Genomic DNA, 130,293 nt, shown 5'->3' with positions numbered 1-130,293 from the left:
TGAGGAAGTGGCTGCTGTGTATGTAACATCACTGCCTTCTACTGGAGAGAATCAGGACTGCTCAACTGTGTGTCATAGGCCTTATATTGCTGGCACAAGGGATTCTCCTTTAGCTCAGTGCTACACACCTGTGTGCCTGGAGCAGGAGGATCTGAGTGCTACTGCTATAAGTGGTATACGGCTTGTGAGAGACCCAGGCCAGCTGGGTACAGCAGAGGAGCAGAAGGCAGCTATACTGGCCACTGGATGAACAGGTTCCTGTTCCCTGACTGACCAGAGCAGGGGCTGCTCCAGGCTAATGAGAACACCTGACTCCAATTAACCTGCAGAGTCAGGTGAGGCCATTCATCTAATGTGACTACCTGACTCTAATTAAGGCCCCTCTGATAATATAAAAGGGCTCGCTCCAGTCAGGCAGAGAGGAGCGGAAGTGTGGCTGAAGGGCTGGTTAATGAAGACATCCTCAAGTCATTAGTAAGGGTGAAGAAGGGAGAAGCAGGAGAGCTGCTGGGAAACGGACCAGGGAAATGTAGCAACTCTGGCAGTAAAAGGTTGGCTGCCAACAGCTGCTACCATTAGGGTCCCTGGGCCGGGACCCGGAGTAGAGGGCGGGCCTGGGTTCCCCCCAACCCACCACTACAGAAACACCTCCTGGGAGGGGAAGACAGGCCCCTGTCAGGACAGGAGGCTAAACTGTTTTGGCATGAGGCCCTAGGAACAACAGAGACTGTGGGAGTTCTCTCACCAACCTCCATTGCTGGCTTATGATGAAAAGGGCTCAGTAGACTGTATCCCTGGCCTTAGAGAGAGAAGGGCTACGTGGAGGGTTGCAGTGAGCCTCTGAAGCTAGCATAAACCGCCTGGAAGCGCGGGACCCATGCGGACAAGGTCGGAGGTCTGCCACAGGCTATAAGGCTGCGGTGCTTAGCACAATGATTATGTTAGCCCATGGGTGCGTTATGGACACAGGATGTTCAGAAATGAAGGGAGTGGGATCGTAGTTAGAGAAGGCCTAGGCAGGGAAAGACAACCAAGCTCAGACAGGAAAGGGGAATAAAACTGTAGCTGGAAAAAGCATGTCATTTAGCAGTCACATTTTATAGCCCTTGCAGATTTCCCCCTCTGGAGCCAGGGAAAGATAAGCGCCAGCAACTAGGACATATATTTGAAATGATCGAAAGGGTGTGGATCATAAACGTAGTTCCATGGCTCATAAAATGCAGCAAACTTTAACCCAAGTATCGTGCAAAACTGAAATAAATTCCAGCCCTTGACCTTGGCTTTTATGCCTTCTCATGCCAATTGTTCATTATGAAACCTACTGAGGGTGGTGATGGCAGCAGGAGTATCTATGCTAATCCTCCGGTGACTATAAACCAGTTACCTCCTGTGTTTTTTCAGGAGCTATGTTGCATCCTGGGTCGATCAGTGGAGCACACAATTCTCAGGGATGGGGTGCTCCATAGAGATCTACGCAGTGGATTCATTTATGTATTGGGGCGTGGCTGGAATGCCGATGTACCTATGTAATAATCCTTGCCACACAAGTCAGCAGGAATGAACCTTTCAACACCAAAACCAGAGTTCTCCATTTGAACTAAAGGGGACGCACCATCCAGGGGTCATAAGTAGCCACCTGTTATAGTAGCTGGGGACACTAGAAGGAGACTTGATTACACATAACAAGTAAGAGCCTGATCCAAAGCCCACTGAAGTTAATAGAAATAGCTTCAGGAGGTTTTGCATCAGGCTCAAAGTAAGTATATTGCACCTTGAACATAAGAGCGGCCAGACTGGGTCAGACCAAAGGTCCATTTAGCCCAGTATCCTGTCTTCCGACAGCGTCCAATGCCAAGTGCCCCGGAGAGAATGAACAGAACAGGGAATCATCAAGTGATCCATCCCCTGTTGCTCATTCCCAGCTTCTGGCACACAGAGACTAGGGACACCATCCCTGCCCATCCTGGCTAATAGCCACTGATGGACCTATCCTCCATGAACTTATCTAGTTCTTTTTTGAACCCCGTTATAGTCCTGGCCTTCACAACATCTCTTCACAACCTTGACTATAGGTTCACAGGCTCTTGACACCATCAGGCTCTTGACGCCCTTACAATCATCTAGTCTGACAAGCTGTATAACTCAAGACAGAGAAACTCACCCACGATTCCTGGATCAAGCCCATAGCTTCTGTTTGAGGAGATCATTTACAAAGATACCCAGTCTCGCTGTAAAGATGTCAAGCGCTTGAGGATCCCCCAGCACCCTAGATCAGTTGTTTCAATGATTAATGCCCCTCACTTTTAAATATTTGCACCTTATTTCTAGCCTGCAGCTTCAGCTGCCAACCACTGGCTCTTGTAATGCCTTGTACAGCTCAGTGAAAGAGCCGCTCTGATGCAGCTGCATCTCTCCCAGCTGTGATGTTGCTGCGGTCAGTAACCTGGTGTCACCTGCTAAGGCTAGACATTTCAGGGGGTTTAAACGCATCCGGCACAAAGAAACGACAAGCCCCATGTTTGAGTTATGTGAGGGACAGCTCTGCCAGCCACTAGAGAACTTTGCACAGCTGTTCCTCCTTTGCAAATACAGTTAATTCAGCCTCCCAGCTGGAGATTAGGTAAATATTATGACACCCCATTTTATAGTGGGGGAAATTGATTGACAGATTAGCACAAGAGACTAGTGTGTAGAATGGAACTCGTCTCCCAGAGCTGAGAGTAGAGGCCAGGAGTCCCGAGTCCCACTCCTAATCACGACCCACCATTCCCTTCCCTGAATGAGAACCCAGGAGTCCTGACTCCCCATCCCCTACTCTAACTGCAACACCCCCTCTCTGGCAATGGTATCTGCAGCCCTTCCTACTGCGTGACTGGTGCAGAACATCTGCTCCAAGCAAAAGAGTCCCCTGGAGCTATTTCAGACTCGTTCGGAAGACAGTTCTGCAGACCTTCTGGGCAGCCACTGCCCCCAGCTGAAAGGGTCAAATTCACACCTGGAGAGAGCAGGTGCAATGCCACTTTCACTGAAGCCATCTCTGCTCATAGCAGGTCTGAGTGGCTCCCATAGGCTTTTCACTGCACGGACACTGACCTGCTTAGAGAGAGTCACTGGGTCAGCAGGTGTAAGGCGATTGACTCCAGGGATGGATTGGGCCCGTTGCACACTGGCAACCGAAATCCAATGCAGCTGCAGTTCCCAAGGGTTTATACTCAGCTGAATTCTTATGACTCTCTCATTTCATACTGGTGGGTAATTATCCTTCCTTTATAGCTCCTGACTACACAGAGATTGGAAATTTATCACCCTCCTGCAGCTTATCTCCTGTCCAGGAGTCAAAAGTCCCTGCTGGGAGTGGCTGTTGTGGAATGTGGGTGGGTGTCAGCAAGCGGTGAGCGCTGCACACGTCAATGTGCCCCAATGTGCCCTCCTGAGCCGCCAGCTGGAGCAGGCTCCTGGCACTGGATCGGAGTGGGAACGTTTTCCAAAGACCAAAGCCTCAATAGGAAGTGCGTGGGAGTCAGGCACTTCAATCCTTTTGAGGATCTCCACTTCCGGGGGTAAAGTTCTGTTGAAAGTCAACGGGACTTAGACTCCAAAGTGGGCCTTTGAAAACATTTCCCTATGTCTGTGATGCTGCCCCCTGCGCTGTTGCAATGTAGTGTTGGATGGGAAAGGACCCTAGGGACTAGCGATCTGGGTTGACTCCATTTTTGGGGTGCTCAGCATGAGACACATTAAAGGAGCCCGATTGCCAGACAGTGCTCAGCAGATCAAGCTCCTGTAAAGTGTCAGAAGCTGGGCACTCGGAGACCAGAGTCACTTTTGGAAGACTTGGCCCGGGGGCAGCGTGGCCAAGTGGGTGAGACATAGGAGGGGCAGGCAGGAAATACCTTCTGCCCAGTTCTATCACAGACCTGCTGGCAGCGCACAAGTGACGTCCCAGCTCAGTGCCTCAGTCTCCCCATCTGTAAATTGGGGATAATGATACTTCCCCACCTTTCCAAAGTGCTGTGAAGTCTACAAAGGGAAGCCTCAACAAACAGCATGAGATTTTTATGCTGCTTCTGGCTCCCTGCTTCTGGCTTTTGTGCAGTGGGGCGGGCAGGCAGGAAATATGTCCCTGGATGATCCCCCGCCCAAGGATTCACGCACAACTCCCCGTACGTCACACATGCACGGGATCCACACACGCAGCACTCCGTGCTTTGAGAGGGGACAATGTCACAACCATATTCCTGATCTGCACCCTCTACGACCCCTGAATGAATGGTCAGGTTCCTAAACTCCCTGCCCCACTCCCAGGGAGCCCGGGGAGCGGAGCATGAGAAGAAGCCCTAACTCTTGGGCTGATGGAGGGATATGGGTTAGTGCTGACAGTAAGGGACAGTGGCACCAGGACTCCTGGGTTCTATTCTTGGCTCTTCCTATGAGAAAAGGGGCAGGGGGAAGGGGACAGACAGCGAATGGGGCGTGTGTAAATGTGAAGGGGAGTTTGGTGATGCTGAGTGGCTCAGCGGATGGTGGGATTCCCCAAGGAAGGTCCCCCACCCTGGGGATTCCCATAGTGGTCACTGGGTAGCATTGTGGCTCCAAACAGAGCTGGAAGAGGATTCTCTATGGGGAGCAGTAAAGCAGGTGGCCGGGGAAGGGAAGGTTTGGGGCAAGCCTCTGCCAGCTGTGGGATTCACTGCCCTGGAGTTTGCGGGTTAGAATGAGCAGAGCATTGGCGGCCTAGGAGTGGAGGAGGGAGGGGATGAGAGACCACGGACAGCCCCCGCACTCAGCCCACAGCAACCCGCACTCTCTGTAATAATTTCCTCAGCAATGTATTGTTGCCAGCAACATGGACGATGAACACAAGATCTGACTTACTGCTTCCCAAGCCTGGGAGAGAAGCCAAGGAAGTAATGGGGCACCACACCAACCCTCCCCAGGCCCTGCTCCCTGCTCCTTACTTCCCCCTGCCCTCCAGTTCGTGGCTGGGAGCACGACTGCAGAGAGAGGCCAGAAGTAGCCCCGTCACCTCGTTACAAGCGCCGCACACGCTAGTACCCAGCAGCCCCTGGGGCCTTTGCCTAGACCCGACATCGCCTCCTCTATTCCCCAGAAGCCCCCGGGGCTTTCCCCAGACCAAGCACCACATCCTCTGTTACCCAGCAGCCCCCGGGCCCTGCCCAGACTTGACATCACATACTCTATTCAAACCCAGCGGGCTTGGTTCTTGCTCCTTTTATGCTTGAATCCTGACCAAAACGTACACACCGAGCAGCCACAGGCATCCGCACGCACTCCCACAGGTACACACGCACACACAAACACACACGCAGACCCATTCACACACACGTGAGCACGTTCACCCTCGCGGGACTGGCGTACAGACGACGCATCCAGGGCAGGGTAAGCGTTTGAGAGTCCTGGCTACACGCGCTATAGAAGAGCTAGGCTTATTATTAGTAGCAGTAGAAAGTTATACAGGAGCGGCAAAGGCTAACGAGGTCCCACCCTTGATCCTGCCCTCCCACCCCACCCAGAGCACAATGCACGTACTGTCAAAGGGACCCTCCAGCGTGGGCGTTCCGGTTCCCCATGGCCATGGAGACCTCTTAGGGGGCATTCGGCTGGGCTGGTGTTGGTGAGCGAGCGTGTTTTTGAACTACGCAAGTGACGGGCTGGGGGCAGGGAGGGGTGACGCTGCCGGAGCAGCCAGGAGACCACGGGCTGCATTGCCCTGATAAGCTCCTGGCCCCAGGTCAGTGGAGGAATTCCAAGAATTCGCCTGGGCTCGCTGTTGGAGGCCAACGGTTGTTGAACCCAAGTGTAGTGCCCTGCTCCCTCCCCCAGCATGCCCCTCATGATGCCTGGAAGAGCACCTGCCCTTTGCAGCACCCTGGAACTATCCCGCACCACCCGCAGGCCTCAGTGGAAGGGAGCCTGGGCAACAGACCTGGCCCTTGCCTGGCAGGCCTAGCACTGGCTGCATCGAGAGGTGGCTTTTGATCCTTTGTCCTGCAGCCTGGAATGCACTGAGACATCTACTCACTGCCCTGGCAGAGACACGGGCTCCATGATTTAATACATTTTACGCCATCCCTTACCATCCGTCACCTTCTCTGTTAGCATCAAACTAGACCCTCTTAGATCCCGACACGAGGGAAGCCCTAGATCTGAACCATCTTGAAATTTGAGGGAAATCTTGTGGCTAAAATACTTTTCCTACCTCTGCCACAGGTTTGCCTTGTGACTTTGGGCTTGTCACCTCCCCTCTCTGGGCCTCAGTTTCCCCATCTGTATAAAAGTGATGATCCATCGCACGAATAGGGTTATGAGGGTGAGTTCATCAGTGCAGAGCAGCGCATTGCCCAAACCAAGCACCACATTCTCTAGTACCCAGCTGCCCCTGGGGCCTCTGCCCAGCCAAGTGCTACATATCTCTATGTAAAGTGCTTGCCCGTGTAAAATGCTTGGAGCTTCTCCGACACACGGCACCGAAGGGCGATGGTTGTCTGGATCCAAAGCTGGATCTGAAATTTGCCACCTGCACCATTGTAACTGTCACCCATGTAATATAAATTGCCCAAGGGCTGGGGAGATCATACAGCTCATTGCAACATCAGCCGGTGCGTGGGAGACACTGGATTAGTGACTGTCAAGTAGAGATGCTAGAACAAAGCCCCGATACTTGATTGTGGTCGTCAGAGCTCTTTGCCTGTGGCTTATTGCTGAGGAGGAAGCAAATTCCTGGAAAGGGCAGGAAAATGCCCAAGAGCCCTTGTAGGGTACCAAGCAGGCCTCGCTCAGCAAACACTTCAGGAGGAGGAGGTGGGTTCAGGCACACGCACGGTCCTGTTTACATTATGGGCGCCTCTCCCCAGCCAGGATTCCTCCTGTCCCAGCTGTGTATGATGTCTGATAACCCGAGTGTTTGCTCTTGCATAGCTGGGATGGGAGCTCTCGCCAACCTCTTGGTACCCTAGCCCCTGAACACTCAGCTCTGCAGCTGCAAAGCCTCCTGGGAGAGGGCTTATCCCTCGGGAGTCTCTCATTGGCTGCCCTGGTGCTTCCAGCCCATGCCATCCTGGGGATCTTGGGAACCAAGCTCTGGCCTCTCTTGCCTCCCCGAAGGATGTTGCGCTAACTCGGAAGCCTCCCCCGGGGACTCGCGCCGTCACATCACCCTACTCTGCCAAGGACCAGTTGGCGGGAGGTGCTTCTGGGCTGCTCTTACTAAACCTCAGCAACAAATCACATCTCCTGGAGGCAAGACCAACAAGGGGAAAGGGGAAGTCGGACTAAAGGCAGAGGCCTGCTCTTTCCATGGGCATGCTGAGGCAATCAATGCCTCTCAGCTCATCCTCTGCAGAGGACCCCTGTGCATCCTCCATCTAACAAGCCAGCAGCGGGGGCAGGAGAGGGGGTGTTCTCTGGCATCCTTTGCATTCACCAGTTGGGGGAAAGCCTGACGACTCTCACAGCACCACCTTCTGGAAGTACCACCTAGTGTGAGCAACTGGGAAACGGCAGCACCCCACGCCACCTGCCAATGGACAGTGGCACCGGACAATAGCGCCCCCGGATACATAGCGCTGCCTCCTGATAGTGCCATCCAGGGCCCCCTCCCGACAACGGCACACTGCTTCGACCCCCTTTAAGGCCAGTCCCACCACTGTGCTTCTCCCAGGCCAAAGGGGCCTCCAGAGAAGCCCCACGTTCCAATCCCTTGAGGGCCAAGGGGTGTCCCGGTGGCTTGCTGTTTCTTAGCAGCTGACCCATGGTGGTTCCGTGGCCTCTTCCGCTGGTTTATAATGATTAATTATTATTACTTAGTATTTGTTTTACGCCGGCACCTAGGAGCCCCAGTCAGAGCCCAGGTACCAGGCGCTGCACAAACACGGAACAAAAATCCCGTCCCTGTTTTGCCCCATTTGGAAGCTGAACAAGAGAGGGGAAAACCCGCTCCCCATGGAGGCATGGCAGAGGAAAGGGAAAACAGCAAGTTCAGACCAGTGCCCAACACACCTGACCCTCTGCCGGGCCCTGGCCTCTCCCCCAGCCAGGCCCGGGAGACTCTGCTGAGCATCAACGTGGCCTCTCAGCAGAGGGACAGGGCCAAAGCACTTCTGAGTGTGTGTAAATGAGAGAGACTGAGAGCGAGAGAGCGACACAGCAATGCCCCCCTCCCCTCCCAGCCAACCCCCACATCACTCGGACTTCCGACAATGCGCCCAGAGCGCCTGGCCCCGATGCCGGCGTCAGATTTAGGCATCGCTCCCGGGCTAGGATCCCTGCTCACAGCAGAATCCAGCCTCTCCTTTTCATTTGAAAGCATTTTGCCTGGGAGAAGCAAATGCTGAAACCCTAGATCAGGGTTTGTTTACTAAGCTGTAGTTGAAAATCCAGGTGTTCTAGGCAAGCTCACGCCCTCTGATTGACCAGCTCTGCTGTGAGCCCCGTGACAAAACGCTCCCCTCCCCGGCCTTTCAGTTGCTCTCCCGGTGCCTCACCCAGCTCGGGCAGGGTTTTTTTTTTGTGAATGTCGCTCTTGTTTTTCACTGCCCAGCTGTGCAGGGGCAGATGTGTTCTGGGCAGGGAGCACGGGGTTTAGTTCCCCATGAATCTGAAACTAAGTCCACTGTCTGTTAACGTGGGTAAGAAAGATTCCCCATGCTGAGGACGAGGGTGTGTCTAGTTCAAAATCTGGGGCTGGGATTTCTGGTACCCCTTGGCAGGTGTCACGGATGCTCGAGCTCTGGGTCTCCGAGCCCTGGGGCATGTCACAGAACACGGACATTTCAGGCAGCTTTAAGTGGCGTGCAGCAACTTAACGCAGCAGGTGAGTGCAAACAGAGAACACCTCCCAGCTGCTGAGGGTTTCACAGAAGGTACCTGGTGTGTGGCTGAATATAGCAGGTCCCTGAGTGGACCAGCTGCGTCTGGGTAGAACACACCTGCAGCAGGTAAGTCCAGGAAGGACGCTCCCATTTCGCTGCAGTGCTCCAGGTAGGCGATTTAGGCTCTCACTTCCCCCTGATGTGAATGGGATGTTGATGTTTGCATAGTCCTGATCCCAGGAGGGCTCCCTGCACGGAGCTCTCCTCTTACACCAGTGAGCGCCAGGCAGCTGTTAAAAAGCCAGCAGCTTCCAGGGGAGCGGTGAACTTATCAGTCTGTCTGGTGACAGCCAGGGTCACTTGGAGGTAACAACAGCTGATGTGGAATGTAGCCAAGCACTGAAATCCTGATTTCCAGTCCCCTGCTTAGCCTGCTAGAGAACACTCGCCAAGAATAGAACCCAGGAGTCCTAGCTCCCAGACTCATCTACTCTAACCACTGGACCATACCCCAAACCAAACCCAGGAATAGAACCCAGGAGTCCTGACTCCCAGTCTGAACCCCATAGGGCACACTACTTCCCCAAGCTGGGACTAGAAAACACAGGCATCCTGGCTTCCATTTCCCCACTTTTCTAATCACTAAACTATACACTGTACTCAAGGCATGAACAGAACCCAGGAGTCCGGATCCCCAGCCTAACGCTAGGGCACTCTCCAGCCCAGGGATGGAAAGGCTGTAGGACCCAGGAGTCCTGGCTCACAATTCCATCTCCTCCCTGCTCTAATCACTAGGTCACGCAGCCTCCTCTTAGTGCCGGGGTGAAGATTCACATGAAGAAACAGCTAAGAATGTGTCACCATTGCTCTTACCTGTGCCCTGGGCTCCAGGGAGGCACAGAGGACCTGCCACGGTGGGGTGTATTTGAACATCTTCTCTCGGCCCCTGGAATCACAGCTCGTGCCAGGAAGGCTGCCCCGCAGCACACAATGCTGGGTCCTAGGCGAAACAGCCGCAATCCAGGGCAGACCCGCGTCCGTCAGTCTGTCTGTGATGAGGCTCCTAGCCTCTGCAGGTTACCACAATCCATCAGTGCGTAGGACTGATTGGAGCAGAAAGAGAAAGGGGATTTAGTCTATTTACACCTGGCATGGGAGCGACCAGTTATTCTGGAGCCAATCCCAGCTGGCGAGCACTCCTCCTTCCACTTCCTCTCTGGGCGCTGCAGGGAGCTGGCTGCACCCTCTTAAGCAAGAGCTACACGACACGCAGCAGGAATGGGGAAGGCAGCCCAGCCAAGGACCCTGCAGGTGTGGATCATGGGAGGGTGGGAGGGAGAGGAAAAGCCAGGTGAACCTCATCGCTGCTCCCTTCCCTTGTGCTTCTGAGCTCTTAGCCAACCCTCGGAGCCCCTGCTGTCCTGGTTGGGGGTCCCCACCACTTTGTCTGCTTTAGGTTGTGTGTGTGTCTCTCTCTCACACACACACACACACTCCTTTGGGCTCACACAACTCCCTGGGAAACCTGGACCCCAGACTGTCATCTCCAAAGGTAGCAGGCGGGCAGCACCAAAGCCCCAGCACCCCACCTGTCCCCAGAAGGAGCCCGAGATGATCAGAAAGGAGCGAGTGTCCCTGGGAGAGGTGAACTGGCTGGGGCGGGTGGGAAAGGGGCGGGCGGGACAGGGAAACAGAGGGAAGAGCTGGGCCTGCCTCATCTGCATGCCCCGGGGTCAGGGGACAACGGGCTCCAGGCATCAGCCCTGAAGGAGGCGTCACTTACACCTGTTTCTTGTGCACGGTTCTGGGAACGCCCATGTTCAGTGTGAGCCCCCAGGCCCCTTGAGGGATGGGCGGGCAGCTGGGCTCCTGTGCGGCTGTGTATAACACGGGGCTGCTGTGATCCTATGAGCCAGACACATACATGTGCTTGGCGTGCGTCTGTGAACATGTATGATGCCTGAGTGTGCGAGAGACAGGCTGAGGTTGTCTGATTACACGGCTTTCCCTGCCTCCTGCACGTGTCTGCGTCGTGTGTGTCCCTACGACACACAGAGCTGGATCTGGCCCCTGGTTCAGGGGTAGAAATTGAGAAGAAAGCCCCAGAATTCCTGGGCCACTGGGATGCAATGATCTGAAACACCTGGTGGCCTGTCTGACATTCCTACTGATCAGATCTAATTTACCTTAATGTTGCTTCCTCAACAGCAGAGAGGTCCAGTGGCATCCGGAAATGAACCCTTTGGAAAATCACTTTTATTCATTCAGCCCTGGAAATCAGCTCCTTTCCCCACCCCTGCAAGGAAATGGGGGCTCCCCTAGTGGCTCAATGTCCCTTTCCTTGTTTCCCAGCCTGGCCCTAGCCCCGTCCCGTCCTGCCCCAGCCACGCCCTACGGTGCTTGATCATTCTTGTTTGCCAGGGCCAGGGAGAAATTGTTTCCTGGTGTTGGGAGAATGAAACAATCTTGGACGGTTGCCCTGAGTGATGGATTTGCTCCCGCCACCTCAGGCACATGGAGGAGTCTCTTCTTTCTTCCTTTGTCTGACATGCACAAGAAAAAAACCGGGGCAAGCCCTGGAACACACAGGCGCCCACACATTGCTCCTGCATCCCGGTTGTGGCTGAAGTTAGCTTAGCTGAGGGGATATCCCCTCCGACTACTCCGGAAGGCTGATGGCCTTTCTCCTTAGGCTCATGCTCGTCTGCTATGTGACACCTGCTTCCCACCCCACTAACACCCGAGACTCCTCTGCCCCATGGCCACACTTGTAAGAAGAGATGGTGCTGAAGCACAAGGATGAAATGAAGGGAGATGCCACTGATGGTTTGCAGATGGCGCCTGGGAGTAAAGCAGTAGCCAGCATCTCTGGTGGCATTGCACTTTGGGTTTGGTCAATCAGCTGAGCTTGGCATGGAAACCAATGGGTAGACAGGATGGGAAAGCTCTGAATGGGAGCAGAGTCGCTCTGTTGGGGAGCAAAGGATCATGAGATCCTTAAAGGCTTGGTTACAACCAGCGGCCTTCTCTAGATGGCCCAGCAGGCAGACGGCACTTGGATCATGCAGCAGCAAGAAACAACCGGACGCGCTGTCACGCTTTGCCATCATGTGATTTCGCCTGGCTGGAAACAATCGGACGAACGGTGAAAGAAGAGGGTGGGAGCAGCTGGGACTTTCTCATCCTCAAGCCAGTGGACGTCTGTTGACACCATAAAGCCACAGCAGAGCCAAGAGCGTCTGGCTCCAAAGTCCAGGGCTGGAATGGCAAGGGGGCCTGCTGGTCAGGACCGAGGTGCGTTGGCAGAGCAGGACATGAGGAGCCCAGGACAATGTTGGGGTGGGGGTGGGAAGGGGCGTGAAGTTCAGGAGGATTGAGGGAGCTCCAGGGAGCGTCTGACGCTAGCTGAGAGGGGCCTTTACTCCTGGGGTTAGGGGCCGGACAGCAGGCCGAGCCGGCTCAGTACAAGGTATGTGCTGGACCCTTGGCTGTTTGCAGCCTTGCTGGTGAGGAGCGAAACCCAGAGATTGCACCCCTGACCTTTGCTCTGGGTCTGTCGAGTTACGGGGAATGCAAAGGCCTCTGGAAAGGGGTTGCAAAGCGAACCTGAAAGTGCTGGTGAGCAGCAGCTGGGCCTCTGGGGCCCGGGGTGGTCACTGGTAGGCCAGCCATCCAGGGCGAGAAGGGAATAGAAGTGAATGGAGTGTGGCAAAGGCCGGGTCTAGAATCCAGCCAATCGCTCTCCCAGGCTGTTCACACGGGACTCCTATCACGGCTGCAGCCTGGCACCTAGAAACGGGCCAGGGTTTATTTGAGCTGTTTTTTCCCCTGATGATAAACCCAGACTCAGTAACAATGAGGAGGCCTCGTCTGTCATCCCTGTCACAGCGTGGTCGCCGGAGGGGCTTTTCCGGCCTCACCACCCCTCCTCTGCTCCCCTTCCCCTCCACCGTGTTTTATTGTATTCTTCCAGCAGGTCCCAGCCTGTAGTGGGGTTACATCATGTGACAGGGCCCAGCCAGCTTCCCAACGTGCTTCGAGCCCAGGGCACAGTCCAAACTGCATCTGCTCTTACCTGCTTCATCCCATCAGTTTGTATTCAGCCGTAGCCCTGCTTGGTTCATTGACACCCTCGGTCAGCTGCCTGGCCTCCCGCTAGAGCCTAATGAATAGACACTGGTGGGTGTGGGTGCTGAATAAGCTCCTGGTTCGGTACACTTTCCCCTGGCCTCAACGTGCTGCAGAGGGGCAGTTGCATTAGCCCATCCTGTAACTGGGGAAACCGAGGCACAGAGCGGGGCAGCGCATGTCCAAGGTCACCTGGCGGAAGTGCAGTGGGTTGGCAGCGCTGTGCCCCACCCCATAGGCCTCTGGGGTTTGTGCAGTGCTCTGGAGACTGCTCTGGGATCGCCGATATCACGGCTGGCCCGTGCCACCAGCCATGTTGCTTTCCGGCTAGCCAGAGGCCCTCTTAGGCTCCAACAGGGGCAGGGGCCAGCTCTAGCCTTTGAACCCCCCTGATGTTTTCAGAATTGGGTTTGGCTTCTGAAGACAAGGGGACATTTGCAAAAGGTGAAACTGGATTTGCGGTTCAATCTCCCCTCCCCAAACCTGGGTTTGGATTTGGGCCATTGGGAAAGTCAGCATTGGGGTGTTGCACACCCCCAGAGTTTGGGGTGAGGGTTGGTCCGGGTTTGGCTCCAGGCTCCTCCCTGCTTAGCGAGGGTGACCACAGCTAAAAGCTGGGCTCCCCAGAACACCTCTCTTCCCAGCCAGGCTAGGGCAGCCCCCTTCCCAGCAGCGCTCCTAGGAGCCCGGCGTCCTCGTTCAGTCCTGGCAGCGTCTCCTGCTGGCAGGGATCAGCCTGTGCGAAGAGGCGGCCGAGCTCCCCGGGCTGCCCACCCCGACAGCGCAGCTCAATTCTGTGGGGGTGCTGAGCGCCCTTTCGGTGCCCAGCCCCCTGCGGGATCAGGCTCCATGGACAGCTGCCTTCTGCAGTCCCTGGTGCATCTGGGGAACTCCAGCTCTTGCCGGATGATGCAGGTGCCCGGCGGAACTAGCCAAGGACGGAGGCGTCTCCCGTGCTGGGACAGAGGGGCTCTGGCAACGCCCTGCAATGAAGACAGGAGCCAGGTCTCCTGGGCCAGGAGGTGGCAGAAGCCAAATGGAAGAGCTACTCACATACTTCTGCCCGCCCCCCCATCCCCACCCCTGCGACCCAGGAGCAGCCCAGCCCAGCCCAGCTGGATGGACACACCGGATCTTAAACATTTCAGAGAAGCGATAGCTCCCCCGCCCCACCCTGCTGCACCGGGTAGTCACTCACCTGCTGCGGGTGTATCTCTGGAGATTCCCACGGGGGGGGGGGGGGGCAGGGGGTCGGGTGCCTCCAGGATCACAGCCCTGCGGCCCTCAGTCCACAGCTGCAGGACTCGGCAGGCCTGAGGTTCTGGAGCATCTGTCGGCTAAAGCCGGGCTTTACCGGGATTTGCAGGCAACAATGGCTGAGGGCTGGGCAGAGACCCAGGAGCTGACAGTGGAAATGCCAGCCCGGGTGCTGTAGGGAAGGGCAGACAATGGGGCAGAGGGGTGCTGACAGTGAGACCACGGGAATGTTGCTGACCAAAGGAAGGGCTTTAACACTGACAACAACCCCCCGCCTCCCCCCCGACTGGAACAAACAAAATCATCAGGATAAAAAGGGATGCAGGAAAGTTCTGCATCAGGGCAGGAAGAGCCAGAGCCCGGCACATCCTCCTTCACCCCGGCCCCCTCAAGGGCAGGGACGAGCAGGAGAAGCTGGACAGGATGCCCCAGCCTAGATCACCCAAGGGAAATGATAATAATGTGTGTCATGAAGTGGCTAGCGTGTAGGTGGCACCGTTGCCCTCTACTGGACAGAATCAGGGCTGCTTAACTCTTGGTGTGTGTCATACACCCTATACTGCTAGCAGCAATTAGGGATTCTCCTTGAGCTCAAACTGATGGGGGCCTAGTGCCTTCATAAGAGAAGGAGCCACGTTCAAGCCCCACTGTGACACACAGCGTAGTGAGAGCCTGGGAGCCCACGGACTTGTCACCACGCTTAGCATCTTTCTAGTGCCCTCCAGCCATGGAGCTCAAGTCATGGTCACGCTATAGAATATACCAGTGAAGCCTCACAGTCCCTATCATGGCCATCCTCATGAAGCAACAGATGGGGTTAACTTCACCAACCTCTGACATGCAGCCACCTCTGGGGTGGAGTGCAGCGGCTGTTGAACAGCTCAGCACAGGTGAGGGAGCAGCGAGCGATGTGGTGGGGAAACGCTTCCCTTCCTCTACCCAAATCCTCAGCCGAGACAAACCCCGCAGGGTCCAAGCCAGCAAGCCCCACCCTGCCAAGAAAGCTCCCCACAGAGCATGCTAAGGGCTTGTGGGATCTTGCAGATGCTTATCCTCCTTTGTCCTGAGCTCCCAGTTTATTCTGCTCCCCATTTCACAAGAGCGCAGACTGCCCCACTCCCTTCGTTTTTAACCAGAGACCGTGCACAAGCAGCTGGAAATACCAGCATCGCTCCAGCAGAACTGCCCTCAGCGCTAATGGGGCTGTGGGGCGGCTGTCACTGCCAGCAGCCACATCCTCCAGTGATAATGGCTTCCTGGCTGGTCAGTGCAGTTCCCCTTCTCCTGTGCCTAGATCATTATCTGCACAGACAGGAGATTAAGGTCTGTATTATCCTTCCCCTCCTGATGCCCACTTCCTTGGCTCTCCCTTGTTGGAGGCTTTGGCACAATCACAGGGCTCGCTCAGGCTGGGGATCCCCAGGCTGGGCTAGCTCAGGCCTCTCATGAAGGTGCCGGGGAAGGCCCAGTGCTCCATGCGAGACCAGACATGGTCCTTAGCAGGAGACCATCATGCAGAGACCCTCCAGGAGTCAGAGGAGCGGAACCAACAGGCCATTTCCACCTCAATGATCTGAGGAGGGGACTTTAGCTTGGGAAAGGGTCTGATCCATGGCATGAACCTCCCACCCCCATGGGATTTGAACCCAGGTGCTTCAGCATGCCCCTCTGCCAGCTGAGCTACAAGAGTTACCCCCTTGGCTGGTAGCAGTAGTAGGTCATTATCCTCTTTGTGGCTCAGGATGGGGTGAGGTGTGTAATGGCCTGCACCAAAATCCTGATCCGAAGGAGGGGGCATGGTTTGAAATCCCCCCCCTTACACACCCCTTTATCGAATCTATCTCCATAGACATCCCTCTATCTATCCATCCATCCACGCATCCCCATACGCACCCCTCTATCAATCCACCCATCCATCCCCATACACGCCCCATCTATCCATCCATCCCCATACATGCCCCATCTATCCATCCATCCATCTCCATACACACCTATCTATCCATCCCCATATGCACCCCTCTATCAATCCATCCCCATACATTACCCATCTATCTATCCATCCCCATACACACCTGTTCGGCGTGTTAGTATTCAGGCCTCTATATTTGCTGGAGAGAGAATTTTCGGTCTTGTTTGCCTTTTGATATTTTTATAGTCTTACTAATGTGTGTGAACCAGGACACTGGGCAGATGTGTTACGTCTACCCACAAGCAGATGAGGGGAACAGAGATAAGAGACAGAGCTAAAGTGTTCCTCGGCAGAGTGGGAGGGTAATATACGAGCATACTCTTGAAAGACAGTCCTGCCTCAAACTCCTCTCCCGAGATAAGGTCAAGCAGCCAGTCGGGCGGGGCGGGGGGAAGGTATAAGAAACGCTAATGGGCCAAAGAAAGGCCTGTCCCTGACCGAAGCACAACCTCACTCTTTACCCCTCCCGTGGGATCCAAAAGAGGTGGCACGAAGCCCCCAGACTCACGACGCTCCAAAATGGCACAGGACCGTAAATGGTAAGGGGTGGGACCGAGGGCGGGCACTACAGGTGTAGTTATGCCTGCTAAGGAGGGGGGACCCTGCGGAAAAGGCTCTGGGTTGTCGTCAGAGCTATGCGTATGCTTGCTTGAAACTAACCCCAATGAACATCACATTGCCTGCACTTGGACTTCTGGTCTTCTGCTTCCTGTCTGCGGGAGAATAACCAGGGAAAGGGAAAAGCCCCCAATCACACCCATCTATCAATCCATCCATCCCCATACATGCCCCTCGATCTAGAATACTTATATGGCCTCCCTTTACTGCAGCATCTGTGCCCCTCTCAGCCTTTGATGCAAATCCCGAGATCGAGCCATCGGACGTGTCCATGCACGGACCAGGTTGGCGAAGAATCCAGATGCTGCGCAGAGGAGCCGGGGTGACGCCCCATCTCCCCGCGTGGGCCTGTGGGGCTGGCCCCAAAGCAGAGGGCAGAGGCATCCACCTGATTAGTCACACCGTTTATTGGCTTAGTTCGGGTGTATTACAAACAATGGGGGCTGTAACGTCAAATGGCTCGTCACAATTAAAAAGCACAGGAGCGCGGGAAGTGCACTTCAGCCGAGTCACGCAGCGGGGGGGGGGGCAGGGAGGAATGGCGGGGTGGTGGGGGTGGACTCACAGAGGGACCGCCCTGTACATACACCGGCTGGGAAGGGGCCAGGCAGATGGGGGGGAAGGGGCTATAGGAGGGGGCCACACACCAGTCTCCCGTTCAGAATGTGCTGGGCTCCTGCTTTCTCCCCCTCAAGCCACCCCCACCCTGATCCGGTTGAGGAATCAAGGGCCCGATCCTGAGTCCATTAACAGCAGCAGCAGAAAGCTCATCAGGAGCAGACTCGGGCCCTAGGTGGCTAGGCTGTGCCTGGTTTAAGCCTGACTTGGGTCCAGAGCTAAACTGGAACCTGGGGGAATTCTGCCCCATAGCGTAACTCCCCATATGACCCATGCGTGGACTGGGGGACGGGGCTGCCCCCAGAACAGCAAGAGCTCCCGGGGCTGGACTAAGGCCGGATCTGTGGAACCCTAGGAGCCAGATCCCTGCCCAGCAGGTGACATGAAGCTGGCTGATTCTCAGCAGCCACCGGCCGTGGAGGAGAGGACACAGTCTGGCCCCACGCCAGGTTGGCACGGGACCAAGGAAGGGGCTACGGGAGGATAATGGCCACCTGGCAAGGGCAGCCAACATCACTCTTTGTACAGCTGGGTCACTCTCCCACCACCCCGCCACACTCCTCTTCACCCCCTTGAGAACCTCACAGCCAGCGAGCCACTTGTGGCCTCCCACTACGGCCCTCCCACCCGCGCCCTGTTTCATAGCCATGATTACAGATAAAGCCCCAGGTTCCTTAACGTTATTCTTTGGCAAAGTTCTCAGCCATGTGGGCGAAGACCATCGGTTAAATGAAATAATTGAGGGGTGTGGAATCAGCTCCGGGCGAAGCTTTGCCAGCGTCCATCCTGGATTGCGCCAAACCCAATGCTGGGCAGTCGGGTGCCTCTTCCAGGGGCCACAAGGGGAAGCTAGTCTACACCCCAATCCCAGGGGAGAAGCATGTGTGATACTGCTGTGTTCGAAGGCCAAGGGTCGGAGGCTGAGCACTGAGAGGAAAGCGTCGGCCTCCGTCGGCCCCTGGGGAAATGATTGTCACAGCCTGAAGAGAACTGGCCAGCCTAGTGGAAAAAATACAAGTGACTAACCAGGATCTGCTTCTCTGGGCCCGGCCCTCCTACCGCTACGAGAACCTTTGAACGGGAACTTGAGGAGACTGGAAACGGAACCGGGTGCAAACAGGCGAGGGACCCCTGGTCCAGCAAAGAACACGCTCAGAGTTACACGCGGGCTTTTGTGCTTTGCTGGATCGGCGCTAGACGTGACAATAACAATTTGATTGTAAAATGTATTCCCTGTTGATCAAGGCTTCAGGGCGTGAGGTCTCTCTCTGCGTGCAGGCGTGTGGGCACATAGAAACCAAGAGGTTAAAAAGTATTTGGGTGCCAACTTCACTCCTGCCTCCCATTGGGCCCCTCTCAAAGTCAGTGGAGTGAGGGGGAAGAATGGTCTGGCCCTGGGTGGGTTATTTCCATGGGCACGCAGGCGGCCCATGTGTTGTAGTCCAGAAGCTTTGCCACGATCCCGATTCCTCTCAGGATGACTCACCAAACAAGGACTAATGCCAGGGACAAGAACCACCAGCACGGAGTGGAAAGGTGCGAAAACCGCAGCTGGGTGTGGCAGGGAGTAGCCACCGGGGCAACACCGAGCACAGGATCCTTTCAAGCTGCACAGCAGGGGAAATGCTCTAACAGCGAATGCTACACAAATTGCAAGGGGAGGGAGAAGGAGGGAGACCATTATGTGCAGTCAGGGGCCTGATCTTTGGTTAATCCTTGAGACATCACATTAGGGTGAAATTTACCCCTCTGCAGAGAAACAGCAAGTAGCCTTGACATCAGCGGAGTCCAGTTAAGCCCACAGGGCACATGCTGTTAATCTTGCCCAGCGGTAATTTTCACATAACAGAAAAGCAAGGATGACGTCCCCCTTCAGGACCAGCATGCCTGTGTAGAAGCTGCCGTTGTCGGTGGGCAACACCTGTGTGAGCTCAACCTCTAAGGATGACGTGAGAGAACAGGGTGAAAACCAAAGTTGCATGGCACCACCTCCCCACACTTATCACCTACCCGTCAACTGGCCAACCTGGAACCCGCGGTCCTACATCCTGGCGGAAAGATGGCGGTGATGGCACCAATGCACCCCACAGCTGGCGTCAACTGGCATAACGCCACTGGGCTTCCCATTTACACCAGGTGAGGATCTGGCCCCAGAGCCTCTAGTGCCGGGCAAACATTTTCAACAAATAAAAAGCATTCATCCACTCCCGGGGCCAGGCCCTCCGAAGGCATAAAGCCACTGGAGTCAATGGAACTGGGCTAACTTACACAAGACGGGGATCTGACCCAGTGACTCCCATGGAACCAAGTCGAGTCACCCCAGCTGGAGATCTGGCGCCCAGATTGACCTTGAGGGCATTAGGCGTGATTACCGCCAACATGCCCAAAAGCTTTCGTGTTCCTTTGTCTGCAAGAACGTTCCTGGGAAGCTCACGGCTCGCTCACGCGCGTGCAAACGTGTGCTCCGTGCAGGAAGCATTCCCAGGGGCACCTCCTCAAATCTCTTCCCTCGTCCCCGCTCGGAACCAATTTCAACACTCCAGCTGGAAAGCCGAGGCGATACCAACGACTCAGGTCCGCAACCTGATGCCCCGCTTAATGCCAAGCTCCCGGAGCGAGTGGTCTGCCAACATCTCGCTGGCGGAAGCTCGTTTTCACCGAGCGTTTGTCGACCTGTTTCCAGTAATGAGCAAATTTGCAATCAGCATCCAAGTCTGTCTGCGGAGTGGGAAACCGGTCTAAAGTCGTATCGATAAATGATTCACTGCAGAGGAATGACCCAGCTCCAAGGCGTCCCTGGCTCTGCCGTCCCGAACCCAACACGAAGTGAGCGTTAGCTTCTCCTTGTGCAACGAGCGCTACACAAGCTCCAATCTCTAGACCGACCACCAACCCTGCAGCATGTCCTATTTCAGCCCCTGCCACAGCAAAGGAGACCCGAGACCCGCATGCAGCAGCCCTAGGACACGATCCATGTGATCTCACCGCTAGCCCCGAGCCACTAGCCCACGAGCACTGGGTCGTGGCCCATTGCTTGATTTGTTCTGCTGGATGGGGTTTATCCCGAACTCCCATTGCCTCCCCTATGGAACCCACTCTGCAGGAAAGGGCCACCCACTTGGATGCGGGCCCAAAGGCAGCCAGCCAACAAGCTGCCTTTGGGGGACCTGCAGCATCCTTGCCAATCTGGCTGTTGCAGAGCAGAACTGCCTCCCGGGTCATGCTCTGCTGCAGAACCTGGGGTAGATCCTCAGCTGGTGTCAGTGAGCTGGCATCGCTCCACGGAAGTTGACGGCGCTCCGGCAATTTACACCAGCTGGGGTCTGGCCTGCAATTCATCGGGCGTGATCAGGGGAGCGAGTGCCTGATCTTGCCACGCCCACAGCTCTGCGCTGCAGGGAGAGTGGGTGCAAGGAAAACGATTAGGGATCAGGGAGGCATCTGTTCTGAAGAGCTCCCGCGAGGTGTTCCCGAGAATGGTTCTTCCTGGAGAAGAACCGGAAGCTCCCTGGAGGTGGCTGGGGCCCAGTGGCCAGCTACAAACTCGAACCAGGAGTAGCAAAAGAACTAAAGTTTCCCCTGCTCTGAGCCGAGCAAAGCATCGCCACTCACTTAGCTGCTTTAAAAACCAGGTACCCTCCTTCAGCATAACAGCGTTAAAGAATAAACATGTTCTGAGGGGGGGAACCTCTGTGAGTGACCCCCAGAGGAGTCCCCAAGCTCTGGGGCAGACCCACAGCAGTCAGTGGGTAGCCGAGAGTAGAATCCAGCCCTATCTCTTTACGTGGGAGTGGGGGTGGTTCTGCTTTCAGGTGCAGCTGGTACGACCCCGTTAGTGTCAGCAGGCCTGCACAGGTATCAAGGACGGCAGGATTGGGGCCTGGTTTAGGGGCGTCTCCAAGCAATTGTGGCAGCTGCCCAACTATGCACCCCTTCAAAGCCATTTGCTGGGCTCCTTGGCTACAAAGTGAAAACCCTTTTGCTTTGCCAGGGCCAAATATGCTGAACGAGCAACTGGCTCGAGGGGACCCATCAATGCCACTAGGTGATGCCAAAGGCAAATCATAATCCCCCCACCCAAGCAGCAATAAGGCACCTGGCTCACTGGCTCGAGTGAGGACAAGCCAAGGGACTGGAGGGTTCAGACTTTGTCCACACGAGCGTGTTGCGTGGGAGGGCTGCCCTGGGCTGAGAAGGCGACAGCATTGATGCCAGGGGGCTGCTGGTGCTGAGTGGGTGGAGGTGCTGACAGGGCCCTACCTGTGGCTAACAGGGCTCCAAAGGTTAATGACCACAAGCATGTTCAGAACAACCCTCCAGAACTCCCGACGAGCAGACCCTTCTCCCGCTGGCCACGACTTGGGCCGACCTCCTCCAATTTCATCCACTGTCCACAACTGGGAGCATCTCTGGTCATCAGCTCAGTGGCCGATGTCCTTACTGGCGTGGCATCTACAAGGGAAAAGTTAATGCCAGGGGAGACGCAGTCAACATCCTTCCAACCACCTCGCCCCTTCACGGCCTTGTCATTCCAGCAGAGAAAAGCCAGCTAAGAAATGAGGGAGCCGCTCTTCTGTAGAAACCAGCAGATGACATGACATCACAGGGGTGTGGGAGCTGATAGGCCCCGGTTCCGGCATTCAAACCAGCGGGGTCAATAAAGTACCTTAAGGCTTGTGGTCACCACTGTGAGTGCTGGACTGAGAAGTTCCTTGAGAGAAGGAGTGACTCCGGAATGACTGATTCTGCTGCCTGGAAATCCAGCAGGGACCTGTTTATTTTTCACACTGCTACATTTTTCTGGAGCTGCACGTTGCACCTGGAACGGTCAACTTTAGGTGTTGAAACAACAGGTCCATCTCACAGACCACCCCCACGGACCTTGGCCAAGCTGTGTTGGAACGTCACACACGCCTTGCAGAGGTCTCATCTCCAGGGAGTGTCCGTTTCCTTTTGCCGTGGAAACAGTTCATCTTGCGGCTGGTTTGAAGGCTCAGGTTAGTGCTTAAAAACTCTAAGCAGCAAGATCAGGCCAAATTTAAGTTCGGCCCAGCAGCTCACGTGCCGGCTGAAACCTCTGCTTCAAACTTCTTGTGGAGCTGTGGTTTGGGGCGCTGGGTCTGTGCTGCGTCGGGTTTCCCGAGACCCGTCGTCGAAATGAACCCAGGGTGCGGGGGATAGTCAAGCTGCCACTGGACAGGAGCTTCTGTCTTGCTGGAGCAGGTGGCCTGGGTGTTTCTAAACCGTGGCCCGTTGACGCCAGGGCGTGTGGAGAAAGAGCTGGGATGTGAGTGGTCTCCCTCCTTCCCCTTCCATAAGGCCAGGAAGAAAGTCCTAACAGCAGCCAGTTTTTGAAAAACCATCTAAGGAGGCTTCTTAGTCCGATGACCCTCTGCTGAGCCCCTCCCCCCACATCAGTGAGATCAGCTCCAGCATCCTTCGGATAACAGCGGAGGGTGTCATTTAACGAGGGGAAAAGCCATTAGTAAAATAAAAAAAATGGGAGCCCTACAGGTGGGAGAGTTCCATGATGGCCATCCCTGGTGGGCTGAGGATCTCTGAGAGACCCCACCATGGCACGGGGGAGCAGGGGGGAGAGACAAAGGCAAGGGGGAAAAAATAAGCGTGTATAATACATATAATATTCAGCGCCATTGGCATATTGCATGGAAGCGGACGTCAGACGAGCGATGCCGCGGCCAGGAGATGGTGCTGCCTATTATACACTTTACAAACACTGCATTTGATTCCCAAGTCTCTTAAGAAAAAGAAGTTGTGTCTGGTAAGTAAATAAAATACGGTGTCACTTGGAGTTTGTGGAACCTAGGGAACTAAGAGGAACAGGGTAACAGAAGGTGGGGGGCAGTCCTTTTTGGCTGTACAATGAGGGGAGGTCAGAAGGAGCTGGCGGACGTTTCACATCACCGTGCAGCATTTGCAACGGTGTTTCTTCATGTCTAGGTCCTGATCGGCTCCCTTGGGATCCGTGTCGTTGGCCCCTGGCTTCTCCCCGACCTGGCTGTCTTCCTTCTGCGGCAGGGCGGCCACGGGCTCCACGGTGCTGCCGTTGGGTGGGGCGTGGTCCTTGCCCGTGCAGTCTGCCGCTCCGGCTGCTGCTGGCTTGGTGTCGGCATCGTCAATCACCACCAGCTCAGCCTTGATGGTGCCCCCCAGACCCAGGACCTTTTTGGTCTCGTTCTCGTCTTCCACGTTCTGGTAGCCCATGAAGATCATGGTGACCGGCTGCTCTTTGCTAGGCTCTGCCCCTTCACCGGAGGCCAGGATTCTCGGGCTGTCCACTGGCTTGGCTTGCACCCCAGTGATCTCCTTCCGGGGCGTGGTCTTCTGGCTGGGCAGGTTACTCTCGGGACCCCCCTTCTTGGCCTCTTCACGCTCCTTGGTCTTGGAGTCCCTCTGGGAGACCTCGCCCAGGTTCGCCTCATCTGCCTTGTGGATCAGCTCGTCCACCTCAGAGGAGCTGAGAGGGTGGACCCCGTTCTCGATGGCTCCATCCTCCATGTGGACCGCGTGCACCACTGTGGGAGAGACAGAGAAGACAGTGAGGACTCAGAGGAAGGCCAAGGGGCATGTGTCAGGCTGGTCTAGAGATGAGAGGTGGTACCTGGATCTGGGATAGGGTGAGACTAAGGCTTGGAACCAAGCCAGGTCTGGGGGTTTAGGATTCAGACAGCAGGAATCTATGGAGCTAATCTCACATTATCGCTCCCATCTGGAGCTGGATATATCTTGGTTTAGGATCTGACCCACACCCAGAACTCCCCTTCTGGGTCAGGCAGCTTTTGAGCTCTTCGAAGCGGCAGACACACCCCAGACTCCGCTGTTTGCTGGACCCTCGACCCAATCACCAGAAACAGCGGTTGTCATCCAGCAACACTCCCAGATCAGCACTTGCTACTGTCCAGGGAATTATTCCCTGGGCAATCCACAGCAAACCCCCATCTACAGCCAGGCGAAGAGAACCAATCGCTTCTAAAGCAGTGCTTGGGATGGATCACACTGGGTACCCACAAAGGAAAAAACCTTTTAAATAGGAAACCAGTCCTAGAATTGGTCAGCTAGGATACATCCACAGGCATAATCTAGATCATCCTCAGTACAGGGATGACGACCTGGGAGATCTGTAAGAAAGAATCCCCACCCCTGAGATTAGCATACACAGCCGCTAGGTGGCTCTTATGCTCCAGACGAAGGCATTTGGGTTTGATTTCCCCAGGATGGTGATGACATGTTATCCCTAGGGAAGGTGGCTCTGCTTTTCATTACGTGGTTAGTTCGGTGCATCTTTTTCTACGTAGCCAACTACTGTCCTGAATAATGGGAGGCAGCGGAATACTGCAGCCCCCACACAGAGCATGGGATAGGCCAGGAGAGAAACCCAAAGCACCTGACCAGAGCAAACTTGGCAGCCTAAATACCAGGGGAGCCCCAAGCTCAGAGCTCCTGTCGGCACCCTGTGGACACGCTGTTACAAACCTATCTAAGCAGAACACACATCCAAGCCCAATGTGTGGAGTAGCTGTGGGCCGGCGTCGGTTACCCATGGACCGGGAAAGGTCGCAGCCCACCCTCGATAAGAGCCAGTCACGGGGACTGATGGTCACTGAAAACGGGGTTGTATTTGCCCCTTGTTTGCAAAGCGATCCCCCCAACATCTGCAGAACGCTACATGGGGTGAAGCAACCTTTAAAGGTGCCTTTGCTTGTTGCAGCCCCAACACCTCCCTGCACCCGCCGGGCGGCAACCAAGGCCACAGCTGCACTTGACCAAAAGAGTCTGAACTCATTTGGATCCCTCCCATCACACCTCAGCTGCCATGTCCAGCAACGCATGCAGCTTCTGCCACGCTGGGGCAGGTGTCCCAGCAACCGGTGCGGATTGTTGCTTTGGGAAGGGGTGAGGGGAAGGTTGCAGCAAATCACTACTGAGTTCAGATAGTTAGCACCCCACCCCCTCTCGCTATCCGCTCCCCACAGCCGTCGCTCACGGTCCCGGGAAGCGGCTGTCAGCTGGTGCGGTGGCCCAACACAAAAGCCAAAAGATAGCTGCAGTCATCAAGGCTCTTAACGAGAGCGCAAGGTAACACAGACCCCAAAGCGTTTTAGGAAGTCAGGTCTTATTATCCCCCAGTTTCACACACTAGGGAAACTGAGGCACAGGGCAGGGAAAGCAACTTGCTCAAGGTCACACAAATTAAGTAGCAGAGCCAGGGACTGAACTGGACCCAGAGTCCAGCATCCAAGTCATGGCACCACACAGCCTCGACCTAAACAACGTTACCTCCCACACACATCTATGCATCAACTCTAGACTAGGTCATGCACCCTGTGCATCTTTCCTCCATTTCCTGGGGCCACCCTGGGACATGAAAGAGCTTATCGAACATCCTCCAACAAGAGAGAGAATCAGAGCAATGAAGGGCTGGAAGGGACCTCAAGAGGTCATCAAGTCAGGACCTCTGCGCTGAGGCAGGACCAAGTAAAGCTGTACAGGGGTTCCTCCAACCTGTTCTTAAAACCTCCAATAACGGTGATTTGAGTCTCCCTTGGAAGCCTGGTCCAGAGCTTAACTCCCCTTAGAGTTCGAAAGCTTTTCCTAATACCAAACCTAAATCTCCCTTGCTGACGATTAAGCCCATTGCTTCTTGTCCTATCTTCAGGGGACATGGAAAAGAACTGATCACCACCCTCTGTATACCAGCCCTTTACATATTTGAAGACCGTTATCAGATCCTCTCTCTGTCGTCTTTTCTCAAGACTAAATGTGCCCAGTTTCATGAACCTTTCCCCATAGGGCAGGTTTTCTGAACCTTTCATCATTTTTGTTGCTCTCCTCTGGACTCTCTCCAATTTGTCCACAGCTTTCCTAAAATGGGGTGCCCAGAATTGGACACAGAATTCTAAATGAAGCCTCACCAACGCCAAGGGGAGCAGGACAATCACCTCCCGTGTTCTACATCCGACACTCTGGTTAACACACCCCAGAACGATAACCGCCTTTTTCACAACAGCATCACACCGTTGACTCATATTCAGCGTGTGATCCACTAGGCCCCCTAGATCCCTTTCAGTAATACTGTCGCCTTCCCCATTGTGTAGGTGTGCATTTGATTTTTCCTTCCAAAGTGAAGCACTTTGCACTTGTCTTTGCTGAATTTCATCCTGTTGAATTCAGAGCAACTCTCCTATTTCTCAAGGTCATTTCAAATGCTAATCCTGGCCTCCAAAGTGCTTGCAACCCCTCCCACCTTGGTGTCATCTGCATATTTCATCAGCAGGCCCTCCGCTCCCTTACCCGAGGCATGAATGAAAATATTGCCTAGTGCCAGACCCAGAGCTGGCCCCTAGAGACGCCCTCCCAGTTGGACAGCAAACCATTGAGCACGCCTCTTTGAGCACAGGGTTTCAAGCACTTGTGCACCCACCTTGGTGTGGCATGATTTGTTCTGGACAAATCCATGCTGGCTGTTCCTTAGAACACTACTGTTCTCCTGGTTCGGTGCAAGCAACATTGCGCTGGGTATTGAGCGGGGACTCAGGGTGTGGTCGCTGTTAGCTGCTAACCCTGAGTAGTTGGTGCCAATGATCCACCCCAGCCAGGGCAGGGGCCCGTCTGCCAGTCCCTAGGAAAGCCGGAGAGCGGTAGACGGCAGTGACTGGTCACTGGCCCTGCCGCCGACAGTGATGCTCCTCTGGTAGTGCCTACAGTCACCTTCTCCCTTCACCTCCCTCTTGGCCTCCAGGATGCCTGGGGAGGGAGGGATGCTCTTTGGGCCCGTACCTTTCATCTCATCCTCGTACACCTTGACCCCCTGCAGGCAATGATTCTTGGGGAGCAGGGTGGTGCTGGATAGGACTTTGGTCTCGCCAGTTACTCTGTCCTTCTCCACTGTGATCTCCACTGAGTACATGGCTGGGACACAAACAGGACAGTGAGAGTTAAACCAGCCCCCGGCTCCCACCCCGCTACAAGGCTCCAGCGCTCAGAAGCAGGCAGCTAGCACGTGGGGGAGGGGGAAGGGGGCGCAAGATGGAGAGGTGCGGGTGCCACTGGGAGAGCTCGGAGCTGCTGGGTGGGGAGAGGCGGCACTGTGGGCTCCAGCAAGGAGTGCATGGCAGGCAGTCCCTAGGTCCCAAGCACTGCCTTCCCAGCAGGATGTACGTTACCTTCCAGCATCCTTAGCACCCGGCCCTCCCAGTGCTGCCGTGAGCTCCCTTACCTCTGGGGCTGTTCGGGCTCCCCTCTTGGTAGCTGATGTGATGTTGTGGGCAGAGAACGGCTTCCATTGTCACCTGTCTGTCCAGAGAGCTGAGGGATGGGTCTAGCTTGCCCCTCTCCACTGAGCAGTTGGTCAGCAGGATCAGGCCCCGCTGAGGACTCTGAGCAGGGATCTGACCCTCACTCCAGTTTTGCACATTTAGTAAAAAACCCCAATTTTCAAATTCAATTGTAGTAAGAACGGCAGGAAAGCACCTGCTCTCGGATTCTCTCAGCTGGATGCAGGAGGCAGAAGAAATTTAGGATTTGTTTTCGTCAGTCCACTGAGCTGATATGAATCAAAGACACAACGGGCTCGGCTTCTCCAGTGAACAGCTAGCCCCATGAGCCCACCTGCCCGCTGTCCTGTGCTCTGTGGCATTGCTCCCCTCTGTGCAAAGTGGGTGCAAAACACTCCCCCAGCTGGAATTCCCCACTCCCGCGGCTGGGGGCGTGTCCCCCCTGCTTTGCGCAGGGGCCCGTGACAATGCAAGGCGCAGGGTGGTGGAGAATCAGGCCCAGGGACAGATTCTCAGCTGGCATCAAATGGCGTAGCTCTGCTGGCATCTGTGCAGCGCTTCCTGGCTTTGGGCTCGTCTGATCTCCTCTGGCGCTTCGACTGCTGGATCCCCGTCGCTGGGAACACCTCGGACCCCGCTCTAGTACATTACACCTGGACCAGGAGGCCTGCTATGTCCCCTTGGCTTGGTAGCTCCTCGACAGAGCCGTGGACTCGAATGTAGCTGAGGCTTAATCCGTACTCACCTGGCTAAAGCAAATCATTTGCCACAGGAATGTAGCTTCCCTGCAGTCTCGCAGCCTCACCACTGTCATGTAACATTGCTAAGCCCCACTGCACTTCACCTGCAAACACCAGAGCTCCAGCAGAATGGCTGCATGTACCTATGGAGATCTGTACTGCCAAGCACTCCTAGCTGAGCTGGGCTGGCTTGCAAGCGGCCTTTAGTTTAGCCAGCCGGCTTTATCTAAGCAGCCAGGCTGCAGTGCTGTGTTGGGGGGTTAGACGAGCCATGCTAGGAGGCAACGTGTCCTTCCCTCTGAGCCAGCAAGCCACAAGGAGCGGGAGGCAAAGAAAGAAAGAAATCAACCCAAGGGAAAGTAAGGTGGTTTCTATCAACAGGCAACCCAAATGAGTGCAGCTGCAGCATGATTTCAAAAAATAAGAGGATAAAAGGGTAAGGCCAGAAACAGCATCTAAGATTATATAAATAACGTTTCCGCCTGGGGCTTGGAAACCAATTGAGCTGTATAGATCGCACTTGACATTAACTGGGTTTACATGTATGTAACAAGCGTGTAGTTAACAAGTATCTCCACTTCGGAAGGCCGAGGTTCTGCAGCTGTAGCTTGGATTGTTCTTGGCATTAGCTCGACCTTACTGTGTTGTAGGACTCAAGGCGTAGCTCATCTACGCAACCGTTCGCCACGCAGCTCTGGCAAAGCAGGGCTGGGGTTGGCCCGGTAGTTACATGTGGTCGGTGCCCACTCAGTGTGAAATGGCCCCACTGGAGGCAGTTGAGAAATAGCCATGCCGTCTTTATGTCTGGTCAGTGTCGGGAATCGAAATTCACAGCAATGCTTTTGGAGCTATGGCACAGCGTGAGCCTTGGAGTGGCCTGTCCTTTGCCCATCACATGGGCAGGTGCCTGTCCCCCTGCCTCTTGGAGATACAAACTCGCTGAAGTTCTGAGTTCCACCTTCCTGGCGCCCTGGGGGGGGGGGGTAACTGCCATATGGTAGAGACATACAACTGAAAGCTTGAGCCAATCCTGCAGGGAAGGAACTGTGGGTAGGACTTCTCATAGTTATTAGAGATGGGCTCAAAGTCTGGATACACAGTTAGGACTGGGCAAATAACTGATTTTTTGGTTTGGTGGCTGAACTGAGTAATCTCCCCAAATAATTGTTCCTAGATTGCAAGGCCAGCAGGGAGCATTGTGATTATGTAGTCTGACCAGGCCCAAGACCTGCCCCCAAACAATTCCTAGAGTGGAGCTTTCCGAAAAACCAGCCAAGCTTGATTTAACAATTGCTTCGGATTGAACCAAAATGAAAAAAGTTCAGTTTTTCTTGATGCAACAGAAAAACAAAAAACCCATTTCATTTCAGATGGAACAAACCAGTTTGGATAGACCCCAAACGAAGTTTTTTTGTTTTGCTTTTGGGGTTTTTGGAAATGTTTGTAATTTTCTTAAAAATACATTTAGGTAAATTCTGAAAGGAAACATCTCTCTGAAACAAAAACTGGAAGCATTTTGACATTTCCAATTTTTTTGGGGGGAGGGGAGGAGCAAAACTATTCACATGAAAAATGTCACCCAGCTCTATCCAGCGCCAGCGTTCCCAAAGGCTGAAGGGTTTCCGATTTAAGCCAGTCGCTAATTACTGGTAAAGAGAACCCGGTGAGCAGCATCATTTGCTGCATCTCTAGTACACACATGCACTGCAAGGCAACAGGAGGGCTGGGAAAGCCCGTTCCTCTCTCATAGGGTGGCTGACAGTTTTTGCCCCTCCATTTTTTTAAATTGAAAAATGGCATTTTTTTTTAAACTGAAATTTTTGCAAAAAAAATAAAAAAAATAAAAATCAAAACTCTCTGTCTTGCACAAAATTCTCCGGGGGTGTTTTTAATGGATATTTTAAAACCTGATCATGATTGACGTTTTTCATTTACCCAAAACCTGGTTTTCAGTTAAAAAAGAAAAGCCACCAAGGTCAAGTTTTTTTGATAAACAACATATTCGGGTGACCGTTCTGAATTTTGGTGAAAAAGCACCAAAAATTTTGGGGGCAAATGGATCCCTTTCAAGCCCTGCAAAATGGAAACAGCCCCAACACTTTGAATTTTCTGTGTGTGGAACTGTGTCTTCATTTCCTGAGTCAACCATCTTCCCGGGGGACATCACAGATCCACCTCCACTAGAGAACAGAACGAGACTACCGGCTCAGATCCGCATAGGTCTCGTGACACCAAACTCCCATTGATTTCAATGGAAGTTCGGCACCTCCTCACCTTTGAGGGTCTGGGCCACAGAACCTGCTCCCGCTGTTCCTTTGGGCTTGGTTTGGTTCAGTCAGACCCACCTGCGGAGCTCACCTTTGCTACGTGACAATACAGCACAGCTTGGAAAAGTGTGGGGTCTGCTTTAGGAGAGTGGGACAGGGTGAGCTGGCCCTTTAAAAGGTTGGGGCTCAGCCTGGCCTCTGCCAGGTGTAACCACCATCCCCAGGTGACAGGAATGGGGTCAGGGGATCAGGTGATGGGAGCAGGGGACTTAGAACTAGGTCTGCTGGAAGATCTAAGTGGCAGCCCGAGTGGGGGGGGGGAGGGAGTCCTAGGATAGGCCCAAAGGAACTGGAGGGCTGGATGAGCTACTGGGGAGAGGGCCTGGGGAGGGAGCCGGCTGGGACAAGGGCAGGTGACAGCTCTCCAGAGCTCCCAGGCAGGAGGCCTCAAAGAGATCCCTGCAGGGAGCAGGAGCCTGCTGGATAAGGGGCCCCAGCGAGGCAAAGCCCTCATAAAGGTCTGTGGACCTGGAGGGAGGGGAAACTGAGGCAGAGCCTGCTTTGGGTTTTGAGCAGCACAGTCCTTAGAGACTGAAATGCCCTAATAGGGCCACAGTCCTGCCAGGTGCTGAGCAGGGGCATCATGTGCTATTGGGCAAGGGGGGGCAATTTGCGAGACCTGGGTTTGCCCCTCCCCCAACTTTTCATAGGTCTATAGGCTCCATTCTGTCTTCCACTCCCCCTCCCAGAATGACAGTCACAGATAATGGCCTATATGCCGATACAGTTTTGCCCCTTGACTCCCCTGAATTTTTCTGAAATGACACCCCTGGGGCGGAGTCCCCTCAGCCTCTGTTGACCTCAAAGGGAGCCAGCACGTCATGGGCCGGGGCCCATGATCACCTAGTCTATAGCCATGCAAAGGCAGAGGCCAAAGGTGCAATGCACAGGGTGTGTGTATGTGTCCCCACAGATTGGTCCCTGCAGGATTGGATACAAGAGGCTGGATTGGCAGCTACACTAGATCTTGTATAAAACTCAAGAAGCCACAACAAGAGGGACTGAATCAAATAAAGATTCAGCCAGCCAACTGGCTTTGATTGGCAAGGTTATGCGTGGAAGGTAACTCTCCCCGGCAACTCAAGTGCCACACCAAATACAGAGCCAGGAAACGGGCTAAGAGGGAAACTCCTCCAGCACATCCTTAACGCACGGGGCTGTGTACTTAGCACTGCATCGGGCGACCCCGTGTCTCATGTTAGATGTGTGTGACTCGCGTTTCCCTGGGGCACAGCCCTTTGGATGCGCCAGACGCTGGGTACCCAGCTCGGGAAGATCCAAGTGCTGACTTCCTGGTACAAGGCGGATTTCAGCCTGCCCCTAATAGGATGTGTCTGGTATCAGGGGGCTTTGCATGCCGTTCCCCCGGGGAACGGTTCCACGTGCAGAGCGTACGACTTGTATTGAAGGACCATCACATTAATGGATATCTGCGAGTCTAACCCCGAGTGATGGATACCAATAACCTCAACCCACCTAGCTGAAAACTCCGACCCCACCCTGCACATTCCTAACCCGAACCCTATTCCTGACCCCCGTGCCGTACACCCCTGTCCCCAACTCACGCTGATAGACACCTGCAGCCCTGGTCTGAGATCTACAGCTTTGCTGCGATTTTCTCTTCCAAGACAAAACAACCCTGGTGAAGCCCCACGGCATCCTGCCCCCACCCAGCGCTAAGTACCATGGGGCAGCAGGACTCGAGCATCCTCCCTGGGACAAGAGGCGACGTACATACCTGCCTTCATCATGTCAGTGGCCTCCACCAACTTCAAGGGGCTGTTGGAGATCTTCTGCTCCGCTTTGGGGAAGAAGAAGAAAAGCAATTGACTTCCCAAGCTGGAAATTTCTCTATCCAGGTGACCTGCCATAGCAGGGGACACGCCCTGTTCCCACCATGCCCTGCTCCCAGCCATGCCCCATGACGTCCACCACAACAGGGGACGTGCCAGGACTGTTCCACGGGTGCTCATAGCGACCGCTGCATGCGCCGGGCTTGCAACAGTAACGATCATCCAGCTCGCCTCTTTGACCCCGCGCCCCGGGGAGCTGGGGGGAGGCCCTTTCCACCACCTGGGAGGCTGCTGCCCCCTGCAAATGGGCTTTCGTGCCTTAGGTTAGCTCCTAGTTCACTCTGCAGAAAGCGGGCGCAGTCGGAGAAGGCTGATAGCTGTTGCCCCTGGGCTTAATGGAGAGAGGAGAAGGGGGTTTTGAAAGGGGATGCTGGAGGAAAGGAAGGGGTTGGTAAGGTGGGTGACTCCAGCAACCCACCCTGAGCTGTGGCTGGGGGCATTTCCAGGGCTGGGATGGCGCTGGGTGGCACCCAAGCAAAGGGGAATCTACTGACTGAAGGAGCCATTCCTGCTCCTGGGGATCCACTCCCTGCAGAGCGAGGCGACTGGGAGCTCAGCACTGACTGGCATCCAGCGGCCAAGCCTGTCCGAGTGCTGCCCAGCCGTGCAGCGTGACCACGGACTGCGAGGCCAGGGCACGGCCCAGCAGAAGGCATCTCGTTCTGCTTCTCCTGCCTAGAAAGCCCACCACTCCGAGCAGGAGCGCTGGGGAGCTCGCTCTTAAATGAGGGGAGCATGGGTTGTGCCCACGAAGGAAGGAAAGTTAGATCCCATGGATGAGACAGGAGAGAACCCACCTTTAGCTGTGCCCAGCGGAGTCTGCAAGACAGAACACGGAGAGGTTACAGGAAGCACTGCTAACTCCGAGCCCTCCTACGGCACCCAAGGCCTCCACACAGCCAAGCATGCATTAGCTAATCCAACCAGGAGAACAGCAAATGGCTCCCCTGCTCGCTGCTGCAGGCTTGCCTGCCAGCGCAGCGCATCGGGGACGTCTCATTCTAACCATGTGGCTTGAGACTCGTTAGCTCAAATCACAGGACGTGGGGTCTGTGCAAGCAGAGACAATGGAGCGCCCAGAATCAGCGCACTTCGAATGGGGAATACGGTGCGGAACTGGCCAGCGTGTACGTGCACGGATGGGATCGGGGCCGTTCAGCTGCTGTGTCATAGACCCTTTAGGGCTAACGGCAGCGAGTCCCCTTTAGATTGAGTCCTTGTCCTTCACCTGGGGGTTGAGCTTCCCAGCCAGGCGGTGAATGGGTTTGCAGAACTCAGTCATGCGGATTCCAGCTTCTTTCCAGCATTCTCGGTCTTCATCAGCACAATTATTTCCACCCAGTGACAAACACCAGCCAACCATCGGCCTCTTAATTCCCCGCGAAGCCCCACATCCCCATAAACCGGGCTGGGCGTGCGGAGGGCCCTGAGTGTCCACTCTGATCCAGCAGGGGGCGTGGCTGAGCACAGCCGCTGACGACAGCTGCCCCCGCCCCCCCGGCAAACAACCGTCTGCTCCCCTGCCAGGCTGGGCCACGCGGCTGATTAACCGCACAAACGGGCAGCTCGCCAGCGTGCCTTGGCCTTGCTGAGCTCTGCGATGGCAAGGCGGGGGCGCACCGGGCAGGGCTGTGGGGCTGGCCCGAGCGCAGTGGCTGAGGCGCGAGGATTTTCTCGGGGGGCGGATGTGGGCTGGGGGCAAAGCTCTGCCCTGGGGACGACAGGGGCTTGATTTTCAGGGGAAGAGGCGCTGGTTGTCGCCGGTTTCGATCGCACCTGTTAATAAAGCCACGCAGCACGGTATACTCTATGCCCGAGTCACCCCTGCCTCGCTTCTGTGTCACGGCTTGCACCGGTGCACGTGCAAAATACTCCTGAGCGGAACCGCCCCCAAGCCGTGCGCCGAGTGGATACCCAATGCTGCCCCTCCGATCTGGCGGCATTTTACCTGCAGGCAGCCGCGAAACCGGGGCCTCGTGTGCGGGGTGCAGACATTTCTGACAGCAGCTCGGGCAGCCGCCGTTACACGCACGCGCCACGCGATGGCAGAGGAACCGATTCCAGGCCCGTTTCCCCGAAGGCCTGGACTCGAGGCCATTTGGTGCATTACAGCAACGGAAGCCCTGCCCTGGGCAAGGGTGGCTGAGGGTAAACGGAGGCAGCTGGTTCTGTCCCTGCTGCCCCTTCACAGCTGTCTCAAGGGAATAGCCAGAGATGCTTTCGCGGGGCATCCCTTTAACCCCCCCCCAACCCCTCCATGACAACCTGTGCACGGGGATACCGTTGCGATTCTGGGCTCCACGGTACTCTAGGGGGTTAATGGCATTGACCTCTTTAAGGGAAGGTTTTGAGGCCAGCCAGGGCTAAGCTTCCCCTTCTCCCCCTCTCCTGACCTTCTGTGCGTTTGCTGCTTTCTCCTCCTTTGCTGTCACTGCTGCCTCCTTCCCCAGCTTCTCCTTGGTGGAAGGCGCCGAGTCCCCGTTCTCCAGAATCTCCAGCTCCTTCTCTAACCTGGAAGACAGAGTGAGGGTGCTGAGCAGCGTGGGGTGGGAGGGGGCAGCAGGTGCTTTCCCTCCACCGCCCCCAGTGTCAGCCCAACTAGTCACAAAGGAGCCAAGTACAAGAGAGACCCCCGGGGAACCTGAGGGCAAAATGCTTGGTTATGTTATCCAGGCCAAGATCAGCCCCCCCACCCGCACAGGTCCCGCCCCACCAGCTTGTCCTGGGAGCAAAGGGAGGTGGAAGGACAGAACCAAAGAGATCACAATTAAACCTCCCGAATCCCAGCCCCCTCTGCTCCACCCACTAGACCCCACCTGCACCCAGCACTGGGGATAGAAGCCAGGAGTTCTGGCTCCCAGCCCCCTCTGCTCTACCTACTAGATCCCACTGCCTTCTCAGAGCTCCCAACATACACTTCGATCTTGACCTACAGCACCCTTGCTCTTCCCTCGAGTGCCCACAATGCCCTGTCACTGTACCCCCGTCCCACCGAGGCCTGATTCTGATCTCATTCATGGCCTGAGCCAAAGCTTATTGAAGCCAAGGGGAGCCCTTTCGTTGGTTTTCAATGGGGCCCCTACTCTGTTGCAAACCAGCTGTAATTCATGGAAACCAAAGGACGAATGCTCATGGAAATGCAAGGAGAATCAGGCTCAGGATATGAAGCAGAGGGCACCAATCTTGCCCATCTGACGACTGTATGACGCAGCCGGAGCTCAGCCAACCCCAAACCTGCCTCCACCCACGGATTTAAACCGACCCACCCAGGTTTTGTTGTTGCTAATTTCCTTGGCTTCGCGCAAGGGCCTGTTTTCACCATTGCATTAACCATGCCTTGCTAAACCCCCGGTGCATGGAACAGGGCCAATTGGTACGATGCAACCCCCCGGCAAAACAGGAAGGCCTAAAGGCTGCAGGTGGGATCTAGAGCTGGCGAGCTCCTCCAATGGGCAGATTATTATTTATAAGGCCCTAAAATTCAAATGGGGCTGTGGGTGTTGGAGAGAGAGGGGTGGAAAAGACCCCACCGCCTGTTTTTAACTGGTAGAACCCAGACATGGCTGAAGGAGCTAGACAGACAGAGGGGAGTGTGCGGAGACTGACAAACAGACAGGCGGGAGTGTGCGGAGACTGACAAACAGACGGGCGGGAGTGTGCGGAGACTGACAAACAGACAGGCAGGAGTGTGCGGAGACTGACAAACAGACAGGCGGGAGTGTGCGGAGACTGACAAACAGACAGGCGGGAGTGTGCGGAGACTGAGAAACAGACAGGCGGGAGTGTGCGGAGACTGAGAAACAGACAGGCGGGAGTGTGCGGAGACTGACAAACAGACGGGCGGGAGTGTGCGGAGACTGACAAACAGACGGGCGGGAGTGTACGGAGACTGACAAACAGACGGGCGGGAGTGTGCGGAGACTGACAAACAGACGGGCGGGAGTGTGCGGAGACTGACAAGCAGACGGGCGGGAGTGTGCGGAGACCATCGGATCGATGTTTCATGGGCCAGACACTCAACTGGTGTAACCCAAATACTCACTTGGTATAACTAGGTCCACTGAAGTCAGTGGACCCGTGCCGATTTACACCAGCTGAGGATATGGCTCTCCACGGTGTCATTTTGCAAAGCAAATTCCCCAAGGGAGAGACTCCCACCCAACTCCTTAAATCCTCGAAGGGGGGGCATCATCTCCTGCCCCCTCCACTCCAGCCACAATGTCCCACTTCTCCTACAACTACCTCTGCGACTTCTTCCCCACCATTCCCACGGCACGGAGCACCCTCCTAGCTCTGGACCGCCAAGCCACCCCTCTCCGTCCTCAGTCAGATTATTCCCCAGGCTCTGTTCCTGCCACGTTGCCCGCAGGGAGTGAATCAATAAAGGAGCGAGCACAAGGCCTAGGTGCCATTTAAGTTCTATTTCGAGGGCTTCTGTGGTGCCTACCCCTTTCCGCCGGCGCTCCCAGTTCACCCGTGCCCCTTGAAGCCGATGGGATCTAAGCATGTGCTGAAGGCCTGGCTGAATCAGGGCCCTTACGTGACAACCAATGAGAAACCCCCACGTTCATTTTATGGTGCAGCGGTGGCCGTCCTGGCCAACGTCAGGGTCTGAACTGGGGGTCTCCGGAGCTCGCCACACGAATTCTGCCGCTTGAGCTAAAAAGCTTGGTTCTAAGAGCTGTGACAGACCCATATCCTCTGTGGGTCAGGCGCAGGGAGGGACAGTGACACACACCAGCCAGTGGGTAACAACGGCAATTTAAGTATCCAGTGGCGAGGATCGGAGGGCCTGACTTTCAGAGGAGCCGAATCCGCCCTCATTTCCATTGACTTCAGCAGCAGCTGCTGGCGCTCACCAGTCCTGAACGGCAAGAGACAGTGGCACGGCTGTTGATTGCACTTGTTTCCCTTCAGGATTTCACCAGGTCCACGAGCTTTTCACTCCCTGCACCGAATGTTTATAACAGCTAGGGGAGGACAACAGCCACCGACAAATCAGAGCTACCCGTGCAAAGCCTTGAACTAATGAGCCAACAATGCACGACCCTTTCCAAGGCAGGACGTTGGCTGTGGATGGAAGAAGGCAAAAGGAGCTGCAGATTTCCTGTCCACATGCCACATGCTCTCTGCCAATACCCAGGGCTCTGAGAGTGGACTCTCTAGTCCATTGGGCTGTGTTAAGGAAAAGTTAGCACATGTGACTACATTTTGGTTTGGGGCCCACCATTGTTTAAATGCCAGCACATCATATACCAGGAGGAGTGATCCTTAGATACTGAATCCCTGTAAAATTCCTCCTCCTTGTCTCCAGCCTGCCTTGACTCCCAGTATCTGGTTTTTGTCAGTCTCTAACTCCCTGTCTCTTTGCCTTGATGTGAGGCCTCCCATCCTAATAATAAAGGTTACTGATGCATGGCTTTAGGACCATGCTGTGAAATTAACATACTGGTATAGCACGAGAAATGCACCAAGCAGGGATAGGTGGTAGATAAGACAAGGGTTTATATATTGGCTAAGGTTTCCGATGCACGAGGGCAACATGCTTTGCTAAAAAGTATATAACCTTTGTATAATCTGTATTCAGGGTCCCCTCCTGGCTAGCAGGGGGGCACCACGCTCGATACTGTCTTTTGGGAACTCTGCCGTTGTGGACTTTGTTTATGTGCCTCAGCCTAGATTCAAACTGTGTGTGTCCTATCAGGTATAATTCGCAGCATTGGTGTGTGTGTCCTACCAGGTGTAATTCGCAGCAGTTGTGTGCGTGTCCTACCAGGTGTAATTCGTAACAGCTGGCAGCACCCAAGATTGTTTTTTAAGTGGCTAGTGATTTGGGGTGTTTCCATTTCTGGAGACCCAACCGAAGCACCTTCAATGGCCGGGATTTTCAGAGTGGCTCAGGGGCTTGGCCCTTTCTGAAGATCAGGCTAGAGACTTCGGAATCCATGTTGGAGCAGAGATGCATACATTTGGGAGTGGATTGTGTACAATGCTGAACTTTAGCTACGATCTGCCAAAGGGATCCCAGGCAGGCGAACCCTTCTTTCTGCTGACCCACTGTGGATGGATCTGTCCACATGGATGCCTTTGCAGCATCGGGGCCCTTGGTCACCGCATCCTGTGGGCCACTTATTTCAAGGCTTTGCACCTCACCATACTTACCATTCACACAGCGCTGCCACCGGGACAACAGCATCTCCTGCTGCTTATAAAAAAAAAGGACAAAAATACCATCCCGGTTTGGAAAAGGGTCACCCTAGTCTGGGCTGCTCAGCGACATCTGGCTGCGGGAGCTCAGTGGGATCGAGAGCGTGCAGGAGGAGGGAAGTTATGGAGCTGGTAGGAGAAAGGGGAAGGGGCAGGATGGGTAGAGGGTGACATGTCAGAACCAGGACAATCCCTGCTGCAGTTTTTTTGTGCGAGGTGACTGTTTGCTGGGGCTTACAGCATAGGAGTGAGGATCAGACTCCTGGGTTCTAGCCCCAGCTTGGGAAGCGGAGTGCGGTCTAGTGGTCAGAGTAGAGGAACAGGAGTCAAGACACCTGGGTTCTAGTCTTAACTCTGGGAGGGGGAGTGTAGTCAAGTGAGTCGAGCAGGCAACTGGGTCTCAGGATACACAGCGTGGATTCCTGGCTCCATACGTGGCCTTGGACAAGTCACGTCACTGCTCTGTGCCTCAGTTTACCTACCAGTAAATAGAGATACCTACCGCACAGGGGAGCTGTGCGCTAATCCATTAGCTGCAAATCCCTTGGTCACCCTCTGACCATAGGTGTTTCAGGAAAGACGAAATGCTAGCATCACTGAGAATTTCATTTTTCAATGGAAAATGCCGAAGCAGTGGAATTACACTGGGTAGCATTAACCAGTGCTCGCACTTGGTCTCTCCCTAAGCCCCTGCGGTCAGAGGATTCCCGAGTGTTTGCCGCAGTTTTGCCTTTTTAGCACCAAACAACTTAGCGTCAAACCCCATTTTCCCCTCCCTTCTCTACAGATGGTTGAATCATAATCAGGAAAATAAGGCAGCCGTTTACAGAGCTGGCCCGACGACAAAAAACCATTTATTGCGGGAAGATCATTCATCTACCTTAAAAGGCTGAAATTTGGCAGCTACAGAATCTGATCAATTCTGGTGACAGTACGAGGGCTGCACAGAGTAGAAGAAAATGTAGCTTCGGACAAAAACCATTCACTGGAACTTTAAAGAGCATAAAATCATTGGGGCAGGGACTGTGTTTGTACAGCGCCTAGCACCCTGGGTCCATGATGGCAGCTCCTAGGTATTCCTGCAATAGAAATAAATACCTAGCTCTTATAGAGCGCTTTTCAGGAGATCTCCAAGCATTTGACCATCTTTAATGTATTCCTCCTCACAGCACCCCTGTCAGGCAGGGCAGGGCTTTAATCCCCACTGGACAGATGGGGAATAAGGCACACAGAGGCTAAGTGTCTTGCCCTAAGTCACAGAGGCAGTTGAACCAGGTCTCAAGTTCTAGGCTAATGACCTGACCACTGGACCATCGATTGAGTTGAGGATTTTATAACTCCTGAGCTTGGCTCGCCTCTCTGTTACACCACTTCTGCAAGGATAACTCAACAGATCACAGATAACTGTTCTTGTTATCTGTATAAAACAGCACATGGAGGCCACAGCCAGACCAGGACACCATTGTGCCAGGCGCCGTACAAACAAGGCGGCATACACTCATAGATCATAAGGCTAGAAGGGACCTCTCCCGTCATCCAGCCTGAACCCCTGCACAGCACTGGCCAGAGAACGTCCCTGGGCTAATTCCTGTTTGAACTCAAAGTTAAACCTGGCAAAATTAACTCGAGTGTTGCCCCAGTTCGATCCTGTCCACACGCAAAGCCCCTTAACTTGAGGTTGGGGGTGCGTCTAGCTCAAGTTGGCTGGCCCACCAGGGGATCTAGGCGACAGCTGGCGTAAGCATAACTCGTCCGCCGCGAACACGACCACTCTGTGTAGCTAGTGTAATTTTGCAGTGTGGATGCTCTCACTTGAGCGAGGCTATAGCTCAAGTTAACTCTGCAGTGACGGGCCCACACCTCCTAAGAGAAAATCCCTGCACTGAGAGCTTACAGTCTGAACAGGCAAAGGGTGGGAGAAAGGGAGTTTCATTAGCCACATTTTACAGAGGGAGAAACCAACACAGCCAACCCCAAATGTTCAGAACTCCTGAGTTAAGTCCCCGAAACTTAGGAAACCGGCTTAAAAATGAGGAGGTTTTTAAAAACGCCCCAGGATTCTTTTGTTTGCCTTATTCGCTTTTGAACCTTGCCGGGGTCACAAGGGCTAGAACGGTAGGGGTTCGTCTACACAGCCATCGGCGGTGGGGCTGCAGTGTGGGTCAGCATGCCCATGTGACTAGCTGTGAAGATGGGGCCACGTGGGCTGTACAAGCCCATCCAGAACTCTGGATACATACTCACATCCCTCCCCTCTTGCAGGGTCCCAGCGCTCAGACTCCAGCCCACATCCAAACATCTACACCATAATTTTACAGCCCTGCAGCTCAAGCCCCGTGAGCTTGAGTCAGCGGAAGTGGGCCAGCCATGGGTATTTCATTGCAGGGTAGACACACCTGTAAGCCCAGGGTTCAAACTCAGGCTCATGCCAACCCCCCTTCTATCAATACACAAATCGTGCTAACCCAGGGCTCAAATCCAGGCTCCCATGGGGTGGAGGGTCTGAGTGCCTCAGTCAAGCCAGAACCCAGAGTTCAAGGCCTATTGCCTTGCAGTGTAGATGCAGCCCCACTGGACTGGTACTCTGGGAATCTGCCAGAAGTATCCAACAATCCCATGGGTCGACATTCTCAGTCTTCTGGACAGTCAAATTTGGTGGATAATAATGTTTTCCAACACTGCACCATGAACAAAGTGCGAGAATGGCCACATTTTGGGAGGGCACTAGGAAGTCTGGGATATGGGTGGTTGGATTTGGGCCTGCATAAGGCAGCACAGAGGCTGGATCCCGGGGTTTAATAATTCCTAACCTGGGATTACAAATGAGTGTAAACACTAAGCCCTCAGTTCACAAAGCCGGGATCTGCTCATTCGAGTTCTACTAACCCTGGGCTTACATTACAATGTAGACATACCCTAAGGGACTTGGCCAAGGTCGCACACTGAGTTGGTGGCAGAGTTGAGAATTAACCCAGATCTCCTGCGTCCCTTTCCAGTGCTTTCCCGCTCCTTACTCACAGATGAAAATATACCCGGTGTAAATGTGATGAAACGGAACCGCTCCGGGACTCCCCTACTTTTGCAAAGCACTGAGCCAGACATGAAAATGTTTAAAACAAGCATCAGTTTTGCAAACAGCTCCTTGGGGAGGCTTGGAATATCCCAGCCTGCAGCAACTGTCTCCTGATCACAAAAGCATCGCGTGGTGAAAACTAGGAAATGAAACCAACGAGACTAGTTTTGCTACCTGCGTGAAATGCAAAAGAACAAAAACAAAACAAAAAAATCCTCCATAAACAAACAGTATCAGCAGTGAGAATGAAATCAGATTTTTAAAACTGCAGAATTGTTATGCTCAAGCATTCAAGAATCAGGAGTCCAGCCCCATAAAAATCACAATATTGGCTTAAAAATGAGATAATAATATAGCTTGGGTATTTGCTTTCTGGTTTTGGAGCCTTTAAGTCACACACAGGTCATTAATGGCTTTTAGCCAGGATGGGTAAGGAATGGTGTCTCTAGCCTCTGTTTGTCAGAGGGTGGAGATGGATGGCAGGAGAGAGATCACTTTATCATTACCGGTTAGGTTCACTCCCTCTGGGGCACCTGGCATTGGCCACTGTCAGCAGACAGGATACTGGGCTGGATGGAGCTTTAGTCTCACCCAGTATGGTCATTCTTATGTTCATGCTTTCAAACTTTTCTCTGCAACCGTGAAGGTCAGAAACTTTTTAAAAATAAAAGCCAAGATTTTTCTACATTCACATGACTCTGGGAGCTGGCAATTTAAGAAAAGCTCCAAACATCATGAGACTCGCGATAAAATTAAATTAAAATTAGATCGCAAGAGTTGGCAAAGTGGACGTGGGGCAAATGTAATCCTTGTTACAACTGAGCAGCCTCACTGAAACCAACGTGGTGCAAGGTTTCGATCCCAAAACAATCAAAGTGAATACAAAGACTCTCATTGACATCCACAGGCTTTGGATCAGACTAAAATCATGTTCCTTGGGTTTCCGGGGTTATTAGTCAGCTGAAATATTTGTTATGTTATTAGGTGAATGAAATATTTCAATTTTTGCTGAGCTTTTTGCCCCCAAAAGCTTCACAATTTCTCATAAAAACCTGTCCTCATTTCCCAACTGGTTGTGGTTATTAGCCATTCAGGCAGGGAATTTTTAACCAAAGAGGCCTCGTTCTGACCTCACTTCTGCTGGTATGGAACCAGGGTGTCAGTGAACTTCCTCCAGATTTGTACTTATAGCTGAGATCACCATCCGGACTGGACATTCACAATTTTTATTTTGACAGTGTCCCCTTCAGCGGATTTTTATTTTGGTCTCCTGTTTGTAAAGCGTCCTTCCCCGCTCTGGTCTCTGAAAAATCCATTGTGCCATTAAACAGGCACAATGGCCTCTTTGGATCTGACCTATATCTGCACTGATTCTCTGTAATTAATGGCCAGCATGACAGAGAGGGAGTAATTTACTGCATTCTGGCTGCTGGGATACCTCTCCTAGCAAGGCTTCTTTGCTGCTGGCTTTTTCTTTCTGCTCTTTGGCAGCTGAATGAACAAGAAGGAGGTTAGTGGGAGAGGGTAAAAATCTCTCGTTTTTCCTTCTAACTCATCGGAGTCTCCTAAGATATATGACTGCAAAGCCAGCACTCCAGATCTGGTTGCTGCCGTGGTTCAATATCCACTGGAAGGCTAAATAGCAGTCCGACTCCTTCCCGACTAGCCAGCCAATGCCACCTACCAAATAACAATAAATATCTGATACCACGTGCGCACTGCTATGTACAGGAGACAAATCCCAGATCACAGCGGTCTGAAAACAGCCATGTGAGGGAATCCATACCTTCCTCCCCAGAAATCAGTGCCATCTAGGCCATTAGCCAATCACATTGCATACATGCTTAAGTGTACTCTGATTGGTGACAGAGTTCTAACGAGTCTGAAAGTGACCGCCCCAATCCCCGAGACCTCTTAAAGGGTCATCTAGTCTGACCCCCCTGCCAAAATGCTGGATTTGTTGTGTCTAACCCATCCAAGGCAGATGGCTGTCCAGCCGCCTTTAGAAAGCCCCCAGTGGAGGAGCTTTCACAGCCTCCCGAGGCATCAGTTCCATCGTCCTACTGTTCTTACAGCCAGGAAGTTTTTCCTGAGATTTAATCTAAATCTGCTGTGCTGTCGTTTGAACCCCTGGCCTCTTGCCCTGCCCTCTCTGGCAAGAGAGAACAACTTTTCTCCATCTTTTTTATGGCAGCCTTTCAACTATTTGAAGACCGCGCTCATGTCCCCGCTTAATCTCCGAATTGCGAAGGGGAAACGGTTGCACTTTTTGCAATAGGCGAGACTTCCCACTGCTTCTAACGAGGACCTTGAGCACGTATGTAACAATGCACAGACTGGGTTCACTTCTGCTCTCGGTCACATCCCATTGAAACTGCAGGGTGGATTGGTGCTCGCTGTGAAATGCGGAGTCCAATTTGTCTGCGGATGGTGGTGCAGCCATGCAAGAAACAGCTGTGACTGGCCTCCTTGGGGGCGTCCCCTTTGTCATCCGTGGAGGGGAAGGGAAAGGCAGAGCCCAGGTGGTGAGGGGACAGGCGTTCGGCTCTGATCAATTTCAGGAACACAGATCAGCTGAGACGGTATAAACCCACTTTGTCCCTGAGACTGAGAAAGCAAAATGGGTCTAGACGGATGCGAGACATAGACTCTTAGGAGCTACGAGCTAGAGATGGGAAAGGCCCAGCTAATGTACCCCTCCCTCCCGCAGCCAACATTAGGATCATCCCTCCACTGTATATTGTCATGGAGCTTTGTCCATGGCACCAAGTGCTCCTTGCCCCTCAGCCCTGAGTTTGTGTGTCTAGCTGGGAAGCTTTCGGCAGCCTCCAGCAACATGAAAAGCACAAATGCCATTAGGGAGAGAGCTGGGGGAGCGAATCCATCTGTGTCGAGGCATACCGCCCCGGGGGCAGCATTACAGTGTCACAGGTTCCTGATGAATTCAATTTCCCTCCTTTCCCCCTCCCAGTCTCGATTGGATTTTCACTTTAAATAATGTCGTCTCCTAATTGCCGCTGATGGCTGCTCGAGGGTTCTGGGCGCGTGGCTGTCGGCCTCTCCCCACAAGGACAAAGCAAGTGCGCTCTGAAATCCCCTCTGCATGAGGAGAAAATTACAGGGGGAAAACCAAACTGCTTGGCCTTTGAACCGGGAGGGAAATTAGCACTTAAGAAACGGAGGGGACGAACTAACAGTACTGGCTGGAGATGGCCAGTGTTAGCAAGGCCAGATGTCATACAACCGTCTCCACTGCAGATCAGTCCTGACCCATCGCCCCTGGCTCTTCCAACCCCAGACACTCTACATCCAGCTCTGCCGATGCCCCTCCATGATCCCAATCCGTCACCGGCTGCTATTCCAAACCCCGGCTCATTTTGGTGCGGGGAGGGAGTCATACATCAACAATACCTCAGGGGAGGGGAAGTTTGGATGAGTTTCCCACATAGCCGAATGGGAGTCCAAACTGCAACTCCTCCGAGGCACCGGGGCAGCATTTTGAAATTTCCTGCAGAAACTTTTTGGGAAAATCCCATTTACTTGAACTCCCTGATTTCCAGCCAAAAACAGATTAGATGGAAAATTTCCCACCGGCCCTAGCTGCCAGCACACCATAGTCAGAAGGTCAAGGCTGCTGGACGGGTTGCGGGAGGCTTTAAAGTGACAGAGGAGGAGGACGGCTCTGGAAAAAAACCTCAGGACTTAGAAAGGGATGCAGAGCCAACAGAGTCCCCGGTGCCCCGCTCTGCAGCCCAGCTATGGAGCTGTGACTCTGCCCCGGATGCACGGACAGTGACTTCGCTCCACACGGCGTGGGGAGAGGACGGGAAAAGTGCCTCTGTCAGCAGCTCCTGGATGGAGGGAGCTTGGAATGCTGAGCTGTGTGTGTCGGACGCTCTCCCGTGTGGGAACGGGGAGCTCAAGCCCGTTGTATTTCCTGGCAACACCCAGCCGGCTGGATGCGCCTGAAGAAGTTGAGCTGCCCCTCCTACATAATCCTTCACTCCCCTCCATCCTATTCCCCGCCAAAGCCCCCCACCGCTGTGCACAGCTCTCCCCCTGACACCCGGCCCCAGGTACAGCAGAGCGGGAGACACTCCAGGACTGGAGAAGCCAAAATAGCACGAGGTGTCTTCAGGGCTTCAACATGAACTCGCTGCTAGCAGGAGTACGAATCCGGCGGTCCTCGCTCAGGCAACATGCCCAGTGATTGCCACAGGGGCTTTGCTTGCCAAAGGTCTGAGTCAAGAGCTCAGGATTTAGCCCCACTTATAAGAATAGCTTATATTTACCACCTCTTATGAGAGAATCTCAAAGCTCTACGTACAAACCACACGGTGAGGTAGGGATGGACCAGTTCTCCGTTTCACAGACGGAGAATCAGGGAGATTAGATGACTTGCCCAAGGTCACACAAATAAAATCAGTGGCAGGGCCAGGAATAGAGTCCAGGAGTCCTGGTGCCTCACCCCCACTTTAACTGCTAGATCACACTGCCTCCCCAAATCAGGCCTAGCACTTCAGCATCCTGACTCAAAGGCACCTGCTCAAACCACGCTACCTCAGACCCCAGACGAACGCTCCAGAATCGTGTGTTCTGTGCGGTCTGAGGCCTGTGCTGTGAACCTGGGGTTCACCATGGGTCCCTTTCCAGGTGGCTGTTTCTCCGAGCAGGAGCCAGCTAGTCCACATGCAAAGGGAACTGGGTCTCCTGTGCGTGATAGTCCCATCAGTCCTGAAGAACATGGCTTCTTCCAGCTGATCTGCATGGCACTCACAAGTGGGGCTACAAATGTCCGTGACATCGCAGAGACAGGCCAGGGAAGGGGCACGCAGGGAGACCAGGGTGGGGTGAAGGGTGTAGGGAAGTGAGTTGTTAGTGCAAAGCCAACGAGCACCTTCATTTGCCTCCAACCTCTTGGTGTAGCTGTTGGCACCCTGCTACTTTCTTCTCGGGACCAGCTCCCACCTACCCTGTGTGCTCTTTTCTGCACCCACCAGTGGCCTCCCGCTCCCCTCACCTCCGGGGGGGGTGCCCTCCATATACTCCTTCGCCATTACCTCTGGATGGTTTCTTCCAGCTCCTTGGTCTTCACTTCGTCTTCCTGCATCTGCTTCTTCATGGCCTCGTCTTCCTCGGAGGCGGATGACGGGGCTCCTTCCAGCAGCCACCTCTCCCTCAGAGCCTTGGACTAGGTAGGGTTGGGAAGGGAATACAGAGAGACCGGTTACTTTCCTCCCACCTCATCCTCTGCACTAGGGACACTGGTGTGAGCACCTGGGGTACAATCCTGTGCCACCAACATATCAGGGAGAAGGCTGAGCATTGGGGTCTCTCCTAATGGGCCTCCTGGAGCGGTACCATGACACCTCCTACCGGAGGAGCCGCTGGGTGCGGGTGGTGTTCCCAGGAACACACATTAGCAAGGGGATGATGGCCCTGCAGAACATTAGCAAGGACATCACTCTGCATCATGGGGCTGAATCTATCTATCTATACTGCTGTCCATCATCATCGCATCTGAGCGTGAATCCTCAGGTGTCTTCATCAAGCTTAAGGCCAGAAGGGACCATTAAAACAGCTAGTCTGACCTCCTGTATCCCGCAGGCCAGAGAATTTCACCCAGTCACTCCCGTATTGAGCCCAATCATGTTGGCTAAAGCCACTTCCAAGAAGGCATCTAATCTTGATCTGAAGACATCCAGAGATGGCGAATTCACCACTTCCCTCTCACTCGGGTCAAACTCCCAGTGGATGCTTCATTCAGGGTCTGTCCATTAACTCCTTCCCTCCCACCTAGGAAAACCAAACCACCCACTCGAGCTGGCTAACATTTTTTCATCCAAAAGCACTTTGCCAGGGATGAAGGAGTTGGTCCTTTAGCTCAAGCAGTAGCAGCATAGGCTTTGGGTCCTCGTGGTTGCAGATTCAAGTCCCACCCGTGACCATGCTGTCTCTGTACACAGCCATGGCCTGCTACACTGGTGTGGTTTCAAACCTTGTGCAGTCTGGGGCTCATCAGAAAAGCGATTAGCCCTCCCAGCCCATGTCAGAGGTCCTCAGGCACAGCCTAGCAGTCCCGGGGAGGAGCGAGGGACGTTCTTTGTGCTGGGGAAATGTTGCTTTCCCCTCTCCAGAGACACACTCAGAGCCAGGCCCTGGCCTAGCCATGCTGTTCAGATCAGGCCTTCGGGGAAACCCAAAGCCCAGTGGGTTTGTCTCTAGGTGATCGCAGCTGTTTCTAGCAAGGGGGATGTCTCGTGCCATGGCACGTTTCTGAGGGCGAGTGAGTCATTAGGGTCAGCCCCCAGACTTTGCCACCTGGCTCAAGTGAGCAGGGGATGGCTGCTCTCCAAGCTGCTCGTTCCGCTGTGGAAACTTTTCAGAGGAAGCCCTTCAAAGCGGCATGTCCGCATCCCGGATCTTTCCCTGCTACCCCCGATCTGTAAAGCTCCAGGAATACAGCTTCTCATGGCCTCTTCCGAGATGTGGCAATATTAATTGCTCACCCTCCAGTCCAGCGAGTCTCAAACTTTAGCAACCCGAGGACCCCCATTTTCATTTAAAAATTTTTGGGGACCCCCCAAGCTACCCTACTCAGCCCTTGCCCCGCCCCCTCCCCTGAGGCCACGCCCCCTCACTCACTTTCACCAGACTGGGGCAGGGGGTGGGGGGGCAGGAGGGGGGGCAGGCTCTGGGCTGGGAGTTTGGGTGTGGGAAGGAGTTTGGGTGCTGGAGGAGGCTCAGGGCTAGAACAGGAGGGTGAGGTGCAGGAGGGGGTGAGGGCTCTGGGAGGGAGTTTGGGTGCAGGCTCTGGGCTGGGGCAGGGGGTTGGGGTATGGGATGGGTGAGGGGGGGCAGCATTTACCTTGGGCGGCTTCCGAAAGTGACCGGCACATCCCTCTGGCAGCGGCTCCTAGACGGGGGTCCAGGGGGTCTCCACGTGCTGCCCCTGCCTGCAGGCACCACCCCCACAGCTCCCATTGGCTACAGTTCCCAGCCAATAGGAGCTGCGGAGTTGGTGTTTGGGCTGAGGGCAGCGCACGGAGAGCCCCTGCTCCCGCCCTGGGCTGCAGGGATGTGCTGGCCGCTTCCAGGAGTGGCGCGGACCCAGAGTTCCCCGTTCCTCCCCCTCCCTCCCAGCACCTCCTTCACGCCAGGGAACTACTGTTCCCCGGGGTGAAGGAGGCGCTGGAAGGGATGGGAGAGGAGTTGATCAGCGGGACCCGCGGACCCCCTGGAATACCCTCAGGGAGCCCAGTTTGAGAAACGCTGCTCGAGTCCATCATACCTGCTCCTGGAAGGTGACCATGCAATGAAACACTGAACTGAATACCTGGGTGCAGAGGGGAAGGTGGAGAAAGGATAAAGCACATTTGAAGGGTCGCACAGTTTGGGGGGAATGGTTCCCCCACCCCACTAACCATGTGAAAAGTGTCCATCACTGTGCTCTACCGAGCACCTCACAGTCTTTATTCACCGCCCAACAGCCTGGGAGGTAGGGCAGTAGCATCACCCCACTTCACAGATAGCACCAGAGGCCTAGAGAAGCTCCAGGCCAGATCTGTAAACATATTTTGGTGCCTAACCCCTGAAATGAGGAGTTAGGCACCCAAATACCTTGATCAATCTGGTGCTAAGTGATTTGCCCAAGGCTGGACAGGGAGTCTGTGACAGAGCTGGGAACTGACCCCGCGTCTCGTAAGCCCCAGGTGAACCCCTGAACCCTCTTTCTCAGCGACACTGGGCTGCGGTTCTGGACACGCTTTGGGGTTGGCTCAGGTCCCGCTCGGGTTCAGCCCTGTGGCATGGGCCCAGAGCCACATCGCTACCTTTAGGTGCTGTAACTGGCGCCTGTCGTCCTCGAGCTGCCGCCTTTTATTTTCAATCTCGATCTGACGTTTCCTCTTCTCCTGAGAGTCGAAGGAGAAGGAGGAGAAGGGGGAAAGAAAAGGATGAATTCATGATTAATCATGTTTGTTAGGACAGCCGTGCCAGGATTTAGCTTTAAGAAGGTGGGGCGTCCCGTTGACTTCAGGGGGCCTGGCTCACCCATTTAAAGCCAGGCGTGTGCTTAAACATGGGCCCTGGGGCAGGTCTGCAGCCATTTCCCCCGTGGGTCAGTGATTCAGTCAGCCCCTCCCGGAACCTGCGAAGTCGCCGAGCTCCCAGACTAATGGGGAGTCGCCGGCGGGACTGGTTTCCCTTACCCAGTGGGCAGGTGTCGGGCCAGGTCCTTAGCAGGTGTAAATCGGTACGGCCCCATCTACGCCAATGGGAGCGAGGCTGATCTACACCCGCCGGGGATCTGGCCTGTTCTCAGAGTCAATTTTAACTAGATTGACCTTTCTCACTGACTCAGGAAATTGCTCCCTCCCTCCCCCAAGTTAGTCAACTCAACAGCTGAGATTTCTCCAGTCTCAGCCCTTGCTGCGGCTCCATCACTGTGATATGCAGGAGGCGTGGATGGGGCAGGCCAGAGAGGATTCCCCCCCCCTCAACATTCTTCTCCTTTAGGGTTTGTTCCTTCCACTCCCGCCCCACTTTTTCCTCATTTTTATCTTACCCAGAAATTGTAGCTACACAATACACGACAAATACACACATACACTACACACCTACAAAAACAGCGCTTCACAACTACCCGGGCCTGGCCAGCTACGCAAACGCTCCCCACGCTCGCCACCGCCACAATGCACAACCGCTGCACTAACCGGCAATGCTTGACCACTGCCCCATCCACAACCGGTGCTCAGCGGCGACCTGCACAACGCACAGCTACGCAAAGAATGCACGACCGCTAAACAAACCACACGCCACAGCTACGCCACGCACGGCACAACCAACACCCCACAGCTACAGTTCCAACAAACCGCTGCACCACCAATGCCCGGCAGCTACCCAGCCAATGCCCCCCAGCCCGTGGCACAGAGAACGCATCCTAAATCCCATCGTTGATGCCTGGAGAAAGGGGAATTGCTGCCTGGCTCGAGGGCCTGGATTTCCAAGCAGCTGTCTGGGATTGCCCCACTGCCTGGGATTGGCGATTGTGCCTAGATCGATTCGCTGCACTTAGCCTTTGAGCGACAGCGACGGACCTGGAGACCCTGGACAGAGGGGAGAGAGCTGGGCAGGAGCCAGGCTCATTCTAACAGCTGATATCAAGGCAGCTATTGTGTCTTACTCCATGCACTGAGACCAAACATGCCGCTTTCCCTGGCTCGAGGTTTTCCCTTTCAGATTAAGGAGGACGACAACAAAAGAACAAATATCGAGGCCCAAGCCCTCCAGCTGTGATTGGAATTCCCCATTCCCCTTCAGCTCACCCCGCACCTGCCGTGTGTTCGGTCTCGCTCCCGCTGCGACAGGCCCAGCTGGGACACCGCTAGGCCCTGCTGATCCCCAGTTAGCGGCCAGCTGCTAGCAGCTCGTATAAAGTAGAACAGCCCGGAGACTGCCCTCAGCAGCTCTGAAAATCAGTTCTCGGCTGTCCCAGTTTGGGCCCTAGCGGGGAAAAAAAGGGATGGTCTAGAGAGGGACTCAGGAAAGCTGGGCTCTGCCACAGACTTCCCCTGCCCTTAGACAAGTCACTTCACTGCTTTGTGCCTCAGTTCGCCCATCTGTAAAATGGGGAGAATAACCCATTGTCTATTCAGATTGTGAGCTCTTTGGGGAGGGGACTGTCTCACACTATGTGCATGTACAGCACCTGGCACAACAGGGCCTTGGTCTCAACGAGGCTCTCTGTAAATTGTTGTCATCCTATTAGCTTTACAGCCACTAGGAGTCCCCGCTGGAAGGGGCCAGAGGGGTGGGCGAACATGCTGCAGCCCCGGGTTTCATCGGACATCTGCAATGTATTTGCATTATATATCGGGTTTTTGTGAAATATATTTGCCCTTCACTTACCCCCGTGTTCTCCCAGGAGAATTTTAATTTAATTACACTGGCTGAAGCACGTGTATTTCAGACTAAATGGGAGCCTGTGCTACTCAGACAATAACGTCTCTTGTTTGCAATTGATGCCTGCCCTGATTTGAAGGGAACAACATTCACACACATGCCCAGAATTCTTGTTTTCCCAGAGCCAAAGCGAACTTGGACCTCAAGTATTATTATGATGAACTATTTCTACTGCAATGAAGCCAAGAAGCCCAGCGGAGATCAGGGCCCCATTGTGCCTGGCGCTGCACAGAGCCACGCTGAGAGACAGTCCCTGTCCCAAAGAGCTTATACATGAAACAGAGACAGACAAAGGGTGGGAGGGGAAATTGAGGTACAGGCAGGGGGCATGACTCACCCAGCAGGTGAGTGGCAGAATGGACAATAGAGCCCAGGGCTCCTGACTCCCAATCTGGTGCCCTATCCACTAGATAACACTGCATTTCTATCATGCCTTCTTCACACCCCTTACTACCACAAATGAATCAAGCCTCCTAAACTGTGCAGTGAGACAGGGAAATCTCATTATCCCCCTTTTACAGCTAAGGGGAACTGAGGCCCAGACGGGGGAAGGGACTTGGCCAAGCATACACAATGAGGCAGCAGCAGAGCTGAAAATGGATCCCAGAAGTCCTGACTCATAATTCCCTGCTCTAACCACTAGATCTTACTCTCTCCACAGCTGGAAAAAGAACCCAGTCACCTCGACTCCCAGTTCTGGGTCATTAAGAACATAAGAGCGGGCATACTGGGTCAGACCAAAGGGCCATCTAGTCCAGTATCCTGTCTTCCAACAGTGGCCAATGACAGGTGCCCCAGAGGGAATGAACAGAACAGGGAATCATCAAGTGATCCATCCCCTGTCACCCATTCCCAGCTTCTGGCACACAGAGGCTAGGGACACCATCCCTGCCCATCCTGGCTCATAGCCATTGATGGACCTATCCTCCATGAACTTATCTAGTTCTTTTTGAACCTTGTTATAGTCTTGGCCTTCACAACATCCTCTGGCAAGGAGTTCCACAGGTTGACTGTGCAGTGTGTGAAGAAATACTTCCTTTTGTTTGTTTTAAACCTGCTGCCTATTAATTTCATTTGGTGACCCCTAGTTCTTGTGTTATGAGAAGGAGTAAACAACACTTCCTTGTTTACTTTCTCCACACCAGTCATGATTTTATAGACCTCTCTCATATCCCTCCTTAGTCGTCTCTTTTCCAAAAGTCCCAGTCTTATTAATCTCTCCTCATACAGAAGCCAGTCTATACCCCTAATCATTTTTGTTGCCCTTTTCTGTACATTTCCCAATTCCAATGTATCTTTTTTGAGATGGGGTGACCACATCTGCACACAGTATTCAAGATGTAAGCATACCATGGATTTACATAGAGGCAATATGATATTTTCTGTCTTATTATCTATCCCTTTCTTAATGATTCCCAAGTCTTTAACCCCAAGAGTGCTCTTCCTGCTAGAGGGTTGCTCTAATCCATCAACACTAGGACACAGAGGGCTAGACCAGTCAGAATGACCTCCCACAAGGGTGATTACTCCCAGACCACAGATGGGGAGCTGAAGTAACTTGCTCGAGGTCACACAGCAGATCAGTGGGAGGGCCTAGAATAGAAACCCGATCTTTTGGGTGCTAATCTAGTGCCTCTGTCCACTAGTCTTCACTGCCTCATAGGCTGGGCCTTGCTTTTTCCAAAAGCCCCCACCTGGAAACAAGATGAGAACTGGATTTCCCCAGCCCTTGGAGAAGATCCGAGCCACCTCCAGTCACTGCACCATTGTTGGGATCGGTCCTGATTAATTTCATCCGAGTCAGTTCAGCCACGTCCCGATCCTGGGAAGCGTCACACGTTTTCTTCCCTGGCCCAGAACAATTTGCCCTTTTTGTGGCAGCGACCGGCTCGATTGCAGGCGGGGCCTGGAAAGCTGGCAGGCAAGGCGGCCACACAAAGGTGCAGGCTGGGAGCCAACATGCGGCCGCGGGGAGAGGACCCCGCTTGGCTCCGTCTCAAAGGAGGACCAGGCAGAGACTGCACCGTCCAGCAGTTACACGCCTCCGCGCTGGTTCTCCACATCTGCATCCTCATCCACCCGGAGCTGGGGAGCTCCCGTTACAAGCCACCTTATGTCTGTGGGCCTGATCCTTTGGGAGTGGAGGGCGCTTGGCATCTTGAAGGGGGCGCTCAGCTCCTTGCTGGATGACACTTCCTGTTCTCTTGACAATAATACCCCTTTCTGCTCCCTTACACAGCCTGTTTCTCCCCGGGCTTTAGAAGTCAGGCCCCCACCAGTGAACCATGGCCCTGACCGGATGCCTCTGCACACTTGCGAAAGTCCCATAGAAACGGACACCACCATCCGCCAGATCTCCAGGCAGCTGGGAAGGAGTCAGCTAACCAGCAAGCCCCATCCGCCCTCATTGGCCAAGAGGCAGGGGAATCTCGCCTCACCCACAGCCCGGCTGGCACCAGATGCGAGCGCCCTGGAAATCAGCTGCTTGGATTCAGACCCACAGGAGGAGCCCGGTTACGGCTTACTCAGCCGGCGTTTTTCTGGGTCCTAGACGGTGAGTGAGTCAGCCCCTGCCAAAACCTCCATCCGCTGAGCGGGCATGGGAATCTTGTTTGCAAGCAAGAAATCGCCCTCCTGTGGGGCCTGATCCAAAGGGCCCCAGACCCCAGAAGTCAGGAGCCTCAATACCTTTGAGGATCTGGCCCTGGGTGTCTTTCCATTGCACTGGCTGGGGAACTAGTAATAGCAACGAATAATCAGACATTCTTTTGCCTTTCACCCCAGCCTCTCGGAGGCCGTTCGTTAATTCAACCATTAAGCCCCACCACTGCCCAGACAAGTAGCTATCTTTGGGGATACCAAGGCCTGGCGATTTCCCCACACTCATGCGGGAAGCAGTGGCAGAACCTGGAAAAGAGCCCAGGAATCCTGACTCCCATTCCTCTGCTCCAAAAACCAGCCCAGCATTGTTCCAGAGCAGGTAACTGTGACACCAGCTCCTGGCAGTTTGTATTGTTTTTCTTTGCGTTAGTTATCCACGATTTCCCTGTAGTCTCAAGGATACCTTTTTTGGAAGGGTCGTGGGGATGGGGCGGGGAACGGATTGTCAGGATTAATCTTCTGAGTCTCTTTGTGTTCTTTCTGCCCATGGTTCCCTGGGGTCTACACCTCCCCTTCCCTCCAGGGTTCTGGTCTCTGGGATGGCCGTGCTTGGCTATCAAACAGCAATGCCAGTGTGAAGAAATGGGGAAATAACTAGACCCATGAGGAGGGGCAGCGATCGGAAAGACTGGGAGCCTGCTGCTCCTGCATGTAAGGCAGAAACAGTAGGGAGGAAGAGGGGATTAAGTTGACCTTTGCATTCCCCGTATTCTGAGCCAGTTCAGGGCCCTGTCTGGCCTCCTAGGAGAGCAGCCTCGGGGTTACTCTAATGTACGCTCCGCTTCCCATGGCCTCCGACAGTGTACTTAGATCAGAACTAACGGACCATTGCCCTGGGGTCACAGAGAGAGCTACTCACCCTGAAGAAAGGGATCCCACTGGCATTATAATGCTGCTGCACGAATACGTTCTATTTATCCCTCATTCCAGCCAAGTGTGACGCCCTGCATCCCAGATTTGGGCTTTGGCATATTGACATTACCACCCCCTGGTCTGGAGGGGGGCCAGCCATGTTGCCACGAAATGCTACTTGCAGCCAGACCCGCTGCTCGAGGCCCAGTGTATTTGTTGTACTATATCGAAGACGGAAGGAGATGGGACAGGACCACTTACCGCTATGGCCTGCAGCCTCTCCTGCTGAATGGCGCCAGCCTCCGTGATCCTGCAACGAGAGCAAACGAACGCAGGGAGTGTCAGAGCACAGGAGAAGAGACGAGCTGGGGAAGGGGAGACTCTCGCATGCTGTGGGTGTGTGTCTGTGAATAGAATCATTGTGGCCCGCAGCAAACCGGACACAGCACCCAGACAATGGCTGAACTTTCCCCTTCCTTTGCAGCCCTCCCTTTGTCCCTTTGTGTATCCTGTCTGTGCACTTGTTGCTAAAACAGAGCGTTCCTTGGCCCGGCAGCCTGTGAATGGGGGTCTCCCAGCGTCTCCACAGGATCCCACGCGGCCTTTTGGATTTCACGGTCACTGCGGGCTCAGTGTCCCTGAGCCGGACTTGAACCAGACAAATGGAGTTTTGTGGACAAGCTAACTCCCTGCCTGCTTCAGAGTACGGCAGACAGCGTCGCTCCAGCTGTGAGGAGCTGTCCGAAGGCGAGGAATCCTCCCAACTGCCAAGGTGCTGCTTCAGCACCAGTGAAAGTCAGAGGAGCTGGGGTAGGGAGGTGGGAGGGTTTGGGCGTGAAATCAATGGGGAGGGAGAAGATCCAGTTAGGAAAATAGAAACCTGCTGCACTCCCCAAATCACTGCATCCTAATTAGAAGGCAGCATACTCTAGAGGTCTGGAACTTCAGTCCTAGTCCTTGCTCAGCCGTGTGACCATGGGCATGTCACTTAGCCTGCAGCTATGTCTACACTAGCGCCCTTACAGAGGCGCACCTGTACCCATGCAGCTATGCGGCTGTAAGATCTCTCGTGCTCTATGCGGATGGGAGAGAGCTCTCCCGTTGGCATAATTAATCCACCTCCAACAAGGGGCAATAGCTATACTGGTGGGACACAGCGCTGTCCACACCAGGGCTTATGTCGGTGTGAGTGATGTTGCTCAGGGGGGAGGTTTATTCACGCCCCTGAGTGACGTAAACTGTACTGACCTAAGCGGTAGTGTAGACATGGCCTCAGCACGGGATGAAGACATGATTTTTCAATTTGGTGGCCGAATGGAAAAATTTGAGAACAATTTTGGGGGGGGGAGGGTCAAACAAAACATTTCATTTGACTCCAAACGACTGGGGTTTTTTTGCTTGTTTCATTTAGCGCGTGGGTGTTTATTTTACCCTTCTTTTGAAAGGAACGAACTAACTAACCTTCTAAACAAAAACCTGGGCGTGAAATGAAAAGTGTAAACAGTTTGACTTTCAAAAGAAATAAAAATAAAAAAATTTGCTCAGTCAAAACTATTTGCCAGATTTGACCCGAATTTGCAGAAGGTTCCAGAATACTCAAAATGCATTTTTTGGCAAATCAGTTATTCATCTGAAAACTTCACCCAGCTTGCCTTAGCTTCTCTGTGTCTCGGTTTTCCCACCCACATTTGTTTGTTGGCCGAAGATCACATCTCTGCACCTCCACACACACACACACAGAGCTGTGTTGGCAAACATTTGTCGTGTAGATCTGGGCTTATTCTTGTAGAACAGTGGCTTCTTTTTCCAGTTTAGCTTAAACCCCTTCTCAAGCAACATAATCTCACCTGAAAAAAGGTCATGTTTACCCTGGGGCAGGAGTCTACCTGGAGGATTATACTGGTACAACTAGATGGATTTATTCACACCTTAGGTTAGACCCCCCCGCCCCCCCAAAAAAATTTCCCTTTGTTGCCCAGGACTAAGCTATATGGGTGTAAGCACCTTTGGACTAGTGTAACTGACCACTCGAGGGGTTTGCACCAATTTAACTATACCAGGTTCAAACTGATCTAGTTAAAAAGGGTACAGATGAGCCTTGATGCCGGCAAATAATTTGGCAACAGCTAGGCCTCGTGTTTATGAGCCCATTAACTGTTATTGCAGGGCCTGTTCCCATGGCTCTTGCTGTCATATTAGGGCCAAATTGTGTAGCTCAAGTTAAAGGAGGGGAAAGAGGCCTAATGCTTAGGACAGTAGCAGGGAACTTGGGAATCGAACCCCTATCTGCCTGTTCTGCCATGGGCTTCCTGCATTCCTTAGTCTCTCTTGGCCCTGTTCCCTGGTGCTGCAATGGGGACCGAGCACTGTTCCCTTCGGGGGTTTGTAAGGATACATTGAGTAGGATTGTGAGGCATTCAGATACAATGGTAATATGGGCAGGGGGTGGGCTGCAGAAGGGCCTGTTGTGGGGACAGTTTCCATTCACTTCCCGAAGCTAGAAGTGCCAACGTAACATTTGCAAAGCGGCCCCTGGGAGCTTCCCAGCACTCTGGAGGTCGGTGGCAGCTCAAACAGCCTCTGGGCAGACGTGATCCAGAAGAACCTAAACTTCAGACCTACAGAGCTTCCCCCGGGGTGGGGGTGGTGGGGGTGGAATCAAGAAGAGACCCTCGGGTGTATAAAGACACCAGTCCCAGAGCTCGGACCGTCACTCCCTCTGGACAATTCATTCCTCCTGCTGCCCTCTCTGCTGAGTGTGGCCCTGAGCCACCGTGCTGAGGGAGGGATCCGAGCGTTTCTCTCGCCGAGTCCTGGGAGCAGGCCTGTCGCTGTCTCCGAACAAGGACAACCAAGGGCAGGCAGAGAGGACACCAGGCAGGTGGCTGCGGCCTGCGTTTGCCGCAGCTCCAGAATAAGCGATGCTGCGGGCTGCGAGACCCCCGTGGCTGGCCTTGGGGTTCTGCCGGGGGCTGTGTCTCAAGACAGAGACAGGCCCAGCACACACAGCCCGGGGTTTCGGGTCAGAACCAAATCCGAATACTCCCTACAGAAAGGTTGCTTTTGTGGCTAAGGCCCTGGAGTGGGAGGCAGGAGATCTTAGTTTCATTCCCTGCCCTGACATGGGAACCCCAATGGGGCTCAGCTCCAGGATGGGGAAAGCCCTCTCGTCTATTCAGCTTGCAAGCTGTGGGGTGCGGGGAAGCATGCAGTGGCCCTATCTTGCTGTGCGTCTGGGCCCCATTGTGCTAGGTGCTGCACAGATTTCAGCTGGGATCTCAAACCCCCACTGTCATACACACAGCAACGGGACCTGGCATGGTGGAACGCGCCCCTTTGTGGTTCGAGGATGCCCATCCGGGGAGTGAGCCCAACCCTGCTCAGCCGTGCGCTGGGACAGTGTCGCAGCCCGGGAGCAGAGCAGCTGCAGGCTCCGTGGCGAGCAGGGCAGCCTTTCTAGTGAGGACTTAGAAATCGGCGTCAAACAGCTTGAAATTGCTGCTCTGACCCACCTGAAGCTCCCCGTCGCCTCGCTGTGACTGTGATTTGCGTAAGGCTCGGGGCCCTGCTCATCAGCACTCCAGTAACACACCACTTAGCCAGCCTCCCTGGGCTCACTCTGCTGCCAAAGTCAGACACGCAGCCAGGGGCGTTTGCACCTGCAGGAAGCCAGCTGGATCCCACCCCTCCATAAATGCCCCAGCCCAAACAGTTCAACAGCAATGAAAGGAGTGTCCCTGTTCCATCTATACATAGCCCCGGCGAACACGGCCAGGTCCAGGAGAAGGTGACGACACACAGACCCCAGGACTTTCTGTTGCAGCTTCTCCCTTGGTTGGTCATTGACAGGAACATACAATTGCCCCAGCTGTGCAGGTTCATTGCTCCCGTAAAAGCTGGGACAGCTGCTGGCAGGCTTTTCTGGTTGGAATTTTTTTTTTTGGCCCCCCCAAAAAAATGCAGATTTAGGTCAAGAAACTTTGAGGTTGCTGAATTGTGGTGGTCACAGGAGGGAAGGGAAACCCTAAAAACAAATAGACTTTAAAAAATGAAAATGTTTGGGGGCGGTTTGTTTTTTTTTTTTTTTTACTCAAAGTGACTTGGTCGAAAAATTCACTTCAATTTAAAAAAAAGAAAAAGAAAAAGAAAAAACTCAAACCCGAAAGGTTTTGCTTCCCCTCCGGTTTTTAACTTCTCTGTTTGCCAAAGAAAAACAAACTTTTCATCGGAGGTTGACCCAAAGTGACTGTTTTTATGTTTTTGGTCCGGCCAGTGACCCCAAAACCGAGTTCTTTGCACAGCTCCTTTGGGGAGCAGATGTTTGCTTGGCCATGGCAAAAGGTGCAGAGAAGAGACAGGGCTCAGCTCTAGGGAATATGAAGGGAATTCTTTAGTGAGGCTGCCGGACATGAACAGACCCTGGGGTTCTCTCAGGTTATGGCTACACCTCATCTGGCAGTGAGATCTCCCAGGCCGGCTCCCTCGCGCACTGAAAATAGCGGCGTGGAGGTTGCCGTTCATGGGCTCAAGCCTAACCTCAAAGCAACGTTTACACAGATTTTTTTTTTAGCCTGCTCCCACAAGCCCCTGGACGTGGGCTGGGAGGTTCACTCGCAGCGAGTGTAGACACACCCTCCGGCCCTCGAGTTCCAGCCCGTACTGCCTCTTGTCACCACACGGGGTCACACTCGGTCCTGGACTTAGCCGTCATGGGTGGGGCTGCAGATTGCACTTTGGGGCTGGGGGAGGCATGTGGGTGGGTGCCCCATGCCGGCGGCAGCCACCAGAGGCTCTGTGCCCGAAGCAGGGGAGCTAGGACTGCGGCTGCTGCTGCATCTTTAACAGTGGTGGAGCCGGCTGAGGTGGCCGAGGCCCCGATGGTTTCTGCCTCCCTGTGGGAAGGAGGGGGAGAGAGTCTGGTTTTCAGACACGCCTGAAAAGCTCAGCGAGGTTTCCAAAGCGCCTCTGAATCAGGAAACACCCCCCCCCCCGGCCTGGGGGGTTTTCGCCAAAGGCCCAGGGCCATTCGCATTACCGGCACGGGAGGCAGACTTGTGGCAAAGCGGCGCGGTTACGGACAGTGCCCCCAGCTCTTTAGTGCCACACAGAGCACATAGGGCTGGGAACTTTCATAGTGTTGGGGTAGGGGGAAGAAGTTCCCCAAATCCCAGAATTTAACACCCTTCCACTTTATATGACTGTGCCCCCCTCACACTGAGCTCAGGACCGCACTGCGCCGAGTAAGAGAGAGTCTCTCCCCAACAAGCTTACTCTTGAAACAGAAAAGGCAGGTGAAGGAAGGATTTTTTGTACAGATAGGGAAAACCAGAGCGATGAAGTGACTTGCTCAGGGTCAAACAGGGAGTCGGTGGCGGAGCGGAGAATTGCACCCACATCTTCCAAGGGCTCCAGCTGCCCTCCTGCCTCACTTGCACTGCTGCAGCTGCGGGGTCCTGTCAGCCCAGGGCCCTGGCAGGAGGGATGTTCTGGCCCAGAACCAGACTTGTGGCTGTGGGGAACATTGGCACCCACCCCGCTGGGGGGCGATAAAGGAAGCGGCAGGGAAAGGGACCCCTGGTTCTTGTGCAGCACGCCCTCCCCACCCCCAAAGCTAGCTCACAGGACCTGCTTTGAAATCACGGCCTTGCATATTTATCAGCCGGTGGATGCCCCAGGGCCCAGCTAGTTCTGGATCAGGCAGAGGGAGGGAGACCACATGTGTGTGTCGGTGGGTGGGTGGGGGCGGGGAGCTTCTGTAGTCTTAATTTATGCCACTGGTGAAGGGCAAATACATTAACGTGCGTCCCAGGAGCTCCTGCCCTGGACGTGAGCCCTGGTGCCAGGCCAGCTGAAGGACAGGGGATCATGTGACATCCACCCACCGTTCACCTTCCAGAGTGACTCAGGGGCAGCTGCCTGGCTCCCACCCCACTAGGAGAGACTGGCCAGCTTTTAAGGTTTAATGAAAATGGGCCATGCACAGTTATTCCCCATGGACCACAGGGGAAGGGGAAATGCACCCAGCAAGGCTCGCTGGAAGAACAGGCTGCTGCTGTAGACACTTACTGCAGCCGTCGGGAGAAGAGGGGGATTTCCTGGCTGCTCGGACAACACCCATCCCTCCTGCCCACCATCGCCGCCACACACCTGCCTGTTAGGTTGCCAGGCCTCTTTCCCTCGTAACCAGCCTCCTCACCTCTGATCTAGGGCTCCAGGCGGCTCACTCCATCCCCTACGGAGGGGACCCCGCCAGCTAAGAGGTGAAGGGAGCCTCTGCAGCCATTGTCTATGCTGCACCTGTTCTTACTGAAAACCTCTACTCCCAGATTAGGTGTTCCAGGGTGGAGAGGAAGGATGGTGGCGTGGTTACAGCTCTGTGGTGGGAGCCTGGAGATGGGGGTTCCTTTCCCAGCCCTGCTCTCGCCACCTTTGGAGAAGGTTGCTCTGTGCCTCAGTTTCCCTTCTGTAAATTGGGGGGTAATAATCCTTCCGTTGTGGTGAGCTCTTTGCGGCTGCCTGTGCAGCGCCTGGCAGGATGGAACCACCAGGTGCTGCTGTATTGCTAATAAGTAATAAAACTACCCGGCAGTGGAGCGTAGTTATGTGTTTAATAGGCCTGGGGGCTGAACAGGTCCCAGGGGAGAGGGTGGGGAATACAATGAGCATTTATTCTCCTATCCCCATTATGAGATACAGAAGGAAAACCCATTACAGGGAAGTGAACTACAGAAAACAGTGACCCACACCCTACCTCACCCTAATATGGTTCCAGGGGAAGAGAATCGTGCAGCCAGCCGGCTCCCTCTTGCAGAGTTCAGCTTACAAAGCCAGCAGCCCAGTTCCTAGAAGGGGCTACTGATCCCGGGTGTCTAGTCTGTGATGCCTTGGGCTGCCGCCCCAGCTACGCTACACACAACAGCAAGCACGGCTGGAAGATACTTCAATCAAACGCAAGTCATTGGGCTCAGTACAGGAGTAACTGGATGAAATTCTCTGGCCTGCTCCTCAAAGTGCAAAGCGTCACAGAGTCCCATCACAATGAACGGGAGCCACTGGCCGCCAATCTTCCTCCACATTTTCCAGTCTTCTCACAGCCCTGAGAAGGGCACCATCCCACATCCCAGCCACATCCCCGCACCACGCTTGCCACAGGCGCCCCCTAACCCTGGCACCACTCCCTGCCAAAAAACTTGCTTTGGCAATTTTCCTCCACTCGTCTCACTCACATGTCCCACAAACTCCAGTTTGCTTCGTCTGATCTTCTGGACAGTGTCAGGGATCAGACCAGATGATCATAACGGTCCCTTCTGGCCTTAAATTCGATGAATCTATTCATCAAGTCAGCGTGATTAAGTTACGTCCTGGTTCAAAGCTGTAATGTAGACAGGACAGAACCATCATCCCAGAATAGAGTTAAAACCAGAGGTGGGTGAAAACTGTCCCTTGATACTTGTTTAGGCAACTCAATGAACATTTTCATTGCCTATGACATTTGCCTGGTTTTTAGTGGAAGCCTGGAAACAAAAAATGATTGCACTTTCCCAGCACTGAAGATGCAAAATTGTTTGGCTTTGGGAAACATTTGTCAGAAAAATCTAACATTTCTTCATTGAAAAGACTAAGCAGGAAAGATCTGTGCCAAGATTGCAAATCGGTTTTTTCCTGCTTCTTTTGAAATTTTTCATGAAAAAATAGTTATTTTCCAACCAGCTCCAGTGAAAACCCTGGACGGCCCAAGGCCTTAGCACAGTTACCACCCATCTACATACCCTTTTACCATGTGCAACCTGATCCCCTGATTCAGCTGTAATTTTATACAGGGCCCTAGGCCACTTTTTGTTGTGCTTTGGGATTGCGGGAATGGGATCAAATCCCCTGTGTCGTTAGTTTGCATGGCTGTGCAAACTGCAAGCCAGGGGTGCTGAAAAGAGCTGCAGCTAGCCAGAGATGTCAAGAGTAACAAGAAGGGTTTCTTCAGGTATGTTGGCAACAAGAAGAAAGCCAAGGAATGTGTGGGCCCCTTACTGAATGAGGGAGGCAACCTAGTGACAGAGGATGTGGAAAAAGCTAATGTACTCAATGCTTTTTTTGCCTCTGTTTTCACTAACAAGGTCAGCTCCCAGACTGCTGCGCTGGGCATCACAAAATGGGGAAGAGATGGCCAGCCCTCTGTGGAGATAGAGGTGGTTAGGGACTATTTAGAAAAGCTGGACGTGCACAAGTCCATGGGGCCGGACGAGTTGCATCCGAGAGTGCTGAAGGAATTGGCGGCTGTGATTGCAGAGCCATTGGCCATTATCTTTGAAAACTCGTGGCGAACGGGGGAAGTCCCGGATGACTGGAAAAAGGCTAATGTAGTGCCAATCTTTAAAAAAGGGAAGAAGGAGGATCCTGGGAACTACAGGCCAGTCAGCCTCACCTCAGTCCCTGGAAAAATCATGGAGCAGGTCCTCAAAGAATCAATCCTGAAGCACTTGCATGAGAGGAAAGTGATCAGGAACAGCCAGCATGGATTCACCAAGGGAAGGTCATGCCTGACTAATCTAATCGCCTTTTATGATGAGATTACTGTTTCTGTGGATGAAGGGAAAGCAGTGGATGTATTGTTTCTTGACTTTAGCAAAGCTTTTGACATGGTCTCCCACAGTATTCTTGTCAGCAAGTTAAGGAAGTATGGGCTGGATGAATGCACTATAAGGTGGGTAGAAAGCTGGCTAGATTGTCGGGCTCAACGGGTAGTGATCAATGGCTCCATGTCTAGTTGGCAGTCGGTGTCAAGTGGAGTACCCCAAGGGTCGGTCCTGGGGCCGGTTTTGTTCAATATCTTCATAAATGATCTGGAGGATGGTGTGGATTGCACCCTCAGCAAATTTGCGGATGATACTAAACTGGGAGGAGTGGTAGATACGCTGGAGGGGAGGGATAGGATACAGAAGGACCTAGACAAATTGGAGGATTGGGCCAAAAGAAATCTGATGAGGTTCAATAAGGATAAGTGCAGGGTCCTGCACTTAGGACGGAAGAACCCAATGCACAGCTACAGACTAGGGACCGAATGGCTAGGCAGCAGTTCTGCGGAAAAGGACCTAGGGGTGACAGTGGATGAGAAGCTGGATATGAGTCAGCAGTGTGCCCTTGTTGCCAAGAAGGCCAATGGCATTTTGGGATGTATAAGTAGGGGCATAGCGAGCAGATCGAGGGACGTGATTGTTCCCCTCTATTCGACATTGGTGAGGCCTCATCTGGAGTACTGTGTCCAGTTTTGGGCCCCACACTTCAAGAAGGATGTGGATAAATTGGAGAGAGTCCAGCGAAGGGCAACAAAAATGATTAGGGGACTGGAACACATGAGTTATGAGGAGAGGCTGAGGGAGCTGGGATTGTTTAGCCTGCAGAAGAGAAGAATGAGGGGGGATTTGATAGCTGCTTTCAACTACCTGAAAGGGGGTTCCAAAGAGGATGGCTCTAGACTGTTCTCAATGATAGCAGATGACAGAACGAGAAGTAATGGTCTCAAGTTGCAGTGGGGGAGGTTTAGATTGGATTTTAGGAAAAACTTTTTCACTAAGAGGGTGGTGAAACACTGGAATGCGTTACCTAGGGAGGTGGTAGAATCTCCTTCCTTAGAGGTTTTTAAGGTCAGGCTTGACAAAGCCCTGGCTGGGATGATTTAACTGGGAATTGGTCCTGCTTCGAGCAGGGGGTTGGACTAGATGACCTTCTGGGGTCCCTTCCAACCCTGATATTCTATGATTCTATGAAAGCCACTGAACTAAACTGGAAACCCTGTCTATGATGGAAACCTCTTCAAGCCAGGGGGTGCACCTCTGCTGCAAGCCCTCTGCTTGTGTGTTAAATCCCTTTCTCCTTGTCCACTTAAACTGTCAGCTCTTTGGGACACGGACTGCTACCATGCCTTGTTTGTACAGCACCTTGCACAACAGGACCCTGATCTTGGTTGATCTCCACGTGCTACCATAATCATCCAGATTAATAAGGGGGGCCCATATTACAGGTGCGGTCTGAAAGGATTCCAGTTCCTGATGTCATTACAAACTAACTTGATGCCTTCAGCACACGGAGATCATATTAGCTGCACAATCACTTCTCCACCCTTGTCAGTTACAAATCTAGCCAGCTCCCAGCCTGTATTTCCAGCAGTGGCTCCCCACAGAACCCCCAGCCCAGTTGCTAGCCCCCTTATCTGGTCCTTAGAGGGGAAAAATATATAATGACCCTTTCCCCCCAGTAGCATGCTTTTGGCAACGGCGTGATCTGGTTCAAGGACTGAGAAACCCCTTCTGGACGGATCACGGCCTCCGCTGGCACTGGGAATGGCCAGTGGGAATGGCCCTTAACGCCCCCCAGACGTCAGCGATACACAGAGCTGAGGCAGCGCAGGGTGGATAAAGCAGCCAGGTCTCAGGAGCATAAAGATTTCTCTGCTCTTTCTCTAATGCAAGTAAAATGTCTCTCTTTCTTCCACTACATTGGCATCAAACATTAAACAGCCTGCGATGCAATGACTTGGCTACATCTGCGACCCCACAACCATGCCTAGTGTGTTTGTTGGCTGATGCCCTCCAACGTCTGCAAGGTAGCCCCTGCCCATGAGGGTCTTTCTGCAGCTAATCGTGCCACCGGTTTCTGGATCCCAGCTCAGCCGCGCTTGCACAGGGAGACGCTGACTCCATGCTATTCATATTTACAAGGCACGTCTTGGCATCAAATGCGATACAGTTGCTGTGTCTCTGCCAAGGTCTTCCTGGGGCCGGACTCGCAGCCGGGTAGTCAAGGGAGAAGTCTCTGAAGACTCACATGTGTGTGTTGGTAGTGAGTGTGTGATTGTGGTCTGACCCATTATACAGACAGGCCCAAGCTGCTGGATCATAACTTCCCCACGGCGGGCAAAGGAAGAGGGTCAGTCTGGGCCAGAATTAGGCTACTGGGGGATAGAGACAGGCAGGCTGATGAATTTCAGAAGCCCTAACTTACATCCACCTGTTTGCAAGCCAGGATGCAGAGCTGAGCTAGGGTTAACTGGCTGCTGGCTGGAACGGCCAGAGCAGTTGCCACAAGGCAGAAGTTTGGCTCAGTCCAATCTCCGCAGCGTGACTGCTGCAGGGCAGCGATGCAGATGGCGAAAGATGTGCCGGGGGAGCCCACAGTTAGAAGACTGGAGGGGGAGGCCTGTGTAACCCACGCACCTCCTGGGTGTGGTGTTCTGTCCCATGTAGCCGAGACCACTTACAGAGAGAGATGAAGGAGTCTGCTCTACAGCCTTAGCTAAGAGGCAGCTGGCTTCTAGCTCCTGCAGCAGGGGGTCATGCACTAAGCTCCCCGGTTCGATCCCGAGGACTGGGGTCTGTCGGCATTACACCTGCAACACCTTGCCACCCCTGGGGAGGCAGCAGTTTGCTGAACAGTGACGCATACAAGAGAAGGATCCCCCCCACTTCTGTAGATGATCCACACCCCCGGGGAGAGTCCCCGTCCAGAAGAGCTTGCGATCACTGTTACAAGGCCAGGGGCCGGAGGAACGACATAGAGAAGGGTCAAGTGAGGCAAGTGGGGTGGATCCATTAATTAAGCCCTTCGCAGACAAAAAGCCCCGTCCCAGTGCTAGGGATTTAGCTGGGACTATTGTTCTGCAGATGCCGGGAAGCTCCATCCCGTTTCTGGGCAACCTAGACGTTGCTGTTACTTTGGGCGCAGGGACTGAAAATATCTGCTTCCTCTCCACTCAGCTAAGGGCCCGATCCTGGACGGCTCGGACCACTCTCAGCTCCCGCTGGGGAGCACCTCAAAGGAGGGGCTCCTGGGAGCCCAATCCTGTGCTGAATACCCTCAGCTCCTACTGGGCATCACCCAGAGATGATGGAACTGGGGGAAATGGGAGTAGCGCCTCTACACCCCCCCCCTTAAACTCACACATGCCGAGGTGGGTTGGAGGGGAAAGTGGGACCCAGCGGGGCTGGGGTTGGTGCATCCAGGATTGAGCAGAGAGCAGGATCCAGAGAGGCTGGAATGGGCCTGGAAGCAGGTAGGAACACCTGGGACCCTTCTTCCCAGTCTGTAGCTGGCTGCTTGTCCCATCCCAGCATCTCAGTTCCTCCCCTCCCCTCCTTCTTTCCCCCCATTCGCAAGGAGCGTTCACCCCCCAGCCTCATCCCAAGAGAGCTCAGGATCTTGCTGGACAACTCGCTCTCTTTCATATTTGTCACACACCCAACACTGTAGCCTCCAGCCCCAGCCCCACACCCATCACCGTAGCCTCCAGCCCCAGCCCCACACCCATCACCGTAGCCTCCAGCCCCAGCCCCACACCCATCACCGTAGCCTCCAGCCCCAGCCCATACAACTTGGCTCTGATCCCATCGCCTTGAGAGGGGAATTTCCAGGGGTCCACTGTCGCTGGTTCTTCCCCTGCTGCCGCTCTCCCCCCGCCCCACTTCCTTTCCGTTCTTTCAGCTGGCTAGCTCGAGAATTCAGGTTATGCTCTCAGCTGATGGGTTTTGCGAGAGGGGTGGGGGTTGGGAATGGGAAGAAGTCTCATTAAAGAATGTGTGTGTGCGTGTGTTTGTTTTGCAAACACATTTTTACACACATGCATACACACACAGCCCCGTGGGAGGAAAAGAATGACAAATGTGCTGTAGGAGGGAAGGGCGTGAGGGAGAGAGGATATATTGGGAATGGAGGGATGTGCCTGCACGTATGTTTGTCTGTGTGTGTGTGTGTGTGTGTTGGGGGGGCGTGTATTGGGGATGCGTGTGCAGGGGGGGAGATCTGCAGTGAAGTCACCAGACTCAGCAAACAGGGACAAAGAAGGAGTTGTTTAAAAAAAAAAAACAAAAAAACCCTCATTAATCTCTCCCTTCTTAGGGATGCTTAAAGGGCATGAAATCAACGCAAAACACAACAAAAATCATAGAAGGTTTAATTTTTGTATTGTTTAATTGTGTGAGACTTGAAGGAATGCTGTGATTGCGTTGGGGAAGTGTGTACACACACACCCCCACCCACCCACCCCCTCTCTAGCCAGCCTATCCTGTTCGGCATGCTTGGCAACCCGCCTTCTGTTCCAAGGCTGCTACATGAGTAACTTCAAAATTTCAATCATTTTAAATACAAACAAAACAAAACAAAAAAAAACCCCACACATCCCCGGCTCTGAGGCCCGGACAGAACCCTTCCCTTTCCCCATTGTTTCTTGCTGAACTCTGACTAGTTGAGATCATGGGAGGGGAGCGGTGTCCAAGTATCGGGGCTTACCGAGCCAAGGCCAGCGTTTGTGTAGAGGAGCAGAAGCTACAGAACATAAATAACAGGGGTGGAGAACAGCTGATCTCTACCCCCACCCCCCTGGGGGACTTTCTGGGTTGCATCCCCTTCCCCCGTCTTCTATGCAACTTGCAGTACAGCTTACGGTGTCTGAACATACATAAATCCTGATGCAAGCTTACAAACGCTTCCTTTGGATAGGAGCTGTTGTCTGGCACAAAGCAGGGAGAAAGGTCAGCGCAGCAATCTTAGCCAGTAATTGTAACAGCCTAGGAGAGAAAATTTCCTGCAATCCAAGGCAAAGAAATCCCACTATTCCCCCCCCCACCCCCAAACTAGAGTAAACGTTGGGTTCTTTGTATTTGCCTTCTGGTGTCTGAGCCGGGTGCGTCTACTCTGCACACTAGGCCTGGCCGACCACCCATGTTTGAACCCAACCCCCCTTCTTCTTCCCACTCACAAGTCAGTCTGACACAGGGTCAGCCAGCACTCAGGAGCTGGGTCCTAGCAACCGATTCCAGAGGTGGGTCAAAGCCCACGTCCCACTGCAACTTGGCTCCATGCCCTGTCAGTCTGCAGTGTGGATGCATCAGAAGGTCGGCGTAATGCAGCGTGGACGCGGTAAGCACAGCCGTGAGACCCAGCTCCAGCAATTGTAAATCCAGGTTTACAAAGCAGTGCTGAGGCTCAAGCATAGGCTTGGAAATACCAAGTCAGCCAGCCCAGGCCCCACAGACCCAGGCTGAAGTGTGCGCAGTGTAGACACTTATTGGTGCACAGGTTTCTCCACCACCACTAGGGAGAGAAACTCAGCTTTTGTTTCAAAGAAAGAAAAGTGAACTTTTCCCCCATCACGACAAGACTCCAGGAGCTGGGGCTTTCAGAAAAAACACCCAATATTGCAAGACTCGAGAATTGACACCTCTGAAATCCAGAATCAGGGGCTGGTACAGCTCACGGGTTTTACTATAGTACCTTTATACTGGGCTTTCCATCCTGGGATTGGCACACATTTTACAGAGGTGGAACAGTACGGTTATACTCCACTGCACGGGCCCCTGCCAGCAGTCTGTTAGGCTACACTGCTTCACCCACGTGCACCTTCCAGCTTTGCTCCCTGGCTCCCCATCACAATCCACTTAGCCAGCACTTTTTCCCCTCTTCAAACTGATCTCTGCCATGGCGTCAGCCAAGAAAACCTTGTAGCTACTAGCAGCAGGGTAGGTGACGAGCCGAAACCGATGCCCAGCAGTGTAAAATCGGACTCGGCAGATTGTAGCTGATGCAGGACAAGATGCGATGAGTCAGTTCAACGTAGCACTGGCTGGGTTTACCGTGCGGTTACAGATTTATTCACAGATCATATGAGGCGGGTCCATTTACGGCATTGCTGATTATTATGGTGTGTATTGCGGTCGCACCTAGGAGCCCAAGTCGTGGCCCAGGACCCCACTGCTAGGCGCTGTACAGACAAAACAAAAATGTTACTTCCCAAAAGAGGGTACAAGCTAAGGCAAGAGAATGTATTAAAAAAAAACAAAAAACAAACAAACAAAAAAGTCACACAAGCAGGAAAAACCATGAAAACAAACATTTTTCAGGATCTTTTTTCTGCAGAAAGGAGCCAGCCACCAATTATTTTTGGCTCTTTTGCAGGTCACCTTTAAGCCCAGACCCTCTTTCCCTTCCCATACGGCAGTCTCGGGGACAGATGTGATCCTGCCAAGTCTCTCCAATTGAGAGGGAGTCTCCCTAACTCAGGATTCAAGTTAAGGCCACTTGTAAAGTATCCACCCGCCCTGCAGGAAAGATGTGGCTGCCTGGGATTCAAATGGGATGCTAGGAAATCTCTCTCCACACTTTATTTGGAAGCCTCCCTCTCGCACTAGAGTCTGAGTGACAGCACTGTCTGTCTGTCAGGAGAACAGGTCTTAGGCGGTCAGGCCTCAGGGTCACAGCAGGAGTCATGCCTAGTGGTCAGAGCCCAAATGCCAGATCCCAGGATAAAGAGAGAGTCAGAGCCAGGGATCAGAGCCCACCTTTAGAACTAACATCAGAGTCCAAAAGCCAGAGCCCAAGACCAAGACAGAGTCAGAACCAGGGCTAAAGGTCAGAACTGGATTACCTGGAGTCAGGAGCAGGGCAGGGTCTAAGCTGGATCAAGGCTAGGAGCAGGGCTTGGAGTAAGGGGAGTACAGGGCTGGTAAAGAACCCACAGACACATGCATTGAGCCTCCCCTGATCCTCTGCAGCTGCTGGGCTTAAGAGGCAGCTGCGGATCACCTTATTCTGGTGGTTCTGCTGTGGCCCAGCTGCGCTCATTGGATGCCTGACAGCTGGGCAGGGACAGCTGCAAGCCCTCATGGCTTGTCTCCTTGCACAGCCCTGTCCATATCCACCTGTAATCTCTTGCCTTAGATTGTCAGCTCTTTGGGGCAGGGATCATCTTTCTGTTCTGGGTTTGCTAGATAAGGTTTCTGTGCAGGGCCAGGCCCAGGCAGAAAAGAAGATGCTTTTGCTTAGAAAGAACATTTACAAAGTGGCGAATATAGGAAAGTGACAAGTAAAACTGAAATGCTGGGTGGAAAAGGATAACTTCCCCACGGCCCCCTTCCCCAAACCACCACTCGGTCGGAGCTGCAGGGTTTGGGGCCAAACTTCCCCAGAGCTCCGGGGCATTTGGATCCAGAATTTTGCTTCAAACCCTTTACAGCAAGGGAGGCACATGCCAAGTCCAGATCACTGCAGGGCATTTGGGCCATGCCCACAGTCCACCCCATACATGGAGGTCTGAGAGCAAGGCCACTGCAGAGCTCTTACATCAGCCTGATACCAGCTGGGGAGACCCCCTGCGCGGGGAGGCAGGGAGGGGATTCCCAGGGGGCCATTTCCACCCACTTTCAGGGTTTTTTATGGGGTCTGAGCAGCATAAAAGTTCCTTGAGAATCACACCTGTTAAGCACGAAGAACTTGCTATGTACATTGTCAAACCTTGGGCAATTCTGCAAGCGCCCACCCCACATCTCTGGGGGGTAGGGGGGTGGGGATGGAGGGCAGAGTTCATTGCTGCTTTGTGGGTGAGATGTATAACCAAGGGCTGACCTGCTTCTCGCCATTAAAGAGCCCACAGCACTTTCCGAAGTCTTGGGCAACTGGGTAATTTCTTTCCATCTACCCGCCCCCTAACCAAACCGCTCCCCTGGATACAGTATTCTTGTGCCTTTCCTGTCCTGAATTTGGCAGTGGCATCATTACACACTCGCCGTGCTCCACCCCAGGGGCAGCGACATTTTAGTGGTATGTGAAGTGGGGCGACTGTGAAATGATGGGCATCTTTCAAGAAGAAAGGTGCTCTCTACATCAGCGGTTCTCAACCAAGGGTACACGTACCCCTGGGGGTTCGCAGAGATCTTCTGGTGGGGGGGGGCATCAACTCATCTGGACAGTTGTCTCGTTTTACAACAGGCTACATAAAAAGCACTAGCGAAGTCAGGACAAACTACAATTTCATCCAGCCAATGGCTTGGTTATACGGCTCGATGTACTGTACACTGAAACGTAAGTGCAGTATGGATATTCCAGCTGATTTATTTTATAACTATATGGTAGAAATGAGAGAGTTAGCAGGTTGTCTGTAACCGTGTGCGATGCCACTTTTATGCCTGGTTTTGTAAGCAAGTAGTTTTTAAGTGAGGTGAAACTTGGGGTACACAAGACAGTTCAGACTCCTGAAAGAGTACAGTTGTCCGGGAAGGTTGAGAGCCCCTGGTCTAGATACGATTCCAGTAATGTCACTCTGTGTGCCCACCAAAGCCTAGAATGCCTGTTGAGTCAGTGTGAGGTGATGAAAACCAGCCCGGCTGAGGGCTTTTGGGTTAGAATCCCACTGGGTCCAGTTATCACTGGGATTTGCCATCTGTTCCCATCCAATAATTAAGTTTTCAGCCATTTCAGCTTTTTTACACCCAAGACTTTAATAATCAGACCCAGGCAATATAAAATGGAACAAGCGACTATGTGTGCATACTTGCTATAAAAACTCCACACACACACCGCCCCCCATGCCACAATAACTGGTTTCTGCATACAAAAGCCAGGGCTGGCGTTTAGGGGGTAGCAAGCAGGGCAACTGCCCGGCGCCCCACGCCACAGGGCCCCCCTCAAAGCTAAGTTGCTCAGGCTTCAGCCCCAGGTGGCAGGGCTCAGGGCCCTGGGCTTCAGCCCCATGCGGTGGGGCTTCAGCTTTCTGCACTGGGTCCCAGCATATCTAATGCCGGCCACACTTGGTGGCCCCCCCTGAGACCTGCTCGCAGTCCCCCAAGCGGCCCCGGACTCCTGGTTGAGAATCACTGCTCTAATAGGTGTAATCAGAACTGCTTAGCTGTGTGTCATAGGTCCTGTATTGCTAACACCTTAGGGAGATTCCCCTTTCGTTCAGCCAAGTAGGAGCCTGCAACATGGGAGCAGGCAGATCTGGGTTCTCTCCCCCATGCAGGATAGTGACTGTTGCAAAGCCCTAGGGTCCAAGAACCTCTTCATGCTGTTTTGTGTTGGAACTTTGTTAATTAAAGTTAATGAGAATCTGGGAACTTTTCTACTGCTCAGGAAAGGTGCTAATGAAACCCCTGGGTGAATGTGTATTTCAGGGGGCCTCTGTGTCATCACTAGTTAGGATTTTAGCTCAAGCTGTAACCGCTCATGCTTTTAGCTCTGAAGGTTCCCAGTTCAGTCCCCCATTGGTCTGTCAAGATGGCAGCTGTCAACCCCCAACTTAACAGTTGCTGGGTTTTTAATTTGGATTGAAATGTATTCAGTCAAAATAGAATCCACCACTATTAGAAACCTTGCCAAGATATTCCCTTCCCTTCCCTTCCGTTCGCTGGAGCGGCTGGATTGGATCTGTGGCTGGCAGAGATGAACGGAGGGTTGGCACCTCTACGTCTGCTGGCATCTGAAGCCTGCACTTAGGATCCTCTCAATTCTCATCATGCAGCAAGCGTGGCCGGGTGTCGTGGGAGGCTGGGAAGCAAGTACCACGGAGCGTGAAGCAAAACAGGGAGAAGGATCCCAGACACACACATTCACACCCATGGACCAAAGCTGCCATGTTTGACAGGAAAGCCAGCCAACACCCTTCTGAACAAAACCACCCCACAGAGGGGACAACCCTTCTGTCTCCATATCAGCTGTTTCGTAGGCTGGGCACCCAGCCCTAGGCAAATCCATCAGCGTCCTCCCTATGGACGTTGCCGGCCCCATGTGGACATGGCCTGGAGGAGGAGGACCAGAAGCTGAAGGGCTGGGAGTGTCTGGTGAAGGAGAAGCAATTAGCCAAGCAGGGAGGCTTCGCTCTGTTCTCCAGCCAGCTGCTGGCTGGTTAAGTTAATTAAGGTTTTATTATAAGAGAGGCGGGTTACTGGAAGTGCTTTGTCAGGGCAGGGGTGGTACCTGGCTTCCACTTCCCATCAATCTCCCTGCAGCCTGGCAGGAAACCCACCCAGCCTGCTGAGATGGGGAGAAACAGAGTCACCCAGTGACACGTTCTTGGCTGCCAGCTCCCTAGCCCGTCCCCAGCAGGGTGGGGTGGCGATGGGGACGACATGTCTGTAGCTAAGGGCATCCCCCATGGACACGCTATTTGATGCGATTCCTGGGGCAATTTTCTATCTTGGGGCAGAAGCAGCAGGAAGAGGGGGGATGGGGCAGTATTGTGAAAGAGAGGAGAGGGCAGGTGGGGAAGCGGTGGATGGGGGAAGAGTCTGGAAAGGAGGTAAGGGAGAGGGGGTGCTGGAGAAGGAGAAGGGAAGGGTGTGGGGAGCCTAGGAAGGAGAGAGGCATCTGAGCAGGAAGGGGAGGTAGCTGGGGAAGAGGAGGACAACAGAAGGCGCCGTCTGGAGCTGGCTCAGGTGCATGGGGGAGCATGGGTCTGTCTCGGCAGCCGGTCCCTGTGCTGCCCCCCCACTCCCCTGCCATTGCTCCCCTGCAGGGAGAGCCCCATTCCTGATGTTTTATCGATGGCAAATCGGAGCTGGGGGAAGAGAGGAGGGAAACGACTGCGCAAATCACTAATCACCTTTGGGCTCCAGGACCGGGCTCTCTCCCCACACATCTCAGCCCCTCTGATAGGCCTGGAATCTGGGCCAGGGCTGGTATTGGTCCCCCAGCCCCACTGGAGCAGATTGTGGGGGGGGCCTCCGTGGTTCTGGTTCTCCCCATTAGGAAGCCACTTACTGGTGATTTATAGCTTACACCACTGGGAGGCGGGTGCCCTGGCAATGTCGTCATGGTAACGGAGCTTAACCAGGCACCAAGGGACCCGGCTGATGCGCAGAAGGGGAGGCAGGTGGATCTGCGGCTGAGTGATGGATCTGCTACGGAAACAAATATACCCAGAGGTGCCCAGGGCACGGCTCCAGCCAGCCGCCTGCCCGGGAACTGCCGGGCTGTGCTACAGGGGACAGGGCGTGTGTACACCCTATGTCCCCCCCAGCTCCTACACTCACACCCCACAGTGTCACCCACCCCTCTGTCTCCCCACCGAGCCTGGTACACACACGGGCTCACCTGCTGGAGACCCCACACACCCAGTCTCATCCACATCCGTCCATGCAGCCTCAGCCCCACAATCTCACCCGGTGTCCCGCCCCCCAAGTTTCCCCTGCTTCTCCAGCCCACATCATCCCATCCCCCTTCTTTCACACCCCCGCAGTCAGTCTCCTGCTGCATGTGCAGATACAAACACACAGGCCACAGGCTTTCCTTTCTCACACAAACAAAAACACCCCCACAATCACAGAGTGCACTGGCCCGGCGTTCTCACCCATGCTGACCATGCCTTTTTTCCACGCTCAGAAGGAAAATCGATGACCTTTTGTCTCGTTCCCCGTGACATGGAACAATAATGTTTATTTGCCTTCCTCTGGTTTTTCCCTTTATAGCGTCCAAATGTGCAAAGAGCTGTTTCAAGTTTCTCGCCCGGCTCCCTTTCCCCGCATTCCAGCCCTGCCCCAACCAATTGCTGTCTGTACCCAGGGGCAGGCAGGAAGGGGCTGGTGGCCAGTTGTGGTCCCACAAAGGGAAACTTTGCCAAAAGCCCCCATTCTTGCGAATACCGGTTTGGCTCCATGGGTATTTGCAAGGTTGCAAGCCCTAGTGTAGGTGGGCCCGGGCAGCAGCTGATGGTTTAAGTGCAATAGACCAGATCCTCAGCTAGGGTAAATCAGTATAGCAAAATGGAAGGGGATACAGCTATCCCGACTTTCACCAGCTGAGGATCTGGCCCCATGCCCTCTAACTCTGCCGAGAGCTAAACCCGCTTTTGCTGCTGGGGTGGAGCAAACCACAGTTGCTTTTCAACACCATAACGGGTCTGTCTGCAGAGCAGTCTATAAAATCCACCTTGACGAGCTGGTGATTAGCACTGCTTCCATTCAGTGCCTTTGATCCACAGCTGAGCGGGGGTCGGGGGGGTGGGGGGGAGAGGGGGCCACCCCTGTGGAGAGGTGAGTAATTGACAATAATCAACAACAAAAGCAAACAAATCAACAATCAGCAGGGCCAGGCGAGAGGAGAGGTCCCAGTTCATGGAAAGGCGCAGCAGCGCGGAGAGGGGTCAAGAGAGGACCGGTTCCTCCCAAACCCCATCTCCCAAGAGTGCAGATAACATGGGCCTGGAGCCAAGGTTTTCCACAGCTTCCTTTGCTCCACTGGGGGCTGCCTGCAGCAGTGATGGGGGCCATGGAACAGACAGGTCTCCAGGGTGGCAGGGGGGTTAAAATCCTGAAGAAATGAAGGGGGGAGCCGGACTAGTTCCCAGGAGCATGCTGGGGCCCCGGAAGAATGGATCGCAGGGGGAACAGTGGACAGCATCGCTGCCTCTGCTCCAGCGGACAGACGGGACTCAGGTGGCATGGATCTGTCTCGGGGGCGGGGGGGGATGGAATCGGATCCTCAGCACTGTCCCCATCCTGGCACCCCGTAGAAGCTCCTTTTGTGGGCCTCAGAAGGGTTCCCAACCATGCACCTCTCTCCGGGGCACCATTGGCCGTGGATGACTCCATGCAGAAGTCCCATTGTGAGTTAATGTGGCTTGAAGCTGCATTGCCCCCACTGCGTCCCCGCCAGCCGGGAGCCCTGGAAGAGCTAAGCAGGGGCAGGGGCAGCTGGTTGGGATGAAGACTCCGGGACAGGCAGCGGATGAAAAAGCCACTGGGACACAGAGGCGACACATCCCAGAGACGCTGCCCCCACAGTGGGCCCTGACCAATGCCCTGCCCCTCCCCGAGGCTGACGATAGCTCAGATCCTCAGCGCGATGTCACGGCAGGCGCCGTATTGTGGTGATGAGCTGAAGCCCCAGCTCCGACACCTCCCTGCCCCAATACTTGGTGCCCCGTCTCTCATTTATAGGCCCTGTTTGTCATCCACCAACCGTCCTGCACAGAGGAACTGGTCACCCCGGTCTCTGGCGCTGTAACACTGGGCTAAGCATGCCCAGGGCACTGGGAGAGTTAGCGCTGCCCAGTTTGTCACAGTCAAAATAAAGGATTGTCCCACCCCAACATGCAGGCCCCATGCAGAGATTCTCAAACTTCTGCCGTCCCCGTGGCCCTGTCACGTGTGCCCAACATTGCACCGTATCCAGCGCCCACCCCGTCCCCATGGCCCTGTCACGTGTGCCCAGCATCGCACCGTATCCAGCGCCCACCCCATCCCCGTGGCTCTGTCACGTGTGCCCAGCATCACACCGTATCCCACACCCACCCCGTGGCCGTGGCCCTGTCACGTGTGCCCAGCATCACACCGTATCCCGCACCCACCCCGTCCCCGTGGCCCTGTCACGTGTGCCCAGCATCGCACCGTATCCCGCACCCACCCCGTCCCCGTGGCCCTGTCACGTGTGCCCAGCATCGCACCGTATCCCGCACCCACCCCGTCCCCGTGGCCCTGTCACGTGTGCCCAGCATCGCACCGTATCCCGCACCCACCCCGTCCCCGTGGCCCTGTCACGTGTGCCCAGCATCGCACCGTATCCCGCACCCACCCCGTCCCCGTGGCCCTGTCACGTGTGCCCAGCATCGCACCGTATCCCGCACCCACCCCGTCCCCGTGGCCCTGTCACGTGTGCCCAGCATCGCACCGTATCCCGCACCCACCCCGTCCCCGTGGCTCTTTCACATGTGCCCAGCATCACACCGTATCCCGCACCCACCCCGTCCCCGTGGCCCTGTCACGTGTGCCCAGCATCACACCATATCCAGCGCCCACCCCGTCCCCGTGGCTCTTTCACATGTGCCCAGCATCACACCGTATCCAGCGCCCACCCCGTCCCCGTGGCCCTGTCATGTGTGCCCAGCATCGCACCGTATCCTGTACCCACCCCGTGCCCGTGGCCCTGTCATGTGGCCTGTGCCCAGCATCACACCATATCCCGCACCCACCTCGTGCCCGTGGCCCTGTCACATGAACCCAGCATCACACCATATCCAGTGCCCACCCCGTCCCCGTGGCCCTGTCACGTGTGCCCAGCATCACACCGTATCCAGCGCCCACCCCGTCCCCGTGGCCCTGTCATGTGTGCCCAGCATCACACCGTATCCAGCGCAAACCCCGTCCCCGTGGCTCTTTCACGTGTGCCCAGCATCACACCGTATCCAGCGTCCACCCCGTCCCCGTGGCCCTGTCACGTGTGCCCAGCATCGCACCATATCCCGCACCCATCCCGTGCCCATGGCCCTTCATGTGGCCTGTGCCCAGGATCATGCCATAGCCGGTGATCACTCCTGTCCCATCACATTCGGAAATCCAGCATCGTTTTATGGCATGCAGCGAAATGACTCCCCAAGGGTCAAACCCACTGGAGGATACGAGACAGGCCAGTCTGGCGTTCGGCCAACCCATTGGGGCTGGAGCAAGAGGATGGGCCAGTTCTTTGGGGCACTAGCCTACACCATGGGAGACACTTACCCGCTCTCTGTCTGACCTTGGGTAAGTCCCTTAGCCTCTCTGGGCCCACACCCCCAATCTGTACACTGGGGACAATTGGACCACTTTGCCCGACAGGGGCGCTATGAACATCAGTCTGGTAACAACTGCAAGGGGCTCACATACCACGGTGATGGGGACCATATAAGTAGCTAAACGGGACAGCAGGGGGCTTATGCATGCAGAATCCAGCACTGCTACCGACGGGGCCCAGAACGGCTCCTCTTGCTGGAGTCTGGACAAATTCCTGTAGCGGAAACATCTAATCAATAACCCCGCCATGAGACCCTGCGTTGGCAATAGGAGGACTCCTCTGATCTGTTTGCTGCTTTCCTTCCTTTGTTCCCTGCCTCCGCTGCTCACACACCTCTGGGCCAGACATTCACGAGTGGGGGGCTAACCCGGTCCTGAGCTCTTTGGAAAATCCAGGATCAGATTTTCAGTGGAGCCTCAGGGAACGAGGCACCCAAATCTCAGTGCAGTTCACCCAGGGTGGCGGGAGGGGAGTGCCTAACTCCCTTGGGTCCTTTGAAAATCCCAAAGCTGGGCCTAACTGGGAGCTGAGCTCATCCAAAAGTCTGGCAAGCTGAGCACCCAGGAAATGTGGCCCTTAGTGCTCACAGCATCAGCTCTGCAGCGAGACTCCGGGGGTTCAAAGCCCAGCAGGGTCAAGCCAGCCCCTCCTCAGCTGGGTCCTGACAGTGAGAAACCACCACTCGGTCCACTCTGCATGGACACTAATGAGCCTGGTACCAAAGCCATTTGAGCGCCGTGTGAAATGGGGTACATTCTGTGCTGTCTGCCCTCTGCCCCAGAGCTGGCTGCATCCCAGTGGCAATTATTTATATAGACACGTGGGGATGAAGGATGCTACTGAAATGCAGCTTACCTCCCTCCTTCCTCTCCCATCAGCTGCTCCCGCTATTCACTGGTTCGCTGCTTTCCCTTCCCTTTACCACAACCTAGAAGGGCTCAGCATCCCTGATCCCCAAGCACCTGCCTTTCGGGGGGGGGGGGGGTGAGAAGCTGGGGAGGGAGAGGAGACGGCCCCAGGATCCTGAAAGTGCAGGATGCATTAGAGCAGAGCAGAGTTGCCTGATGGATTCTCCAGCTCAGACATGGGCTGGGCGTGCCAGGAGAAAATGGAGTCTTTGAATATTTGATGCCAGACGCTCTGGGAGCCAGTTTGACTGGGAAATTACAGCTATTTCCCAATGGTTTCAAGGGCCTTGAGACACGGTGGTTTCCAGCTCCTCTCTGGTAAGAGAAGCCCCGCTCAGGCGAGGTCCTGCCTAGAAACACCCATGGTGTTTATGGATGAGACGAACTGCAGCTGCGAGCTCTTAACCCTGTCACCACCTCATTCAAGAACTCCAGACATGGAGATTAAGGAGGGCCCAATGTAGGGTGCTCGCCTCGGAGACAGGAGACCTGAGTTCAGATTCCTGCTCTGGCCCAGCTCGCGTGACCTCAGACAAGTCACTTAGCTGCTCCATGCCTCAGTTTCCCATCTGTACAATGGGGATAATTTCCCTGCCCCACCTCCCAGGAGAGGAGCTTTGGTGCTGTGGTAATGGGAGTGAGGTGTGTACCTTGGGGTAGCACAGAGTGTGAGTGCGTGCATGTAAACACCCCTGAGCCAGCTTCAATCTCGCTAACTTGGGTCCTGGAGCAGTGAAGCTGAGGCAGTATGGGCTAGCCAGGGAAGTAATCAGGAAGGGATCTGGGTGGGCTCGCACAGTCTGTGCTGCTGTGGGTATGTCTACACACGGTGCAATCCCACCCTGGCATGGCAGCGGGGATGGATCCTTGGAGCGAGGTAGCCTTGCCTGAGTTTAAGACCAAGATGGGTGCTGATTTTTGGCAGAGCGTCTTATTGTTGGGGAACCCAACCAGAGACACCTGGGTGTAATTAGACGTGATGAGCTCCTCGTGACTTCCACTGGAATTTCAGCTCTTCTGAACATGGGGATGGCCAGACGGGATCAGAATCACGGCCCGTCTAGTCCCTACAGGGGCCAGTGCCCACTGCTACAGAGGAAGGAGCAATAAACTTCCTGATCCCTAGTATTTAGAGATTGGCTTATGCCCTGAAGCATGAGGTTTCATACGTCTTCCAATTTTTACGCTAGCTTTAACTAGGATAAACTCTGAAAATGAACCCCTCCCCCACAACCGGAGGCCACAGTGGGCTGTTTCCCTGCAGTTCCTTTCCCTAGTATTGCTTCACTTCTTGGTTAGCTCCAGCTCAGACAAAACCCCGGGTTCCAGAAAGCTCAGATCCCTGCACCCACGGCAGCTCTTGCTTCTGGCTGGCCCTGCAGCCAACAGAGATGGAGCCAGATCAAAACCGCCCAGCTCGGGACTCCCTGACGAAGTTTAGATCCGGTGAGCTCGACCACACAGATCCATCCCCCAGACGGCTACTCCCTGCCAGGCCCAGAAGGAGCGGTGCCAGCCTTTTCCCAAGAGGGCCTCCGCTCCTTCGAGCTCTTTGAGGTTTGGGCTGCTCCGCTTCAGAGAAACATCCCGTCTCCCGGGTGAGCATATGAACTCTGAACCTTCCGTGAGCCGACTGATGCCTTGAGCCACAACCACGCACTTCCCAGGGCGAGGGAGAAACGTCCAACTGGAGGGACGGGGACTTGTCCGTGGCGGGGGGTTTACAGCTTCCCCTGGAAGCAGCTTGGGTCCAAACTCCTAGCCAGTTAGCCAAAGCTAGCGCCTGGAGAGGCCGTGTGGTCTAAGGGCCAGAGCACTGGGCTGGGAATCTGGAGAACCAGGTTCTATTCCTAAATGTGCCCCTGCTGCTACGTGACCTGGGGTGAGGCACCCTAGCTCCTCTGCCTGCCTTTCTCCTCCCACCCTTTGTCGGTTGAGTCCTGTAAACCCTGGGGGGGCAGGGACTGACTCCCACAGTATGTACAATGCCTGGCATGACAAAGGCCCTGGTCTGATCTGGGTGGTGAGGTCTAGGTGTTACTGTAATACAAACACAGCAACCCCCAGTGTTGAGCCTTTAGCTTGATCAAGATTTCCGGTTAGGAGATGGGATCAACCCTCCCCACCCCCACCCCCCGAGAACCCAAATCCTCAGACTCTGGGACCCGCTGTCAGATCAGTCCCTCTCAGATGGACAGTGTCAGTTTCACTCAGCTTCTTAAAACCTGAGTTAATGAATTAAATAAATAACCCGCCAAATGTGACATTCAAATAAAAACAGGCTGGAAATGAGTGAAATGCAAAATACGCCACCGGCTCTGTTCAGCGGCAGGCAGGGGCTGTGCCAGGAAGTGCTGATCTGCCCGCTGGGCCCCCTCCCTCTGGGGCTCTGAACACAATTCACGGCTGGCCCATCTCCTGCTGTTCTGCCCAGGCTCTGGATCCCCATCCAGCTCTCACAGTTCCTCCTCCATCCACCACTTATGTGCCGGGGGGGGGAAGCCATCCATCCAGTTGTCACATCCGTCCTCGGCATAACTCCTACACCTGTCTGTCTGTGTCTCAGCAGGACTGGGTCATGAAATGGGGACCCCGCTAGAGGTCACAACCTCTCCAGAGGTTCATTGCTCCCCTGACTTCAGTAAAGGCTTGTCCATGTGGATCCAATGGACGATCCTGGTGCAGGAGACTCTAGACTCCATTGAAAAACCACAACCTCCCTGCATAGTTTCCAAGCCTTCGACGTCAAAAATCGCACCCCTCTCCCCCATATTAAAAAATGACTCTCTTCTCTGGAGTCACCAGTGGAGAAGGCGCAGGGAATATGATTCTAACGAGATGCATCGGTGCAGATGAGGTCAGAAAGGCGGAGCAGGGGACAAATCAGAGCAGTTAGAGGGGGAAAAATAAAATCTCCATTTACTTAACAGCACAAATGGTGCCATGAGGAGGAAAGAAAAAAATAGCATTGAGAAGCGCTCTCCAGGCCTTTGAGTGAGTGATGGAAAATTTTAACCAACCCCTCCCTGTGGTTCAAATAAACTAGGACCCAAATCCCAAACAACTGCCATGGCTTTACAAAGCTGGCATGAAACCTTCCTTCTAAAAGTCCCCAGAATAACCCCAGGCCCCAGCTACAAATCCAGACCCCAAATTCAGGAAAAAGCCCTTAAGGACGTGCTTAATTTTAGGCTTCTGCTGGAAAGCTAACAAAACTGGGCGTGTTTAGTCTTGAGACAAGAAGGCTGAGTGGGGACCTGAGAATAGTCCTCCAATCTGTCAGGGGCTGTTCTAAAGAGGGCAGGGGTCAATTGCTCTCCTTTTCCACTGAAGGTAGGATGGAGAAGTAATGGGCTTACTCTGCAGCTGGAGAGATTTAGGATTGATAGGAGGAAAACCTTTCTAACTTTGAGGATAGCTAAGCTCTGGACCAGGCTTCCAAGGGAGGCTGAAATCCCCGTCACTGGAGGCTTTTAAGAACAGGTTGGAGGAACCCCAGTCAGGGATGGTCTAGCTTTACCTGCTCTCGATTTGGCGCAGGGGACTGGCCTTGGTGACCTCTTGATGATCCACATGGGAAAGTCCCTTCCAGCCCAACATTTGACGATTCTAAATGTCACTGACTTCAATGCTTAAGTGCTTCCTTGCGTTGGGGCTCCAAGACCAAGTGCTCCACGGTTCGAGAAACAAGACTGGGCCTGATTGTGAGGAACAGTGGGGAGGCTGGGTCTATGCAGCTTTGTGGCAAAGCCAGATGGAACATAGAGGCATCAAGGGAACCTGCCTGCAAGTTTTGGGGTTTACTCAAACTCAGAATGAACCTCAGGCTGAAGCGGGGCTCAAACCTCATGTGGCTCTGAGCCAAAAAAAGGCTTTGCCCAAAACCTCGCCCCAAACCACTGTGCTTTGCGGAACTTTGCTTTTCAGTGAATCCACCTGTAAAGTGGCACAATACTTAGAAATGGGCATCTCCATGCCCTTTCGAGTGTGTGCCCGGTGGGGAAGGGGGAACTGCGTCACCTCAAATTTAGGTTTGGTTTTGCTTTTTAAAAAGACCAGAAAACATTCCCATCAAATTAAAAATAAATAAATCCAGAGGCCACAAGTGACAAACAACCCCCGCAAACACATCCCCCTGTACGCTCTGTAGCTCACACATTGTAATGCTGTATTAGGGTAGGACAGCCAGAGAGCGAAACTGACAGGGAATTTAAATGACCCCAACCAGGCTATTTTCATTGCAGTGGGTCAGTTCGGGAGCGCTGACTCCATTTCTACGCAAGTCCCGGCTCTCTCTGGAGTCAGTTGCAGTTTTGCAAAGTTGAGAACTTCCAGATTTGGCCTAAAGTTTGTGCAGGTTTTTAGAAGGCGCATCAGGTACCCGATGGGCCAGGGCAGTCCGTTGGCCCCCACAATATGAAAAGCAAAATAGATCCCATTAGAGACCAAGTGATGGGGAAGACATGGCATCTGATGTGAATTCTGCAGGCACTCGGCCCGGGGCAAGAGAGGAAGCAGGAGCATCCTAACATAGGTCTCATTGCTGTGCTGATTGTGCTCCTCTTAGCTTCAATGGGTGCTTTGCCCCTGACTTCCAGTAGGCTCAAGCCTGCTAGCATCTGTTGTCAGAGGAGGGCGCTGGGGATAACGGCAGAAGCAGAGAGAGCAGCCGAATGCCTGTATAACATACTTGCAAAGTATACATCCCCTACACAGAGGATAAGAGCCTGCTATTGCTACCAGCCAAGAGAGAGAGGTTAACGTTTAGCTCATGTGGTAGAGGTCTGGGCTCTGGGTTCTAGGTTCAAGCCCTGCTGATAACCGGGTGGTGGGAGTTACCACTGCTCTTTCCTGCTCCCAGGAAGGCCAGACTAAGCTCCAGACAGCCACTTGTAACTTTCCCTCTCAGATACTAGAAGCTGGTACATTTATAATCTACCTGCAGAGGCAGCCATCCCCACATGGAAACATCTATCAACGCACTTGCATGACCCCTGTCAACAGAGTATCTGAGCCCCTCACAGTCCACAGTATATTTATGCTCACAGCACCACTGGGGGGTTGAGCGAAGCTACTGCCCCAGTTGTACAGTTGGGGAACTGAGTCACAGAGAGGCTAAGAGACTTGCCCACGGTCACCCAATATGCCTGTGGCAGAGCTGGGCAATGAGCTCGGCTCTCCCATATCCCCAGACAGGGAACTAATCACTCCACCATCCTTCCTGCCTCAGGAAAAGCAGGGCAATTTCTCCCTTCCTGCCGCAGGCCCGATTCCCCTCTCACACACAGCAATGCAAACCAGAAGCAACTCCCCTGTCAATGACACAGTTACAGTGGTGTGAGGTCAGGCCCGGTCTCTCTGAGTGTAGGCATGCATCAACACCTGTGTGTGCAGATAATGCCTGGAGGAGCGTCCTCCATACACCCAGGCGTATCATCCACAAGTTGACTCTCAAGACCCAACTAAGTCAGCCAGTTGGCTTTAATAATAATTTAATCTGAATAATGCAAAGTACTCCACGTAGGAAGGAAAGTACTCCAGAGGACTCCACTTAGGAAGGAACAATCAGTTGCACACATACAAAATGGGAAATGACTGCCTAGGAAGGAGTACCGCGGAAAGGGATCTGGGGGTCATAGTGGATTACAAGCTAAATATGAGTCAACAGGGTAACGCTGTTGCTAAAAAAGCAAACATCATTCTGGGCTGTATTAGCTGGAGTGTTGTAAACAAGACACGAGAAGTGATTCTTCCGCTCTACTTCGTGCTGATTAGGCCTCAACTGGAGTATCGTGTCCAGTTCAGAGCACCATGTTTCAGGAAAGATGTGGACAAATTGGAGAAAGTCCAGAGAAGAGCAACACAAATGATTAAAGGTCTAGAAAACATGACCTATGAGGGAAGATTGAAAAAACTGGGTTTGTTTAGTCTGGAGAACAGAAGACTGAGAGGGGACATGAGAACAGTTTTCAAGTACATAAAAGGTTGTTACAAGGAGGAGGGAGAAAAATGGTTCTTCTTAACCTCTGAGGATAGGACAAGAAGCAATGGGCTTAATTTGCAGCAAGGGTGGTTTAGGTTGGACATTAGGAAAAACTTCCTGTCAGAGTGGTTAAGCACTGGAATAAATTGCCTACGGAGGTTGTGGAATCTCCATCATTGGAGACTTTTAAGAGCAGGTTAGACAAACACCTGTCAGGGATGGTCTAGATAATACTTAGTCCTGCCTTGAGTGCAGGGGACCGGACTAGATGACCTCTCGAGGTCCCTTCCAGTTCTATGATTCTAATCCTTGTCATCCTTCTCTAGCATCACAGGATCTCACAGCCCTTTACAAATATTACTGACTTAATCTACATAGCTGTGCCACAAGGCTGCAATGTATTAGCCTCATTTTACAGGTGGGGAAACTGAGGCAGAAAGTTAGCCCCAGAAGCCCTGGTTGGTTCCCAGTCTCCTGTTCTAACCACTGGATCCTACAGCCCTTCCCAAGCTGTAAATAGAATCATAGAATCATAGAATATCAAGGTTGGAAGGGACCCCAGAAGGTCATCTAGTCCAACCCCCTGCTCAAAGCAGGACCAATTCCCAGTTAAATCATCCCAGCCAGGGCTTTGTCAAGCCTGACCTTAAAAACCTCTAAGGAAGGAGATTCTACCACCTCCCTAGGTAACGCATTCCAGTGTTTCACCACCCTCTTAGTGAAAAAGTTTTTCCTAATATCCAATCTAAACCTCCCCCACTGCAACTTGAGACCATTACTCCTCATTCTGTCATCTGCTACCATTGAGAACAGTCTAGAGCCATCCTCTTTGGAACCCCCTTTCAGGTAGTTGAAAGCAGCTATCAAATCCCCCCTCATTCTTCTCTTCTGCAGGCTAAACAATCCCAGCTCCCTCAGCCTCTCCTCATAACTCACGTGTTCCAGTCCCCTAATCATTTTTGTTGCCCTACGCGGGACTCTCTCCAATTTATCCACATCCTTCTTGAAGTGTGGGGCCCAAAACTGGACACAGTACTCCAGATGAGGCCTCACCAATGTCGAATAGAGGGGAACGATCACGTCCCTCGATCTGCTCGCTATGCCCCTACTTATACATCCCAAAATGCCATTGGCCTTCTTGGCAACAAGGGCACACTGCTGACTCATATCCAGCTTCTCGTCCACTGTCACCCCTAGGTCCTTTTCCGCAGAACTGCTGCCTAGCCATTCGGTCCCTAGTCTGTAGCTGTGCATTGGGTTCTTCCGTCCTAAGTGCAGGACCCTGCACTTATCCTTATTGAACCTCATCAGATTTCTTTTGGCCCAATCCTCCAATTTGTCTAGGTCCCTGTGTATCCTATCCCTGCCCTCCAGCGTATCTACCACTCCTCCCAGTTTAGTATCATCCGCAAACCTGCTGAGGGTGCAATCCACACCATCCTCCAGATCATTTATGAAGATATTGAACAAAACTGGCCCCAGGACCGACCCCTGGGGCACTCCACTTGACACCGGCTGCCAACTAGACATGGAGCCATTGATCACTACCCGTTGAGCCCAACAATCTAGCCAGCTTTCTACCCACCTTATAGTGCATTCATCCAGCCCATACTTCCTTAACTTGCTGACAAGAATACTGTGGGAGACCGTGTCAAAAGCTTTGCTAAAGTCAAGAAACAATACATCCGCTGCTTTCCCTTCATCCACAGAACCAGTAATCTCATCATAAAAGGCGATTAGATTAGTCAGGCATGACCTTCCCTTGGTGAATCCATGCTGGCTGTTCCTGATCACTTTCCTCTCATGCAAGTGCTTCAGGATTGATTCTTTGAGGACCTGCTCCATGATTTTTCCAGGGACTGAGGTGAGGCTGACTGGCCTATAGTTCCCAGGATCCTCCTTCTTCCCTTTTTTAAAGATTAGAACCCAGTAGTCCTAATTTCAGGCCCCTTGCTCTAATCACTAGACCCCACTCCCCGACCCAAGCTGGGAATCGAACCCAGGAATCCTGGTTCTGAGCCTGCTATCCAGCCCACTAGACAATGCTCCCTCCTACCACGGGTGCTGTCTGCAATGGTGGGGTTTTGCAGCCTACGTGCTAGTTTTTCTTGCTGAAAGAGAAACCACTTTAGACATGCCAAGGAGTTTTCCCAAAGCATCAAGCTTGGATTTGCCGAGGCCTCCTATGGCCAGGTATCCAGCCCACAGCAACCCTCAAAAACAGGGGCTTCTAGCCCATTGGCTACTCAGCAGGCTGATGCTCCTCTGCCAGCTGGAACAGGGGGCTCTCACGTTAACAGGCATTAAAGCCAACTGAGCTGCAGGTGCTTATGGCCTGGCGCCAAGATCTTGGGCCGTGGAAATGCTCCCAGGACATTCTCAGCCCGGGCATGGCTGGGATCTGAGGAATCCATGGGTATCAGAGTTTACAGTCTGTCCACACACTCCCCCCAGCCCAGTCTGGCTTACAGCCATTTCCTGCAGCAACTCCTGCTCCAGGAGGCTGGGACTAAAATCACCATCAACTCCTGCCATCCAGCGCTCGGACCCCACTCCCTGCAGTGAACCTCCGCGGCCCTGCGGATGTTGCCAACTCCCCATAGCTAGTTCTCCTGCCCCACTGCATGAGGTGCCTCCTGGTAGAAGGTGTCAAGACTGGGGTAGCTTGGAATGCCTCCGACAGCTAATTAACCTGTCCTGCTCCTGACAGTGCCTCCTACTATCAGAGGCTGAGAGTGGAGAACCTGGGAGCTCCTACCCCATGCCACACAGCGCCTCCTGTTGGGAGAGGCTGGGATGGAGTAGCTGGGGGCTCCCCATGCAGCCAGCTCTCCTGCCTCCACCCCCTGCAGAGAATCTGTGTTCAGGCCTCAGAGATACATCTCAAATGCCTCCCCAGGATCCAGCTTTCCCCCCCGCCACCAGCCACTGACCAGATGAGCCGCCTCCCGGTTCCTTTGATAGCTCCGAGGGAAGAATCAAAGGCTGACAGCGGAGGGAGGGTGGCCAGAGGAAGCCCCGGGACACCCCCTCTTGCTGCAGGCCCGGCGCGAGCCACCCGAATGGCAAGCAGACGGCTGGGACCTGTTGAGCACCTGGCATCTGGCTCCCAGATGGTCAGTCACCAGTGCTGAGGCAGGGGCCACCCCGGAGGAGCCAGGAACCCAGCGGAATTCCACCGGTGAGCTGGGCGCTGCTCGCCAAGGGCTGCCAGCGCCTGACAGTGAACCACGGCAGAAGGGGGCAGACCGGGCACTGATCCTCCACTGCCACAGGAAACCCTGTTGCTCGTCCTGCCCAGGGCTGAGACCTGAGCAGCTGAGGCAGGGGAAGGGGGGTGCTAGTTAGAACAGACACACCAGCACCAGCCACTCCGGCCGGTTACCTGGAGCACCGAGCCGCGGCAAGCCCGCTGCGTCCCCTCCCAGGTGATTACGCCTGGAGCCAGCAGTTCTGAGGGGACGAAGCTGCTGGAGTCCTGCGGGGGAAACACAATTCCCAGGCCCATTCGGGGCCGCCAAGCCATGTCCCTCCATTGCCTGATCTCGCTGCTTCTCCCCCCTCCCTCCACCTGTTGTCTTTCTAAACACGAAGCTCTTTGCAGCAGGCACCCACATCTCCTATGGGATTGCCCAGCCCCCGACTCAGCACGGCCCTGATCCTGAGCCTGGTTCTCCGGGCCCTGCGTCCATATGCAAACAATAGGGTCAGCATCGCTACACCACAGAGGCCCTGTCTATGAAGAGGCACAGCACGCTCGGATTTCTGAGTCACTGCACAAATATCCAGGCAAGGGCGGGGGGGGGGCATCTGCACCCTCACATGCGCCAACCCCCACCCACCCGTGATCACGCCGAACGGTGGCAACACGTCAGACAGGCCCTCCCGCTCCTTCTCCCCAACCCGCAAATGCCCAGGGCCGTGGTTAGAGAAGAAGATCCCGCCACACTCCCCACCTCCCCCAGCACGCAGCCCCCTGGCTCCCCGGCCTCGTGGAGCCCAAGCTGTCACCTTGGCCGGCAGGACCAGCAGGGGCAAGGGGAGGTTGTATCCAGCTGGAGGGAGAAGCCAGCCCCGATAGGCCAGCTCCTGAGAAGAGGCCGGGGCATCGTCAGCAGGAGATGAGCCCTGAATCCAACCTCAGCAGGCTTTGACGGATGGATGCGGGGGGACAGGGTGGTTGGCTTAGTGGGGAGGGGAGATGCTATATAAGGCTATATAAACAGAAGGCTATATAAGTACCTAGACAGACAGACAGATGGCTGGATGCACCTGGTCTCCCCATAGCCTCCAACACATGCCCGGGGCCGGAGCAGGGGGAAAAGCGGTACTTACTCCATTTTCCCAGCCTCTGCAATCCCCCAGCTGCCTCACCCTCTGGCTCGCAGCCCTGCGCGGATCCAGGCGAAGCTCTGGAGGGAAAGGCAAACGCCAGCCCTGGGTGAGTCCCCGCCTTGCTGTCTCTCCGCTCACAGGCAGCAGGCTGTGGGAGAGGTGGCAAGCGGCTGGTGGCCGTTCAGCATCCACAGCTGTGTTATTGTCCTGAGTGCGGCTGGCTGGCGGTGGATGGCTGAGCTGGGGATGTGAAGGGATTTTTTTTTCCCTCCCCTTCCCCTTCTCCAGCATCCTAACAGCACCTTCTGCTGGGCGTCGCCTGTCACTGCCGCTGCTCGGAGAGTCTCCAGGAACATAAGGCTCAGTGGAGACCTTGAGCAGCGCCTGGACATGTTCAATAAGGAGGCTGCATCCTTTCCAAGTGCCTGACAGCTTGTGAGCACCAACCCAGACCTGGCTCCCCTGCATCCTGCAACCTGCCGGGACAGGGATGGACTCACTGAGCTAGTACGACTTATTTCCCGCCCCGCCTCCCCCCCCCCCCCAATCCCATTTCCTTAACATCCGTGTGTCTCCAAATTCCTAAGCAAGCTTCACTTGACAGCCTGCAGGTCCGGCCTTGACTCAGCATGGTGCAAAACCAGCCTGCTCGGTCTTACAGGCTGCAGGGAGAGGGGACGGAAGGAGGGACTGGGGCATTTCGAGTTCTTTACAATGACCGCAGCTGCCGTTCTGAGCTCACCTGGGAAATGTGGTGGTGTTGTTCTGAAATGAAAGTACAGGGCTCCTTGCATCCCCAGCGTGCTTTACCAGCCCTATCTGGACAGTGCTAGAAATGCAGCCAGCTCTGGGGTGGAGAAACAGGAGCTGAGAAGGAACCCAGCGTGCTGCATCATATCCGTACAAAGTCAGAAATGCAGCCAGCTCTGGGGTGGAGAAACAGGAGCTGAGAAGGAACCCAGCGTGCTGCATCATATCCGTACAAAGTCAGAAATGCAGCCAGCTCTGGGGTGGCAGTGAGGTAGCCAAAACCATGCACAACACAGGGGGCGGGTGAGGGGAAATTTTGGTTAAGCAAATAGGGCAAAGCTCAGCTCTCCCGCAAGTCACCATCAGAACGTTATATTCTTCACTGCTGAGCTCTGGCCTGGGGCTCAGAAGAACTGGGCTGCATTTCTGACCTTGCTAGTTTCCCTGCATGGCCTTGAGGAAGGCTCTTCCCTTTTCTGGGCCTCAGCTTCTCTGTGTGGAACACAGGGATAATAATCAGGGCCTAGCACAACGTGGCTCTGATCTCAGTTTGGGTCTCTAGGCGCAGCTATAATACCAATAATCATCCAAAAAACCATTCCACAGGAGGGAGGAGTTGACCCTTTTGGGATGTGAACCATGGGCAACTGAAAAAAAAATGCTTAGACCATAAAGCCACCTGCAATGAGTAAGGGAAGCAGTGTGGCCTAGTGGGCAGAACACTGGGCTGGGACTCAAGAAATGGAGGGTTTATTCCCTGCTCTGCTACTGAAGACCTCAAGGGCTGAAATGTAGAGCAGGCTTTGGAATTTCTTCAACTATACAAAAAGGATCTGAAATTTGCATCCCACACGAGGGGCAAAAATGGTAGGGAAATTCTCCAGACCCAGCTGGATGAAGAACCGTAGTAAAAAGGTTATTAGGAGTAAGCAGAGAGCCTGTAGGGAATGGAAGAAAAGATTGATCAGCAAAGAAAGTGACATTTTGGAGTTAGAAAATGTAGGGATGACGTGTGAATTGCTAGAAGCCAAGCTGAATTAGCGCTTGCCAATGAAATGAAAATAAATAAGAAGAGGTTTTTTAGTCATAGAAATATAAAGAGAATAAGGAAGGCTGAGGTTGGGCCCTACGCAGTGTGGATGGGAAGGAGATTAAAGATAATCTAGGTATGGCCTCAACACTAAAATGAATACTTTGCCTTGGTTTTCAAAAAGGATGATAACGTGGAACATAGGCATGAAGGCAGGACAGTTTATGGAAATGAGTGTACAAAAATTGAAATGACCTCCTGAGGTGAAAGAAAAACTTAAAGCACTTAATGAACTCCAATCAGGGCAGGGCAGATCATTTCCTTCCCAGAATACTGGCAGAACTGGTGCATGAGATTGCGTGTCCAGTAGTAGGGATTCTTAATAAATCTACCTATTTGCAGGCAGCACCACATGACTGGAGAATCGCTAATGTCAGACCTATATTTAAGAAAGGGGGAAAAAATAAATCAGGCAATTACAAACCTGTTAGTCTGACCTCAGTAGTATCCAAGGCTTTGGGACAAAATTATAAAAGGAAAAAAATATTAAAGAGATGGAGGTAAACAGGAAAGGAGATGGAATACAACCTGGGTTTATCAAAGGTAGATCATGCCATCATAACCTGATTCCCTTCTTTGGGAAAAAAGCTGATTTTTTAGATAAGGGAAAGGCAGCAGATCTAATATACCTGGCCTTTAGTAAAGCATTTGACTTGATACCAAATGGGAAATTTTTCAAAGTGGAGAAGAGGGGGATTAATATCAGAATTGTAAACTTCATAAGAAACTGGCAAAAGGGGAGAAGGTAACAAGTTGCTCTGAAAGATGAATTGTCAGACTAGAGGAGTTCCTCCAGGATCGGTCTGGGGACCAATTCTATTCAATATTTTTATTATTTACATCGGCATAAAAAGTAGGAGTGTGCTACTGACCTGTATTGCCAATACAGAGCTGGGAGGCATCGTCAATACAGGGGAGGATCGGAATATTATACAGGAAGATCTGGATGACTCTGAAGACTGGAGAGACAATGGTATGAAATTCAGCAGTACCAAGTGCAAGGTCTAATAGACTTAGGGTCTAATAAGAAGAATTTCTGCTACAAACTGGGGCTCATCGGTTGGAAGCAACAGAAGAGAGAGAGACCTGGGTGGGTGAGTTGATCACAGGACAACTATGAGCTAGCAAATGAGATGTGGCTGTGAAAAAGGCAGATGCGACCCTAGGATGTATCAGGCAAGGCATTTCCAGTAGAGATGGAGAAGTATTAAGGCCATTGTACAAGGCCCAGGTAAGACCTTGTTTGAAATACTGTGCACAGTTCTCGTCATCCATGTTCAAGAAAGATGAATTCAAACTGAAACAGATGTGGAGACAAGCTACTAGCATGATCAGGGACAGAGCGGGAGGGGGGTCCTATCTTACGAGAGGAGCCAGAAAGAGCTTGGCATGTTTAGCATAGCAAATTGAAGGCTGAAAGGGGATGTGATCACTCTATAAATACACTAGGGAGATATATACCAGGGCCAGTGAAGAGCTATTGAGCCACAGGACAATGGTGGCACAAGAACAAATGGGTGTAAATGGGCCATGAACAAATTCAGGTTTTCTAACCATCGGAGAAGGGAGGTTCTGGAACAACCTCCCAATGGGAGTTGTGGGAGCAAACAACGTAATCATTTCTGAGATACATTGGTGAGTGTGACTGTATGATGGATTTGCTTGAGATGGTGGGGGGTAGGGCTCAGCAACCCTGGGGGGTCCCCTTCTGGTTTATGACTTGAGTTCCTAAAGCTCATGCTTCAGGGCTTTAGTTGGCCACTTGCAGGGGGTCAGGAAGGGAATTCCCCTGCCCCAATGTATGGGGGGTGGGGGTTGGTCTCCTTCCTCTGAAGCATCAGGGATAGCCACGGCTGGAGGTGGGACACTAGATGGGGAAGGCCAGGGCTCTGAGGTGGAACCAAGCATTCTCTCTCCCCTGTGTGATGCTGGCTGGGTCTTGCTCACATGCTCAGGATCTAACTGATCACCATATGTGGGGTCAGGAAAGAATTTTCACCCAGGCCAGATTGGCAGTGACCTGGGGTTTTTTTTCCACCTTCCTCCATGGAGCAGAGTGGCAGGTCACTTGCTGGGATTACCTGGGTACATCTCCCTTAACCAATTCCCTGCCATTGCAGGGACCTCGGGCATTGGTGCCTGTCACTCTTCCTGGGGCACAGAATAGTCTAGTCTCTGGCGGGCCGTAATACTTTGATCTAACTCCTGTTGTTGGGTTTAGTGTGTGGCAGGTAGCTGGGTGGATGCTGGTGGCCTGTGATAACACAGGAGATTCTGCTAGCTGATCTGGTGCTCCCTTCTGGCCTTAAATTCTAGGACAAGCTGGGTGAGGGGCACTTCAGAACGGCTTCTGGCTTTCTTACAACCCTGGCTCTCTCTTGGGTTGGGGTTTTTTTTGGCCTGCCTGCCGGTGCATCTCATTCAAATAAACTGGCCAGTTCAAAAGGCCATTCCTTGTTTCTACTTTTGGCCATCATTTAGAGGAGGGCAAGAGGGATAAGAGGGGAGATTAATGTTCGGGGCCCATAAAGAAAGTTTTTGCTGTTTTTTATTTTAAAAAGCTAGGAAAGAAAATAGCTCCCTGAGCTCCCTTGTCCTTCCTCAGTGGGTTCCTCCTCTGGGCCAGGGCCGGCTGGCTCTCAAAGAGGGTCTGCATCCTCCATGCAGCCCTCCTCAGCGAGTTTTGTCACTGGCAGCTGCCGGGAGTCCCCAGCAAGTGCAACCATGAGCTCCGCACAGAAGCAGCAAGGCTGGAGGGTGAGGTCTCAGGTTTTTTGGGGCCCTCCCTTGCTTTCTGGGAGGACTGCCCGAGTTCCTTCCCTTGGGCCAGGCATTGCTGCTCATTCCAGTTGTGCCCCGGCTGCTGCATGCCCTCTGCAGCGTCTGGCTTTATGTCTTTCATCCTGTGTTTATTACACCGCTGTTGCACTGCCCCTTCCCCCCACAGGCCGAGGAGGGCCAGGATTTCTTTCCTGGGCCAGGCAGCTGTAGCTTTACGCCGACCCATGGGCTATCAGGGAGAAAGGCATTTCAAAAACACGCAGGCAATTTTAACTTCTGCTCCCTGGGACCCGAACAGTCGTTGTTAGAGGGATGGAGTATTGTGGCTCTGCTCCTGGAGGGTTGTTTTTGCCACGACAGGTAACGCTGCATCCACCAGGGCCTTCTACCGGTGGGACTGCACCGAGAGAGGCAAGTTCGGCCACAAAGAGAGAGTCGGGGCCCCAAACTGGCCACGGCTGGTGAGCGCGCCCAAAGAGGTGCTGAAATAAGGCAAGTTTCGCCCGGAAAACATTGGCGTTTTAGTAGTAATCAGCAGAGAGCACATGAAGTCTGATCAAAACTGCAGCAAGTTCTCCGAATGGTCGATGGGCCCCTGCTAGGCCTGCTTCTGCTCCAGCTGTCTGGAGTCCCTGTCTCCCTCCTCTCCGTTTTCCTCCCCCCAAAGCCACATGGTGGAGAAGGGAGGCACGACCTGGATCCTACTGCCCCTACAACAGGGGTGGGTGGCTAATGCTCCGGGTGGTCCCAGCTGGGCCCCATTTGACCTCCCCAGGGTAGCAGTCCCTGCTTTGGCTGCTTGTCTTCCTCCTGGAGGGACGATGGCCGCAAAGAGACAATGGCCCAGGGTAAGTCAGGTGCCGATGGCTCTCAGGTGATTACTAGCCAACACTGGGGCTCAGCCGACAACCTGGCGGAAGACAGACTCTTCCAAGTTTTTCTGCTGGACCGTCCCCTGTGCTGACTGGGTGTTTACCCCTCTACCCTTCGCCTGCCAAGTGCCCTGGATGTCCGCTCTCTCCCCCATTGAAGACTGCACCTACAACAGTGCCCAGCTACAAATCACAGCCCCACCTTGGCTTGCAATGCTAAGGTCCGTCCCCGCCTCCACCACTGTGAGAGCTCTCCCGTCCCCCAGTAGCCACCCATCTCCCCAGGGCTGCTTGGGGGGGCTTTAGTTTCCTCCCCCAGAGGACCGCCCTTAGCAGGTGCCGGTGGCTCCTTGGGAACTGAAACCATCTAAGGTTTGAGGAATGGAGGGTGCGTTTGTATGTGGCACCCCTGGCCTCTACTGGAGGGAATCAGAACTGCTCAGCGGTCTGCAAAAACCGGCAGACCTGAGTTCTGTCCCCACCGGCACCAGGGTGGCCCTGCAGACTGCAATTCGACTTGGCTGTGGGTGCGTTTATAGTATCTAAACAAACCGCTTTGGCTGAGCATGTACTAAATAGTGGTGTCTCTGCCAGCGGGAAGCTGAGCCAAGATGCTCTACTGAGCGCTTGGATCTAGTTTATGACCTTGCTGGCTGGATACTGTGTGAACCCAGGGGAAGTGGCAGCTGCGGGAGAAGAGAGAAATTTTGGGTGCCAGGAAAGTCTGGGCTTTTTTTTCCCCCCTCAACACAACGGTTTCCTTTAAGAAACTGTCTCAGGAAGCAAAGATGGTGAATCTAAAACCACTACTAGGGTTGGGAAATCCATATGGTGAAAGATTCAAGCCTTAAGTCCAGAGCAGGAGCCTGAATTACTCCACTTTTATAGGCCTAAGAACACTGGATGAATTTGAATCCAATTAGCAGAGATAGGATCAGCGCTCCAAATCACAAACCCCTTCCTAAACACTGGCAGGAAAATCCTTTGCACACTTCTCCTGTCTCTATAGTGGGCTGACCCAAACATCTGGATCTGCATGTGAGTTTAGAATCGGAATCCAAATTTCACAGCTGACCCTTATCGCTAGAATGGGCTGGACCAAACCCTTACATCAATGGGTGGGGTTGGAATCTGGAGCCAAATTTCACAGCTGGCCCTTATCTCTCTAATGAGTTGAACCAAGCTGTCAGATCTGCAGGTGCATTTGAACAGGGAATCTAAATTCACACCAGTCCCTGATCTCTCTCATGGAAATAAAATTCTGGGTCTGATCTTCTTGGGGAGGATTTGAAATTTGGATCTCAGGTTTGTCCTGTGGGCCAAACATATAAAATTCTTCCACTGTAAAAGCCAGGAGAGCATCTGTGTAAAACCGGCCTCTTTGTACCCCTCCCACCTGCTCTCTGAGGTCCCCGATTCCCAGGTGCACACTTTATCATGTGTGCAAATACAGGGTTCCTCCCCTTAGCTTGCAGCCTGTGTGCAGCTCTAGCAGAGCAAGCCAGACTCTGTCCTGCATCACGCTTGTGGCCAAGTTCTGACTGCAGAAGCTTTGGTGCTGTGGAGGTGAAGCTGGCAGGATGACTGTCCACTTCCAGCTGACATGTGCAGAAGTCACCCACTGACTAGATCTCTTGGTAGCTCCATGGGTGTGGCTGGCTGGGGTCCGTGGCAATCTTGTCTCCCTAGTTTTGATCCCTGTGGTCTTATTCCCCATTTTTATCCCAGCCCCTACATTTTGTTTGGAGTGGGTTTTGCTTTTTTTTTAAAGTAAAACTGAGCCAAACCCACCAAGTCGCACCTGGGTTTGGGGGGGAAACGCACAGTATTGTTGAGCTGTGGTACTGCAGTGCTATGGAAAGTCTTAAGAGGTCTATTCTACCTGTTCTGGCATCTCAGAGGGGCATAAGTATCAGGGCCTAGATCCTGAGAAGTATTTAGACACCTAACTCCCAATGCGAGTTAGGTGCCTAAATACCTTTGAGGCACTGGGCCTATGATCTTAATTTTACAGATGGGGAAACTGAGGCATAGGGAAGGGAAATGACTTGGCAAAGCTCACACAGCAGGTAAGTAGCAAAAGTCAGACAAGAACTCAGGCATCTTGTGCCCCAGACTAGGACCCTAACTACTAGGCAATGTGGCCTCCCATAGTCACATGCTTTTTAATCATTATTTATTTGTATTGCAGCAGCAGCCAGAGAGCTCAGGGCCTTGTGCTAGGTGCTGTACAGACATGCAGGAAGAGACAGTCCCTCCCTCCGAGTGCTTAAAGAGGTTGTTTTCCACCCAACCCCATACACTGGGCCAGGCTCACTTGACACACAACCAGGGTTGTCTTGAAACTCAACCCAGCCTCTCTCCATCTCAGGGGTTGTCCACTAGAAAATGGGCCTAAAGCAGCCCTCCCCACCTGGGCTCAGGGTTCAATTCCTGGCAGCCCCCAGCTGTCCTTGGGACAGTCCCACTTGTGGTCTCAGTCCCCATGTGTAAAATGTGGATAAGAATTCTATGTCTGTCCTGTCTGTTTCGATTGCGAGCACTTTGGGGTGGGGACTGTTCCTTGCTGTGCATGTGGGCAGGACCCGGTGTAATAGGACCTTGACTTTTCCGCCATTCCAAGGGCAGACGGGATCCCTGTGATTAGCTAGCTCCTAAATAACATATCTGCAGGACCCCTTTGCTGGGGCCTCTGCGCTGCCTGATAACACATCCGCTCCCTGCAAAGGCACAGAGCCCATGCCCTCTTTGTGTGTCTAAATTGCCCCCCTGAAGTTGCATGAACCCTGAGGTTTCTCCCTTGTGGCTGTTACCGCAGGGGCTGGGGAGAAGGGATTGCACAAGCCCGCAAACTGAAGAGGAACCAAGTCCAGCAGGGCAGGCCGAGAGCCTAGCAGCAACCTAGCTATGTGGGATAGTGGCACTGCAAGGCCCTCCCATGCCCTCCGGGCTTACTTAACCCCCAGAGCCTCAGCCGTCAGCACTCACCATCCTCCCCCAGCGTGAAGGAGCAAAGAGAGCCGTCATGGGGAGCACCAGCCTGCTGCTCCTTGTGCTCATCCCGGCAGGTAAAGGAAAACAGACTATGATGCCCCTCCAGGGGAGTAGGGGCTCAGTGGGGAGGACCCATGAGGCGAGGGTGTCTGAGCACAGACGCTCCTGGGCTGAGCAATTAGATGCTGAGAAGCGGCAGGGCATAGGGTCTTGAGACAGCTGCGGTGGGTGGCTATGTACAGAAAGAGGAAGTATGGCCTAGTGGTTAGTAAGTATGGCCAAGCTGGGGCTTGGCAGAGCTGGGTTCAATTCCCAGCACTGTCCCAGATGTGCTGCGTGACCTTGGGCAAGTTGCTTCAGTTCTATGCCTCAGTTTCCCCTGTGTAAAGGGAGGGATGATAGCCCTGCCGCCCAAGGGGGTGTAAAGAGAAATGCTTCAAATGTCAAGCAGCGTTCTGACAGTGGCCATTGACTTCAGTGAGGCCAGGATTTCCCCCCATGCTCCTGAGCATAAGTACCTCAAGAGAGGTCTGATCTACTGCCCTCTATCTGGGAGCCAGGTAGGGCTGAGCTTTAATCCCAGCATCTTCCCCATGACCTTGGGTGTACTTAGGGCCTGTGCCTCAGGCTGGGGGAGAGATGTCACCTCCCGGCCCGTGGGCGCAGCCCCTGTGGAAGTGAATGGAGCTGCGTCCAGTCGGATTTGACCCCGAGGGGACGACTCGTCTGAGTCAGGGTTGCATAATCCAGCCCCTGGTGCGTCTCCCCAATGCTCTGACATAGCCATTCCCAGAGCCCCATGGTTCCCTGCCCCTTTGGGAATCCTTGCTTTGCCCCCCCATCCCCCAAGATCATCCATTTTCGATGGTGGATTCTTCCTCCCGCCCCCCACCCAAACAGCTGTTTGGTTTGGGACAGGTGCCCTGGGGAGCTGGATTATCGGGGGGAATGAAGTCAAGCCCCATTCCCGGCCCTACATTGCTTCCATCCAGCTGGATGGCCAGCACGTCTGCGGGGGATTCCTGGTCTGGCACAAGTGGGTGATGACGGCGGCTCACTGTGTGATTCCCAGGTAAGTCACGGCGCTTTGGGGGACCCCATTTGGCCATGATGGCTGCATTCCCCTAGGATGTGAAATAAACCCTGCTCCCCTGACATTCACTGCAAGGGGTGGAAGATATCCTGCCCCACTGCTCAGCTCAGGGACCTTCCCAGGAGCCCTCAGCCCAGCCCAACAAAGCTTAAGCACCTAGTTGAAATCTCTACCCTTGCTGGGGACACAGGTTCAAATCCCAGCAGGGGCAGCTCAGCTCCTGCCCCTTTCAGGTGGGCATGCCCCCCATTTTGTGCTCCCATCCCCTTATTTTCTCTGGCCTGTTCCTGGCTCCAGCCCTGTGCCAGGCAGGCCAGCCCCGGGTTGATTTCAATCCCTCTCTCGTTTCAGACACTCCCCCTCCTTGCGTGTCGTGCTGGGGGCTCACTCCCTGAAACACCAGGAGGCCTCTCAGCAGATCTTCAGCATCCGGGAGTCCATCATGCACCCACACTTCAATGCCCGGACGGTCCACAATGACATCCGCATGCTGGAAGTGAGTTGCTCTGGTCACAACAGGAGTTTCCTTAGATCCCTGGTGGAAACAGAGAAGCTCACAACCTTGATGGAAACCTTCAGCGGCTCCAAAATTCTCAGAGTTTAGAGAGAATTTTCTTTTTCTTTTTTTTTTTTTGGGGGGGGGCGGGAAATCAAACTCCCATCTTCTGTTCCTTACCCTTCCATCCTCCACCCCCACTGGGAAATCAGGCTCAAATTTCCCCCGGGTCTGATGACCATACTAAAGCCAGCAGAGGTCACAACAGGGCTGAATTGGACCCACTGCAGCAAATGCCAACCAGAGGGTTAAATGACTAATCTGTTGATGTCACGTTCACATTAAGAGTGCAGCCCACAGAGCTGGGAGGCAGGTATTTGTGTGGGGCCCAGATCAAAGCCGCTCAAAGCTGGTGGGTTCAAAGGAACGTGAGTGGTTTGCATTGGCCTTAGGTGAGACTGTGGAGGAGGAGGTGAAATACAGGGACAAAAATGAAGTCGGTTTCACTGTCATGTTGCAATCCCGGCTGTCCCCAGCCAGGGCCTGGGGTTCCCTGGGACACAGCAAGGGGCATTGCTGATGGCAGCCGCGGGACAGCCCGACATAGTTCGGCGGCAGCAGGACAGAAGCAGCCCCAGTACCAGCCCCTGTCTCCTGTCTGAAGGTGGCACAGGAGTCGGGATGTGGGTCAGAACAGGAAACGCAGCCCTGGGCGGAATGGAAAAATCTCTCCCCGCCACCTGTGCAGTGGAATGAGGGAGTCTCCGGAGAGGAATAACTAAATCAGCCACTAGGTGGCCTTACAGCTCTGAAAAAAAATAAATTCAGCCCTCTGCAAGTCTGGGGGCTTTAGTGGAGTTGCACCCGCTTTCCAGCCAAGCTGGATCTGGCTCCTGGAGTGTGGAGGAAGGCAGGGAGCAGAGGCTCTGAAGGATGGATGGCTGCACCATCGCTGGCTTGACCCGAACCCTGCAGCGATCACATTCCACGGGTTCTCTTTGCGTGACTTTGCGAGTCAGCAACTTTAGTAAATGGGAGCCGCTGGGTTGCTGCTTTCAACAGCGTGTGATGCTGAGACAGGCTCCTGTGCATTCGAAGAGGCAAAACCAGAGCTGGGTGTGTGTGTGGGTGTGGGTGTGGATAAACCAAGAAATGGGACTGTATTTGTATCACAGCCCCCCAGCAGTGATTGAACCCAGGGCCGCGCCTGTCCTGCCAGCTCCACTGGCTAGGCGGGGCAGCTATAGGCTCGTGAACCTCTTTACATGATTCAGCCACGAGCACGAGACAGACGCCCCCCGAGTATTAACATGGGTCACGTTTGCTCTCGTCTCCCCAGCTGAACAAGTCGGCCATCTTTACCCAGTTTGTGAAGCGGATCAGGCTCCCCCGACCCAACACCGACCTCTCTCCCGGGGTTGTCTGCAGAGTGCTGGGCTGGGGCGACACCTCCAATTTTGGCACCATCCCCACCGAGCTCAGGGAGACCAAGACGACCATCGTGGACAGGAAGATCTGCAAAGCGCTGTGGGTGGGTCACGTCAACGACGACATGCTGTGTGCGGCCAGCCTCAACAGCACCCTCCAGGGGGTCTGCTCGGTAAGCGCCTTCTCCTCCTCCAGGCGCCCCTGCGGAGCCCACGCTGCCAAACCCAGCTTTGGAGGGAAGCCTGAAGCTGCTTCCGGCGCCAGTCCATAGCTGGTGCTGTGATCTTCCCCACCGTAGTGCCTTGTCCGTGCCAGCCATGACACCTGCAGGATCAGATCCATGCCCGCTCCGATTCCAGCACTGAAGTTCTCCACCTGGTTTGGTCAGTTCCAGCCAGAACTCCGAGTTTCCTTCCAGCGCCCAGTCACCCAAGTGGTTTTTAGACTTCAGTGTTGTGGGATAGTGCCCTGTAGGACCCCAGCAGTGTGGCCTTTCACACCCAGCACAACACCCATCCATGCCTGGTAAGGCTACTGCCACAGAAACTTTCCCCACACTGGTGGTTTGCTATCTGGAGTGCAGGCAGCAGCGCTGTGCCTCTCGAGGCCAGGCCAGGAGTCAGGGGAATAGGGAGCCAGGGAGAACCCCAGGGTCTGTCTGCATCCAGCAGCCTCCTTCAGTAAAAATCCCCTTTATATTCACTGCAGTCCAGACCTGACCCTTCTCTTCTGCCTAGGGTGATACAGGGCCAGCTCCAGGCTTCGTTTTGATTTCCTAAGACTTTCCTCTTCCTTCAGACTTAGCTAGTCTCGTCCTTTACTAACAGGTTTCCTCTTGCATTGTAGGGTGATTCCGGGGGCCCCCTCGTCTGTGGGGGCAGGGTACATGGCATAGTCTCCTTCTCCGGGCAGAGGTGTGGGAATCGCAGGTACCCAGACATCTACACTCGGATTTCCAAGTACATCTCCTGGGTCCAGGATGTGCTGAAGCGCTTTTAATGCTGGAGATGAGAGCTGTGGGGGCTCCTTGTGTGACAGACATTCTGAAGAGGGGGGAGTTGGGACTGAGAAAAAGAGGGAGGGATCTTTCTCTATTGGGCAGTTAACATGCATTTCACTATAAAGTCTATGGGGTCTGGTGTTCAGGATGGGGGGAATGTGCATCAGGACTCCTGCATTCTATTCCCAGCTCTGTGAGGGACACGTGGTCTAGTGGCAACTAGCAGTCAGGGCTTCTGTGTTTTATTCCCACTTGCCCACTGACAGCTCTTGGGGTGAGTCCCTTCCTCACACTGTGCCTCAGTTTCCTCATCTGTAACATGGGGAGAAAGGTACCTCCCTCACAGGGCTGTTGAGCGCCTCATGAGTTAGTATCTGTGAAGTGCTTGGAGATGCTCAGGTGAAAGGGGTAGACAGGTGATGCCCATGATCTTGCCTGAGATATTTCAGGACAAGCCTAGCTCTCTGGACCCACAGTTCCCTGTCCTACGCAGCCTCACGAAATGGGTGTACAGAAGGATACATGCCTTTCCCAGACTGCCTGGAGGATCATCACCTAATCTATGTATCCTGCTTGATGTAATACAACAGCCCAGGTGGGTCAGCTGCACCCAGGATTGAACTTGCAACCTTTGGATCTAAGCACACAGGCCTCTATGGACTGAGCTAGAAAAGCCACCTCTGTGTCCACTTCACAAACCTCTATGTAGCCCAGCCACTAGCGGTGACACAGACCCCCACTGTTGGCCTCAGTTACACCGAAACCCTTTTCACTGTGCTGTCCCAGACAGCCACCCCAAGGCAGCGTGGGCCCCACTCTCACGCTGACCAGCATCAAAGCCTCTGGGCCCGCAACGCTGGAGCGTTCCACTTACACACCTCTGCCCAGCTGGCACCTGAAAACCTGGCAGAGGCTGATCCATCCTGTTACCTCCATTGACACCTGCCCTGTGGTCTAGTATCCCTCCAGCCATCACCCTGCAGGGACAGAAACGCTTCGCTGGGAGAAGCTGGAACCATCACTGCTTGCGCCTCAAAAACGGGTTCCTCCCCGAGCTCGGGCCCCGTTTGTTTGCCTCTGCTGCCTTTGGAGATTTCCAGCCTAAGGAGGCAGCGGGGTGGAGCTACAAACAAGGAGCCTGCCCAGGCCTCTCCCCAGCCCTGTGTGCAAGAGGCAGCCACATGCTTGGTCCTTGCAGCCCTGGCATGCACGGGGTGAGCCCTCTGCACTAGTAGGAATTGAGGAGAAGGGGTTCATTGCACCAGGATAGCTGGGACACCCAGTCTGGGCCTGTAGCTGGGGCAAGCCTTGGAGCAGATCCTCAGGAGCAGTGACTCTCCAGCTGCACTCCGTGTTAGGGGGTGGGTGCACCTGAGCCGGGCCAGGGGTCAGTGGATCAAGGGGGCAGGTCTCACCTCTGGAGCCAGAGTAAGAGCCCGTTGGTATGCCCGTAGCGCAAGAAGGGACCTGCTGCTCTCTGGTCTGCCAGCAGGGGGCGTATTTGGCTGCATTACTTACAGCCCGATCCAAAGCCCACAGAACTCAGCGGAAAGAGCCCCAGCACACATCTACCCTGCAAGGAAAGGGGCCGGGATGGAGACAGCCTCGCGGCATCAAGGACGAGCACAGGCATAGCCTGTGAATGCGACGACGTAGCATTTGTCTGGCTGCGGCTAGGGGGCACTATGCTGCTAGAGACACTATTTCAGAGGCGACTGACGCCCCGTCCCTTTGTAACCCGTAAATAACCTCTGGCAACAGTCAGGGTGTCAGGTTAACCGCTAGCCCATACCCCCCTTCCACAGCTAGGTATAGAGCCAGCAATCCTGCCCCCCCCCGGCACCCCAATCCTGCTGAAACCACTAGATCACACTGCCTCCCCCAGAACTAGCAACAGCTGGAGACTATACACCTGTAGCTATTTATCCCTCAGAGGACCCAAACATGAGAGGATACTTGGCCCGGGGAGGATAAGTTGGTGTGTCAAATTCTTGCCTTCTGTCCCGCCCCTCTCAACTTCTCTCTGCAGTTTCCATTGCTTTCTCCTTCACTTCTTGACTTAAACTGTTGGGTAGTGTTCCGGCAAGACTGTTAAACAGCTGCCACCTTCCACCCCAGAGGTGGGTGCATCCCAGTGGTGGACAAAATGATCAGTATTTCTTACTTCTCCCAGGGTGGGGGTGTGCAAGTTAATGGGCTCATGGCTGTAAAATGCTTGGAAATAAAGAGCACTGAGGGGATACAGCCTGTCTGCAATGATTGACAGGTCTGCAGTCCTTGGGGAGGGTGGTTGTGGCTTGCAGGTGTGGCTGGTGTCCCATTAGGCCTAGACTTAGTCCCCCTGCCATGCAAGGTATCGTACTCCAGATATTATTTACAGGCATTTCTATGGGCACCTTGTGGATACTAACAAAATTAGGCCTCCCAGAAGGATTATTTACTCCTGGGGAGTTCTGTGCCACTATGCATGCACAGAATTTATGTCCCCCGCAGATTTATTTGTTTCCTTGTAGAACAATGACTTTCTGATGAGGAAGCAAAGGGAAGCCACAAGAACGGTCATGCGACCCTCCCCAGCAGTATGTTTTGGGTGACCAGGGCAACTGGCAGAGAGGTAAATCACTGTGGGGCAGGAGGCAGAACTGGGGGAGACCCGGCTGGTGGCTCCTACCCTGCGCCAGGCTCAGCTGCTAGTCCAGGCTGGGCTGGGGAGGACAGGACTTCCTCTTCCCCTGCAAGGCAACCAGGGCCAGGTCAGACCTACCCCCAGATTTCTCCCCCGGCTGCAGGAAGCTCTGCCAACTTGCCCCCCCCCTCCAAACATACTTCCTGCACCCATTGTTCCTCAGCTGCAGGGGGAAGGATCCCTGTACAGGGAGCTGCTCCCCGATCTGCCCAAACCCCATGCAACCGGATCCCCTCATATCCGGACCCTCCTGCCAAGCCTCACCCCAGCACACTCAGAAACCTCCTTATGAGCCCCACTCACCCTGCACTTGGATCACCCCAACAAGCCACACCCAGATCCCCACCCCACGAAGCCCCAACCTGTTGCACCTGGGTCCCCACCCCACTGAGCCTGCCACACCCAGACCCCCCGGCTGAGCCCCAACCACCTTCACGGGGACCCCCCTGCAGAGTCCCATTACCACTGCACCCACAACACACCCCTGTGCATCCAGATTCCCCACACACACCGGGATCCCCCATTGAACTGCCTGCACCCAGACTGCCCCACACAGAACCCTCTCAACCCAAATCTGGATCCCCCCACACTAAGCCCCTCCACACTTGGATCCTGCCTTGCTGAGCCTGCCTGGCACGGAGGGGCAGGGCCATGGGGTGTTTCTGGGGCAGGCCCGGGCATTGCGCTGTGTCAGGGTTGGGTGCAGCCTCACCGCTGAGTCCGTGTCTGAGGGGGAGTGGAGGGGAGGGAGCTGCACAGTGACCTCCCACCTCTGTGCAGCCAGTGGCCTGTACTCCCCAGTGCCATGCTGGAGCCTCCACATTTATCTGACAAATAAAATTTGCCAAATTTTAAAATATTGTGCACAGAATTTTAATTTTTTTGGCGCAGAATATTTAATTTTTTGGCGCAGAATGCCCTCAGGAGTAATTATCCTCTCCATTTTACAGATGGGGAAACTGAGGCACAGCTTGGGGCAGAGACTTGCTTAAGATCACTAAGTGAGTCAACGCCTCCTCCAGAAGCCTTTCATCCCTGCCTTGGCGTATCCAGCGGCCCCTGCCTCTGCTATTCCCCCCCCAGACAGAGAGAAGGGAAGTGGGCTGGTGCCTTCCGCCCCCCAGGAGGCGTTGTACCTTGGTGGCCGGTGGTGTCGTGTGCTGGGGCAGGCTTTGGCATCACCCATCGCACAAGCTGCACTGCCGGGGGCTTGTTTCCACCTCCCCCTCCATTTCTCAATCCCCCCTGCAATGACGCAACTGGCGACAGTGGTCAAACGAGCCGAGACTCCTTCTGGGACCTGGCTGGCCACCAGCACAGGCCACACATAATGCGGGTGGAAAGGGAGTTGCTGCTGGGGGCTGATGTTGCTTTCCTGTTGGACGTGTGGTTGGGCTGATGAGCCTGGGGATGTTACCTGCCCAGTGGGGGGGCTACCCAGTGGCCTCTGGTTCTTGAGTCACACAGAACAAAGCCCTCGGGGCTCATTCCTGAGCCCCAGCCAGCTGGGTCAGTGCCCCCTACCCCAATCCCCAGCCAGATCCTGTAGCTGACAATTTCCCTTGGGGTGGAATTAGATATCTATTAGCTTGGCCCCAGAACAGCTGGGGGGGGGGGGGGGGAGGAGGGAAAGCAGCCAGCTTGTAAAGCTAATGCAGGGAAACTGAAGCTGAACGCCTTGCTCCGCCTTCAAGCAGCCAACCAGTCACCTGGGCTGGGAGTGCTACTTCCAGGAGACCACACAAGAGGAGGTGATGGGCGTATGGGCATCAATGGCTATTAGCCAGGATGGGCAGGGATGGTGTCTCTAGACTCCGTTTGCCAGAAGCTGGGAATGGGCGACAGGGGATGGATCACTGGATGATTCCCTGTTCTGTTCATTCCCTCTGGGGCACCTGGCATTGGGCACTGCTGGAAGACAGTTTGTGTGTGTGGTTTTTGGAGGGGGGTGGAGGTGGGGGTGAGAAAACCTGGATTTGTGCTGGAAATGGCCCACCTTGATTATCATACACATTTTAAAGAGAGTGGTCACTTTGGATGGGCTATTACCAGCAGGAGAGTGAGTTTGTGTGGGGGGGGGGGGCAGAGGGTGAGAAAACCTGGATTTGTGCTGGAAATGGCCCAACTTGATGATCACTTTAGATAAGCTATTACCAGCAGGAGAGTGGGGTGGGAGGAGGTATTGTTTCATGGTCTCTGTGTTATAATGTCTTCTGCAGTTTCCACAGTATGCATCCGATGAAGTGAGCTGTAGCTCACGAAAGCTCATGCTCAAATAAATTGGTTAGTCTCTAAGGTGCCACAAGTCCTCCTTTTCTTTTTGCGAATACAGACTAACACGGCTGTTACTCTGAAACCGGCTGGAAGACAGAATACTGGTCTAGATGGACCTTTGGTCTGACCCAGTTTGGCCGTTCTTATGTTCTTAACCAGTTGGGATGCATCATCCCCAAGCAGGCTTGGCTTGCAATAGGCCCCAGGCATGTTAAAAAAACCCAGAGAGCATCCCATGGACACAGAGACCCGCACCCTTTACCCCCTGCTGTCTTACTCTGTTCCTGGGGAGGGGATGAAGTAGGTAAGGTAAAGGTAGCTTTAAGTCATCTATATGCTCCCCATTGTCTGAGGCTCCCTGCCCAGTGCTTGGTGTAAGTTAGAGCAGCCTCAGGAATAGAACCAGGACTCCTAGCTCCCAGTCCGCTGCAGTAGCCACTAAACAGCACTCCTCCCAAGAGCTGGGAAAAGACACCTTTGCTGCAGTCCTTTGCTACAATGACTAGTCAACACTGCCTCTCCCAAGCCACCCCACGCTGACATACTGCCTACTATGATCTGCATCGGGAGGCTCATCCTGTTAAGTCACAGCTTCTAATCCTGGCTACCTCTGGGCCTTGCGCTGAGGCTGGGACTGCCAGCCCCACGGCTCCTTTCATAGGTGCAGACTGAATGCAGAATGCTGATTCGATGACCACACGGCCAGGTGCCCCCTGGTCAATGACAGGCCATGCCCAACGTTGCACACAGCTCAGACACTCCTCAATAGCCCATGAGCTGTAGGATGGGGATAGCATGGGGTTAGCCAACACCATCATGATCTAGAGAGGCCTGAGAAGAGGCAGAAGGCGGCGCAGACTGGAGATAATGATGTCTTCGTCTTTTGAAGTCTGGAGGGAAACTGTGATTTTTCAGGACAGAGACTGATCGGGGAGATGGTGTCTAGTTTGGGAGGTCTCCCACCATTGCAGTGGCCCACGCCCACCTGTCTTGTCTCGCTGCCTGGAGCTCAGCTGGAGTTTGCCTTTCACTTGCCTGCAAAGCCATCGTACCTCCTTGTGGAACAAGTGACCCTATTCCAGATACACTGAGATTTCTCTGCTCCCGCCCTCCTGGCCACACTGAACCAGGAAGCAGGGTCTGAGCGGGAGGCAGCTGCACCCACCTCTCGAGGCGCGAGCTGTAGACCCCCCCGGCTGGCGGTTCCATGGCAGGGACGAATGGCGGCCCCATGCTCCAAAGAGCGGCCCGGCCCAGCCGAGTGACCCGTGTGCAGGAATCCCAGCTGAGTCATCCACTCCCGGCCAGGACTGGAGCCAGCCGGCTTCCACTGGGGCCCTAAACCTTGCAGCTCGTAAACAGCACTTCTCCGGCCACGTGTGAAGCAGCTGCTGTGCCGTGCTGGGTCCAGTGCGGCATAGGGCTGGGAAGCCCCAGTTAATTGCATCAAGCGACACCTCTGGGAATCAGGCCCTACAGCTCTCAAGCTGGACACCCACAATTAGGGGCCACTTCTGAAAATCTTCGCCCCAGCGAATGCCCCATACAAGCCTATCAACCCTGCAGATGGTCTTGTGTGGTTAAGGCACTGGGATGGGAGGCAGGAGAACTGAGTTCGCTGCCCTGCCACCGACACAGTGAGTGACCTCAGGTAAGTCACTTCATCTCTCTGGGCTTCAGTGCCCTGGGGATAAATTGGGGAGTATAATCCCTCCTTTGTCTATCGACACTCAGCTCCTCGGGGCAGGGCCTATCTCTTACACCGTACCACACCTATGGGGCCTTGGTTGGGGCCTCTAAGTATTACGGTGATACATACAATAAAAATGTCTCTTGCTCGTGAGCTGGGGGAGAATGGATGACTTGGAAGGGGTTTAATGGGCCCAGCCCACACTGTCAATGACAAAGGTGTTGCATCCTGGTGGCTGTTTGCCATTCTAGGTGGCATGAGTTTGGCAGGTCTCAGTCAAGTTTCCAATAGACAAGTGCCCCCATCACAGCTGCATGAGGGAACAATTAGCACTTGCAACAGAGAGAGGCCCAAGACTGAATGGGCACTGGAAAGCAATCCCTCCTCCCCCAGGCCAGGGGCCAGCAGAGGCCCTTTACGGGAGAGGTGTTGCCCTGGCACGGTCTGTGCTGCGGATTAGCAGAGGCCTCCAGCCTCCCAAGGCTGTCAAAACCCAGCAGTAAATTCACACCCAGCAGGCTGACCGGAAAAGGAATGGGAGTCTGGAGCGGGCCTCGAGGAAAAGAACAAAGACCTCTCTTGTGAAACCACAGCCCCTCTGCCCCTGGCTCCTGCACCCACCCCCCACCAGCAGACAGAAGAGAGAGCCAGCGATCCCTGGGCTGGCAGCGAGGCGAGCGCTGCAGTGACATACTGTATTTACGCAGGTGGACGTGGGGTGAGCTCTTGGCCCTGCCCCTGAGCCAGCCAATGTCTCATCATCGCTCTCTGCGCAGGCCTGGCTTTCCAGGGGCAGAGAGGGACGATGCTATGCAGAAAAGACACAAGGGCAGGCTAGCCAAAGCACCTAAGGGACTGAGGAGCATGAATGCTACCAATGGCATGTAGGCACCTAAGTCACTTTTGAAAATCTCCACTGCCAGCACACGTAGCTCTTTCAGCTGTAGATCTCAGAGCACTTTCCAGGGTCATGATCCTCCCTCTAGAGAGGGGGAAGTGACTTCCCCAAGGTCACGCAGCAGATCAATGGCAGAGTCAAGAATAGATCTTCTAGTACAGAGCCCTAGCCATTCGATAACACTGCCTCCCAAAAAAACCACGGGGCAACCTTTGGTTCTACAGCCCAGCTGCAAACTCCCGAGTCCCCTTCAGTCTGTTCTTCCCGCACCTATCGTTTGTGTAGAGCAGGATGCCTCACCCCTGGAGCCAAAGGCTGGAGCATTTCTCCTCCTTCCCCTCCGCCACAGGGCACTGGTAAACGCTTCCCAACCTTACCGTGGGGCTGCACTAGACAGCCATTAATGAAAGTCCTGGAGGATTCAGGTTTAGACCCAGATTCCAATCCTCCATGCTTGGAAGGGGTGGGGCATGGGGTTGTATGGAGTGTGCATCTAGCGTCTAGGTCCAGGGTTCTAGTCCAGGCCCATCCCAAGAAACCAATGGCAGTTAGGAACCTAACATGCAGAGGCATTTTGAAAATCCTCCTAGGCACCTACCTGTATCATTAGGCACCTAAATACCTTTGGAAATCTAGCCCTTCATCACTCTGTCTCAGGTGCCCGTCTGTAGATATTCTGCTCCCATCTTGAGTCTGTCTTGTGTACTTAGACTGTCAGCTCTCTGGGGCAGGGACTGTCTCTCACTACGTGTACATACAGCACCTAGCCCAACAGGGCACTGACCCTGGCATGGACATCTAGCACTACTGGAATACAAACACATCATAAGAGTGCTTCTGATGGCAACACACTGGGCTGCAATAAATTGAGACACTGGTCCCTGAGCAGCGAGGGCATTTCTGCCTGGGAAGAGCTCCCTGTAAAAAAAGCAATAAAGGCCCAGATCCCCACAGGTATGGGAGTCCAAAGGCCCTATGTTCTCCTCCCTCAGAATCCCCTCTGCCTTGATGCCTACAGAACACAAGGCGATGGGCGTGTTTAGTCCACTGCTTATTCTACTAACCACGATCAGTACACTTTTGCCTTGCCATTTGTTCCACGTGGTCTCTTGTCGCACGTTAGCTTTGCTAAATCTTTGGGGCAGGGACTGTCCTGTTTTTCAAACTGCATTTCCACCATATTAATCAATTACAAATGAATTAATTACACTGCCAGCAGCCAGCCAGGGGAGAAGCTTGTATTTTTCACCAGGATTTCATTCTCAGTATTGTTACTAAAGGAACAAGGGAAAGCTCCAGATCCCTGGGCAAAGGTGCTGCCAGACAGGATGGATTAATCAAAGGAGGAAAGAGCTAGCCACACACAATACACACTGTAAGGTAAAGTTAGATGCAGCCCGACCCTGACATGCACCTCCCTGGTGAGCTGAAAGCATTTGGATTTAATCAGAGAGAGAACAGAAATAACAACAGCAAAACAAGCCACAGGCCCCAGACACAAGTTCCAAGAGATTCTACTTCTCTAAGGAGCCAGCTGCCTTTTGGGAACATCTTGTGATTTATACTTGGATTGTAAGCTCTTTGGAGTAGGGACTGTTTTTGTTCTGTTTGTACAGCGCCTACTGGAATACGAATAATGGTTATATTATGGTAGCATTCTAGATCAGGGACCCTGATGCGAAGAAGAGCTGGGCAGGGAATGTATTTCCTGTCCGGCAAAATTTGTCAAGATTTCAAAAAACTTTCTTGTCCCGAATCAGGATGAGAAGTGGAAATCTCAAAAATTTGGCAAACTGAAAATCTGGAAAAAAGTCACTTTGGGTCCACTGAAATGTTTCAGTTGATCATTTCAAAATGCTTATTTCAGTTTCAACATTTTTTATTTTAAAAAGCCTTTGACTATACATTCACTTACGTTTTAAAAGAAAAAGTTTTGTTTTGAACTAAGAAAAGGAGTACTTTGGTTAGTCTCTAAGGTGCCACAAGTCCTCCTTTTCTTTTTGCGAATACAGACTAACACGGCTGCTACTCTGAAATTTGTTTTGAACTGAAATTGGATCTTTTCATTTCAAAACCGTCCAAAATGGGACACTGACAATTTCTAAACCTTTTTTTTTTATTTCCAAATTTTTTCAGAATGGGAAATGTGTCGAAATCAACCCTTTCCCCTGAAAAATTTCCCAACCAGCTCGATCGCTAAGCATTCGTACAGTTCCCTGTCCCTGCCAGATAAGGAAACCAAGACACAGAGAGACTGAGTGAGCTACAGTCAGAGAGTTTAAGGCCAGAAGAGACTACCCAAGCATCAGAGTAACAGCCGTGTTAGTCTGTATTCGCAAAAAGAAAAGGAGGACTTGTGGCACCTTAGAGACGAACCAATTTATTTGAGCATAAGCTTTCGTGAGCTACAGCTCACTTCATCCGATGCATCCGATGAAGTGAGCTGTAGGTCACGAAAGCTGATGCTCAAATAAATTGGTTCGTCTCTAAGGTGCCACAAGTCCTCCTTTTCTTTTTACCCAAGCATCACATCTGATCTCCTGTGTATCACGGGCCACCCACACCCACACACTAACCCAACGACTAAAATTAGACTAAACTCTTACAGCCCACAAGAGACTAGATGAGACTTGCACCGTTCACACGGCAAGTCAATGGAAGAGCCAAGAACAGAGTTTTTGTTGGTGAGACATCGGACTAGGTCATTCTTCCTTCGCACCCACCCTTCCCTCCTCCGCCCCCCGCTGATCGACCCTTTTGGGAACCCACAGGACTAACCAGAGGTGCAGGTCCACTCCCACTGAAGCCAGGGGAACAGTAGTGTCGGGACATCTTCAGAATGAGAGAGGAGCTTTAGTGCAGAGGGGGCTTCAGTTTCCCAGGCTCCATTAGGCCATGCTGAGACGCTGACCCCAGCTCCGAGGTTGAAGCCCTTAGAATATCCGGGGAGGTTGTTTCACGTAGAAACAGTTGGTCAGGTTCGAATTCAGTTGGTCTCGCTCCACGGTCCCTTTTAACCATCTAAGGAGGACAGTCTGAGAACCATGTGGGTGGTATCCAAGTCCCCAACCAGCTTGGTGCCGCGTTCAAGACAGGAATCTTTGAATGCCGCCATAGGCGCTGGGGGCAATAGAAGTTTATGAGGCTTAGCTTGGGAAGGATAGGAAGGGAATCGCTATCATCCTGAGGGAGTTACGGGCCCCTGGCAAATCATGGGTTCCTCTCTCAATGAGCTCAGGGCCTTGGCTGTGTGTTTCACATGGATGTTAATGGGACGAGTTACTTGAAAGCCAGCAGATAATTAAAAACACATTGCCTGGGGCTTTATGCCGATTCAATAATTCAGCAGCCGTTTAACACATTTTTAAGACATGGGTATCTAGTTGCCCTGCAGTCTGGGCCATGCAAATACCTGCATGAAATGCAGCACTAGGCAGTTTTTAGCGGCGTCATTTAAAGTCATCAGGTAACGAGAGGGGACCAGACTTACAGGTATGGTCCAGCTGCTTTGCACAGTTCTGGCAATGCAATCAACCCTACAGAACTGGCCAGCGAAACGGGGCTCATGCTGGGAGTGAACTGGCGAATCTGGCCGTGGATTTGAAACAGCAGGTTCCCTTTGGAAGCTGCAAGGCTAGTGATGAAACCAGGAGACCCAGTTTAGTACATTTAAAAGATATCTCAGGGTTATAGCAAGGGACCATGGGTTATTGGACTCCTGGCTCTGCTATGACTCTGTGATCTGAGGCAGGGCATTTAGGTCTCAATCCCTCACGGTGCTGAATGCCCTCATGTCCCATTGACTTCACTGAGGGCAGTGGGTACCGCTCAGCACCTCATGGGATCAGGCCTTTCACTTCACCATGCCTCAGTTTCCCCATCTGTACATTAGGTATATTGACACATAGTGGGCAAAGCACTGGACTGAGACTTTGGAGACTTGGGTTCTATTCCTGGCTCTGCCACTGGCCTTCTGGGTGACCATGGGGGAGCCACGCCCCCTCTCTGCACCTCAGTTTCCCCATCTGTAAAATGGGGATAAGGATCCTGACCTCCTTTGCTTGGACATCTCTGGATGATAACAGCTAGAGGTTGTTGTTATTACTACTACTTCCCACAGGGTGTAGGGACGGGTATGGGATGTGATGACCATGGATCCTACCACAACAGTGAGATATATGACCCATCTCTCTGCGACAGCCTTCAGACAAAGCGGGAAAGTTGTGTCCGCACTCAGATACCTCACTGAGAGGACCCTCATAAATACTTAGCCAGACAGAGGCAGGGTACTACGGCTACTACTGCAGCAGCCTTTGGGCTCTACAGCTGGGTATGGACCCACCAGGTCAACATATTCCTGGAGCCATCAGCCCCCTCCTCATCCCCCACCCTCTTCATGCTGACACAGAGCGTGGCTGCAGATTGTGGATACCCTCTACTTGGCCTCCTGACCTTCCCAAACCCTAGCAGTTAGGTGGCATCTCATGTCTATGCTCAGTGGGGAGCACAATCTGACCCAACATCAATAAGCAAAGGCGGAACATGGGACCTGGACAGGTTTGAGTTAGGAATGGAGAAATCTGAAATTCACCTCTGTTTAGAGAGCCCAGCAGAAGGCGTGATCCCCCTTTCAGTCCCACACAGGGTACTGCCAGCCTCAAGAGATCAAAAAATAAATGAGTTGGATGCCAACAAATCAGGAAATTGGCCCCCCAAAACATGTGTCTATTTACAAAGAGATTATGTGGGGGGTTTTCAGTCTGCCCAACAATTGGTGAACTGCCCCTGCCCAGACTGAGACAGAAAGTGTGTTAATGCTGCCCATGCTCCCAGTCATATTGGGTAGGAGGATTTTGGCCCCTGCTGCAGGAGTTTTCACCCCCCGGCAATGAATTCTGTCCCCCAACGATCAAATCAACCCTGTGCCCCTCGTCTCCAAATCAGTTCTGCCCCCCAGACGCCCATCAGTTCTGCCCTCACCTTCCACCAGTCCAGCCCCCACCTCACCCAGCCCCCACCAGTTCTGCCCCCAGCTCCTCCACCCCCACCCAGCCCCCATCTCACTCCAGTTCTGTCCTCACCCCACCCAGTCCCCACCAGTTTTGCCCCCCAGCTCCTCCACCCCCACCTCACCCCACTTCTGCCCCACCCCCACCCAGCCCCCACCAGTTCTGCCGCAGCAGCTCCCCAGCCCCCATTTCAGCACCTCACCTCCATGCCCCCTGCGGTTCTTCACCCCTCCCAAGCCAGGGGGGGCAGCTCCAGGGACAGGGACAGGGAGAGGAGCCCACGCGGTGCTCACAGGAGGGGAGGGGGCAGGACAGGGAGATAGAGCTCTGATTGGTTGCTCTGCCCCTGGAGGAGGCGGGCAGAGAGGCAGACGGCCAATAAGAAGGGGGCTTTTCCCCCTTCCTTCCCCCCCCCCACTCAGCGGGGCTCAAATTTGCATGAGGCCGGGAGTGACACCAGCTCCGCTGAAATCCCGCCAGTGGCAAACCATGGTGGGAGTTGGGCGCTACTAAGGTCCCACATCCACCCATAGGGCTAAAGTAGGACTTAACTGGTGCTGATGGCTGGTGCCTAGGCCATGTGCTAGGTCCGTGAGGCCCAGGGGGCGGGGCCTGTGCTAGGTCCATGAGGCCCAGGGGGCGGGGCCTGTGCTAGGTCCGTGAGGCCCAGGGGGAGGGGCGCGTACTAGTTCTGTGAGGCCCAGTGGGCGGGGCCTGTGCTGGGTCTGCTCTGTGCCTAGGTCTTGTGCTAGGTCTCTGCACTGCAGTCAGTTATGACCCCTTGAGAGCAAACTCTTTGAGTAGACTCGTGTGTTCCCCCTACCCCAAACATACACACAGCAACTGTGGTGAAGATCCCCAGCCATCGCCGCAGCCGGTCTTAGACTGCGGCTCCTGCGATTTCGCAAAGGATGAGGTTGTGTGGGGGTGTCGGAGGAGTCACACATCGGGTCTCAATTGCCGGAGTTGTGTTGTGAAATACCAAACCTTTATGGCACATGCTGATATTAGGAACATATTTGAGGGAGTTTTTTTCTTTCTTTCTTCTGCATAGAGAGGAGACTTGGCCAGGCTGGAAGAAACCCAACACAAAGTCGAAACAGATGCTTGCCGTGGGCTTGGCTCGTTCCAGTCACAACCGTGCACAGTGCATTCTTCACCTGCTAGCCCCGAGGGGCCCCTCCAAGCCCACCGGGGCCGGCTAGGGCACATGATGATATGTCTGCAGCAGGGGCAGTGTTGATGTTGTTAGCCCTATTCATAAGAGAAATCTGGGTGGCCAGATTCCAAGTTGGGATGTGTGTTCACTTAAGGAAGAAAGCTCCTTTAAAGTAACAAGGGGCACTGTTCTACCCCGGAAGACCAATGTCCCAGGCACTCCGCTGATCAAGCTAATCTGTCTGTAAATCCTTTACTCACCGTGGTAAACATCTGCTCATGTGGGAAGCCGTGTGGCTTAGTGGATAGGGAGCTGGCATTGGCATCCGCTCACCCACAGCCCTGCTGTATGAGGTTGGGCAAGTTGCTCTTTGGGGCCTGAACGATGTCTCATTCAGGGATCTCAGTCAGCGCTATTGTATTCCAAACAATAGTAAGGAAAAGCACCAGTCAGAGAGGTCATTGCTCGCCCATGTGAAGAAGAGGTTTACCAGTCTGTCCTGCCTTTGCCTCGCGACCGTGTGGGCCAGGCTTTCAAACACCGGCTCCTCTTTACAAACAGAGTTTTCTGGTGCAGTTTTGCACCCCCAGTTATTTGCAAGGGCATGTTTGGCGGAAGCAGCTGGTTGCACCTGCATGCGTTTTGGGGGTGCAAAACCAGAGGCTTGGTTAATGCTGGAATTAAATCTGGCTCTATCTATGTAGCTGATCATCTCGACTACTATAAATGCTTTGTGCCAAGCAACCTTAGAGACAGGGCTCCCATGCACCTGCCCAGAGCTGTGGGCGTGGCCTGACTGCCATGGGTCTGCTCGCACATATGTACAAACAGGCACGTGCTAACACAGGCAAGCACCCATGCGCTTAATAGAGACTCGTGTGGCCCCAAAGACCCACAAATGCATAATCACAGACTCAGATACTTTGTACACACATTGTACACACACCCTCTCTCATGGACACACATACACTTGCAGAGACTTGTGTACACTCACGCACACTCAAACACACCCTCTGGCTCAGTCTGCACCAGCCAGACTGATGCCTGTGCAAAGCCTCCAGGAATTTGCTTTTCTGTCCTGCTCTTTTAGCCAGTGCTGTGTGCTGTTGTTGTTTTAAGCTAATCTGTGCTCCAATCTCAGCTATGGGAGCAGAAGTTTCTCAGTAAAAAGTAGAAACTGAGAAACAACTTCATGCAGCTCAGTTATTCTTTCTTCAAAGTATCCTCACTTGTAAGTGACCCCGGGATCTGGCCCCATACCCTTCTCTCAATCTCACTGAATTCAGCAAGGGGCATGAGAGAAAACCAGAGACAGGATCTAATGTGTCCATGGACGAAGTAAACGTGACACCCACAGCTCCAGAGACCAGCTCAAAGATCATGAATGCGGTGATATTCCCCAGCCATTTTGGGGCGGAACTAAAGTGACTCTGGTCCAACTTTGCAGCAATATGGCTTGAATGTATACAATTGCATTAAGGGCATTTGAGCTGCACAGTGGGAAGTTGCATGCTGTTCAAGGGGCCACTGGAGTGTGCTATCACACTGGAGATCTCAAAGAGCCGTACAAAGTTGGGCAAGTCTCATTATCCCTGTCTTACGGGGAAGGAAACCAAGAGGAAGTGACTTGCCCAAGGTCACACACCAGGTCACTGGCGGAGCCAGGAACAGAACCAAGGCCTGGCACCCAGGCCAGTGCCCAGTCTACAAGTCCGTACTGCCTCGACAATGGGATGTACCAATAGCCACCTTCAAATATGACCCGGGGCAGTAGGTGGAGAAAGGACTGACGGGCTCACCCAGTCTGATCAAAGGCATTTTGCGTGATTAACCCCTGTGTAATTTCCCTGAACGGGTTACGCTACCTGCCCTTGAGTATCTGCAGTGATCTCACCTGAAGATCACTTCCTTAAGGACTCCTCCAAAATGCCCTGATTCACTACCAACTTTAACAAGCTGTCTGCTAACAAAGACAAGTGGACTGGATTGACCGTGGATTGGGAATGGAGTCTGAAACATTTCCTCTCGAGGGTCTGATTCAAAGCCTATTGAGATTAACAGGGAGGAAGGATGGTCCAGTGGTTAGGGTGCTAGCCTGGGACTATACAGCCATGGATCCAATTCCCCGTTCTGCTACAGACGCCCTGTCTGCCCTTGGGCTAGTCACCCAGTTGTTCCATGCCTCAGTTTCTGATCTGTAAAATGGGGCTAACAGCACTGCCCCACCTCCCAGCAGTGTTGTGAGGCTAAATACATTAAAGACTGATACTATGGTAATGAGGGCCACAGAAAGGCTTCCCCTGATTTCAGTGGTCTCTGTTACAGTGGAGAAGCTCCATTTAGTGTTACGTGCTGGTGTAAATTGGCCTGTAGGGCCGGATACAGCTCTGGTCAGTGATGCCCAGATGGCTTTACCACATGATGGCTGTTTGGCAGCCTATGTGAAATGAGTTTGGGAGGTCTCAATCAATCCCCCATCTGGGACAAGAGACCATAAAAACACCACCTCCATTGCTACTAACTGCTCCCCGTTGCTGTCAATCTCAGTGGAGAGGCCAAGGTCAGGGCTGAGATACAATGCTGGGGAAGTTGGTGCAGTTCCTACCCAGGATGCACCTGATGACAGAAGACTCTTGTCTCCAGGGCTGTCATTCAGACTGGAAAAAAAGATCCACTGGAATTGTTGAGCATTGGCCATCTTTCAATCAAATTAAATGTCTCTTTCCTAAAGACATACTCTAGCTTGACCACAAATTACTGTGTCTTGCTGCAGGAATCCCTGGTTGCAGTTCTCTGCCCTGTGGTATGCAAGAAGTCAGACTAGTTCATCAGACTGGCCCCTTCTGGCTTTCAGCTCTATGAATCTGGGCACGGCCTCCACTTTAGAAATTACTAAAAGAAAACAACGACGTGGAACTAGTTTTATTCCTTTTAATTATAACCCAAAATGTAACATAGCAGTAAAATGCCCCCACACAATATGGAATAGGAAACTTACATGTTACATGGCATACATAAAGGATTGGGACACAACCATACAAAAATAGAAGAGAGGGGATTTTTTAATATATATAATAATATAAAGGCAATAGTTTCTGAGCCACGTGGTTGTTGGAGATGATACGCTATTTACACAGGTTACAACACACACGATGTTGCAGGGGATGTGAAAAATAAATACCGGGGATGCGATCAGAGGAAGCTGAGCTGAGGCTCCAGAGGGGGACGGAGCAGCTGCCCTGCCCCCTTTTTGAATGTGTCCATGAGGTTCTTGTGATGTGTTTGATAAGGGACAGCTATAATGTAACAAGGTTCAAGAAACCAACCTGCTGGAGAGGGGGCAGCTTGGGTGGGTCACAAAGGAGCCAGGCACCGCCTCCAGGACACCACAGGCCAATGCAATGTAATAGCAACTAGAGACTCCTGCTGCCATCAGGACTTCTGTGGGCAGGGCTCTGTTAATACACATAGGGAGAGAGAGAGCGGCAGGAGTTTGGAGGAGATGCTAACTAGACTAGCCAGACAACAGAAGAACTCCCACTCCCATTTTTACAGGTGGGGAACTGAGGCACAGAGTCCCCAAAGTCACATACAGAAGCGGTAGCAGGGCTGAGAATTAAACGCAGATCTCCTGAGCCTCAGGGCTTGACCACGCAGCCAACCTTCATCTCACAATGCTTCCCTGTTTGCCAAGCACTCATCACCTCTCTTCCTGACTGCCCTCCCCGCTGTCCAGTGAGTGACTCTCTTTGGGATTCCTCCCCTGTTTGGGTCCCAGACTGGTGACCAGTGTCAGCAGCTGGGGGAAGGAGGCCAGTCTGGAAACAGAGTTTGCAGTCAACCTGCAGCATGTTCCGTAGCTAGCAGTGGCCTTTCAGCGTGGGACTGATGGCGACCAGGGGTTTAACTATCGAGGGACTGATTTGAAAACCCCAGAATGATATTTAAAACCCAAAAGGCACTGGGCCGGGTTCTCCTCTGACTTACACTGGTGTCAATCAAAGTAACTCTCTTAAAGCTGGGGCAAAGCTGATGTGGGTGAGATCAGATTTGTAATGATGTTAGGAGAGGTCAGAGTTGGGAACTAAGCTGCCTGCCAGTCTCTTTAACTCACATCCCCTTGGGGCACTAGTCTCAGATATCTTGCCCTTTGCACAGCCTCCGAACGAGTGCAAAGTGCTACCATGCATACTTGCTTTGCACCAGCATCAATGGCTCCGCAAAGGTGCAGGCCAATGAAAAATGAAGCCCAGAGTCATTACCGAGATGGGCCTGAACTAAGACCCCAGAGACCAACACCACTGAATTCTGGGTAAATTTGGCTTTGAATCCAAACTTGGTATCTGGAGCCCTTTGCAGTTGCAATGATCTGGGCTGGTGTAACCCACTCATGTGGCACACTGTCCCTGTCTAGTGGTGAGCAGTCTGCAGCTAGAAGTCAATAAGCCTGCCACAGCACTGGCTAACAGAGCTGATGCTTTTAGCTCCAGAGGTCTCAGGTTCTATCCCTGCTGCCAATGACCCACCCAGGGGCATGGCATTATAATGGCAAAGGTTTGCCCAGCCTTGTCCATTGTGTAAAACCCGCCCTCAAGGGTAGTGTGCAAGGTTGTATTACCTTTGCATCCTCACTGACGTTGCTTATTACACGGGAACCTGGATTGGACAAGATTAGGAAAACAAAAGATGCAACAACCACAGCTTTGAACTGAGTTTCCTGCCGTCGGGAGCTGTCCATCCCCACAGCTGAACCCCTAGGACAGAAAGTCCCTCAAGGGAAGGCTCAACCTCAGATTCCCGCTGGACAGGTCCAGGAACTTCTGCAAATGGAGGCACCAAGAATTAAAACAAAAAAATAAATACGCCCGGGAGTGCTATCTTGGGGCTAGTATACAGTGTGGGCCCAATTCTCAGGGACACTAAGGCCCTCTGGCAGCATAAAGGGGCCTTAAGAAAGGTGGAAATGGCCCCCAGAGAATCATCCTACACATGGGGGCCTCCCCGGCCAGTGTAGAGCTGGTGTAAAGATTGTACAATGGTCCTGCTCCCAGCCCACAGAACAGAGGGCAGACTGAAGACATGGTTGAAGTGCCCTGTGCTACAGCTATTCACTGCTTCCCATGGGGCGCGGAGCATAAGTTAGAGCATCCCAGAGGCTGCTCTAACTTACACAGGCTCTGATCCACCCTGGACAATGAGGAGCAGAAAGGTGGTTTAAAGCCACCCTAATCTCCCTCCCGTGCCCCAGATGCAGGAACGGAGTAATGAGAATCGGGCCCTATGCGTCTGCATAACATAAACAGATATAAATAAGGATCTTTTATCTTAATAAATATCAGGTATATGGTTTGTACAATATACACATAATGCCCCTGTCTCCTGGGTTCGGTCTCTTGGCAGAGAAGGAATGGTTCACACGTAGTTTTCTTCGGCATCGCCCACATCGAGGGGGAACTTGGCCAGAGCTGTAAATGGAGCCATAGAAGAAAATGAGCTGCAGGGAAATATTAAACACCAGTCTGGAGGGCTCAGGGGACTTGGCCTGGGCCATGGAGACTTTCATCTCTAGGTCGCCGGTGTAATGCGGCCCATCACAAGAGCAGCCAAAAGCCATCCCTCGCTCTTGGAACAGTTCTCAGACCAGTCCCCAGCGGGCCGGTCTCTGGATCAAGGGAAGCTGAGAATCTGGGATCTATTCCCAGCTCTCCTCCAGGCTCAGTGGGTGACCTTGAGCAAGTTGTTTTCAGTGCGACCACATCATCTAAAGTAGCCCAGATAATTTGGGGTGCCTGAATCTGGGGGTTCCACTTCCAGTCCACCACAGGTCAGACTCCCAAGCACTCACCATCCACAAAATGGGCCAGATTTTCAGAAGAGCTCGCCTCCCCTTTCAGACACCAAAACAAGGAACGGATTTTCCCTAATGCCCAGCACCCAACGCCTGGAGCCCATCTGAGAATCCAGCCCCTTTTTCCCCAAGGCCTAACTGGGAGCCGAGCTCCCTTGAAAATAGTAGGGCCTGAATTTCCACAAGAGTTGAGCTCAGGCTGCCCGCATTGTCCTCAGCCAGAGTAGTGAGAGCCCGGTAACGTTGAAAATCAGGTCCCATCTCTTTAAGCTGAACAGTAACAGTCAGAAGCAGACATTGGACTCTTGCAAATGGAGGCACTAAAATTAGAGGGCACGGGACTGACAGGAAAGAGCCATCAGGCTAGGGAAATCGCTGTCCACTCTCAAGAGCCCCCTACAAGTGTTTCCTGCAAGGTCTGGTTTTATGGAAGGTCTGATTGTGTGGAAGGACCTACCAGCCAACTCTGAATCACGCCCCCATCCACTGGACCCATGTGAATGTTCTCCAGGTCAAGAAGTGAAACATACCTAAGCAGCTTCCGTAGTGACGGACTCCAATAGATTTGCCCAAGAAGCAGGTTGCCCTCCGTAGATGGCAGGCAGATGGGTAGGTGATGTTGTTGTTGCCGCAGAGAGTGTGGTCCAGGGTGGAGGGATCAGGGCAGGGGGCCGTCCTGCACATCACACAGTGAGCGCTGCCCGTCTGGTCCACAACGCAGGTGTGAGTCCCGGGGCACACCACGCTGGAGCAGGACTCTAAGGGAAGCAGTCGCAAGCCAGAGAGTGAGCTCAGCCACTTGGTCGGAGCATGTGTGTGCATGGTTCAAGCTCCATCAACAGGAAGTTCTAGAGCTGCTTTTCTACAGAGGGAGCATTCAAAGGATCTTTGTGGACCAAATACTGCTCTCAGTTTCACCAGATTAACTCCAAAATAACCCCACACTGGTCTCAGTGAGGTTTCCCCAGCTCTACACTGAGGTACCTGGGAGCAGGATTTAGCAACAAGTTTCCCTGGGAAAATGTGCTTCCCCTCTTTTATTCAGCACAAATCCAGATATCTGGCTACTGTCAAACACTTGCTTCTCTTCGCCAGCAGAAGGAAGAAGTCTATGTGGCTTTAGATGGTGCTGTGCATCTGATGGCTACTTGTTTGCACCTCTGTAGATCTGGGTACAGGAGCAAATCGGATCATATGTGCAATGAATCTCATGGTCTCATCTGCCCGCGGCATGACACTTGCACACTTGACCAAACCTCAGCTGATGTAAACCGGGGACCCTTCGTTTGGTCCCTCACCATTGCCCGACTGATGGTCTATGCTCAGAAGAGGGCAGAGGGATATGCAGGCCAGAATTTAGCTGCAACAGCAGAGCAGAGCAACACTGGGGCCCCGGTTTAGACCAGCAAAGGTGCTGGAAGTCAGAATAGAGGTGCATTGGCAGAGCTGTCTGCACGATACCTAATGCCAGGGTCCCTTGACCTGGGTACTACAATTCACTGCAAATTAAAATAAGAAGCAAATAGTGGCTTTACCATCCCTAGGCACTGCCCAGCCAAAGCCAAACGGAACTGGCAAATTGCTGGGTTCTCAATGCCCTGAGCAGTCACAGGAGTGCTAACCCGCACGCCAAGCTAGCCAGAACACATGGCGCAACAGCTGATTTCTGCTCTGACAACCCGCCTGCGTCCCATCTCTGCTGTGTACACACAAACGCTCACACACGCCAGCAGACAGGGGCATTCCATGGCAAGCGTGCGTCATCACTTACTGTATATTATAAACACTCTTTCACAGGGGTTTAAAACTTCAGCTCTTTTTGAAGCTGGATCAGGCAGTGACTCGGCATCCCAGCTCCCAACTCCCCAGATTTGGCTTTTAAGATGATTTCGACAGGAAGGAATTTCAGAGAGGGGGCTGGCAAAAATAATAAAGCTGCCAGACCTTGGCAGGTTTGGGATGTTTTTCTGGTCTGCTTTTTTTAAAAACAATAGCTCGGTGCGTCTAAGTGACATGTTATGGGCTGCTGTTCTTTAGACGGTGATGTATGTAAACCCCCCATTAAATCCAGAGCTGTTTACGCAGCAGAAGATGCTATTCCAGTGTAGAATATACAGCGCCTTCAATACTGTGCATCGTATTTCAGAGAGTACATAGGGCTTTATGCAGGCTTAAAAATCCCATTACGCCATGAGACTTTGGGGCTGGGCCCGTCACCCTGTCCCTTGTGCAGTCATTTCCGAAAGAGGATCCCTTATGAAGGAAAAGGGCAGCATTTTATACCTGCTTCATGCGGGTGTGATTGCAAAAGGTGCAGGGGAATGGAGAATCGAGCCTTTAGAGTCACAGTCCCTATACCAATGGGCCATTTGGAGCAAATGTGAAGATATACGTTGCTGTGCACAGTTAAACATCTGCCACTTATCAACCAGAGGTGGCTGCATTTCAGCGAGGGATAAAGTAACCCCCACGCAGTAGATCAGGTTGCAAATTCCTTTGGGATGGTTCAGGGTATCTAAATGGAAGATGTTATTTTTATTCTTTATCACCATCGTTGAACCTAGTCAGCTTAGTACCTTGGGGGCCACACCCACAGCTGGTGTAAATGGTCATTGTTCTGTTTAAGACAGTTTGCAGCAGCTGAGAATCTGCCCTCTGGTACATGAGGAGGGTGTGTCTACACTGCATACTAAACCCAGGCTCTGACCCAGGTTTGAACCCAAGCCCCACTTCCGTCCACACACAAATCAATCTGACTCGGGTCAGCAAGCACTCAGGGCCTGGATCCTCGGACTCTGGTGGGCTCCGACCCAACTTCCTAAGTCCCACTGCGACTCAGGTCCAATCCCTGCCATTTTCAGTGTGGACACAGCACAAGTTGCGCAGTGCAGTATGGTCGCATTAGCACGGCTGTGAGCCTCTGGTCCAGCAAATGTAAACCCAGGTTTACAATGCAGTGGAACACTCAGACGCAGACTTAGAAACACCAAGTCCACAAATCCGGGTCCCCCAGATCCCGGTTTACAATGCAGTGGAGACAGAGTCTCCCTACAACTCTTAGATGCAGCAGGGTGAGATAAACACAGGGGGCCTAAATCCTCATCTCACTTACACCAATGTACATCAGAGGAAAACCCATGGAAGCCAGTGGAATTATACCAGTGTAAACGAGATCAGAATCAGGGACTGAGTTTCAACAGGTTCTTCATCAAAAGCTCAAAGATTTGATGCTGCCACCTGTACCCATGCTGAGTGGTACCTTGCTAGGCAAGGAACCCCCCTGGGGACTTGCTAGGCAATGAGAGTGGCAGAATCGGGCTATTCAGTATTAGAAGATTCTGGTTCTTACTCATAATTTGCTACATTTATCCCAGCTGCTGGACACATGCAGACCCCCTGGTTCTCTCTGGCTCAGGTCCCAGGCAGTGCTGCACGTTATGATCATGGGGCTTCCCTAAATCCTGGCACCCATGCAACTCTGCCCAGGCAAGCAACCAAAGCAGGATCACTACTGCGGACCTGGTGCTGGGGGTTTTACAGTGAGGTGCCTCATCCTGCTCAGGGCTAGCACCATAGTGGGAGAACGGCTGAAAGGCTCTAGCCTCAGGGGGACATGGGAGACAGTGTTGCCAAGGGAATACAGCACTGGACTGGGATTCAGGATTTCTTGGTTCTATTCTGCCAATGACATGCTGGGTGACCTTGGGCAAGTCACTTCACTGCCCTGTGCCTCAGTTGCCCCATGGGTTATCATGCCACTGGCCTCCTTTGTAAAGAGCCTTAAGCTCTACTAGAGAAAAGTGCTAGATAGGAGATTGCTATTGTTATTTAGGAGGATGAAATAATGCAACATCTGCTCTCCGCATGGCATTTCTACCACCTGGGGACAGAAACAGCCGGGAGAAAGGCCGATCTCTCATGCGGGCACCCTGTGATGTTAAAATAACCCATGAAAAGACATACAGTAAAACTGGAGCTAGACCTGAACCAGATAATAGATCGGCCCCGCCTTGGCCCTTAGTAGGGTGACCAGATGTCCCAGTTTTATAGGGATGGTCCCGATATTTGGGGCTTTGTCTTATGTAGCCGTCTATTACCCCCCACCCCGTCCCGGTTTTCACTCTTGCTGCCTGGTCACCCTAGCCCTTAGAGAAGCCCAGATTTGAACTCCACCCTCTGGCCCAGCTCTGCCCCTAGACCCCCAGAGCACCCCTAGAGTGATTGGCTGGATAGGTCAGAGGCCCTGCAGGAGACAGGAGCCTGTGCTCCCACCGCAGCCCTTGGCGTTGGAAGCTGGGCTATGGAAAGTGAACGCTGGCCAGGGCGCAGGGATGATCCCCTCCCCGTTCCAAACGGAGCAGCAGGGATCTGCTGAGTGGAGCCTGCTCAGCCTTGGAACCCGCTGCCACGTCTCAGCCTGGGCGTGGCCGAAGGGATTCACATGTCTCCAGATTGGAAAGGGTTCGGGGATCCTCAGGGATGGATTAACCTCTCTCTTGATGGCCCTGGAGCATAGTCTGGAAAGGCCTCAACTTAACATCCCAGCTGGAAGACCATGCCTCAAACAGGGCAACCCCCCTTCGGGCCTTGGCTTGGAGCATGAGTCATGGCAGGGGGATTTCTCAGACCCTAAAGCTTCAGGCTCAGAGGCAAGAAGGCGGGGGGAGGGCCTGTAGGTCAAACCCAGCTCCGGCCTGCCAGCCCATGTGCCACTGAACCACACGCTGCAGTCCAGAGCTTTCCTCCCAGCTCCACTCTTGCCTTGCTGATTCTGACCAGGCGTAAATGCATGCGGCTCCATTGGGGTTCATGGGTTTCCCCCCACTAACAGTCGACTCTAAATAGGACCCTGCTCTTCCACAGTGAATTCCCATTTCTGCTGCAGGCAGCACAGCGGGCCCGTCAGGGGAACGGCCCTAGGCTCCTTGCCCAGTATAGAAATCTCCCGTGCCAGAGGGATACGCCAGGTAGCTCAGTAGGGAAATCGCTGCAAAGTCACCTCCAAGGGGCAGGAGTCTATAACTCTGCCTCAAAGATGCCAGACCTGGGGCGTGGGGGGATGCCTGTACTAAGCCTTGAATGGGCTAGGGCTGCAAGTGCCAGCTACTGGGGACGCTGCCCTCAGTGAGGATCAGCTGCTTTGGTGGAAAGGGTGAACCGTGAGGACAGCCAACTTGACAGCACCGGAGAAGCAAGGACAATCTGAAATTACTGAGCACCATTTCCTCCAGTTACCAAGGGAACTCGAAATATACTCGCTTTGGGGATTTTTAGGACAGTTCCACTCAGGCGGTTATTAGGCCCAGCCCGTCACGTGCAGGGAGAGGGCCAGGAAGCGGAAAGAGCAAGGGGGGAGCCCCTGACGTACTTTTGCATTTGCCCTGGTACATCACTTCCAGGTCGGGGTGGTCTCTGCACTTAGCTGTCAGCAGCTCGCACTCGTCGCGGTAAGTGTAGCCATCCGAGCCGCACACTTGCAGCTTCCTGGGCAGGCTGGAGCAATCTGGGGCGCAGGCGCAGTGGGGACGGCCGTGTTTCATCTTGCAGACTTTGCCAGGGCCACACTCCACCCCCTCACAGGTCTCTGGGGGTAAAGGAAAGAGGAGTTAGCACCAGGGAGCCTCCACTTGTTTTGCACCAGGGGCGCGTCCTTTCCCTCTGCAGAGAGGGATCAAAGGCTGCCAGGGGACACAGAGACACAGGAGCACGCCAAGAACCAGTTGTGGTTCAGATCTGGCTCACCAGCCCCGCTGGTGTGAGGCACGGATGAATTAACCCCCTAACGCCCACAGGGACTGAAATCCTTTCTTTATCACAGGACAGGAGGAAGCAGCCCAAGCTTCCCCACAGCACCTCCTCTTATGAGAGTGCTCTATCAAGGAGAGGTGGCTGCGCATATCTTAATAGCGGGTCCAGTGATGTTGCCAGTAGGGGGTGCTCAAGACAATGCAATATTGGTCCTGGGTTCAATCGGACCAGAGATGCCTCTTGTTGAACCTTGTCAAAGGCTTCTTGAATGCTGTTCTTTATATGCCAGCTGCTCTTAACAGCCCCCAGCTTGGCCACAGACTCGGGGAGAGAGAGGATACAGCCCCATGGCCTGTTCAGTCCTTGGACTCTGCTGGGGCCACCACTGAGAGTGCTCACCGCCATGCTGGCTTTTGGGACGTGCGTGCCCATCTCCTAGGAACCACCCCCGGCCCCCAGACCTGCCCAACTCATTACACAAACAGATGGTAACAGCTACCAGTTCTCGCTGGGGTTATCCCTGGGGGATTGGATGTGGAGAGCTCCCTGGGCTTTGTCTAGACAAGGAGTTGTTCCGTCCAGCTTGAATGCAACTTGCCCTGCAGCTGGATGCAGAACTTCCTTGATTGATCGTTGAGTTTCAGATCATGCCCGGTAGCCCAGGCTTTACCCTGCATTAGCTCAATCCTGCTAGTACCTGTGTAACTACAGGGTAAGAAGACAAAGTCCTGAGCCACCCAGCCCCATAACGGTCTGGTTCCCGGCCATTGGAAGCTGTATGGCTGGTACTTGGGGCAGCGGCAGCGTGCAGAGCCCCCTGTCTGCCTCTATGCGTAGGAGCCAGAAGGGGGACATGCCGCTGCTTCCGGGAGCCGCGGAGAGCCACGGCAGGCAGGGCACCTGCCTTAGCCCCACCGATCAGACTTTTAACAGTGCTGACCAGAGCCGCCATGGTCCCTTTTCAACTAGGCGTTCTGGTCAAAACCCGGACACCTAGCAACCCTAATAACAGAGCAGATCTGCAGCTGGAAAAGTTGCTCCATTCATCAGCAAAGTCATACCGGTTTACAGCAGTTGAGGGGCTGGCCCCTATTTTCAACTGCCAGTTGGTTTTTTGTTTTTTTTTTAAGAGACATTTCTTTCTCTCGTGCAACAGAGAACCCTGCTCTGTTGTGCACTACACCCTCCAGAACACCCAGCCGGTGCAAGCGTCTGTGTGATCAACAAGTTCTCTTTCCCAAACAATACCCAGCCCTGTTTCACTCCAGGCCTCCGTGACTTGAAAACGAGAATGGGCAACGGCGAGGGGGGAAATCTGTCTGGGACGCCTCTTTCCCCACAGGCAGGGGAGGAAGAAACAGATGGCTGCATTGTCGCACTGGGTCGCCTCCTAGCAAAAACAGTCTGCGCGGGTTCAGCGGAGCCGTTGAACTCATGTGCGTGTGTGGCAAGCTGCGGAATTTCCCCCAAACACGGGAGACATTTGGGAAGTGTGCAGCGCTAGCCAGGGGGCGGTGACATTGGCTCCTACAAGTGGCTAGTTATCATGTCTCCAGAGATTGGAGGTGTGTGGCCGAGGGGGTGGGTGGGAGAAGAATCAGGCTGCCCCAGTGGGAGCGTTTACACCATGTTTCCACAAGTGTGACTCAGACCCATTGCCCCTGCTTTGCAGGACTGCTCCCTTCCCCATTATCTTCTCTAGCCTGCTGGCTGCGGGGTCACTTTTACTGCCCCGTTTGGATCAGGGGAACACGGACAGCCACCAGGGTATTATTGGAAATGTGTCTCTTTGGACGTAGAAGAAAAGGTGTATTTGTGGCACCTTAGAGACTAACAAATTTATTTGAGCATAAGCTTTCGGGAGCTGTAGCTCACGAAAGCTTATGCTCAAATAAATTTGTTAGTCTCTAAGGTGCCACAAATGCTCCTTTTCTTTTTGCGAATACAGACTAACACGGCTGCTACTCTGAAACCTGTCATTATGCAAGTCTTTGGACCTAGAGAATCCTTCCCCTGTGGAGTCATTCCTTCACTGAGGTGGGGGCATAGGGAAGGTTACCACAGGAAACGGTGGGGAGGAGGATGTGACCCCATCCAATAAGGGGAACGGATTGACCATGGGACGTGGTGTAGTGCAGTTTCCCTGGAAGATCACATAGGGAGGAAGGTGGAATTCCCCCAGGAGTTTGCCCCTATTTTGCAGAGGGGAAATCCCCTGGCAGGGGACCAGCTGCTTTTCCTGTTCGCACCCAGAGCTCCATATCTAAGTAGCCATTGCCTGGAACAGGGCCCGTCTTGTGAGTCAGAGTCCCTAGATCTGCCAGGGCTGCGTAAATGAACTATGTGGGGCTAGCTCCTGAGGAAAGCAGCTCTTTCACATGCACGAGCCTCGGCTGAACTCGCCTGGCGTGGTCCATGATCCAAACAGGCCACGCCCTTCAGTGAGCCGGGCTAGGCGATTCCAGCACACACAGGGCTCTCTCTGCACCGGGCGTTGCAGTGGGGAGGGCTGTTAGACAGATAAAGCACAAGCCTGGGGGGGGGGGGGGGGGGGTTTG

General features: G+C 53.6%; 4 protein-coding genes across 6 annotated transcripts in view; 1 reads left to right on the top strand and 3 right to left on the bottom strand.

Moving 5' to 3' along the window:
- The window catches only part of MISP (mitotic spindle positioning), a 14,377-nt gene extending 8,650 nt beyond the window's left edge, over positions 1–5,727 (bottom strand). The window contains exon 1 of the mRNA XM_073324693.1: positions 5,551–5,727. Coding sequence (XP_073180794.1) covers positions 5,551–5,727 — 177 coding nt within the window. The remainder of the gene's footprint in view (positions 1–5,550) is intronic.
- Positions 5,728–17,190: 11,463 nt separating this feature from the next.
- Positions 17,191–90,216, bottom strand: PALM (paralemmin). Of its 2 annotated transcripts, XM_073324549.1 has the most exons (9): positions 89,920–90,216; positions 55,654–55,702; positions 49,749–49,829; positions 46,977–47,107; positions 35,030–35,147; positions 33,434–33,455; positions 32,522–32,584; positions 27,220–27,351; positions 17,191–23,957 (listed from the first exon to the last, which is right to left on the bottom strand). In XM_073324549.1, the coding sequence occupies exons 1-9, from the start codon at positions 89,922–89,924 to the stop codon at positions 23,338–23,340; spliced, it is 1,221 nt and encodes a 406-aa protein (XP_073180650.1). In that variant the 5' UTR covers positions 89,925–90,216; the 3' UTR covers positions 17,191–23,337. The 2 variants fall into 2 exon arrangements, with proteins under 2 accessions (XP_073180650.1, XP_073180651.1); XM_073324550.2 differs by lacking the exon at positions 27,220–27,351.
- Positions 90,217–98,437: 8,221 nt separating this feature from the next.
- Positions 98,438–102,635, top strand: PRSS57 (serine protease 57). The gene is made up of 5 exons (XM_078850591.1): positions 98,438–98,480; positions 99,307–99,478; positions 99,851–99,995; positions 101,335–101,595; positions 102,270–102,635. Exons 1-5 carry the CDS (start codon positions 98,438–98,440, stop codon positions 102,420–102,422), a joined length of 774 nt encoding a protein of 257 aa, XP_078706717.1. The 3' UTR covers positions 102,423–102,635.
- A 16,461-nt stretch (positions 102,636–119,096) lies between these two features.
- The window catches only part of FSTL3 (follistatin like 3), a 24,181-nt gene continuing 12,984 nt past the window's right edge, over positions 119,097–130,293 (bottom strand). The window contains exons 3-5 of one of the 2 annotated variants that reach the window (XM_073324100.1): positions 127,356–127,571; positions 122,518–122,745; positions 119,097–121,604 (exon numbers count right to left, since the gene is read on the bottom strand). In XM_073324100.1, coding sequence (XP_073180201.1) covers positions 121,552–121,604; positions 122,518–122,745; positions 127,356–127,571 — 497 coding nt within the window. In that variant the 3' untranslated portion in view covers positions 119,097–121,551. Of the gene's footprint in view, positions 122,746–127,355; positions 127,572–130,293 lie in introns of both variants that reach the window. The other variant, XM_073324099.1, reaches the window with a different exon arrangement.

The sequence above is a fragment of the Lepidochelys kempii genome, chromosome 25, assembly GCF_965140285.1.
Source record: "Lepidochelys kempii isolate rLepKem1 chromosome 25, rLepKem1.hap1, whole genome shotgun sequence".
NCBI classification, from domain to species: domain Eukaryota; kingdom Metazoa; phylum Chordata; order Testudines; family Cheloniidae; genus Lepidochelys; species Lepidochelys kempii.
The sequence above is the reverse complement of the archived record's forward strand: the minus strand, read 5'-3'. Positions and strand labels throughout refer to the sequence as shown.

What these genes read in the sequence shown, in the direction of transcription:
- PALM (XM_073324549.1), bottom strand. An exon ending in GCCAGTTACAGCACCTAAAG is followed by an intron (nt 47,108 to 49,748) that starts GTAGCGATGTGG and finishes AACCCTACCTAG; the next exon opens with TCCAAGGCTCTGAGGGAGAG. An exon ending in GTACGAGGATGAGATGAAAG is followed by an intron (nt 23,958 to 27,219) that starts GTACGGGCCCAA and finishes TCTCTCCCACAG; the next exon opens with TGGTGCACGCGGTCCACATG.
- PRSS57 (XM_078850591.1), top strand. Translation starts at nt 98,438, where the DNA reads ATGGGGAGCACCAGCCTGCTGCTCCTTGTGCTCATCCCGGCAG. An exon ending in CCTTGTGCTCATCCCGGCAG is followed by an intron (nt 98,481 to 99,306) that starts GTAAAGGAAAAC and finishes CCACCCAAACAG; the next exon opens with CTGTTTGGTTTGGGACAGGT. An exon ending in ATGACATCCGCATGCTGGAA is followed by an intron (nt 99,996 to 101,334) that starts GTGAGTTGCTCT and finishes TCGTCTCCCCAG; the next exon opens with CTGAACAAGTCGGCCATCTT.